The sequence below is a fragment of the Argopecten irradians genome, chromosome 1, assembly GCF_041381155.1.
Source record: "Argopecten irradians isolate NY chromosome 1, Ai_NY, whole genome shotgun sequence".
NCBI classification, from domain to species: domain Eukaryota; kingdom Metazoa; phylum Mollusca; class Bivalvia; order Pectinida; family Pectinidae; genus Argopecten; species Argopecten irradians.
This window is the reverse complement of record NC_091134.1, coordinates 46740985-46868098: the sequence shown is the minus strand read 5'-3', so window position 1 is coordinate 46868098 and position 127114 is coordinate 46740985. Positions and strand designations below refer to the sequence as shown.

The window sequence follows — 127114 nt, the reverse complement described above, 5'->3', positions numbered from 1 at the left end:
ACTCCTCATAGTCTTCATCTCCCTACACCTACTCCTCATAGTCTTCATCTCCCTACACCTACTCTCATAGTCTTCATCTCCCTACACCTACTCCCATAGTCTTCATCTCCCTACACCTACTCCTCATAGTCTTCATCTCCCTACACCTACTCCTCATAGTCTTCATCTCCCTACACCTACTCCTCATAGTCTTCATCTCCCTACACCTACTCCAGCTTATTCCTACACCTCTCCATAGTCTTCATCTCCCTACACCTACTCCTCATAGTCTTCATCTCCCTACACCTACTCCTCATAGTCTTCATCTCCCTACACCTACCCATAGTCTTCATCTCCCTACACTACTCCCATATCTTCATCTCCACACCTACTCCATAGTCTTCATCTCCCTACACCTACTCCCATGCTCTCTCCCTCATCTCCCTACACCTACTCCCATAGTCTTCATCTCCCTACACCTACTCCTCATAGTCTTCATCTCCCTACACCTACTCCTCATAGTCTTCATCTCCCTACACCTACTCCTCATAGTCTTCATCTCCCTACACCTACTCCCATAGTCTTCATCTCCCTACACCTACTCCCATAGTCTTCATCTCCCTACACCTACTCCTCATAGTCTTCATCTCCCTACACCTACTCCCATAGTCTTCATCTCCCTACACCTACTCTCATAGTCTTCATCTCCCTACACCTACTCCCATAGTCTTCATCTCCCTACACCTACTCCTCATAGTCTTCATCTCCCTACACCTACTCCTCATAGTCTTCATCTCCCTACACCTACTCCTCATAGTCTTCATCTCCCTACACCTACTCCCATAGTCTTCATCTCCCTACACCTACTCCCATAGTCTTCATCTCCCTACACCTACTCCTCATAGTCTTCATCTCCTACACCTACTCCTCTCCCTACACCTACTCCCATAGTCTTCATCTCCCTACACCTACTCCTCATAGTCTTCATCTCCCTACACCTACTCTCATAGTCTTCATCTCCCTACACCTATCCTCATAGTCTTCATCTCCCTACACCTACTCCTCATAGTCTTCATCTCCCTACACTACTCCCATAGTCTTCATCTCCCTACACTACACCATAGTCTCATCTCTATAGTCTTCATCTCCCTACACCTACTCCTCATAGTCTTCATCTCCCTGCACCTACTCTCATAGTCTTCATCTCCCTGCACCTACTCTCATTATCTCCCTTTATCTACTTCCATCCTCATTCCTCTTGTGATTAAGTTAACTTTCGCATTGTCATTCCTACTAATTCCCCCCCTTTCTTCGTTTTCCTTTACACTTTTAATTATGTATCCTCATCGTCAGCATCCTCCTACTTTGGCCATACCACTTGTCTTGGCCACCTGATACCTCTTCTTCTCGACGTGCCTTTATGTTTTATTAGTGACAAACATAATCCTCAGAAAAATACTTCAACGCGAAAATATACTATAATATCGGCTTACGATTGCAACTAGCATATTGGAAAGAAATAGACACTTATTAAAATATGTTCAAGATCTATACTAACTCTGTCATTCCATTGACATACCGAATTGATGTAGGCTGGTGGGTTACATTCTGGACAGAGATATATTTCTCTAGACATATGCTAGACAACCTTTTCGTGTCGTTCAAGGTCGCAGAGTCTAACATTTTATTCCCAATTTTCTCAATGTTCGACGTATCTGACTTATGTTTTATTTTTAACACAATTTTATCGAGAAAGAAAGGAAGAGGTATTTCTTTGATTCTAAAAAATGTTCTTATGTTGCTTGAGGTTTTACTACGGATATATATGGTGGTTTGCTTGGACTCGTGATTGAGAATAATAATGACCAAAGCCATTCTGTAAAAGACGACCAGTAACAGCATAGATATATTTTTATAATAATTAGATACCATCCTTACTTCATGTTAAATCGGCATTGCTTGTAAATTACCGTATAGCCGGTTAATTCCACGTGTCAACATTTTCGGGAATTTGATTTGAATTGACAAAATTTTCTTTAAGCGATAATTACTTTCGTGATTTTGCATAAAGAGCATTCATAATTCAACAATTCCTGAATATACGGATGAAATATACACATTGTTTCAACGATTATGTCCTTGTAATGTTAAGGTACCAATGCTGTTCATGTAGAATCCCTTGTCCTAACGGTGAAGCGATGGCTGGTTTAGTTTTGTCCGTGTTATTAATGCATTGCCCCTCCAGGTGACATTCCTGAGACTTGTAGTAGTGGTGAGTGTGTGTTTATCAGATAACTTGTTGTAGTGGCACGGCGGCGTATTAGGGCCACTATATAATTTTATTTCAAGTTAGTATCTTGTTCGTGCAAGTTTATATCTTGTACGTACAAGATAATAACTTGAACGTAAAATATGCTAATTTGTATAAGATAATAACTTGTACATACAAGAAACTAAGTTGTACGTACAAGATAATAACTTGAACGTGAAAGATGCAAATTTGTATAAGATAATAACTTGTACGCACAAGATACTAACTTGTACTTGCAAGATAATAATTGTACGTACATGTTAAGATTAATAAAATTAAATAGTGGGCCTAATACCCCGCCGTATAGTAGTGATTGTGTATTTATCAGATAATTTGTAGTAGTGGTGATAGTGCGTTTATTAGATAGCTATCTATTCACATTTGTCTTGTTACAGGACTCAATGTCGAACTCGTCAAATTAGAATATTAATGTTTAGTGTTTGTTTTGCTTTTTATGTGGTGTGTAAGTACTACCTTATTATTACTTGAAGTTTCGAAATTTGATTAAGAAGTAAAGACAAATACACAAATACACAACTTTTGACAAAACTAAATAGCTCCCTGAAATACCAGGCCTTTTAATATCTATCGTTTCGTGCATATAATTCATTTCGTTTTAGGCTCAAAATTGTTTGCACAGACGGTGCCATTTCAAGAAATTGTTTGTTCCGACTAGCCGTTGTGTAAACCGGTAATAAATGCAATATCGAATACACATCGCTATTGTTGCAACACACATCAAAAGAATAAATGAATTTAAACTGCACTATTATGTAATATATAATCACTACAGAGTGCTATCTCGTATTTACTCCAGTGTTTCGTTTAATGGCTTTCCAAAGCACGACGTTAGTTTAAGTAATAAATGGAACAGTTACTCTACTAATCATATCTTGTTCTCCTGTAGCTACACACAATATCATCATTATTTGAGGAGTTCAAGTCATTGCTGCGAATATATCATCGGAAATATAGTAACACATGCGTTAAAAAAACCTCACATCGTGCAAGCATGTATTGCATTCATAATAAGCGTCGATGGGTATATAAAGTACAGTGCATACGGCATGCTTTATGTATTCAGTGAAATAATGTGCGTTCAATTAACGATTAGTGTTTACTTTTAATAAAAATTATCACTTTGAAGTAGATTGTAATTTGTTATTTATATTTTTATAAATGTAGGTCAGGTTTACCATGTTGACCTATATTACCGATTTTGACATAAATGACACATTTCTATCTGTTGACATAGGCTTGGTTTCACATACAATATTGTTTCCTAAAGTCAGAACCTATAAAATACTACTTTTGTTAAACCTAATTGTGTTTGACAGTTGAACTTTTACGAATTTAATTTTGTTTTCGGTTTGTGATCTCAAATTACGGATTATCAGGCGTCTTGTCTTTTGCTGCATACAGAACACGGCAAAACGCGGGACATAATATCATAGAACGTTATGTTTGTTTTGAAAGGTCGTAATTACAAACAATCTTTCTTTCAGTCGCTATACAGGTGTCGAAACAAAACGTGATTTAATTCAAAACGTGAAATAAAAGTTCACCAAATGTAGTTATGCCGCTCACCGTTTTATTGCCGTGTCATTTTAGGTGTCGGCGAAATCAGACAACTCCAACTCGCTGCTGAAAATAGAAATGCCGATAATGATTGATGGCAGCGTGAAATAGAGGATAATTATAACTACATTAATCACACATCCTAAGTCCTTGGCTTGTTCTTCTTAATATTTTTATATCCCTATACACATGAATATCTTCGCACGGAACATTGTTTTTATAACACAGAATACTTTTCATAAAAAATAACATAATAGGGAAATCAGTTGTCTCCTGATCTGACGTAAAATTATTACTTTTTCTCCTCTGCAATTTTTTAAATGCTATTTTGTCAATCAATGATTGTGTATATAGAGCGCAGTAGAATACAAATACGCTTTAGACAGCATTTCCTTTCAAATGTCAAGCATGACTGCAAGACAGAATATCGAATATCATTTCTCGCCTGCACGTGCTTCTTTCGTGCTGATTTTGTCAGTTACAAACCTAATATGAAACAATTTTGAACTCTGACATAATCGTTATTTCCTGAAACGTAGCGAAGAGCTTTATATGAATATAAATGAATAGCTAGTGAGACATTTAATTTTTTTCAATTTTTTTTTTCAATTTTTTTTTATTATCAACTGATCAAACCTATTGCATCTATACAACATCACCCTACCGCGCGATTGACGTTATGCCGGAAGCTGAATTGTTGGTGACAATGTTTTTTATCCTTCCTTAGCCTGCTCTTTTTTAATAATTCTGGTCTTGTCAGTATTGTCTTCGTTGTGTAATTCAAACTAGGGTTTTTCTCTGTTTTTCCAAACCAGAATTTAATCTTGCTGTCTAAATTTAAAAATCACTATTTTACCAAAAGTTTCCCATTGTTCCTATGAAATCAAATCTACGAATATTTTAACAAACACTATCGGTTGGTTCTTAAGAGTAAATCCACGTGGATTAGTCTGTGAGAGCCTGATTTCAGAGATGAACGAACATTGTCAATATTGTTAACTGATAAATCTAAACAGCATTACCACCAGAAACACGAGATGACAGCGGGAAATCGCCTGTTTTACGAGCAACTTCTAGTCAATATATATACAAACATGATTTACCGCGACCGTATTTCACGACTTGGCAAAATTACTTGTAAGATAGATGATGATACCCAACGCATGCCAAAACTAGACTGATACTTGCCAAATTAAACAGGGGTAAACACAAAGATATATACTGGTTAATATCTCCACGTGACAGGCTGGTGTGTTTAATACGTATCGAGGGGGAAATTAATGGAAGTTTTATGAAATGTTTACGGATTTTCACTTCTACTGCAAAATCTTACCTTTGAAATGTCAAGATTAATTTCTAAAAATTGAATGTTTCATATATCTAGTCATGTTATGAACCATCTACCACAAGAAGATTAAATGCTTAAAAAACATAAAAATTGTAGCGTACATGCATTGTGTGTATTTGTATGTTATTAAAGATGAGGGAACATAATTAAAGAAAAATCTAATTCTATCCTGCTATGTACAACAATTACAGAAAACGAAATCAGACTACATACATAAAACCTTGTATATTTTCAATCAAGGTTTGCCACTACAAGTCTTCTATTTTTAATTTGTCTTATTGCTCTCCCACATTTTTGTTTTTGTAAAAAAATATGCCAAAAACATACCAGGAAAAACGGAGAACAACATCTAACAGTAGATTGATATTACATTTGTAAAACAGCGGATGTTTTTCTATCCTTTACCTTATGTGTCACTTTAGACTTGAGGACTTGGAGACACCCTTCTCAATATCATGGCGAAGTATCATTATGATGCTTATGTCGACTCTTACCGTGATCTATAGCTGTCGTTTGGGGTACTAATATACACTGATACTATCATGTAATGGATCATTAAAGACACAGGGTTTATGTATTACAAGTACTGTAAAATTGTTACAACACGATGTAGGTGTTGAAACTGAGTCGTCATAGACTGATCAGTGATGTTTTGTGAATGATTTAGCGGTGATTAGAACATTCTGACAATATATGGTATTGTGTTGTGTAGCGCGATCTAAACTCGCAGGAACAAGAAGGCGGAAATCGATGTTTAGAAAGAAAACTATTATAAACGTTACAATTATTTGAAATCGTTTAAATGTTACGGTATTGGTTGTAAATTGCATCGAACAGAAATAAAGATAGAATAATTTCTAAGTTGTTTATATTTGATATCAGCCATTGTTTTGGGATTTGTTACTTCCTGTTGACATACTTAGTAAGCCTCTTGTTGTTACCTCTTTGTTTCAATTTTATATGTATTTTAAATATTTTTTGTTGTTGTTTTATTTTAAAACAGAGCAATGAATTTTGTAGGTACAATGTAAAAACTTCCTTTATTGCTTTCTGTTTGGATACAATTCGTACAATACATCGTCAAGTCATTCCCCGTTGACTATTAAGCCATATGCAATATCGCAGGATTGTAATGAAAAACAACCTAATCAAAATAAAGAAATCTAGTATACAATGATATGTTCATTGCGACCAGTAGCCTTCGTTTCCGGGGTTATTAATCTATGGTAAACGTATGTTCTATCAATTTGTATCATACGAAAACGACAACACTAATTGACATCTTTTGGATATTGATTTGTGAGATACATATCAGAAAGACTGTGACGTTGTCCTTGGAACTCTGAAGATTATATTGTAGATGTAATGTTATCTTTATGTAATGCATAATTAAATTAAAAGGAAAAATATCTTACATACATATTGTATATATAAAACAAAACAAACATGTTATGAACCATAACATTTGTTATGAGAATAATTGTTTCATCGACCACACATCGCCTCTCAAGAACGTTCGATGGTATCCATGGAAAATCAAGATACATCATAGATGTTTATTTATTAAGTCCAAATAACTTTTACCGTTTATAGGATAAATAAATAATAAATCGAGTAGTGTAATCCCTTACAACAAATAAATTAAAAAATATTTGTTTAAAACATCCTTTAATATTGCCTTGAACATCAACATCAATATTCAAAATGTATTTCATAAGTTAAAACACGACACACACAAAAAAAAAAAAAAAAAAAAAAAACAACAAATTCTAAGTTTCTTCGTACTTTTCACATGCAGTGTACGGAAAGGTAAACTGTTTCTGTGTCGTGAATTTATAACGCTCTGCTTACAATGCATGGATTAGTATAACAACACTGTACGTTGATTGTTGCATGTTCTTCGACAGCATGCATCCGATGGATGAGCGGATACAATGCCAAATCTATCGGAAGCGTCAGATACCTTTAGAGAGCCTTGCCGAGCGTTCGGATGCGCTTGTCAGCTTCAATTTACACAATGACGGTGAAGGTTGCGACGCTCGACGCCAGCCAACTGCCGTCTGTGGAAGTCAGTTGTGAGATGGTTAGTCAAAGTATCCCGGGGGTTATCTAATATGTACAGAGCGTCCAGTCTGGTCAGGCATCTGACCGCTCGATAACGATCTATCCTAATGAAATTTATGAATACTTGTTTAATAAACAGCTCATGACTCGATTATCATAGCCTCTTTGACACGTTGAGGTCAGACAACATTCCTCCGTGCCATGCCATCGTTAGAAACAAAGCGTTATGCATTCCCATAACAAGATATGCTGAGGGAGACAGTTCACTCGTCAGAAGTGTATTGGCGTGCAACGCAACTAAAACAAAACATGTTCATGAAGAACAAGAGTCTGATGAGCAATGTCTGACCTTAACAGCAGCTCAAAGTTTTTGGATTAACCCTTGGCATTTTTGTACTTTGTCTTAAATAATTGCTTTGATATGCAATTAAATTTATCCTATGGAGTTTCACAATATCGAAATACCCGCGATGACAATATAACTCCTATGTTCATGTCATTAAAGAATTTCGTAAAGTTACGTCTTCATTTACCTTGCAAACGTTTATTTAAGCTATATTGATACTTATCTAAACATCGATATATAAATTTCTAATTGAAAAACAATTTATCTTGAAAAGCATACATCTCTAATTTACGATAACAAGCAAGAAAAGGAAATGTTAACAGTTGTGTACTTAAATAAATTGAAGAGCAACCATCAAATATAATGTATAATTGAACGACAATGATAAAAACAAAGATATAGAGTTCTGGCACGTTGGTCCTTATCTAAAACATATATGTTGACAATGTATTTCGCCCACATTTGTAAGGAGTTTTAATATTTCTCCTCTCATTTATATATTACACCGTTATGTACGTTTCTGACATGGTAGAGGCAACCACAAAGCCATCTTATTTTCAAACATTTGGTGATCAAATATCATTTGAAATGTATTTCCCCTTACGTTGTATGGATATATGCCATTTTATATTAAAACTATACATTTGTAGTAAAGGGATGGTCTCTGTGAAGGATTGTGAAAGTACATAGTACGCGAGTCCTAGAATTAATCATCAATCCGTATTTCATGCAAATCTCAAAAGAGGATTGAACTTATCTAATCTATTATATCCAGCATGTCAAATGAATGTTCCGAGAATTTGTGAGGATATAATTATTACACAAAGGTAACGATACATAAACTAGAGACGGTCACATTACATTGTATGATCTTCAAAATTTTCTCTGAATGGAATTTAGTTAATATTATTTCATTCCTGTGACAATGCTTGATTTCGTCATTCTGTTTGTCATGTGCGTGTATATATGTGTAGTTGCCTCTGTTTATCTAATGCAGCATGATGCAAGCTTAACAGAAATGGTTTAACAAGAGAGTGTATATCATTGGAGCTAACAACGTTGTTACCTAGATATTCAGATATTCATATATCCGCTTAGAAAATTTCTTGTACGATTTCGACTGATATCGACTTGATTAGAAAGAAATCATAATTGAATTATTGAAATGGAGCATTTATCTTATTTTCTTACATAATTTTCATTTTAATCGCGTACAATTGTCAAACACATTACAGAGAGGAGTATATATTCAAAACAGTTGAAACTGGTACAAGAAATTTTCTAAGCGGATATAATCAAGTCGATATCAGTCGAAATCGAAAGTCAATATCATAATGACGCCATATATCAGAAAACTGCAGTCGCTAAACGGTAAACGATACCTAATTATTAAAGTGCTTCTATATATAGCTATCCAACTTCCAGAAAAAAACAGGATTTTACATTTTTATAGACCTCTAAATAACACAGGATTTACTTAACATACTATTGTGAATAAACCGGCATCAATATGATCAAATATCAAGCAAAGGTTAAATTTAACTGTTGCTAAGGAGAAAATAGAACAGACGTTCCGGAAGACGAAGCATTGTCGCCTTTGTCCAGTACATCTTTAATATATACATACATATGTAGGAAAGGCCTGGATAAAGTCACCATTTTAAATGAAATAGCATTGGTGAAGATGAAACCGTTTAATTGTCATGTCAGAAACAAAGGCACATGTATGATTTCATATCAAATTGAGAAATATAATTTCCGTTGAGGTTACGGTTCCGACAGTAAAACTAAGCCTCTATCAATTAATCTGTAGCATATGTTATATTTCGTGTAAAGTACACGGGGACATTTAATCTGTTTTCATTTTCAATTTGTGTATGCGTTTGATAACGTTTGCAATCGAAATTTCAAAGTAGTAAGATCATTGCTGTGATTATAGACGTGAGATCCCGGAATTAAAGGGCCGATATGAATGGTTTATATCCTTAAAGTGCAGTATCAGTGATGTAGATTGTTTCTAGAATTGCTTTGATTGAAATAAAAATATACAGTCGTCTTTATTGATTTGTTGAAATGAAATAAATCAATCTAGGTCGTATGGTGTGAAATTTGAAATCTTAAGATATTTCATGGTGAGGCGAGCACTATAAATTTTACAGAGCGTATTTGTTTTGTCGGGTCGCTGCTTTTTGTATCGATGTTCCTCCCGATGTTACCAACATATCTGTTCCGGTGGTTTCATATCATCCTAATCCCATATGTAGTAATGTATCGTATATAAACAGAGAAGCCATACATTTAACATGCCGAACATTAAGTTACAAATATTCCTCACGGATTTTAGTGAAGAATTAAGTAGGTTTTTTATCTCAAGCTAAACGTGTGTACGAGGAATATTAATTTGGGATCCATTCGTCCGTCCGTTCACCAGAGTGACTTCTATATAGTTATAAATCCAGCACCATCCGACTAACCTCTACACTTTATGGATATGTTAGGCTGGTTTCCTAGTTTCGTCATTTGTTATTGGAAGTCTTCCATTTCTCTGTTATCATAGAAACATAGATTCTCAACACATTACATCATTCTTTACTTTCCTTCACAAATATTAACGCTAAAACTGTAAAAAGCAATTTCATGAAACGTCTTTTTATATGTTAGGTTTGTGTCCTAGTTGCGTCTTCTGACGATTTTTCAGATTTGATAATGTTTCTATTACAATGGAAACATTGTAAAAACACCATATTACTCTTAAATTTCTGGTTATAATTTAAAAACATCGTTCAACTATCCTTGTTAATAAGTTAGTGCCTTACTGTTCCTTTAATTTAAAAAAACCCTCTTTTTTTAATTTCAAAATATCTTATTAAACTAAAAGGTTCAATTTTGGAATGGGGCAGAAAGCCTATATTACACCCTCGCCAAATTATCTTTTTCTAAAAAGCATATTTAAAACTCATGCTCTACTACACCAACAAACTCTTTTCAGTTGTTTCTGACGTTTTGAGACTCTTGGGCATCAACAGCCGTAGAAAATAACATGGAATGCCCAGATATAAAATTCAGAAATAAGGAATTTTTTAAACGTTAATAAATTATTGTTTAGCAATATTCAATGGACCTATATACCTTGTTCCATTCCCAGAAATATAAGCGTTTTCTTGCTTCATGGGTATTCCTTTTAACTCAAAATTGCCAAAAGTGACAATCATGTTATCTCCAAAACCTTTTCAAAAGATATATGAAAACGGAATCAATCCTTATAATATTTTTGTATAGAAAGCATGTAGTAATTTCAATTAAAAATTATCTCAAAACAACTAAAAGATAGAAAGGTTTTCTCTTGTATAACATTAAACCTTATGGACCGCGTGCAACTTGATGAACAGGGTAAATGATCTTTATCCTCCTGGGTAGAAGGATAGTCTACTGACGTGACAAACTAAAACCATTTGTTTTATAGGTAAAACATTTCAGGATTTCACGTAAAAAAGATTTCTGCCATTTACTGTTCACTTAAAACCTTTGTCTAAAGAGGTCCAATAATCCTATTGGTACGATTTATGGTATATATCAGACATTTCTCCCTCACGAGCTCTCCCTTCAGGACTTAAATCATCTTAGTGTCCTATGCTGCCAGGTTTATGACCGGTTCCCCGTCACGCGAGGTATTATTTTGTTGGTGTCTGACCTTATTAAGATAATCATACTGTTTATTTCGGTGAAGAGCCATCGATGTCTGTCTCTTGCCATTTGACTTATCATCTTGACCTGTCTACAGGTATATTGTTTAATTTTTTATCTAAAAATTTGGTCTTTTCTTATGTGTTGAGGTCCCGTATGAACTTATATTATGACCTTATTGGCGGGGTTGCCAACTTCTAGTGAAGCCGAAGAGGCAGAGCAGAGATGTTTACGCAGCGCAATACCATATACACAATTAATATTTTGTTATAGAATATTATTAATTGATATATACAAATGACATATGTTCTATAGCGTTTTCTATTATTTTTTCATATTTGTTATGTTAATGTTTGGCTTACGTATGAACTAAAGTTAGGTTTATGTATCACATACTATTACATAATCCGTATACATAATTTTTCCAATCTTAGGCACAGACACATTGAATTGATGAAAGGTCTGTATCATTCACAATCTGCGCGATAAAATGTATAGTTACAGACTCGTTTTACATTTATATGACCATTTACATCAATGAACTACGAGACCTTAGCAGTACTCCATAGATAAAAAGGCTGCAGTGGTACAAATTAAACGCCTACATTCTAAAGCCTAATTGAGTTAAAACACGCACTGACCAGTAACATATTGCAAAAAAAAAAAAAAAAAAAAAAAAAACATTCTATGTGACAAAACGCTTTCAGAATAATCTTTGTGTAATTCTATTGTCGTTTGGTGAACATGAGATCCAGACTGCTCCAGATTGCTAACAGCATCAGACACATGCATTTCGGATACGTTGGCACCAAGATGGGCTGAAATCAATCAAAGTTTGACAGGTTGATTATATCAGTTTATTTGCTTTTTTAACTAGGACTTTCATACTTATTTGTATCTAAATTTTTAATGTATCTGTAGACATAATGGGAGCCGGCGTCTGTATGGTATTAAAGTGTCTCGACTTTTGTATCACTTACTAATTTTGCACCCCTGGGTTGCTTGTTCGAAATTTACAGGAGTATTTGTCATAAGTTGTGGTCGATGACTTTCCCCCTGGATACTCAAACTCCATATCGGATGCCCAATACGTCTTAGGAAGATCTTACAGAAAACCACGTAAACCAAGAAATAAGAGATAGCTCAAAATACAACATGCTGTCACGGGCTGTATATAGAAATAATAAATCCCCCTCCCAGCGTAGTGCCAAGCACAGGATATGATTAAATAAACAGTCGAATTTACTGTTAATTTAACTGTTAGATGTTTGACATCCAGATTGTTTTCTGCACAATTATTAGAAGAATTAATGTTTTCAAAAGTTTTCAATTCATTATCTGTCGTTTTGAAATATTATGGATCAATTTAGTTGTTTTTCCGAAGACAAGCAATAACGCCTCTTTGTCTTTCAATCATCAAATAAAAATTGCTCTTACCATTCACTATCCTTTGCTTACATTACAAGTATTCGATTTTACTCAATAACTTATAGACAACTTCATTCATATTGTCTAAATAAAGGACTTCAAATAGGTTTACAATATATTTGCTGTTTTATTTGCCGATGAGACTTCAAAATTCTACAATAGCTGGTAAGAACTGACATGAGTTAAAGCCGTTATAATTCTGTAATATGATGTCTAGGTGCCGTTGCGTTTATTTCCACGGAGATTGGGGTTAGCTTAAGATAACATTGAGAGGTAGACATGCCAGCCAAAATCAAAATCATTTACCGAGAAGACACTGACTTTTATTCTACCGTAAATATCTGTTACATGGGATAAGTCGAAACTTCAAGGCTGTTCGACTTACTACTCGGGTCATAGTAGACTCTGAAGACAGTTCTAAAAAACGGTGAATTGATTCATGTCGTCCCTTTGACGTACGACTGGTTACAACCAACAGACATTTAGAATCTCCTCAAATCTGGACACTTTCACAGACTGGAGTACGACTACGAATAAATAGATTTTAGCATATCCCTGCATTTCGGAGCCTGCGCATACTATCTATTTAAATATCACTGGCAAAACTGCTGCCGGCGTTTATGCAGCTTTAATAGTTTTCTAGCGTTTAATTTTATCTATTAAATCATTGTAATACCAGTTGGAGGGAAACATTTCCATAATTATTCACTGACTTCGTTTTGTCCACACATAAATCATCTGCTTTTAAGAAGACAAGACTTCCCTTTGCGCTTTGGAAAACTGTTGCCTGTGCATGTTCTGACTAAGAGAAATAGATGTTGTTACAATAAGACAAAAAATCACGCTTGACAAGCAAAATTCATTTGATAAAATTTACGAAATATACGTCTTTTCAAGAAAAAAAACCCTGGCAAAATTCGGTATTTAACAGAGGAATCGAGGTATAACTGCTGCGTGATTCATGCGGCTTTTAAAGACATTTTTTATGCCTTTCATGTCGTTGGCCTTATGCAAACGTGAAATTAACAATTTAGTTCATTTAGACATCAAATGTCTTTAATGAGAAATTTGTATCTTGTTGATGTGTTTTTCAAGGCTATGATGTATTTTTTCTTTTGCCCTCGTAACCAAGGCGCTATAATATCAGGTTATGATATTCAAATGTAAAATGAATTTCTGACACTGGGTTTCAGAGTTTTTTTCTTTGGGAAAGCGCAGAGCTGTTGCCGATATTCACGAGACAAACTCTCGAAGGCGACCTCCAAGAAACCTTGCTATTTACTCTGACGTAAACTCCATATGGTCAAAGGTTATACTAAGTAACTGGCCAAATCGTCCTCCCATTCCTCCAATACTGAACTAAAACACCGCTGTAGTCCAAAATCAAAAAGATTTGAAACGATAGTCACTTAATTCATTAAGTGTAGCCATAGTATCCCGTATGGATCGCCTACTCTGTAATGGGACGAGGATAAATAGCAAGCTCTTCCTAAAGAGGGTAAAGCTGCATGTCATTTGTCTTCAATTGGCATGGCAAGTATCAATAATGATGCTTAGATGCTATTTCGTCCGGATCACACGGGTCTGTCATTCCTGTACCTTTCTAAAGAGTCTCCATAAATGTATCTTCTGCTTGTGTGTGCATATGTAGTCTTATTTTGTATGGTGGAATAAGAGACTGGGTTATGGTTTTGCTGGTTTATCGGTATTCCTTTTCAGTGGAAGGATGAAATCACTTTTCATTTCTTCAAAATGAAATAATGTTACTATAAAGCATTGTCTGTGTAATCCTTATGTAATCTCCACACATCTACTACGTGCCGACAAGCGCCATGTGACTTACTTCGAAAGGATTTGGACATAAAATATCCTTTTGATATAAAATTTCGGCATTATGTTGCTTTTTCACCGACCTTATGGCTCTATTGAGTAGAAAAGTATTATTTTCTGAGTGTGATTACACTCTCGCTGTAATAATAGCAGACTTTACATTGTAGACTAGTGATTAGTGACGATGTTCGTATGTCAGCTTCCATACCACTAAGCGTACAAAAACCCGTCTACAGAAGAGGTAAAAGTTGTTAATTCTCCCTGTATCGCCTTATTCCAGGCTTTCATCGCCCATAACGACATGTAGTGGGTACAAGTACCTATTCCAAGGTATCCCTGGAGGATACTGACATTTTACAACAAAGAAAATTGATTCCTTGATGTTGAAAGTATTTCCTTGATGTGAAAGGTTGATGACTGAAATGACTACACCGAGAGATAAATTTGATACTTAAGCTAATAATGATAAATATATATACATTTTCATGTAGAATCTCACAGAAAAAAGGTTGCATAAATTTTGTAGTTTAGATGCAAATGACTTCAAATATTGCTCTGTAATACAATGCCAACACAATAATTAGTGTGTGAAAATAAAATCATTGTTCTTTACATCTCATGACCAGGAAACGATTAAATGAACCAACGAACCAGGATGTCAACATAAACTTCATGTATTTTTCTCTGGCAATTCGAAATGTAGCTTTAATCCAGAATGCAGTGGATATGTATCAGACTTAACGTCACAGGATCTGAATGCAACTGTATTGATGGGCGATTTATACTTAACGGAAGGTATACGAAAACAGAACACGACGCCTCCAGTCAAATCCATGAAGTACCTTTAAAAGTGTTATCGATTCTAGTACACGTTACCATGTATTTGACAACACACCGCCACTACGGGTGCTAATTTGAAGATAAACTATTGTCTAGGGACACCATTCACGTACTTCCATTACACAACGCTAAACAGAGGAAAGGAAAACTTTCAGACTTTAAACCCCGATTTTTACACAACTGTAGGATTCTGCGAGATTTGGTACAACTCCGCCTACCCCACAAGAGACTCTAACGGACGAAGAAGTTTATAACGTAGACTTTCCATCTTAATTTTGAAGTCTTCAAGAGTTCGTTTCCACTAGGACGTTTTCTTACACGGAATTTAATAAAGGGAACGTGTATCAATAATATCAATTCTTCCTGCGACTCAGGACATGCGTACATTTATATCCATCATTATTTTAACAGTAATAACCATAGGGTAATTTTTAACTATATTAACAATTCTACAATTACATAATAAGTTATTACTATTAAATACTCATGTTAAGGATTTTTTTGTCGAGTCTCGAGTTTCGAGTCAACTTTTTCGAGTTTCGAGTCAACATTTTTGAGTTTTGAGTAACGAAATAGGATTTTAAAATGTAGATTAGGATTTTTTTTTAATTATTTGAAATAACTGCTGCACAGCATTTCACTTCACCTGCACGTCGTTATATACAAACAATAATTACTGGAGAAAAGTCCTCCATTCATTTCTGAAATGTTTTCACATGAAATAGTTCTATCCTAAAACAAGGTAAAATATTTGATTTTTTTTTAATTACTTAAGGGGTTTTTAATACTCGAAATAGACCTTCTCGGAACGAAATGTGAGTAGACCATGTTGTTCTGGATAAATAGCACTACAATGAAGTCCTTACATAAGTTTTGAAATATTTTGATTTTCATGTCTGCTATTTCGGTGTTGTCCTCAACAAGGTTTTGAAGCAAGGTCAAGGATTCTAGCGGAATGCATATTAGCTCAAGTGTGATATTTGATGTAGTACATTCCATGCTATTTACTGAAGTTTGTATTCCTAGCAATGGAAGTCTTGTCATTTGATGATAATCGGATATATTAATCATTTGAATGACGAATAAAATATTTCAATCAGTTAAAAGTTCAAAACTGACATATATGGTACTAAGTGTTATTTATGAAGCCACAGTGTTGGATGTTGTTGGTGGATCGTCCTACAATTCGTCATGATTAGGCAGGTGAGCTGCCACACTTTTTGGCTGAGGGCACCGCACCAGGACGACGGCGCTGCTTGCTTTGGAGCAATGCTCTGCTTATTTACATCGCCAAGACAAAAGAACATAATCTATAGCTCTAAGACGTTTGATGTATTGTGTCATATCGACATTTAAGAGTACAATAGTTCAGTCTTACCTCCCTCAGTGTTACGTAATTAAGGATATCATTCACGTCGGGTGTACTTTATACTTAAATACCATATTTGGAATGGACGATCGCAAATGTGTATCCTTTCAGACATCACGTGACTTTGGGTAATTCTTTCTGGCCCAATGTTTGTGTATGGATTATACTAATGCTCATATACAGACAAGGTTAAATCAGAAAGTGTGTGCTTTAAACAGAACGTTTTGTACTTTAAGTCTTTAATTGTTTGCGGCACCAAGGCGCTCGTAGTAAGTGGCTCTTTCAGTCATGCGGTCGCGAAGGCATAGATATTGCATTGGACATACTCTTTTGTATGGTCGATACACGATAAAATCGAAAATAGAGCAATAGAATTAATGGATTAATTATTTTAAAATATAATGAAAATAAAAATGAATTTTTTGTTAAATACCAAAACTCTGCCTCTGATTTCCTAAAACGCGACATTTTCAAAAAATCGTCTAATTTCATGAGTCGTTGATCAGAAGAAGAAACAATGGTGTTTAAGCAATTACTATCATCCTGTTTAAATTATACGCGGGATGATTCCTTCAGATGTCGCCGTTTAGGCAGCTTTAATGTGTACGGGAGTGGAATCAAATTGTAATTTGATGTGGTTAGTTACAGCATCAAGTCATCCGTACTGAAACATCTGTTTGGTATAAACTCCGTGTGATTACATAAACAGTTGCCATGACGGACATAACAAAAACATAAAAATGTCGGAGATGATATCTGTTAGGCAAATGCGTCGAAAATGCGGATGTGTTTATAATCAACCGCTATAATTTACACTCAATGGGATATGGTTATGAACTATTTTATTAGCTAACTGGTGTCTGAATAACAAGATATATAGTGTGTAGTCTAAAATTGCCCATTTTTCATGCTGCCAGACCATACTTACGATAGTTGTATCATACTGTGTGTCTTCTGCGTCAGGTACAGATCGTACAGTCTCATGGTGTGGCTATTGGCGTTTTCGATTATGCGGTTTTACTAGTTGGACTTAGTTGTTCATTTATTAATTAAAGACGGACCTGGTGATTTTATATTGATTTCGGACGAGCTTTGGCAAACCCCTCGCAGGCCTGTATCAAAAAATGCATGTCCGTCAGGATTTATACTTGAAATAATGACTTTAACCAACGGTCGAACCGGTTGTTCCGAATAAACGAAAACGGCCTTGGTGTCACCATCTATGGTTTCAGTGATGTGTTAGAAAATTCCCCAAGAACCTTTATTACACTATGTAGGATAGGAAGGTTGGTAAAGGCCATTAAAGTTTAGTAAAATCAGGCTGACATTATACATAGACGAAATTTTAGATCACATTGCGTCCAGCCGATTTTATCAGCACATACAATCAACATACCTCGCCATCAATCATTAAAAATGACATTTCAAAATGAAAATCCATCACTGAAATAAGTTTTATGAATGACATTTTAAGTCATTTCTCGATCAAGTCATACCTCTTTTCCACCTGCATTAATTTTCTTCCTTTGTCATTGTACGAAGTGATACCATCTCCTTACATAATGAAAATAAGATTTTAAATCAGCGTCATTGTCAAAACATCAATTCCGAAAGATTATGGGCATTTGTTTTAAAATTCACATGGAGACACGCCAGTACACTTTAATGATAGGATAAATAGGTTTTTATGATTTTTGGTTGGTATCTATAAAGATGATTGGAAATCTGCTCGGATTTAATATAAATGAGTGCAGCAATTGAAACCTAATTCTGGTTTGCAGCATAACAATGCATCACGTCACTTCTCTAAGCGAACATTACTAAATCAAGTTTTATTGCACTGTTTCGTTAAATCTTAGACGACAAGCAGAAATCAATACAACTGCTTTTCGACTAGTGCATGTAAAATTTTTGTTTTGCTCAAATATGAATTTTCAGCCAAGCTTTCAGTGACTGTTTTTACTTTTGACCTTTTTAACGTTCTCCTTTCTGATAAGGTATTGGGTTCTGAGTTCTGATCAGCGAATGCCGAATAAGACAACGGGTTCATCTATGATTTGTGACGAAGAGGGGTGTGTTACTCGTTTTCTTTCTCATACTGCTTCATTGAGGTTGCACTATGAATAACACAAAAGTTTTAACAAGAAAGCAAAAGTGAACATTCTCCATCTCCTAAAAAGATACAGGCATAACCTTCTGAAACAAAGGACAAAGTTCTTAATTAACCAAAGCTATCGATATACCATGAATCAATACAAGAAATAAACAAAAAGATAATTCGTCTTGAAGTGTATATCTTATTTATATTATGCATGACCTGACATTTAACTCTTGGGTTGATTAATTTTGGCTTGGGTTGCATAAAAGAATTTTAAAAACTATAATCGTTACGATCACCTTTTTGTTGCGTTGGTTTCTAACTCAAAAAGACGGCTTTTAGTAGTTGTTGGATACGTTATTTACTCTACCACTGAGACCTTTTTCTACCCCTACTGATATTTCTGATTGATCTTCTTTATGACCATACTTCTTGTTGAGATATTAACTTAGTGTGACATTATCCGTGTCTTAACTGAAGTGTATGTGATAGTCGCGTGTCCATTAATTATTCTGAAGAATCATTACTCGTCATGTATATCAAAAGACACATTAACCTCACAGAATGTGTGTCTCTTTTTCTACAGAACCCTCCTCAAACGTACATTTTGTATCATGTCTAATCAGAAGTCGAGGACACCCCAGCATCGCTTGGACCTGCCGATAGGTGGCGTTGTATATCGATATCACCATGGTGATGCAGCAAGCCTCCTACACCAGTCGCCGTCAGCCCTCAACTGAACTCCTCACTCTCGACGTGCACTCTTAGTATTCATGAGATCATATCCTCAGAACCAAGGTTAATCCGTCCTCTCAATATTCCTGTAATAAATCTCTGTTTTTACATAATGGACTTGGCAATATTTTCTATAAACTCTAAAGGGTATAATTATTTAAAGCCTTTAGTTTAATGGGTTATTTCGGATGTCTTCTGCCTATGGACCACTACTAAAAGTACACAGTCTCAGCGAAATTTTTACAATATCTTACTTCACATATCTCTGTTTAACTATTTATGAGTTTGTCATAAAAAAATTTCAGTAAGCATTCTGTTTTACTTATTAGTTTTACTTTTTATTGTAATGACCATTATACTTATAATGTCGATATAATCATTTAAATGTAATGGGAATATATTTGATTATGCCTTTGTTTTTGAACTTGTTCTAAGGACAAATTAAATGTTTGATAATTGAAACGAAATATATAATGACATAAAAAGTATGGAATATGTTTAGAGTCATAACTTTCAATAAAAACAGCGATGAATGTCGATCTACAAAAGTGCAAAGTACGTTTTATATTGCCAATCAAATTTTGTTCGGAAAGGAAGAGAAATGTATCCATAATGTTGTTGTTAAAACGAATATTCAGTTGCAACAAGTAAAAAAACCGACTTATCACTAACAAGGTTTAAACCTGCTCCAGTAAAACATTGTTCTTTCTCATTGCAAAGGAAACTGGAAAAGACTTTAAACCCACTTCCTCAACAGATCCAACTCAACCTGCGTCTGTTGAGTATAAAAAACACCGATCTGGAAACACAGACGAACTACATTTTTACAACCGCAATTATATACCGACGTTAATGTGATTTTAAACCTTCACATTTTATTTGACGATGGTTTCCAACAAAATATTCAAGCAATGGTATTCTTTAAATGTGTTCTTCCAAGTGTTTTAGCCAGAAAAATACCTCCTTAAAACTTATTTTATGGAATGACGATAAGGTTATCTAACATTGTAAAGCTTATTAAGCTGTCTGGTACCTACCGAGGAACCAAAACGGGGTGTAACTTAGACATAAGTGTCTCAAGACGACCCTATGATCGCTGCACAGCTTTAATGTTAAGTGGCTTTAAAAACAACCTTCATCGCATGAAACTGGTCATCGTTTTTTAATAGTCGTACGAAGGCTCAGGGTGAAACGATTTGTGTAGTTATTGATTATCGTGACACTTGGCGAGCCGTCCTTTACATGTTGCATTTAGATCCCCCCCAACATGCTTTCACAATTCTACCCACTTAGCGTGTTACTGTCAATAAAAGTACAGGAGAACTTGCAGAGACGAACACCTTGGGTCGCTGGTTAGTTTTTAACATGTTGACTGTTATTATTAACGTGTTCTGTTGATAGAGTCCAGGGACGAGACACGATTATAACGCCTAATGATAGATTGGTGAATTGACGTAACACCGCATGCATGATATATAACGGCTCTGATGAAACAGCACGTGCAAATAATTCCAGTCTAATTCAGACGGGATTTCTGGTGGGTTTTCGCACCGTTCTTTACAATTTTCTTGTTTTGTTAAATTCGTTTACAGATTAAAATATCCGCTAACCTGTTCGAGTGCAATTCCAAACGTCTGGTGGAACGTAGTAGGTTATCTTAATGAAACACATACATTTCCCGTCTAGCTTAATCAAAACATTCATTTAGGTCCGGTTTTCCTGCGGAGCTTTTGACCTCAGATTGTGATTAAGTGGACATACCGTAATCGTTTATTGCTGGACTCGCATGTTTCTACTGTTAATGATATTTCATTTATTTGATTTCATGGTTGTCTTTCATTTTAGGTACATAAAAACATTGTATAAGTGGATTTAAAGCATATAATCATCATATTGCAGAGATCAGTATGTCCCTTTATTCCTGCAACGAACATTGGTGTGGGAGGAGTACACCTACCAAATATATATTGTTGCTGTATTCAGCAGTGGCGAAAACAGCTGTGTTGTAGAATCTCAGCACGTGTACTGATTCGATTTGAAAGACGAACCTGTTGACATATTTTAACTTAAAAATGTTGCTAGATAAAAACTACATATCTATTGTCAGTAAATGTAAGCTGTTGGTTTTGATCGAAACAGAAAGGAAGGCGAGCCGCTTGTGTATTTCGTAACCTTTGCCATAATATAGTTGATATTGTAAGACATGAAAATGTTTGTTTTCTCTATATATAATGTTCATTACTACTTCACAATTTAACAATTTTTCGCACAGTAAAACATATCAATACACGTGTATTGTCCCTTGTCAAGAAGATGGCAGACGTCCTTCCTAGCTTTGAATTAAACCATGTTCATTTGTGTATATGAACAAGGAAGCAATGCAATCGGACAAGTCTTCAACGATAAAGTAGAGTGATTTTTAAAGAACGTACAGTCCTAATGTAATAGTTAGGGCCATGCAAGGACGGTCTTGCATGCAAGTGCGGGTGTGTGTTGTGGGAGACTGTGGTATATCTACGCTTTGTCCTCTTGTATAATAGAAATGTTGCTCTTTGTTTAGTGCTATATCACTGAAGCATGCTGCCGAAGACACCAAGTAACACACTAGTACAATGCTAAAGCCCTACCTACCGTGCCATTGAATTGAGCGGCCATCTCGTGGTACATGTAATATATCTTCTTGTTACCAAGGTATATATTATAATATATTATATTTTCCTAAAATATCATAAGAATGATTTATGTCAACTTTACAAACTGGATGTTTTATTTTTGATTCTCAAGAACCTAATGTGCATTCTACAAAATCATGTCAAAGGATATTTATTATATACCAGATAAGTTCAGTCTGAAGAAAAGCGAAAGTGACGTCACTATTGAATATGAGCGGCAAGATATGTCAAGCTAAATGCTATATAGAATAACGAAGCACAAAACATAATACTCTATTACCAATATGCACTCCTACAATATATACGTATAGAGGAAATCATTAGCATGCTCCGTCTGCCATATTGTCTCTAGCCATACGTCATATCCTGTTTTTAGTCTACTCAGTGGGATTAATATAATAACAGTGAAATAAATAGTGGCTTGTTTGTTTCTCATTTGGGAATTCATACAGCTTTAATATTAGGTCCAAGGGGTTTCAATATCATAGGATATGTTCTTCTGCAACTTTCTGTTGCTATCTGTTGGAAAGTCGATCAGGTTTTATCGGCACGTTTGATCTATGATCCAGCTAAAGAATATCCAGCAAAACCTGCTATCTTATCGTTTAGTTGGTTTGTGTTGTATGAACGGTGTAATCGTTGACTTAAGCTGTAAAATCAGCAGTGTTCTTGGAGCTCGTGCACTGATAAACGGGATGTGGTATAACGTGATTTTCCCAAGTGACTCGTAGATTTCCTGAATGTTGATTATGTTGAATATTAAAATCTGAAAATCCGGTAGTATTGAAATCGCAGAAGCTTAAGTGTTTGGTTTGGATCAGTCATGCCCGTGTCATTTTTTGATCCATTAAAGTGCTTAGCCGGAGGTAATTTCTTCAACGTCAGGGTCGGAAAAACGTATGGTGACTATAAGGATGCTAATTAATCTCCGACTCCCTCCCTTACACTGTAGCTCTGCATACTACTGGATGTAACACCAGGAAAGAAATTGCACAAATAAGTAACGATGGTGACAATAAACTACTGTCGAGATGAAATTAATGTAGTAAAAACAATCGTATTATAAGTTAACTCGCCTATTTATCAACCTTTCTAAACCAACGGCGTAAGAAATTAAAAATCCACAGCAGATCAATACACTCACAGAAATTCCATACATTCTCAAAATTCTTTAATACTCTGTGAATCGCTTTCTTTCGCGTATACAATGTTGCTATTTTCAACATGTTCGTTAATAAATAAATTTGCGTTGTATGACTCTTACTGACAATAGTGCATTCGTGTAAAATGTTCGTGAAAAAAAAATTGAATTCGCGTTCGCGTTCAAGCTCTCTGTGTGTGATACTATGTCTTTAGGCATCTGGTAGAAAGCTACTTTAGCACGTGTGCCTTTGTCTTTAACACGTAATGTCTAAAGATGCCCCATTCTCACCCATTATTCCGTGTTTGTTATTGCAACTGTTACTTCAAGTTGACAAATCTACTTCCGGTGTTTTCTGGTGTGAAGTGTTCTATTTTCATCTTATTATGCATTTATGTAATTAACAATGCTGGAAAATATAATTTTTTCAGTTCGTTTCAATTAAAGAGTAATACCAGAACTGTTGATTTAAAGTTACAAAGAAGTCAATAGTATTTGAATGAATTGCTTATTAGAAATATAAAAAGTTAATGAAGTACAAGGTAAAGAGTACAGATATTATTACTAACTTCGTTCCATAATACCCAAAGCGTAGGCTATATCCGACTTAGATAAGACTATAGAAACCGATAAGTTTATGAAATACAAAAATCGCTAAAAATATTTACTGGACAAAAAAACAATTGATAAGGATGAAACCAAATGCTTCAAAAGAGTAACCGTTCTAGGACGCCACAATACTTGTCTACTGTTAGGTCAAACTATAGTCCAGTCAAATGTCAAAAATGGTTGTTTGATTAAGTTAGCGTCCTATTAACAGCATTTTGATTATTTATTTTGAGCGCATTGTATTCTTGCCCATTTGATGATGTTACTGCACTAAAGCATGCGGCCGCAAACACCAAACAGCGCACCCCACCAGGTCTTACCATTGCCAATTTTAGAGTAGGATTAAAATATAGTATCCCAAATATAGTCGCCTTTCACGCAATGGGAGAAAGTAACACTTCTAACGCCCCACCTATAGGACGGACAGAAGTTCAAAAACGATAATCTGGTGAGGACAATTGAAATTGCCAGGCATAAGTTATATATGGAATAAGTAAACTTCTTATACTCTTCACCCTCCACTACCTATCATAGGGTTTCGTATGAATTGTGTAAGATGTGATGTTGGAATATGAATCATTTAAACGCATATGTAAGAGAACAACCTCCAAATAGGTGGGTAACACGACTTTGTATCATGTATCACAAGGTTTACGTGCCTAATATAATATTTGCGTGTATCCAAGTAACTCCCATACAGAGATTATATCTGTACTTGTCAGTTGTAACGGTTTGTTTCGTGCCTATGCATTACATTTTGGGTTTAAATATAAATCTATTGTCGATAGTATAAGTAGATCATTATACCAGAAACAGGTTTTACCCCATTCCTTCTCCAGAAACATAAGCCGGCGCCCATACTTAATCCAATGCTATTTGCACTCTGTATGATTTGGTTTCACATTTGGCATTTTCCAGAATGTCTACTTATCATATATTAAGCATAACGTTCCCATTGGGAAAGAATGTAATTTGGTGATACATATGCGCATGCTTATGTTTTGTAAACTATAAGGATATTTAAGTCTCATTTTTGAAAAAAATGACGAGCACCGTATAAGATTGTCACGAAAATGAAACAGTTACGCGTTGCAACCAAATGTTTACATTGCTTATATATCTGTATAACCGATACAATTCTTCGGCTACTGAGTATTTTATATATGTGTGACAATTCTGCTAGGGCACACACCAAAACAAATTTGAAAAAAATGTGTTATGAAACGTGTTACCGATAATTAACATTTAAAAGTTCCAATGAATGCAGAGAACATCGTCGATGGAACTTTTGTCCACATGGCTTTCCGCTTGTTAGTGTATCAGATTCAATTTCAAAGCTACATTCCCCACTATTACTATCAAAGTCCATTTCAAAGTGAACCGTTACCTGAAATTCAGAACTTTTTTTTACTCATGAAATCAAGAATAGCTTTTAGTTATTTATCAACAAAATTATCAACATTATGAGAATTACAATAAGCTCAATGCATATGGTCCATGTTTAAAAAGTCAAATTTGAGGTCAAAATATATTATGGCAATAGTGCCAAAAATTGTTTTTACATAAATGAGTACACACAAGTTTTTGGTCTACCATATCAATTCACATTTTACAGTGGTATCAGTCGTTATTAAATAATTATTGTTATTAGTAATATATCATCTAAACATACGTAAAGCATAAAAACAATAAGTATTAAGGTAGCTCCATACTTTTGGGAAAATCCATGTCATTTTTTCTAACAGGTCTTATTTTCTTGCATTTTTTATGACGACTTCAAATCTGTAAAGATAAATGTGTGTTCTCGAACTACTTTTTGAGATATTTGAGCTTGAAATATACCGTCCATGCAAATTTGTTGGCTGAAAATAGAAAAAATTATAAAATTATGTTTTCTGTAATAGTAGGGTGAATGTAGTCTCAATCCTGTTGATTTTTTGTCCTAAATTTCTAACGATAGAACAATATACAAAACTCTTGTATTTTTCAAATGCCAACTAATTTTTGTTATTTCCCAGGACCGTTTCTATACGTAATTATCATTTTATGCCATATTTTCGCCCCTAAAAAATCAATGAATAGGCCAAAAAGGAAATGAAAACCCATGTCAATTTCACAATATTTGTATATGATATGCCCAAGGTAATACATTTTTCAAATATCATATAAAAACATGGGGTCCTCGATCAAAATTTTATAATTTTGTAAGCTTGAAGTGTGTAACTCGCATCCCTACCCCCATTTCATCCAGTGCTAAGATGGATTATATCTGACTATTTTTTGAAAATAATGCCGCACAAAACATTCCACATCAGTTCATATGTTTTTGTGATATTATATCTGGTTTATGTCTGTTTGTTTTTTATGATTTTCTCCAACTTTCGTGTTTTAACTAAAATTAAGGAAATCCGTATGCGATTTTTTATAATTCCGGAATTTCGGTCCGGACGGGTCACCTCTTATCATTTATTGCGACGAACGGCACTTCCGGTGTTTGAAAATCCATTCCCATTTACGACAGAGACCTCAAAAACCTCAGAGATAGCATAAAATTTTCACTTCATTGCTTTTATTTGATTTATCTAATAATTTTAAACATTCAATATTATATGTAGACAATTTTCACATATTGAAAAAATATCCAAGTAGGATGTCGTGACGTATCGGAAATCATTCTGGAATTCAAAACAACCTTCGCAGCTTCCGGTATAGCGTCATATAAATTGGCGCGGTTTTCAAAAGTGTGGGCCTACCTTAATACATACTGAGCCGTCACGTATCTTTATACTGTTTTAGAAATAAATTACTGAAGAAAAGGTAGCATGCCATTTTTGTCGCCCAATTATGGCACATATAACTTTAAGAAGAAGCAATGGTTTAAATACAATTGAATTATTTAAATTCAAACCTTTGGTTGGGTAAACACTTCAATGTACCAATACAACATGTTCTTGCCTTTCTAGCGTAATCTGTGACATCAACGATGCCTTTGGATTTTTTGTATGATACATGGATGTATTTGTTAAATATCAACCATATATATGTTAGGTCTTACTATGAATATGCAAGTTTAAATCTCCATTTCACTTTGTTGCTATCCAAATCGATAATAGAATATAGTAAGAAATAGAAAATGTCGACCGATTTGCTTTTTAATTGTCGCTAAATATTTCGATACACCAAAACATGTTTGGTAGAAATCTGACGTCCTTGCTCTATTAAGGAAACAAACTGAACGTACATTTAAATGTTTAGCATTCTTCATCACTTTTCCTGTAAAACTATCTACCTCAGTTGCTGTACTGTCTGCTAATCTCTATGCATATTTTATAAAGAAACGCCAGCTTAAACACAGTACACCATTTAGATAGGATTGATGAACTCCAGTGTTTCCACTAACAGATTGGACATTATGCAGTCTGCATTGCTCGCGTGATACGGTGTAGGGATCACAGCGCACTGATCACAATTCGTATGTTGTTGTGGGGGGTGTCGTAAGTGTTAAAACTATCGATTTTTTCACCAGCTTTGTAAGACGTTCCTTGTCTCTGATTCATTTACACGGTTAAGGTTTCATTGTTTAATTTTACAAACAAAATTAAAAAAAGAAAATAATCAACTGTTTAAAAAAGAGATGATTATCTATAAATTCCGACTACAATTTGTTTATACAGAATCGATTAATTCTTTTTGAGGAAATCTGAATAAAAATTCGAAAATGCATGTTAATGGATAGTTCAGTGCATAACTAGACTAAAATAACTAATATTCGATAAGAAGGATGTTTCACAGTCAAGTTCATAGTACGAAGGTATTCAGCATTCTACCTCTGAATGGTGGATTTGTGAGTAATCTTTGGGTAAACCAGATTCTCGTCTTTTCTTACACGTCATCTTCGAATGAATGTGACTGTGAAAAAGAAATAAAACAAAACATAACAAAAATTTACTCTATTACAAAAATATCTCCTGGACCACTAATTTGAAACATTATCGACATGACAAACGTACTGTTTGTGGTATTGGTCACAAAATGTCAAAAAAGGAAAGGTAGATGAATTAAGATATTATGAATGATTCATTTCGTATTAAAATAAAATTTTGAATAGCTTGACTTATGGACGTGCAATTTCCTCCCATCCATTATAGCTTTAAGACTATATCAGCTGATCTACACTTATGTCATGGTACACATGTGTTCGTCTCGTATTATTATGATGTTGTACATTTTCATTTGGTCCGTGCAAATGATAATGACAATGGCAAAAGAATCGTTTTTAAATAAAAGGCAAAAAAAAAAAAAAATAATAAATAAATAACAGTATTTATGGGAAAACAGGAAATTGCAAGGAGTTGGCAGATTTGCACGGCTATCCTGATTTCAGATTTGTACGGCTATCTAGATTTTTATCGGTAACACTTCAGGACTAATAAACACTTTTGGCGTCGAGATACAAAATGCCCAAGAAAACAGAATGAAATGCGCAAAATGCAAAAAGGTAAATTATTCCAAAGACCTATTTTTGTTATTCATTGATATATAGTTTCGAGCAGAACTTGTCATATTGATCAAGGGTATCAATGTTGTATTACATGAACTAGCAAAAAAGTCTGTAATTGTCTTTTGAAATACCAATTGTTACCTGACACTTGTAACTCTTGTCTCAACATCAACTAATCATTCATTACCAGTCAATCTTATGGTCCATCAGACAGCAAATTGGAGTCGTTGACCAAGCTATTTTTGTAGACAAGATATAAATCAAACATTACCTCATATAAAATAACAATAAGTATTTATGTAAATACTGGTTTACTGGAGATACTTGTGTAAACATATGAAAATAAGGTTCCGTAAGTGTCTATCTTCCCTAAACAATAACATCAACCTTGAGAAGTCATAGAAGAAATATCAAATATGGCTGTGCAGGCAAAAAGTTAATTTCAACAATATTGTTGAAGGTCAAATAAATTCAAATATAAATAGAAATTTTAAATGATCCTGTTTCAAGAAGATAACACAAATCCTTTCTTAAATAATGCACTTAGGGAAAACCAAAGTATCTTAACATTTAAATTTTTAGAAATATAAAAGCCATAATTCAAGTTGACATTCCATTACAAATGGAAAAAAATAAGATATAAATTTTAACTAGTACCCTTGAAAACAAACACTAGAGGTAGAATAGCATGTGGGCAAGTTTGGAATGTCCTTTATAAGAAAATATATGGAAAATACTATGAAGACGTAAAGTTAATATGAATCTGAGATTTTTTTAATTTAAATGATAAGGAAAGTTTCTACGTTATAATTTGATCTTCCTTGTTGTGAGAATTTTCATTGGCTGTAGCATTTGGTTATCATCTCATAACGTAAGGAATGGTCTCACCGTTTGTAACACGGTCTCTGATTGGCTGATACATTGGAGAAATGATTTCTTAGAAAGAAAAAAAACCCATCAAAATGTACTCATAAACCACCCCGTAGTTTTTTTAGAATGAAATTTTCACATCTAAATCCGAGAGTACTCTCATCATAAATCATTTCGTAGTTTATTTAGAATGGAATTATCACACCTAAACCTGTGAGTACTCTTCCCAAAACCACTTCTTAGTTTGTTTAGAATGGGATTATCACACCTAAATCAGAGAGTACTCTCATCATATTTTTAAAATACACGTGATACGTTCGCACTATACTCCAAGCTATGTAAAACTGCAGGAATACGTATTTTTATTTCTGTTTTGTCAGAGAATATATATACATATTACCTTAACTCACCAGAAACATTCTTTTGTCAAGTTCGTTATGCTGTATATATACTTACGAACTTTGCATATATCAGCCCATCTTATTCATATTTAATGTCTTCCCTCTGTTCTGCAGAACAGTGAACTCTGATAGAACAGCAAACATTGTATTGTTTGAATTTTACAGCACCCCGGTATTTATGCTTAACGGATTATATACAAGGCAGGGAGGAAAAGAGCTTCTGTGTAACTAGCACAATTCCTTTTTTACAAAACCTTGACAACCAATGTGTTTGCGACAGACCTACTCGTTAATCTTCAAATAACACCTTTTGTTTATTTACAAATAATTGTTTAGATACATAATATCTACCGTTCCCATTTATTCGTACATATACAATGTAGATAGCTATGTCATGAAATTCGAAATGACATGTAGCAGACATTTGTGATGATAAAGTCGTAAAATATGTTGCACTATATATCATATGCTCCCGATCAATACTTTTGTGCATGCTTTGAATCTGAAAAAGCGACCGGTGTTACATGAAACTTTGACATAGGAAATGTTTTATTAGGGGTTATATTTCCATGGTACATCGGACATGACAATAGTTTGTTATGATGGCGTCCGCTATAATAGTCAAGTCTACGTCTGTGTGTGAAAATTTAAATCGAGTGAAGCATGCGTTCAGCAATAAATCATTCCACGTTGTTATTGTTATCTAACATGTCCATACTGGTACAGTTGGCATGAACGAGCCTTTAACGGAAGTAAATGTAACATAAACCCACAGTTGTTGTCAGCACGTCGCGCAAAGATCGATACTTCCTGTTCTTTTTAAAAAAAAAAGATACATGATCATAAAAAAGTCAAATTTTATCATTTTAACTTTTGTGTGCTTCCAACTAAAGGGAATCGTCTTGTTTTAGTGAAATACAATATCTGAGATGTTACAAGTGAAGGAGCCTATCGTGAGCCTATCTGATTTTTCTTACGTTACTATTACTCTACCAGCTGAAGGAATTCTATGATATTTATGAGAGTAAGCAAACGCACAAGTAGTAAAATATCTTAATTTAAATTGATTGTGAATATGTGTTAGAAAGAGCAGTGAATATATTATTCTAATCATGCAGTGTCCTTGAGCCACATAGATATATTACAACGGAGGTCCAATTACCGTTCCATCACATTTGGGGTATTTAATTAATAGTATGGCGGTTTGTATTTCCAAGTATCGAAGTTATTTTTACATACTTTCAGAGATTTTAGCTATGAAAGCTTTCGTTATAGAAAACAAGACAGAAAACGTCACATTTATCTTTTTTTCGTTGCTTTCTTTGTTTTTTTCTGTGTCTGATATTTATTCAATGATATTTTTGCAGATTTTATGCTATCGATCCAAGTGAAGATCTAATAATTAACTAGCATCACGCGCACGATGTTAATTGTGTCGCCACTAGTATATACAGCAGGGCTCTCAAGGTTTCCGGATACCCTAGGCACTGTTTTGATTGGGATATTTCACAACACATCAATAACGCGACGTCGCCATGCTTTCTATTCAGAACCTTTCCAGAACATGTTCTGTCAGGGAATACAATTGATGTATATTTTGATCATCTATTATGACATTATTTATGCGATTTTTGGGAGATACAAAACAAGGGGTATTCATTTTAGTTGTTTTCTCTCCTCTTATCATTCAATTATCCTATTGTTTAGCACTCTCAATTACCAATCAAGTCCACAGAGAATTCCAAATGGCTTGACATCAGCAAACACGTGTTAATGACGATTGTGAGCATCTCAATGGATACGATGAGATTTACATGTTTGTATGTTCCAGTGTTGGTAAGCTTCACACGGCTGACGAGATATTTAATGGTTATTAATTAATACAGTCCTGAGTATAGGCACCTTCATGATTTATCTACTGTTTCCTTTTAATATGATTTTTTTTCTATTAAAATTGATGGAAATTGACGGTAACGATTCCTAGTGCTTTTTTTGGACAACCACCTTGGTCTAATATTTTTTGCTTAATTAAGGCATTGTCCGGGATTCTTCACTTTTGTGAAACATGTAATGTCTCTAATCATTAGTGACTGTCATTTTTAGTTTTAAGACTCGGTATTGTGTCTTTAGCTTTAAACAAAAGACAAACAAGATAATGAACCATTAGTATTCGCCCTTGTATCTGGAATCGTTAGTGTTACGCAAAATAATAACACAACTGTTTCGTCCTCTGTCAGTAGAGCCCAGGAAGAAGACACAATGACAAGCTTTAAGGTCGGTCCAGGCTTCAAAGCATTAAAATAAAAATTAGTTTCGATATACGAAGGCTAGAATAAGTTTAAAACTATCATCAGAGTAGCCAAACACGTTTCCCCTAGTTTCGGCACATTTAGATACCTACGATCCGGCCGTGTGCTATAGGTGTACCATTTTCACCGATATATAAATATCCCGTCAAGTGCGTTGAGGAGAAATGAAAGTGAAAGCATTCGACATTTATTGTTTTTAACAAAGGTCGATGTTAAGACTGAATTTGTCTTTTATCATTAAAACTGCCATTCTAGGTTTTACTCACTACCAAAGTTTGAAAGAGAAAGTGCGCTGAACATTTCGTTGCAGATATCTATCACTCCAGAACAATTAACCTTTTCCACTTTAATCCAGTAACGAATCATTCAAAATATGGCATTAAGTACCAAGTCATTGCCCTCGAAGATAGTTGTTATAAAACTATAAGAACCTATTTATTTTCCCCGTTTTTAATCCGATCAATGACCTTTAATTAACCATGTACATAAATTTGGTGTAAAGATGTTCTTCCATAATGCAATTCATGTTGTTGACACAGCAACCGTTTTGAAGAATATGAATATGCTTTGGTGGTTATCAACGTTCATATCAGATTGATTATAAATCAGTTTTCTTTTTAGATAAAATTCATTTTTATATAAAGAACTGTTCAATTCATTCGTCGTTAGTTTATGTTTATCCCGTCGTTCTGCTACCGACAAAGTGAGTTTATCTGTATAAAATTGTGAAGTTTGAATACACCGAGAAGGCGGTGCATCAAGGCTTAACATGTCATGCTGTAGACCTATACTATACAATTACCTGAAATAATTGGCGGTGTATGTTTCATACGGAAACCTTGACTTCCGACAGCATGGAAAGGTGAAGACCTTGAAAACTATCAAAATCAATAATTTTCATAAATATTTCTATGGGTCGTGCACGATCTACTCGGTATGTTTATCCATACACGACTAGTTCGAGGCAAAACAGTCTCCATCATGTATGGAGATATATCTAACTCTTATATTTATTGGTAGTAAAAACGCGACTGCAAATGAAGAGCAATAGACGGTCGAAATAAGCAATGCATGCTACAATCAATATCAATGTAAACGTCTATAAACATTTCAAGGGGCTACCATTTTTATTTAGCTTCTGTTTTTTTCTACTTTTGTAGATCAATTTATGTTGGTAAATATTTCATTTTGTAAGATTATTCTTTCTTTTCGTCTTTGAAATACGTAATTCTTTATACGACCTAAATGCCACGGAGTTCAAGAAGACCTGAATTTCTCAAAATGCCTTTCCCTCTAGCAAACGTTGTTGCAAGCAAGCACATACTGTATAAATAAATTAATTGACAACCAACGCGGCCTAGCAGATATAATAGATGAGAATATAAATAAAACACAATCATGTCTGCCAACTTGGGGCATAAGCAGTATACACAATAAGAGTCAGGCAAAAACTTTTAACGACAAGGCCTCGATGTATGATTGGGGGCTGCCTGCCGGAAGTGCCTTCATCCTGAATATATATTTTTATTCAAGTTATCCCTATCTTGTAAACAACACCTATTTTAAATGTTACGTGCACGTGCGCAGACATTTTTTCCATTTGCATTGCTTATATCGCATGCATTATTTCATGTATTTATTTCCCCAAATAAAACCAAACTCATTTGAATGAGGAAACTGTCCATTTCATCGACAAGGTTTGTTTGTTTGTTTGATTAATTAACGTCCTATTAACAGCTATGGTGATGTAAGGACGGCCTCCAATATATGCAGTGTTTTGCGTGTATGTTGTGCGAGGTGCATGTTTTTGGAGACTGCGGTATATTAATGTTGTGTCTTCTTGTATAGTGGAACTGTTGCCCTTTTTATAATGCTTTATCACTGAAGCATGCTGCCGAAGACACCAAGCACCACACCCCACCCGGTCACATTATACTGACAACGGGCGAACCAGTCGTCCAACTGTCGTTGTGTTGAGCGCTAAGCAGGAGCAGAAACTTCCACTTCTATAGACTTTGATGTGTCTCGACCAGGGAACAGAACCCAGAGCCTTCCTCACAGGGTCGAGCGCTCAACTAAAGGCCAAAAGTGAGGTGGTGTCAAGAGAGACGTTAGGAAGAATAAAGTAATTTAGGAAGAAAGAAAAGATAAGATCCTAAATTAAGTCGCCTCTTACGATCATGCAATAGGGACAGCAGGTACAATTCTAACGCCCTCCCTGTATGGCAAATCGACAAGGTAGTGTCTCAAACACATGGACAAATAGAAAGACAGATTATCAAACAAAATCATAGACCGACAGCGAATTATACAGAGACAAAGTACACGAATAACAAATCAAACAGAGGATTCCTAACACAAAAAGTTTATTCGATACACAAAGTAAGTTATTCCCCAAAGCAAGGTTCTCTGCTTCTTTTACTCGATTGCGTGTGACTCCATGGGGACGTTACAGGACTCGTACAATTACGTCACCGTTCATGTATAAGATATGTGTAGCTAGACATTTGTAATTAAGTTAACATCACTTGCTTTTCTCATAATACGGTCCCAAAATACACTCCTGGGATGGAGCGTTCCAAGCAATGACGGTGAAGCCCCACCATTACATGGATAAGGTACGAAACGTGCCTCCAGCATGGGGAGCCAGCATCACGGCAAGTATACTTCACAGTGTGTTCAGGGAATCCTAAAGTCCAAACACACTTAATGACACCAAATTAATTGTGTACAGATAGCAGAGATAATTCTATCTACACAAAACAATGTTAATGTTTTTAATAACGACGTACTATTTTAGTTGGCGACCTTGAGGAGTTTCGCTGACCTTGATCTTCGTATTTTATTTCCACATTTTGTCGCCTCTTTTTTGATTCAAATCATTTTTGCATAAGATTTTAATAACCTTTTTTTGTAATAAACATATGATTTAAAACATCGTTAACACGCCAAGACGGAAATCAATAGACATATGTTATATATCCATGTTAGTTTTTCAAATCAGTATCACTATACCAGTGATACACCAGATTATATTTCTGTCATGGAAAGTTTCTTTTGATGTTTAGGTATATAGTTTGTGATAAATTCCAACATTTTACTTCTACTGGAGACATATTTTGTATGACTGATGTAATTTAGTTAGGTTCAATCAAAATGTCCATGTTTTTTTCGGATAGGCATTTTGTTGGCTGTTATGAATTGGAAAATGAATAAAGTAGAAACTCAAAGGAGTGATTTCGGTGTTTATGAGTTAAAAATAGTAGTCACCTATAAAAGATTAAAATTATTTTAATTATTTTTTTTTTAATATATTATAATCCTTTTCTAATTTCTATTTTCTTTTGCATGCTTTTATAACAGCTTGTATCATTTCAAAAATGACTTCTAGTCACGTTTGAGTTTGAAGACACATAAGAAATGTTTTCTTCAATTAACAGGTGAAGTATTTAGGTTAGCCTACGCCATGCTAATAACCATTATGTCAGTGATTTGTGTAATTGATTGTTAACAGTATATCGATAATCTATGTAACAATACAAATGAGCTCTAGTCCAGCTCATGTTTAGGGCCACAAACTTAAGCTAATGTTGATAATTCTTTTATTTGCTTCATTACAACTAGCGCCAATTCCAACAGTTCCCAGTGGAAGTCCTTCAGATTGTTTAATCGATTTCGAGCTAATCAAGCGAGCCCAATAATTATTTGTTCATTGATGATTATAGACTAAGCTCTGCTAATAAAAACGTTACAAATAACCATTCATTATGTTCGTTCATGTCACGAAAACCTCTTGAGATATTTATTAAACAAGAATAATTTCATCAATCAATGTAAAGCGTTGCACGGTCTATTTAATCAACCTAATTCAATAGTTTTTTTTTTCAAAACATGATTTTTATTTTAATGGGACTTATTCCAAATATCTGTAAAAAGGATGTCGGCTATTGTTATCTATTGTAAGCTAATATTTAAAAAGAATCTTCTGCTTTAATGACAACTTTAACCGAAATTTGAATAGTTTATGATTCTTCAGGTATTTTGATTTCTTGATTCATTTTATGATGCTATATTTTACAATTTCAACCAACCGTTTATGATACCTTGAAGTCGTCACTGGTACATAAAACCAAACACGGAACTATCACAATTGCAACGTTATATTAACGTCAACCATGTACTTTAATCTGCACACGTAATGCTAGGTTTACACTATGCTCCCTGCGACCACGGTAGCCCCGTTTGCCCGAAATGTGGTGCGCCGTGGAATTTTGGCTAATTTTTGTCTCTGTATTCAAGTTGGGCTAGGTCTTGTGAAGTTTTGCCACGGTCTTTTGCGGATTACGTGGTGGACCGTGGATATAGGGGAAAGTGCTGTTACCGGAGGTTAAAGGTACACTACGGTTTTAGCACGGTTTATCAAGGATACCACTACGTTCTCTCTAGGCCTGTTACGATCTGATGAGGTCTGCTACGTTTTACACGTTTTGATCAAGCTCCGATACGTTTTTCACGGTCCGCTGTTTTTTGTAGCAAATGAAACAATATCTAATGCCGAAAATGTCATTTTAAACACGTTTTAATTACAAAATGTGTTAAAAGAAAATAAAATCTTAACTGTATTTGGTATAAATATATAATTGTTATAGCCAAGTGTTTGTACGCAAATATTTTTTCTGTAATGGTTCTCACTTAATCTCACTTAGCTTTGGTATAATTTGATGGTTTAAATGTGTTTGATAATGACTATTTCTATTTATTAATACAAATAATTCCATAAGGTAACAAATATGTACATGTACCAGGCCAGGCAATGATACTCCATCATATATTGCTTGCAACGTAAGACCGTAATAAGACGTAACATGCCGTATCACGTCGGGCTTTCAACCGCTACAAGCCGTGATGTGCCTTGACAGAACGCATCGAAACGTCTATCATCCACCTTGACTTGCCGTCAAAACCTTGACAAACCTGGACAAAACGGCACAAAACGTGCAGCCAATCGGCATCAACCGTGATAAAACGTGGGAAAACGCAACAGACCGTCACAAAACTTGAAATCACCATGAAATTCCGGGGAACGTGCTTGCTGCCCGTTCCACCACGGACCGCCTGGAAGTTTTGTTACGGCCTCGTACGCACTGTTACGTTTTGTTACGTCAATACCGTTTTATTACGTCCTGTTGCGTTCACCGTCTGTACCGTGACTGCTGTGGCAAATTTTTTGACAGTTTAAAAATCTGGCACGGCATCCACGGTAATCACGACAGCTCACGTTTGTCTATCACGTCCTTCTGCGTTGTCTAACGTTGTCTCGCGGTCACCACGTTTTGTCCACGGTGGCCTGAAACGGGGCTGCCGTGGCCGCCGGGAACATAGTGTAAACCTAGCATAAGCATGATAACTAACTAAATAGTAATGCACTATTATATTAAATAATACTAATTCAACAAAATTTCTACAACAATTGTCCAACTCGCAGTTTGCAAACAGATAAAATGACTTTACCTTGCACGGTTAAATGAAGAATTTTAATTTTTTCTTCAAGGAAATGATCATGCTCAATGGAAACTCAACTTTATTTTTGTGAAAATTTTGTGATACAAGTATTACATTTATAACCTATTTACATTTGACTTTTATTGTTTTATTTAAAACATATTTCATTATTGCGAAAGATTGGGCGCGAGTCATTAGATTTGTGTTAAATGCCAGTAAAAACGAGGTAAGATAATCCAGTCTTTATTGCGCAGTGAGTGCATGGTCGATTTTAGAGAGATGTCGTCAAAAGGAAAGGAAACATCGTAGCAACGATTTCCCTTTGGAACCTACAGCAATTTACTTCTGAGTGAACTAAGGAAGTGCGTTTAATTGTTTTTGTCGATATATACGCTTGAGAGGAAATGTTAGTACCTGTTTATGGTGTGTTTATACGTCAGAGTTAGGATGGGGATCCCGGCCATATCCAGACGGTTTCAGTCAGACACTAGGTACAGATGATTAACGCGCCCCTCATTCAAGAAGGTAGACGGCGATACCTCTATTAAACACACTTCTAACGTACAGATCATGCTACAGGCTAATTTGGGAGCTGTATATATTGCCTTTATATTACCATGTCTTGGCTAACATGCTTTGGAAATGCCCGATATATAACAGTAACAATTATTTATACGGTGTAACAAGATCCTGCGGATGTGTTCAAGTTTAAAAAAAAAGTTCAATTATTTTTTTTCTGTGGAGATTCTAAATACTGACTTGCCTAAAACAAAACTCCCATCGGCGCATTTCGTTACATACTTTTTATATTCAGTGCAGACTCAATTAAAATGACGAAGAAATCTGCCGTACAGTCTGAAGAATCTAAACTTAAGTGAAATTGAATGGAATAATACAATTGACACATTTGTCAAACTAATCAGGTTTGTTTTTTAACTACCCCATATTTGACTTGCAGCTGAGGAATATGGAAATGTAAGCATATTAATTATTATCACATCTTAATACATATTACATTTTATACAGACTTCATAAAACAATCTGAGGCCAAGCAATTTTAGAAGAATTATAAGCATAGTTTTCTTTCTTCGAACGCACATTGAACGTTGGTCATTTCAGGGATTTAAATAGATAAATGGGTAAATAACACAAAAGCTTAAAATAAGTATTTAAAAAAAGGAAATATACTGATAACTTTCAACATTTAATTATATCTACCAATTACCACCAGTCATTCTACTTTATCGTGATTACAATGACTGGAAAGCGAAGACGCTGCTGTCTAGAAATGTTAGTGTTACTTGCACTAGAGAAAATTTGACCGTAATAAAACGGGGTTAAATTCTGTTGAATTCGATTTCTTGTTAAACAATTTTATGTCAGCCTTCTCTTTATGTTTTGCGCATCACAATTGATATCATTGACAATTCAATGAACTTACATGTTCTGAAATATTGTTAAACATTCAAACAAGAAATCAACAACACTAGTGTGACCAGGTTCTGTGATGGCTAGTGATGGTGTTTGACCACGATCTCGGTGAGTTCCTGCTTTCATCCTTACAGTAAATGTCTTTCTAGACACAAGTCCTCACATTTCTAGACGTTAGCGTCCTTCTGAGGCCTTTTGAGATGGCCCCAGCAATCACATAAGTAAGACGCATGATCCTTTGAGATGTCCCCTTAATCACGATATAGACGGATAATTTAAACTTGTCATGTCATTGTCTGGGTTAATTGAGATATTTAAGTGAAGGAGCTTTCCTGCCGATTCCAGGGATTTGCCAACGTTTGTCCAATGGAGGGGCTTCTATGGCTGGTTGTCTTCGGCACTGTATTGATGTTCTCGCTCCGTATCAGTTATCCGTTCTAACCACATGACAAAACGAGTGTCACTCAAGCTACAGCCCTCATCGATCACGCCATTGTTGACTTCGAGACAGGATGAAATATAAACGATTTAAAAATTAAAATGGTTATTTCCTACGTCGCGGCTGATAAAATTATATCTAAGATGCAGAATACCATTTAGCTGTTATCATTACAGACAAAGCTAAAGAAGAATATTGGCACATGCTTTAGATTTCGTGAGCTAACCGGGCTTTGAGCACATGGCCGGGAATCAATAAAAAGTGCCCTAGATGGAAAGTAAATAGAAAGTAGATATTTGGTGTGTTTGTGTATATATATATATCTAAGTAACCATAATGTGACAGACACCGACAGATAAGCCACACAAATGCTCTAAAGTGCTTTCCGTGGACTCGCTGAATGTCCAAAATTTCCCAAACACATTTATTCTGGACTTTCTCCTCTCCTTGGGTCCATTGACCCCTGGCTGCATTGGAGTGCTTATTGATAAATATAAAACCTCTAAATGTTTCCCTCAGCGAACCAACTTTCCATGGGCTTCTGTCGATATACGTCATACATAGTATTAATGTTATAAAGTATCTGCCGTGCTATAACAAATACGTATATACTGTCCAGTTGTTGGGTTTCTTATCAATTGTTTAAATGCGATACGTAACCTAACGTAGGAAATATATACTTAACCTTTAACGGTTCTATCTTAAGTTCATTACTTCATAATAAATGTATTTGTTTGTCATGGTAAGTCTGTTTCGAGGCAAATGTCCTCACAAAGACAATGGCCAGGAAACGCTTGGCGTATTTCAAAGAGCCATCCAACCCAGGGTTAAGGCAATGAATGTGTGTGAGAACACAGAGATTCATAATTAAACAGTTTGTTTACATGTACTCATATATGCATCCATCGACATCGTCACTTTGGTTGAATGTTGTTTTGTCTAATTAAGTCTCTGAGTTCAACCAGTTTGGTCCTCCATCGTAAAAGGATAAAATGGCTGTATAATGACACTAACATTACTGACATTCTCTAGTAGGATAAAATACTGTAATGAAGTCCGATTTTTATAGTCATACTCACATCATTGGTGTCTTTGGTGTGTGTCACAACTTTATTGGGTTTTTTACCTAAAAAATAAATACTCGAATCAGAATGTAAATATTAAACGTAACAGACATAACTGTATCTGCTATCACATCGCTCAGGGTATGCTGTTAGATAGTGTATCATTTAAAATACTGAGAACTTGTTTTTGGAAAGTATCTATGCATGTTCATTCTCATACACCAAGTAGAAGCGAAAAATGCCAAGTAGAGCCATCACGGATAACGCTAATGTGAACACTGCAGAAATACCAGTGATTACAGTACATTGTTGGTCAAGTCCACTGAATTCATCAAAATCCAGTCTTATGTTGATAAGAATTTTTTAATCGCAAAAGGGAACACAATGGAAAATTCCCTGAATAGATTGATTGGAATAACTGAGGATACAAAAGAACACGGATTGGAGATTATTTTTCTTCTGGCAAAACCATCATCAGGTAATCGATGATTTTTTGGTGGAGGAGAAATTCTGCAGACATACACAATTAATTGGTATGATGGTATGATATGACTTGGAAATAGTAGACTTTTAGCCAAAATGAAAACTCGGACATTTTGATAAATAAAAATTGATAGACAAAATACATGATAGCGATCAAAAATTGTAGTAGGGGACGAGGGTTTAAACGAATAATTTTTTCCAAATCACTCATTTGAAAAATGGCAACAATCCTTGTGTGTTAAGGGAATTGACACTGTCTGGCCAAAACATGCTACCGTCCATACATTGCCAGGCTCTAGAGACCCGTATGGAACTACCTCATGCGGATTAGATAGGGACCTTGCTTTATTTTGTTCTCGAGTATAATACTGGTCCAATATCCATTCTGATTTGCTACAAGTGTTATCGCATGCAGCCAAACCATTTTTTGTTGAATCCGTCTGCGCGATCTCTCGCCACCTTGTGCTCTGTAGGATATACGCGATAGCTAGCGATATATTTCAACATTAGGCTGATCATAAGTACAGCGCTGTGTTCAATTATTATGGGTTTTTTTCCATTGGCGTTTGAACATATTAACAATTCTGTGAACATGCATTTCTATGATATCGATTTTCAGCCTGCTATTATAAAATCGTCTTTGAGAATCATTTCCATAAAAATTAACAGCTAGAAACAATTAATATTTTTATTGCTATATCCTGGCTAAGGAAAATTGGTGTTATGACATATGACATAGAATTGTATTAATGCATTAATAATTTCATTTTAAAGTTTTGTTCAAATATACAAGTATGGTATGCTGTTATACATATAAAAATGTAGTCAACTATGAATATACCAATATTGATAAACTACTCTGACAAATTTAAGACATTGTATTATTAATTATAAATTTATTTACATATTCATTTTAACAAATATCCATTTGACGTTTTAAACATCCTTGCAAAAAATTCTTCTTCATACATTAGATACTACAGTATCCAACAATTGCATTAATGTACATTGTATATAATGATATGAAATGATTGATATTAGTTTGCATGAGTTTAATTATAGAACTAATGTTTTAAGAACATGCCAGATTAAGGTGGAAGAGGAAAGAAACCAGAGTTTCTAGAGAAAGTCAGTACCAATAAGAAATCTCATCATGTTTGCGACCTTGTGATTCATAAACGGAGAGCTGGTTGCAGACTGTTGGTTGTTACTACACCTTGGCTAAGAATTGATGAAATCCATGAAACATTTGTTATACTTTATATCTGTCTATTATCTTCTCTGATATTACATTATGCCATCCCCACCTTTTTATATTATATCTTCTGTCAGTAAATTTTCTATAAAGTCGTTGCATTTGGGATATTACAGCACCTACCAGTAGACAAATTTGGCGTGTTATCTTCCCTGTTGAGCATCAGTTGTCTACAAGGAGTTCAAACTTCCTCCTATCATGGACCTCTCTGATAAATGACTAGACTTGTTTCGCGTTTTATCAAGCGAAGTCAGATATGTTGTTTTGGCTTGTTTGTTCTCCTGTCATTTCACAAGACCTCTTTTATCAGGAGGTGACATGGTCGATGGTTGATATTTTTGTATATGTTTTAAGTAATCTATAACTACTATGAAGTTTTGGATTTATGACGTGTTTATTCTCTTCTTCCTATTTTCTCACTGGCATCGCCCAGTTTCCATTTAACTACAATCTACCTGAAAATAGAAGAAGAATAGGAATTGTCTGTACAAACTGGTCTTTCATTTTTATTTATTATATTATAAGAGCGCAGCTCTCTGCGCGGCCGAAGGCCGCGTATAGCAAAGCTCTACTAACCATAACGCGTGTGTAAGCATATAGAATCCAATACATTCCAATACCCCCTTGGACTTCGAAATCGTGTCCCGCGGGAAAAGTCTCGCGCCTCCATGCAGGCAGCCATGTTTTAATTCTCGTTATCAGCACGACGAGATTTAAATTTTTCTCTGTAGGCAAAACGTATCACCAGGATACACTTTGAAATTACTGTAGGTATGTTTAGATAACTATACAAGGACAAGAACGACACGATAAATGTACTGGTCAAAATGATATACTGTCTATGTGTTGTCAAGCGCACGGCACCGTCAGCCGTGACGTCAGGTAGCTTGGTGCTAAAGATGACGCCACATAATCCCGCGCATTTTTGATACATGGCATGTTGCAAAGTTTTCCGCATTGGAGAGAAACAAGATCGAAAAAAATGAAATAATCCAGTTGAATATTTCTTTCTGACCGGTATATGACGACTGCTAGACACAAATATTGAAGAATAGCATTTACTAAAAGTCAATGATTGGACTACAAGTTTAAACAGTTTTAATCTCATTCTGAGGTTATAATCCTAACTATATTTATACGTTTTATACGTAGCTGCGCTCTTCTGTGGCTTTGCCTTAAATTCATATTAAAATATGTATGTCTGTAAAACCATTTTTCATTGAAGTTGAAAATCAAACAGAAATTCTGTATCTGTTTTAAATCCAAGCTATGTTGTAAAACTTGTCGCGTATACATTTCTCCTGGACCATCTATGCCTAGACAGGTTTCTCTCTGGAGACGGTGACTGACTGGTGGTCATCTGGGTCGCCAGGACGTTGATTCAATGTTCACTGTCATTACTACGGAGGAAACATCAATAACATTTGGATTATATATGACAAAGAATGTCAAGTAGATCGAAAGTCCCATAATACACAGGACTTCCGCCCTCTGAGAATCCCGTCATGCATTGGGATGAGTAAATGATGAACGCTACTTCCTGTCTGTGGTTGCTGATGTCTAATAGTGTCTTCTTGATGATGATCGTAATGGTAGCTAGGCTGCAGTTGCGGCCTTACTGTTTGCAACCCCAATATTAACAGTACATACAAATCAATGCTATCATACATTTGTCTAAAAGTCCCCCTATTTCTAGCAATATAATAAAACCACCGCCGCCTTGAATATATGATATCCATGTTGTAACTTTGGTAAATATTATTTGATAAATGCGTTCAAATTTTCGAAAGTATACATTGTAGATAAAATCAGAAATAGCAGTCAGACTGCAGACACTAACGATGTTTTCCTACATCGACTGCAGGTTCTACCCCGTTCAGCAGTCTAGAGATAACTGTATTCTTAAACGAAGAATATTGTGCTATAAAATTCTCAACGATGCATTTGTAGAACATTTTATTTGTTGTATTAAATGTATGCGTATTATTTCCCTCTTTATTCTTAAAACAAATCAATGATACACCCATCCAACACTTTCAAAATTTACATAACACAACCTTTTATTATTGAGACCGAGACTGAGGTTTCAACTACCACTCAGTTCTTACCAATTGACACATCTACATACATACCTAAATTGTGAAAAACTCAGTAGATGCAAATACAGAACGCTGTATCCGCACTTACAACACAGCTTGGAAAGGATAAAACGTCGTGTTAAACAGTACTTAATATCAGTATTGATAAAATCGTGAAAGTAATTATATTGGAAGCAATCAAAAAGGACGGAGGAGGAAAAGAATTTGCAATAGGATGAAGTCATTCATTCAAAGAAAATATAAATTAAAAATAAATAATATATATGTATATATATGAGAAGAAAGGAATCATAGTCGTCCTCACTATCAAAAATGACGATTTGAAGACTTTTTCTAACATTTTAAATACACAGTATTGACCACAAACTTTGTTATGTCATATTACACGTTACACTTACATTTTGTATATTTATTATCTTTCTAAGCAATACTTCGTGTAGTGACATATTGTTCTGTATACGTGTTCCAACAATAGATATTTTCATTTCAGTGATATGTTAATATAAGTTTAGTATGTTTTGTCGGTATTCGGTGCTGTTGCTTCGTTCCCGACATATCCCCCACCACAGCAATGAAACCGGCAAAAACATACGAAAGTGATGGTTAGTAATTATTACACAATCAAAATTAGTTTTAAATGAAAATAAGCATACCTATAACTGAGAGTACTCTTCAGTGCTTATACACAACTACTGTTTTTAATGTTTTCTAATCCTGCCACCTCTTTATTTTATCACGTTTAATTCCATTCACGTTATCAAGTTAATGTCAATTAAGTTCGTATTAGACACTTTGTCTATGACAGATTAAATGCAATAAGCGAAACCTATCACCAATCGGTACCAATTAAGGGCAATTATAACATCATAACTAGAAAACTATTGCAATGCTTTATTTATCTTTTGCCTGCAACAATCGATCGTTTAAATGTAAGGCAAATCATTCATGCTTTGTTTTTATACTAAAAAATACTCCTATAGTCATTGAAAACTTACTCTTTTTAGATATTTGAATTGATACCACTTTTCCATGCAGGATATGTGCACCTACTTGGAATTGAATTGGCTCTAATCCTAAACATTACGGAGTATTATGTTATTGTTAGGTTAAATCGGTTGACAGCATATCATTTGGTTGTCTTCGTTTACGGAAATGCATATAATCGATAACCTACAATGGCCATCGACACTGTACACGGAACTATCTAGCAAACATAATTGATAGAATTAAAGTTAGATGAGGATATATGCATGTTATATAATATAAATAATTTTAAAAATTATTTGCAAGAAAAAAACGTAGTTTTCGATTGCTTGAAAACTGTCAGATATACACACGCAATCAAATGTTATAATCTATGTTATGAACTAAAATTACGGTGTAATTAAAATGTCAGATATACAATGTAAATATTACTTTGTGTTGAGGTTATGGTAAAAATTACCAAAACAATCATGCACTAGAAAAATGTCATTAAATATATCTTGTTCAAAATCGTGCAAAATATGAATCTCCGTCGTAGAAAATTTATTTTGGTTTGGTATTATAGAAAAATGGACATATAAAGTTAGATGACAACAAAAGCTATTAACAATGTTAAATATTCAAAGGCGACTAAAATCAAACCTGAATATAATAGTTTGTCCAAAATCGAAAGTTTTAATGAGCAATTAATAAAAGCCAAATGCAAAGGGTTTAATGAAAACACAAAAAGGCTATGAATAACGAAATTTGAGGGTAAATATAGAGAAACTTTTCATTCAAAGTGAATTTTTAGTCTACGTGTCGTATCTGAACATTATAACTTTACTTATGAACTATACCGTGACAGGCAAATTACGGCAAAGTCACTTTCCCTTAATGAGACAAGTGGCAATTACGACATATCTATACAACGTATCAAGAAATAACGAACACCATCTTGTCATTAAGAACCGTTCAGGTTGGTGTTTTCAACGAAGTAATCTGAAAACGGAAATCAAGAGTGGTTGTTAGGATCACTTTATTGATAAACCGAAGTGACGAAGACACTAGATAAATAATTAACAGGGATTTTAAATGTAAAAGAAGGTCGAGTGTCCTCTTATGTTTGGGATTGCAGTTACACTCTGTAAGGTATACACAACACAATATATTCATTTGATAGTTGTGGTAAAAACAATTTTTAAAACGTGTTTTTTAATATGATGTTTATTGCTACGACCTTTGAAGTACATATATATGGAGGCGGACTGTTTGCTTCAGCGAGTATGCTGATGCTTTTATAAAAAACGATATCAAACATCAACTAAAATCCTTTGAGGAAAATCCATTTAAGAGATTGCTCAGAAATAACAATTCAGAACACGGGATTTTTTTTAAAGAGTTAAAGTAAAATGTTATTCGCTGCGCTCGAGGGAAATTTCCATGTTCAAACGACTAGAAGTAAAACAAATGCTTGCTTTTTTACATGCGGACGGCGTTCTCTGACAGCTTAGAGCAACTGTAATTGAGAAAGTTAATCGCTTGATGCCGATTCCCTATTAACATGCCATTAAATGCGATAATACTCGACCCAGGCGACCCAGTGTTCACTTGTACGCGGTAGTCAGGTTCTAGTGGAGAAGATACACTCATATAAGGTGCATAGCTGTCGGCTGTGTCATTTAAGAGCGGAAATTCACATTAATGTTATAAGCTTGTGTCAAACATTTAGCCGTCAATAAATGTTTTTCTTCGTAAACAATACTTATAAACAAATATTATAATGTAACACAAACACTTTTTAAGGACGTTTGAAGTATATATAACCAAACTTTAAAATGTTTGTAGCATATCAATACCAATCATTGACAGAACTAGGGTAAAGGTAAGATGTTATGGAAGAGTACTTTTTCACGGTGATACTATTTTTACCTGTAAACTTAAACTGCTGTGTACACGCCAAAACGTGAGGGATGAGAAGTTATCCTGTATTAATCATATCATATATATTTAAAGAAATCAGCTTTATTTTATACGAATAGCTAACAATTGTCCTTTAATCAACCCCTCTTGTCGGCCCGAAAGGATCTAGGGATCTTATTATGGGAGGAAACCGGAGTACCCAGGGAAAATCCACATAGAAAAAAGAGGTTATCCTGTACCTTGTTATATCAGAACAGGAAAGGGACATAAGGGATTCGAACCTCGGTCGTCTTCTTGAAAATATATATCGAACTTATTTTTAACATTATAGAATCCAAAGCTACATGTATTTATTCATATAATATATATACATTCCTAGGTTTTTTCCTTTAACGTCTACAGTAAGAATATATACCCGAATTTGCCGGCTAACGTGTGTCAAAGCAGTACTGGGTTATATCAACAAACGACTTTTCTATCGTGTTCTCGAACGTCGGTGAAGTCCCGCGAGACTTTATATTTCTCTTTTATTCACCACTGATTTCGGTGCAACACAAATTTTGTCTTGTTATGGAGTTAACGTTGGGTACTCTGTAAAGTTCACCTCCAATCAAACACCGCGTGACGATTTATAACGTTGGGTACTCTGTAAAGTTCACCTCCAATCAAAAACCGCGTGACGATTTATCATGTATAGTGATTTTGTGTGGGAGATGAAACGCTAAAGTATGACCAGACTTGGTCATTGTTGTTGACGTCTCCGGTCCAACCCAGTATTATTCAGTCTATTATATAATCTAAAGAATCATACCTTTGATAATTTATTCACCGATATGATCGCTATATCTGAGTGGTATTTTTTCGTTATTAATTCACTAGGTCAGAAAATCACGATTCCAATCCCTTTCAATTAATTCGGCAAATGATAACCTATTATATAGTTTATAAAGTAGACTCATTAATATCATCAGTAGAAAATGTGTACATAAGTACTTAATGGGCGTTTCACGATATAACCGATTCACAAACTATAATATTAAGTCGGATCCATGTTATGTCACCTTTATACATTCACATATTTACACCTGTTGACATTTACAGTCTTTTCGTCTGCCTTTGACAGACTTAATAACTGTAACAAATGTTTAGGCAACTGTTATAGAAATACATTTCGTATGTTGCAACCATCACATGTGGTATCAACATGAGTAGCAGCTTTTGAGTATGTCTTTGTTCAGAAATGGTATTTCATTCTGATCGTTTATCTGTTTCTTTGCTTATTTTAACGAAACATTCAATTATTTCCTTTAGTAATCTTATCAATATTGTGTAGTCTTTCTGAATTAGGTACATGATGTATAACGAATTTTAGTTTGTCCTTTATAATGATGCTCTGTGATATTCCTCAGATGTAAAAAATCGGGTCATTTTCTCCTATATTAAAAAAGTCATTGCCTCTTTAGATAACACTGTCTATCCATTCAGTGACACCTTTCATATATCACGTATGTAGTATGGATTAATATTCTAGTTAACATTGTGTGTTTCTATTAAATTTTGACATTTACAGTAATAACAAAACAAAAAAATACACGATCATGGTTACAGAACGTAATGATATACCCTTCATTTCATTGACAAAAACAGTCAGAAAAGCTTTTAGAAACCTTAAGTTGAAATATAAGTCTCAAAAATAAATTAACGCAATTTCAATCGATTTTCTGGTAAAACGCAATATTTCGAACAAGAAGTGCATATTTGAGACCATCTGAATAAACTTTTGAGAGGAGTAGAATATCGCTATTGAACTAATGTAAAATATATGACTTTTAATTCCCAGCTGTATGCTAGTCGACTATTACAATGATTTGCAGTAGCATGGTTATTCTCTGTCATACTCTCTAGGCGGTGGGCGATACCGGATACTGTGTATTCCTAACAACATCACTCGGTAGTAAAATGTCTAATTACGGTATCAGAGTAATTAATATCAATTCTCTTCCTTTGTCATTCATTTGTATCCTCGTGTGATTCGGTATCAAAATACACCTTTAAAATGTTTGTTTTTTTTTCATTTTGATTTGTCTTCCTCTACGGAATTGTAAATAATTCTACGTTTCGTTTATCCCGTGCATTTATTGAATTGCGATATAGCTTCCTTCAAACATGATAATATGATTTATAAATAACTACTATTTTACGGATGACGTAATCGCTTTGATAAGCACTATCCTTACACCAGATTGATGGATATTTTTAACGTTGAGTAGAGATAATTAATCATTCGATAACCTTGAAGTAACATTTATCGCCAGATGATTGCCTGTATAAATGCACGGCTTATAACAATGCTCAATAAAAACATCTCCACTAAGATGGTTTTTCCCTGTATCTGTTCCCCTTTTTGCAACATTGACCATACGAGGCCAGAATATGTTTATTAAAACAAATTATGTAATCTAGCTATGCTTTTGAGGTGTCTTAACTTAATAAAATCTAAACATTATTTAAAGTATTGATCAATTAGCATTACTTTAAAAAACCAAATACGATCAAAATTATTCAGGAATACTGTTTGCCATAAAAATTTATCAACATTTTGCAATATTCTTCTATAAAAGTCAGATAAAACCTCCAAATGAATTTTGACAAACCATACTATTTACCACTACAGTGTAGTAAAATGATTACACACGGTCAAACCAGAAACCAAGTAGTAGTCAACAATTCCATTTTCAATTTCAACAAAATTTGATTTCATTTGAATTGAAATAAGACATTAATACAATTTCATATAACAGTTTTATGATGATATTATTAATCATAAAGTGATTTCTTCAAATATGGTTTCATCATACAAAAGGATAAAAAAATATTACACTGCTTACATGTAACTTCTGCGTTGTTGTAAATGTGTATAAAACATCATACACTGTAGGCACATGTTCTTTAAAAAGATTTTCACAGCATAATAATCATTTGACTGTATTGTTCTTGTATAGTAAGAGGAACAAATCTCAAATAATGCTTAAGTTCTGTAGTTATGGAATTACATTGAGTGAGCTAATCAGAACAGTAATAATATTTGTGTCAAGCTTTGAAAATGTGCCTGCTGAACTGTATTGATCAATTGATCCATTTTTATACTTCTCATCCACATAATTTGTTTCCCGACGCCTAACGTGATGATGTATTGTATTTGGCCTCAGAGATTAACGTCCGCTTATAGCTAATAAAATTATGGAAATAGTAATCTGACAGCGAAAATCAGCCAATATAATTACCACCTGGGATCGTTTCTTTATTGTTTCCTTTTTAGATTAATTTTGTTTGGCTTTTTAATTTGATGTGAGTTGGCAGAGAAAGTTCAAGTCGATTGTGATTAAATTCTCGTATATAAGGGTTAATCGCTTTCGTTATGATAACGCTTTAAAACGTTTTACTCTGAATTGGACTAGTCTTCCATTAGAATATCTATCCTTAAGGTGGCATTGTTTGAATCACTTAAATGTCGCGTAGTATATCCTTTAATACACAAAACAGTTGGTCAGGAGCTTACATCAATAAGTTTAGTCTTCTTTTCTACTCCAGACGGCTTTCATATAAGTTCCATCGTCCATCATAAAAGTAGGGCCGCGAATGAAGCATTTCCCTTATCATCAACACAAATATAGGTAATCAAATAAACAATGCCTTTCACAATTCTCATTCTCGGTATTCTGAATTTAACTTAAATCTCTTAAATATGAAGTTATTGATAACAGTGCAATCCATTTTCTATATAAATTTTACGTTTTTATTTTTAACTCTTCGAAGAGAATTCAATCAAATATCGAATTTACTCCGACATAATGCTTCACAATGCCGCTAGGATTTTGATAATTTTTCTCGATTGTGTGATGAATCATATTTATCCCAACAGCTAAGAGAAACAAATTGCATATATTGATATCAAACGTCCTTTGAAGTTTATTTTCCTGAATTGTTTCCAACAACAGATAACGACACTATCAATGGCAAACCATGTTTACATTTTATCTACAAAATGTATGAACTGACTTTGTATCATATTTTAGTATAGCAGTAAGTTCTATTATCATCTATAGTTTGCAAGACGTACAAAACCTCAATGCAAAGTTGTTGGTTTCCCAAGCCACATTTCCTACTTCTGGTGTAGTTAAAACATAGGCTACATAGTTACAAGGGATTTCTCATATTCTGACTAGTTTGTGCCTGTAAGTTTTGATAGTTGATGGGGTTTTTGTTTATTATCACTCTAAAAGTACGTATTTATAGTATAGAACTGTACAGATCACTGTACAGAACTGTATTAGTCAAATATCAAAATACGCTTATTGTCCGATAGCGATATTGAATTTCACGAAAGTTTATTGTACATGCTTAAGATGAAAACTGCTATCGTTTATCTGCACATATTCATGTTGTATAGTCATACTGTTTTAAATGGTCAAATGATATGTGTCGTATCAAACAACAGAGTGCGCCATACGTTTTCACCCATTCCAATATTTAAAACGTTGCTACTTTAATTGAACTTCTTGAATAGCGCTTTTAGTGTTTCCGTGATTCCTCGACGAGGGTTTCATTACTTAATCAATGTCAAATGCATTAACATCCCGACGACAGTATCAGATGCGATGTAGTCTACTCTCCAGGAGTGAATAAAAGATAGCAGCAATTAAAATGAGAACACGCGCGGATAACATTTAATTAAATCCTACCTTAATTATCTCATGAAGACAAAAAGACGCGAGAGAACTCGTCAGTATTGTTTTGGTCACGGTTGGCAGGTTATTGTGAAGTTCGTGTGCTTGCTTTTCTCTTAACATTACTTGGGTTGATGTTTTAGACTTTGGCGTGCATGCGAGTGCATCCTGTCAATTCCTACTTGTAAACTTGACGAGTTAGGATCGCCTGTTCTCACTCGCCCTCCAAGCCTCCCGAGTTCCTCTGCATCGACTTCATTTAATGTCATCACCACTATCAACTTCGTAGAAAACTTCCGCGTAGAAAAGTAGTACAGTTGTGTCGCTGGTGATATTCCCCGTGGATCTGAGAGAACTGTAATGATCGCATTTTAAAGCGGCAGCACAACACTCTCGCGTGTATTGAATAGCCTGATTCTTTACCCAACGTCTATCGGTGTCGACAGGCCGAGCCAAAACGTTTGGAGTCAACACGCGCCATATACTTTAACGCCGACTGACAGGCGAACTTCTAGTGTTGATCGTAGCGCGATTGAATACATTAAACAGTGAACGTTTTTATATGCTGTGTTATAAATCTAATGTAATCATTCGAAATGAAATAGTCGTTTTGTTTCGCGATTTGAAATTACTAAGAGTTATATTTACATTTTAATCTTGTGGGATCGAATGATGCAGCGAATTTTGTACATATCATCAAACAGCCCGTAGGCGCTTTATCTTGTTGATTTATGCGTACAGTGTTTTGTTCTGGGGAAAATTTAATATGAGTGTTTTGTTCGCGATAAATAAAGCCTACATCCTTATCTAGAGTGCATCCAGCCATTTGCCATCTTGCCATTTTTGCAGAATTATTTCTGAAACCGAGCGGAGATCGTTCCCTACAAATTTCAGGATAGCAATACACTTGATGGTATCTACTGCAACCGAGGACGACATGCATTTAAGTTTCAAATTTTCATCATAGTCTTTTTTTTTTATTTGTTTCAACTTTTATTTTGAAACCTATCAACATGGTGGACTTTTTTACGGTCACTATATCGTGTCTTCCCCGATTACAGCCCGAGTTATCACTGCTCCCATAGCATCACTTCAAAAGGAGAAAAACGTTATACATCACCATCATGTGTCTAAAAGATACATGGAAATAGAGATTAACGCTAAATAAATATAGAGAAATAGAAATATATTTGTTGCTGCGGTAATAGCGATAAGCATGTTATCTGTGTAACAGTCTTCCCTCCCTCGACATCTATGGTGACAAAGTTACTGCCAGTTTAATGGTGTTCTCTACACTCCAAATGATGATAGAACAACAATACAAAGGTATCTCATTCGTTTGTAGTTAATCAATGTATGTCGAAAATCATGTTAATGGGCTTTTTTTTTTATTTCAAAATGTACTACAAGCATTTCACTTGCACAAACCCCTTAGGTAAAGGGATAGTGGTATTTTAGCATTTTTATGCAGACATAATTCTTCAGGTAAATTCAAGTCATATTCCACTTCATTCAACAAGAAAAGGGTCAATTTAGAGTTATGGATTTCACCTGAAAATGACCTGACCTGATATTGGCCTGAATTTCATATTTATTTGTTTTTATGTCAGTTTCAAATAAAATTTCACCCGAAAGTGACCAGTACAGTACTGAAGATAAACAAATTGACCTTAATGCGCATGAAAATGTTTAATGGACCAATTTGATAAGAGATTCGCATGAAACTGACAAAAACAAATTTTTCATGTGAAACTGACCTCATTTTGAGGTGATTTCAAATAAATTTTAAGTTAATCTCTTTTCAGGTAAAACGGCCTTTAGTCTGTTATAATATCCACCATCGCTGGACCATGTTGCCGAGTGATGAATGTGTCAAACATTCCAAGAGTGGCCGATTAGTAGATGTGTCTACTTTTCTACATTACCATTACCCATGCTGGGGACAGTTATCATTTAGGGGTCGTTGGTTGACGATTGTTTTATTCCCTTTCTGTAGTATGATTTCCTTAGATAATTACTATTGCTCTTATAGGACCATACGTGAAGTTGTTATTTGAAGGCAGAATACATGAAAAAAAAAAAAAATAAAATAAAACACCAAAAAAAAAGAAAAACTTTTTTTTTTTTTTTTTTTTTTTTTTAAATAATAATAAGATTCGTGTCGTTGGTTTGGGCTACGTTAAAACAAATGTCTAGTTGTTCACCATATTGTCCAACATTGTAGTCATTTTTCTGGGTAATATACTTTGGAGACGAGACTCTAGCCAGGCTTGATAAACTAGATATGTGGGTAAATGGATCAGTACAATTTGTCTAGACAGTACTAGTCTCTCTGTAGTATTAAATAAATCGTCCTCGACAATAACTGAATTTAACAGATTCCTCCAGTCTCATTATCGCCAATGATAACTATAAATATGTTTTATTGGAGTAAAATGTTGAAGTCGAATACATAAAACTGGACGAACTACCCATACTCTTGATCTCATAATGCTTCATAATTTAATTTCTGAATATTCAGTGATAAATTTTCAATTTCTAATATTTTTTCTTTGTGAAAAATGGTATCTCTTATCTTCAACAAACGGTGAATAGTTTACACTTTCCTGTTGTGTTGAAACATTCCAGTATACTTTATGTCCGAGGGCTTTTAAAGTTGTCATCGTAACGGAACAGCAAACAAAAGCGAGCATATTGCCTTCTTTGTAGATATTGTATCAGTTTGGCCATTTGTTTGTTATCTTTCCTTATAGTTCCATTCAATATTACAGTTACATTTCACTTTAAAGCTGTATGGTCTATTACTTTCGCTCTTTTTGTCATAGTGAAAACTGTTTAAGTGTTATACATATTTTTCTCCGTTTGTCTGAGTTTTAAACTTTCTAATTTTACCACTTTTTATAAAGTTGCATCACTGGCAGTATTTTTAATTATTTTTAATTATAAAAGTAAAACAATCTTTTTAACGTGTTCACGTGAAAAATAGGCTCGAAAGAGGCCGAATCATTCCGAACTATTCCGAACATCGTCGCGACAATCTCGAAGAAACACGAGAGTTGTGAAACCAAGAAAAATGTCAACAATTTTTCGTAAACAGAACATGTGGTTGACCTCAGCAGACTGGATCTACAAAGAAAATAATGATCGCACATTACAATATTTGATACACACAGTATTGAATTACGGCAATGTGTGGATTAGATGTTTCCAATACTCGCTCTGTGAACATATACTAGCACGATTTGCTCATATTAGCCAGAAGGTAACCGTAAACAAACACATGTGCGCTTACGCTAGTTACATGGATCACCATGTGCAGGACGTGTAGACGTCAGTCACGTGATACGATTCGGATTTCCGACAAAATCCGAAGGTACTGAACATGGTGGTAATTGAAAGCGTTTTATTCAAAACCAGGAATATATATGATCTCTTGATTTCGGCTCTCTTATAGCTGACATATGGTTTTGGGGAGCTAAATCATCAAGATACATGTCCATGTTCAAATATCAAATGTTAAAACGACATATCGTTTCAATGAAAACTACAAGAAATACACTTAATATCACCTGCTCTGGAATGCCAGGTGTCGTCCATGGCACAGAAAACGCTAACAGTTGTGGAACACCTGGTTCTATTCCAGCAATACATTTGTAATTGAAATCAAGTCATAAAACAATTCTGTTTTTATAACAACTCGGTAATTTTGGCGCTTTATAATAATTATGCTGAATCAACCAGTGAGGATTGGTCTAGATTTGTCTGCTCATGCGATTGTTACCGATAATTTTGTTTACCATATACGACCGACCAGTTCACGCGTACAGGCCATAAATCTAGTTGTCATTTCCGATATCCTTTTCTTTCATCTTTAACCCTTTACTATTCCACATCTTCACACTTTCACTTCACCATCTCGTCCCGCGAGATTTCACGACTTCCTTTAAATACACGACATGGACCAATATAATGCTACATCACATGCCTAACCTTGTGCTATGGGAGTATACATGACATTAATATAACGAGACTCGTCAGGATTTCTTAATTCTAAATACACCATTTTACTCAAGTATATATAGAAAACGATGAATTCAATCAAATGTATCTCTCTAAACCTATTTGAGCAAATAATCCAAACAATAAAATTAATTTAAGAAGCTAAATTATAGGTCTACACATATTCAAGTTTGTTTGTTTGTTTGATTAATTAACGTCCTATTAACAGCTATGGTCATGCAAAGACGACCTCCCATGTATGCGGCGACCGTGTTCTGCGTGTATGTTGTGCGAGGTGCGTGTTTTGGGAGACTGCGGTATGTTCATGTTGTGTCTTCTTGTATAGTGGAACTGTTGCCCTTTTTATATTGCTTTATCACTGAAGCATGCCGCCGAAGACACCAAGCAACACATCCCACCCGGTCACATTATACTGACAACGGGCGAACCACTCCCTGTATGCTGAGCGCTAAGCAGAAGCAAAAACTACCACTTTTAGAGACTCCGGTGTGTCTCGGCCAGGGGACAGAACCCAGAGCCTTCCTCACAGGGGCGAACGCTCAACTCAAGGCCAAAAGTGAGGCGGTGCCAAGGGAGGCATTAGGAAAGACAAAGTCAGTAAGGAAGAAGAGAAAAGATAAGATCCTAAATTTAGTCGCCTTTTACGATCATGCAATAGGGGCAGCAGGTACAATTCTAACGCCCTACCTGCAGGGCTAACATATTCAAGTACGTTAAAGAACCATTCATGCTACGCCTGTTTACTAACTTGTTGCGTGACATCTTGGGTGCTGGGCTGTGTTTATTGTATGTAAATGAAGACACAAAGCACATCTCGTTGGTGTGAGCCCGCGGGATTTGAGTGTGACATGGCGGCCCTGGGGGAGTTTGGAAGGCTATCTCACAAACTGCAACGATTGTTATAGAAAGATCATTTAATGCTTACTTAATATTCACAGAACATGATATCGAGTCTGTACATCACGTGATACAGAGAGCACATTGCATGTAAATGAGTATCGTTAACAATAGTATACGTTTGTTTGTTTGTTTGATTGATTAACGTCCTATTAACAGCTATGGTCATGTAAGGACGGCCTCCCATGTATGCGGTGTGTTGCGTGTATGTTGTGCGAGGTGCGTGTTTCTGGAGACTGTGGTATATTGTATAGTGGAACTTTTGCCCTTTTTATGGTGCTATATCATTGGAGCATGCTGCTGAAGACACCAAGCAACACACCCCACCCGGTCACATTATACTGACAACGGGCGAACCAGTCGTCCCACTCCCTGTATGCTGAACGCTAAGCAGGAGCAGAAACTACCACTTTTATAGACTTTGGTGTGTCTCGGCCAGGGGACAGAACCCAGAGCCTTCCTCACAGGGGCGAACGCTCAAATAGTATACGTAATACAATAGTAACGGCTTCATATGCAAGGAACAGTAAATAACAAATAACAAGTTTTCATGGTCATCTATTCTTGAAGTATATTTAATTGCATTAACTCAGCCTAATATTGAAAATGATATGTTGTAAAATTTCGTTTTATTTATTTTATTTGTTTAAAGCATTATCTTATTTCTATGTTCTATTTCGAAATAGCCATATAAATGATATAATACTAGTAATACTAATACTAGTATTATAGAGTGGGGAGTCCAACGTCTTGTCTTCGGCGGTATGTTTCATTGAGTAGCCATATGTAGTAGGATAAACGTTTATTATCCTATGGAGACACAACGAGCGGATATAGAATAATATCTCTAACGACACAGACACAGCACACAGATAAACTGTACTAGCACTAGGTAAAACGTTAAGAGTTAAGCAAATTTACCGAACCGAAAATAAAGATAAAAAAAAGAATACAAAAACATGATATATAAACAGATTTGTACTTAGTATCTGTTCTAGGGATGATATATATTTTACAGATGAGTAAGTGTTTTGGCCTACATCATAGTATGTCAAATATCTATAATAAATCGCGTGATGTATTGGCTGACTTAAAATTTCAACCATTGAGAATCTGCTGATAAGCTGATTACTGTAAACTATTTTTCTTTCGCGAATTGAACGATCCAAATAAATTCGCGAAAGTTATCTCTGCGAATTGCTATCTCCATCATAGTTACTGATATAGTGGAGGGGTATCACTTTAGGCTGTTTTACGGCCACTCAGTGATAAGTAAAACATTTTGCATGAAGATACCAAGGGTCAGCTGATATTGTATGTTAATCAGATTATCCGAATTTTCTGGGTTCATTGTAATATCCGAGGTTCAATGTCAAAGGGTGAAAATCACATTTTCATTGTTGAAGTCGTAATTTATTAAGTATAAGAATAGAAATGATATTTTTAGCAGGTTTTTTCAGCAGTGTTTTGGTTTGTGAAGTTCAGTTCAGAAAACTGAAAAAAATTGAATAAGTAGGTCACAGTGACCTAGTTTAGCATTTGTTCTATCTAAGCATTAAAAACTTTAACAATTTTGCTAAAAACTTAGATTTTTCAACGGTTTGAAAGCTTAAGATTGATGTTTAGTACTGCATGTGAATTTTGACATGACATAATTAAGATGCTTACATCATAGGATCACATTGGCTGGGTCATTTCAAGCAACACCATCACTGAAGGTGGTATGTAAGAATTCTGCCTGCTGCCCCACTGGATTATAGTAGAAGGCGACTAAATTTTAAATCTTAATTTCATGGCTACCTAGATTTTTTTTAAATTTTAATGTAACCATTTCAAATCTTTAAAGTGATATTAAGCATTTTATTTGGATTTTGTCACGATCTACTTAAGATGAGTTCATTCTAGTGTCACATTTGCTGAGTCTGTTACAGACATAAGGTCATGTTCATTGAATGATACCGTCTGACAATTACGTATCTTCTAGATTTTCCTTGTTTTAAGCAAGTGTTCAAGCTATCAAAGCTTGTTTTTTATGGGAAAATCTTACTAACAGCCTTAATTAAAAGTATACTGTCAGAATTATGCCTACTGTTCAATTGCATGATCAAAAAAGGCGACAACAACTGGGATTCCATTTCTAGTGGCTACCAAGAACAAAATATATTGGATTTCTGTCTCAAACATCATGGAACAGTTTTTGTTTCTCAGTAGGACCTTACTGTGATTACAATTCAAGCAATGGACAATGATATTTTAAGTGCTTAACAAATTGCAGGAAATCAACATTGATCTTGATGAAAATATCTCGACAAGCAGTTCGTCTGCCCTTATACATGTTCATTGTTTCTAAAACGATCTAGACACGAACGGGAGAGGAGTCCTTGGAGTTCATTTGTACTCTTTATATCAATCAACTTCATAGGCTGAAAAGTCCAGATATACTTCCCCTGTCACCCGGAGAACGCCGAATAATTTAGCGTCCGATAGCAGTTAATTTCAGGACATTAGTAAGGATATACTGTCCTCCTAAAGACGGTTCAATAGTCTGCGCCCTTTAGCTTCCGGCTAGACTATCGGCATGTCCCGTGTGTTGTTACATACAAAATCGTCTGTCATACAGTATTATCACTACAGTATGTTTACTTCTACCACAGTCTTAAGGTACATGGGAGTGTCTCGTAGTTTGACAAAAACATCATGAGCACACACCTTAGACTTTTGGATCGTATTTAATTTTGTTTTAGAGAAATATAAAACAATATTGGATTGTACAGTAATGTTTGATTATAAATATATACTGTAAGTTAATGTTTAGATATCCTCGATACTCCAGGGGTTCCAATCACTTACGATCTCTACACCCCTGGACTATCTCATAGTAAACTAAAGGCAGCTCAGAGGAAAAAATCGGAACCAATCACAGGTCTGCATTTGAAGACTACAGAGAGAGCGACGCCTGACATCAAAGTCACACAGTCAACAACAGTGTACTGTTATACGGCTCTTGCTGTGCATCAAAGGACTAAATTACCTTTATATTTTGTTGCCTCCAGTTTAACTATGAGATATTCCAGGGGTGTAGAGATCGTAAGTGATTGGAACCCCTGGAGTTTCGAGGATGATATTCAGACCACTCATAGTAAATGTATGAAAATATGGATACTAGCTTAACCTAACTTTGATCTTGGCCCAAAAGACGTCTGAAAATTATCAACAGACAAAGGCTATGCCAAATACTCAAACATCACATGGGCAATATTTTATCAAAAGCGGAACCTTAAAACACAACGTGCATACTGAGCAGGAAAGGTGATGGTGATATATAAGGTTGTTGCAACTATAATTACGGTGCTGCGTGTTTTGTTGCACGTCTGAGCGCTCAACAAAGAAGTTTTATAAGCTCATGAGTCGGACGTGAAAACCTTTTAAAATGATGAAATGCACACGCTGCACTTTCCAAAGAGGACTGTTTAAAACTCTGAAAGCGTCATGGGAGGCTGGGAATAGGAAGCGCGTGAGTTTGGTGACGGGATGTGTTCAGGTGGGTGAAACACACATGTCACAGTGATGATATTTGTCACAGATAATAAATGCCTTCCCCGAAATCACAAGCCCTCGGGTATAATTTGTTGTACTTAAGCTTTTCAGTAACGTCCTTATCGGGGAAATAGATCGCCGGGTGAATAGACCTGGGGATCCATCCGAAAAACACGTGATTCAATCACATTAAAGTGTATAACGGTACAAAATTTATTGAAGACATTTCAGATTCAATATTTCAAGACTTTCAGAGATTTTAAGTGGAATGACAATGAATAGCAATACCCACGGATCAGGGATTTAATTTCTTTTACTACACTCTAGGTTTCATTTGTTTCCGTCTTATATGTCTATTCTGTAAAGCAGTTTATACGTAACAGTTTTGTGGTGGATCATTCTTACACTACATGAGCCAATAAATAAAAAATGGCTGATGATTAATGGCCATCACTTTTTTTCTGAATTTCAATCTGGCTTTTTGCAAACCTTGGGGACGATGGGAAGCCAAACCTTTGAAAGGCAATCATTTAAGATGCGGGATTGTGAGTGTCTTTACTTGACATACACTCTTTTGCAATGCTAAATATTCCCGTGTATGATTTTTCCCATGAAATTACTAAAATAAGAAATGATAACAACGCTTTAATCGTTTTTGTTCTTTCTCTTTTGTAATATTTCATGGGCGAAAAGTTTCAGTTTTCATTCATTCTTGCATGTTGCCAATTCTAACTCGAAAGAACAAATTGCTATATGTATATGTGAAAATAGAATTTAAAGTGAAGTAAGGCATACGACGCAGTTGTATTATCTATGTCACCATTACATAATTTTATGAGAAAACTAAATTTTGGGTTTTGCCTTTCCTCCTTCTCCTAACAACATTTTGCCAGAACAAAAATCTATGGATATCTCATATTTGCTAGGTTCTTTGCATCTATATGGATTTAAGACGTCTGCTCTCATACTATGTTATATGCCATGCACGTATGACATTAAAATTGTACGTCTTGCCGTCCTCATGGTATGGTCGTAAAAGGCGACTAAATTTGAGATCTTATATTTTCACTTGTTCTTAAATGGCTTTCATTTCACTAACGTATCCTTTGACACCACCTTACATATTGACTTGAAGTTAGCATTTGCCCTTGCGAGTAAGGCTCTGGATTCTTTCCTCTAGCCTATAAAGGCCATCTGCTGCTCTTGATTAACGCTCAGAATAAAGGTAGTGTGATAACTGGTTTGCCGTTTTCAGTATAATGTGACCAGGTGAAATGTACTGTCCAATGAATTTTGCAGTATATTTTAGTGAGATACCACTAAAGGCACGAGTATCACTATGACAAGGAAACAAAACACGAATATGCCGCAGCCTCCCTCAAATGATGACATTTAAACGCACAACATACCACATACAGGGCAGACCGTCATCTGTTAATAGTACGCTAAGTCCTTTTAACCAACCAACCTAAAATAACATTGTCAGATGGTTTATTGTAGTAAAACAAAGTTTATTTTAATAAAACAACGCTTTCTCCCACATGCCCTTCTACAACAACACAAATACATTGCAGACTTACTATCAAAACCTTATGTCAAAATGTATAACAATATAATAATATGTGTATTCTACTTTAGTAAAGTAGTATTCCTAAAAAGGCATCATTTCACTGTATTTATCAGACAGTCATTGGTTTTGGTTTGTTGGTTGGCTAGACTCTCTTTGTATATGCGACCATGTGTGTTTGGAAGCTGTGGTAATTATGTTAGTGTTGTGGCTCCTTATTATGGAATTCTTGTCTATTGTATGACACTTCTCTTACTAAAGCATGCCGCAAGAGACATCGAACAGCACACCCCACCAGTCATATTATGTTGCTAACGAGCGAACCTTCTAATTATATCGAGACGTTAGTAGGCGTAAGAATACTATACCGATCGTCAAATTCACTAGAGCATTATTCGTTTTTTTATATATTTTTTCATCTATTTCTTAAATTGATATTTGATATCAGAGACGTAGCTTTTTCGTATCTTAATAATGGGGACAGGACTGATTTCAGGCTGGTATAGTATTGTATTACTAGACTGGACAATGTTATTAACACCTTTCATGTGGACACTGAGCTCGTCTACTGAGTGTAAAACAATCCTATAGCGAAATGACGTCAGATACAGCTAAAGATATCAAAATATATCACATTGTATGCTTTGCTTAGTGCCACCATTTCCAGAATAAAATACGAACATATAAATAAGATCATTATCATTCTGCAAAATTATATACACGTTTTTAGGACAATATCAGGTCTGCATTTAAATAATCCGCCGTTTATTGTAGCCAATGCGGCACCAGAATTTAACATTAAACATTCGGTTTTGAAATCATTGTCAATAGAAACGGCACTACCGGGAAAACAACTCGGTGTTTGTAAAGTGGAGTACGTATCAGTCTATTATGGAAGATGGAAGCGGAACGCGGAACGAACACATCTGAGATGACGGACACGATAGGGTGTTATCATAGACATATTTGTTTTCGCGGAACCGCCACACACGTCCGGTTTTTGGGTTCCTATACTTAGTACCCCTATGGGAACAAGCTTGAAGGCGTTCTGTAGTATATCGTGACTGAAAGCATCCGCGTTTAAACTCCGGCAGTTTTTGTGTTTTAATGATCCGCAGTAATGTTTTATTGATAAATTGTCTTGCGTTTGAACATTATTTATTTTATAAATTAACATTGGTATATTGATAAAAAGTGAGCGAACAAAGGATTTTCCTGGAAAGCAATATTGCTATGTTTTCTCTCCATTTACAGTCACAATTGATGGACGACTTCGGCGCAATTCATAAACTTTAGGCATATGTTTGGATTCTAGGCTAAGATCACCAGAGAAGCTTTAATATCGTGCTAATTATTTCCGATGCCATATATTTATGAACAACATATGTAAATCTGTTTCGATCCATACCGTTAGATGTTGGGGACTAAAAATAAATCAAAGATATTTAACGGACTCTTAGCTGGTATTTGCAATTTAAATGGCCCTAGTTTAAACCTGCGTGACCGAAAAAGAAACATAATTCACAGTTTTAGGAATATCTTTGAAACCTTAATGTGTTTTACACAACATTTTACACACATCAAAAGTACATGGTATTTGGCCACATATTAGAAAACAGCTGAATAGGGACAAACCGTAAGTCACTTGGGAGCAGTTGTGGTAAGACCGCGATGTAGATCGGTAAAGGTCACTCGTACTTCCTCTCGTACCACGTGTTATGTACAGTTGCCAACTTTGCTGCATCTGCATAATAATCACACGACTGTCGTGAATGATACATGTTAACTTCTTGAACAGGTTAGCATTAAGGTGCGATAGTCAAGGGTTCATGTATTTAATATTCTCATTTATGGCTGCCAATTTGGAACTAACTTGAACCAGTTACTAATCACTGTACATCGGTGTTTTTCTCTGCAACCTCCGGCGGCTTTCCTCCAACCAAAACATAGCATGTCCTGCAATACCCTTAAGACGAATATCAAAGACATTCAAGAGAATAAATGAATAATGTTATAAGTTTGTTGTTATGTGACAGAGTAAAACAAGATATTTTATAAGGTATTGAAATGTAACAAATTCAGTTTACCTAACCACATGATAAAATACATATTCATTTACTGAATACATCTGGATGTCTTGCGGCTTTCCTTCACCCAAAACATCGCATGACCTTACTTTCAAACAATGTATTTGTATGAACAAAGATACTTGAAACTATAGTTGTATATAAATTAATATTTTGCGCTATATATTTTTGCGGCCACTTATAAACAAAGGCACTTGAAACCTTTTTGGAATTCGTTTAAAGTTGCTTAAACAATACAGCTGTATATAAGGTAATGTTTATGCGTTGTTACATCTACAGATGATATGTCTTTTCGTCATCTTCCTCCAGAAAACATAACTGTTAGTTTTTTTGCGCTGACAGATATAAATAATGTCGTGTTGGTTTAAACGAGCCTTGATGTTGTTACGGAATGAGGTTTTCGCTTTAAATGGTGGGCGGTTTACACGATAAGGGGAACCAAGGTTACAGACATACTATAACGCCTGGTTATCGATCATGAATTAGCGTATGATTTGTTAGCTGAGAAATAAACTTTCATCTCAAAATAATTAATATCGAGATAGCGTCTGCCCCAGGATAGCAATACAGTCTTGTACGCATGGGACCTGTTTCGGACGCGCACAGCGTAAATCATTCTCAAATGGCCACACCACTTCGACAAATTACACGTGCATTACGTGCGTGTGTGAGAAACACGCATTAGTGTTAATATACGGAACTAAATGTGATGAAATTCAATTTGGCGGCTCTCTCCATTAGACGAAAATAGTTAGTCATACTAATTTCATATAATAATAGATGTACTCTTATTTCAGGGAAAATGAAAAGCTTTTTTATTCGCTAATATCGTTTCATGTCTTTGAATATGTGTATTATAGATATAGGTATGTATTGCGTTACTTTATATTGTGTGAACAATATCATTATATGCAATTAAAACCCTTTCATATAAACAATATTCGATGAAAAACTATTGCTTCCATGAATGAAACCTGACAAATTGACTTCAATTTCACGACCAGATATAATTTCATAATATATAATTTTTCAAAAGTCCATTTTGAAAATGTTTTGGACTGGCAATGTCATTCAAAGCAGACAAGGTTTCAAGATATCTGTGTGCAAAAGTAAACTGCATCCAAATGGTCGAAACGACAAGAATTGGTGCATTGATTTGACATCCCTACCTGGTCAAAGTCTCCAATGAGAAACAATCGGTTTCTACATATTGCTCATCGATAATGTGAATCGTTTGCTTAATTAGTTATAGAAATTAGAACAAAACCGCGACATTATTCGTGGATCTGGTTCTGAATCAAACCCTGTGGAACTCAGTTTTATAGATGGTGGTCAACATCAAATGGAATTATTGCCAAAGTACTTTTAAGATTAAAGGAAGACTAGACAATTGAAATGACAACTTATATTAGAACAACAAAGTCAAATAATAACTAAAACAATAATAACAATTCCTCAAACACCTATAACTATTACGTCGTGTGCTGTTTTCCAAACCAATGATTTAAGTATGTATGATAGATCGAAAAATCAAGCAAAACAATAATTCCATTTGAATATTTCAACGCATTAATTTGACAAGAGATCCCAGAGGGATCTTGGCGCACATAGAAGATTGATATATGTCTGACAATAAAATGAGTGATCTCCGCTTTTCAAACTTCAACTATCAGAATCCAAGATGACGGTCTGGAACTTCAAGCATACTTTTTACACCGACCCGTTGAAAAGTGACCCCATAAGAACTCGTTTTTACACAACAACACAACACGACACCAAAACACCACGAAAGCACACAGCATGACACAGCACAGCAATACAACAACACAACAACACTACACAGCACAACACCACACAAACACAACAGCACATCGCACAACATAACACAAATACACAACACACAAACACGCAACAACAACACAACACCACCCAACAACAACACACAAAAACACAACACACCTCACAACACAACACAACATAACAACAAAACATTACACAACACAACCACAGCACACAACCACGCAACAACAATACAACACCACCCAAAAATAATAACACTCAACAACACAACACATGACAACATAACACATCATAAAATCACACAACAAAACATCACACAACAACACAACACAACAACACACAACAAAACCACACCACAACACAACAATAATACAACACCACCTAACAACACAACACCCGGAAACAACACAACATAACGCAACAACACATCACAAAAACTTCACGTAACAACACAAATACACAAACACGGAACAACAACACAACACAACACAAAACAACACAACACAAAACACAGCCACACAGCACACAAGAACACGCAACACAACAACACATCAATGACACACAACACAATAACATGACACAGCCACACATAAATACACAATACAACACACAACAACACAACACCACACAACATAACAACACAACAACAAAACAACACACAACAACAACAAACAACACACAACACAAACACAACACAAAACACACTACCTCAAAACAACACAACAACACAACACAACCATACGCATGCATTTTTGTATTGCAGGTAATAAATAAATATTAACAATTTCTGAATATCTGACAAACGTTTAATCGTCAAAAATGTTATTATAAAAAATCATTAAGAAACAAATTAATAATATCCCATAATTATAGTTTTGTAACACTATCCACTGGTACTCGGAAGTGAACACCACACAGTACAAACTTTGCATGCAGTTGATAACAACAATTCCTTTTTATTTACTACGTTACCTCAGTGTTATATAGCAATTCCTCAGTCTGAGAACAATTAAATTAACATTATCTACACGGACGGACAAAATGACTACAGAAAAAATGAAAGTTTTGTAGTGCCGTATTCTCCATAATAAACATACAAGCACCTAAAATAATTAAATGAGGTATTTGTTACGATGATAACGACACCAAATTTCAATTCAAATCGAGGAGATTACGTAATTTTAATACAATGGCGATAACAGAACTCGAGAATTATGTTTGTGCAACAGTTATATATGTGAATGTACTAGGGTCATATTTCAACAGACCATCCGTTGATAGTTTGCCAAGTTCATTTTTCAACGGTCATTTTTCAAAAGACCTGCCGTTGTGAATTGACCCTAGACACTGTCAATTTTCAACGGCATGTTCAATTTTCAACGGCATTCGGGGTCCGTTTTCAACGTTGAAAACTGACCCGAGGTCAATTTTTAACGGAGGTCCATTTTCAACGTTACACCGGTCAATATGTACAACTAGGGTCCTAGGGGGTAATCCCTTCAGTACTTTTTGAGAAATAGCGGTAATAAGAATTGTTTTAGACGGATGGGCCACGGACGAAAGGCGATTTGAAAAAAAAAAAAAAAAAAAAAAAAAACATTCTGCCGTATATTTGTGGGTTTTTTTGGAAAATTATTTGTTCAAATAATTCTGTCTAAAATCATTTCAAAATAAAATAAAGAAATAATTCTTACTATAAATTTGACCTGAAAACATAATCTTCTACTAAGAAGCCCAAGCTAAGTCGACATCCAACATAGTCTAGTGAAGGACAGTTTTATTTCATTTTAACTGTGGTAATCTCGCATCTTGTGAGGCCGACATAGGCCAGATTATCAGATAAGGTCAGATGTTCACTGTTTTACGATTGGGTGCTGTCCTAATGCGCTCTGTCTTCTATCATTTAAAGTCGACGACTCATATACTTTTATTGTCCCGACGAGTGCAATTGTTACGAGGTAGATTTTCAGAAACGGCAAACCAGTCGCGACATTTATTACATGTTAGTATTAAAGAATTGTACAAAAGCAACACAAGTCATAACTGGATAATAAAATTCTTTGCAATTAGGTCGATTATTTGTCGGGGATGTTTAATATATAACTCGACATTTATAAACAAGTATACAATAAATTCAAAATCTTCCTTGCTGTGGTATTTCTACAAACACTTACACGATAACAAATCCAAATTGAACAGCTCATTTCTTTTGCTTTAACTCGTTAGTAGAGATGTGAAAGTCCCCAAATTTAAAGTTATTCTGTTCTTCTCGAAGTCTTTAATGATGTTAGGAACAACAAACCTCTGCTTTATCCTTCAAGAATTTGTCACTGATCAAAGGAATTTTAAAAAAGAAGTGTTTGCTTAATTCGCTACTGTCTATTTAACAGGTTGTAAACACTGATTTTTTAATGTCTATTTCAGCTGTCCTGATATTAATAAATGACAATAGAATATTACCAAGACGTACAATGTACGTATAATACAATATTTTTAAATATTTACTTTCTCTTGTTTGGTCGTTCACCTTTGACGTACTACCTATTCCAGTGGACACTGACCACGGGCACTTGCAGTATTAAGAGATAATCTATAAGTTGTCCTAATAATAATAAATGACCGGAAAATATTACCATGACGTATAATATAATATCTTTCAGGCGTATGCCTATTGTGACCCAGACCTGTATAACTAGATGTTGACAGCGTGTACGTATGTGACCAGGAAGCACCTTATGTTTTCTTGTAACGTTAGAAGCCGTCGGTGCTAGACAAACCGAACTCCAATTCTTTTTTTTTTAATTGAGTTTTATTTCCAGTCGAGAACTCATATAATAATGAAATATAGAAAACTCAAAGTAACTCTATATCCTTTTTTCCAGTACAGCAGTTATATCGCTAAGCCTTCGGGGCTCTTGATTCTAATATGGCTTCTACGTCTGGCAACCGGAAGCCAAATTGATAAGAACTGCACCTTTAAATTTGAAAGGTGATAAGATCAAAACTGTAAATAAATGCTACACGCTTTTTCTACCAATTGTTATTCAGATATCTTAAACTCGTGTGACTAAATTGAAAGATCGAACCTTAGTGATTTTGTTGCTGGATTGCAGCTTTCCTCCATTGATAACCACCAGAACATCGCCTCGATAACAAAGCTATATAGATATCGCCTAAATCAAATGAAAGAGAACATCGTAATACCGTCTTCCCATGCCTATTAATTTGTATACAGTATGTGAAGCTTTAATAGGTTTGAACCGCTCGTAAAGTACTTGATCTTAAGGGCGCTTAATCCATTTGATAAATATGAATCAAATATGTGTAACAGCAGTTTGAGACATTAAATAGCATTTTAGTTACTATTATGTTGTAAAAACGGAAAATAAAAATATATTCTTCTATCATGTTAAGTAATTATTGGATAAATCACACATTTTGTTTAGAAGTGTAAATTCTAAAATTCCAAGTCAATAATGAAGGTGTCATGCGCAGAGGTCAAACTTACTGAACTACAAATACATAACTTCCGCAGGAAAGGCTATCAAGCTCTGTGATTGGTGAGGCTGCTATCGTAAATTGGTCGCGACATGTCGTAAAAAACAACATTTAAGTCCGCGAACTGTTATTTAGTGGTTACCTAATGTGGCGATTTTGACCGGATTAGCCGGCCACTTGAGAATTTTTACGGCAATGTGAGCATCATAAAGACAGGGAACCGAAAGCTTGTTTAGCACTTGAGTTATGGCCACTTACTAAAATGTATTGTAATCAGGGGAATAGTTTAAAGAACGGAACGTTTTTTGTCGGGATTTAACGCTTTCTTCAAAGTTAATGTCACAGGGCGACGAGTGCGAACGATTTTCCATGTACGTCGTCCACATCAAAATGAAAGGGCGATATAGCACAATCTCAGAAGGTGAACTAATGCCTCAATCGGTTGAATTGATATTGCTTTATTAAAAACCTTTGTCCTTTGTTAACTTCAAGGTGTTCGTTTTGGAAAAAATCGAACTCTGTAAAAATAACCGAGCTACGGGTAATAACTACCCGTATAAATACCCCTTCCAGTTGTTGGATGAAATTGTTAGCTATAAATGTCAGATCCTAACCACCATTTATATCGGGAACCTCCCCACCCATCACAAATGATATCAAATTTAATGAACATGTTGAACAAAACATACTTGTATGATCATCGGTATTAAACACTTAGTTATGGTTTTTATTACTTGATAAAGCAAATACATTAGTAATAAAATACCATACAACGATAAGATCCGTTGTTTCCCTTTGAGAATAAAGGCATTTCAAGGGGAGGGCTTATTACCGAATGTGGGTCTAAAATAGCGGAACGAGTTTGAGAAATGTCGCCCGACATGTATTATAATGTTTATTGATTGTTATCTACTTTTGAAATGTCTTTCCTATTACTGCTAGTTTTGCTTTTAATTCACAGTTTCACTTTGGAAGGTTTTTGTAAAATAAGTGTGGTAGAGTGGTAACACGATGTCACGATGCAGTTTGCAGTAAGTTATGGTATTACTTGTCGAGTATATGAATACATGTACGGGGTGTCCCAAAAAACATGTCCCGAGTTTGACGCTTTATAAAAACTGTTTTGATAGAAGGAGGAATTTGATCTATTTACCATTAGAAAGGTAGTGATCTACTCTGTACAACGATATATAACAACCCGGACAAATATCTTTTTGTTAAAACTTACATTGAAAGTTGTGAGAAAGTCATATCTCTCTAATTTTGCGATTTGTTCAGAAAATCAATAACTTTCAGTTAAAGAATGGGCGCGAGGTGTTCGCCCTTCTTTTTGATGACATGATGAATTCTGTCCCTGAAATTCCTCACCACCTTACAATTCTGTAAATCTACTTCCTGGAGATAGACAGCATACCTGGGTGACATTTTCATAACATTTTATTTACTAAAGTAGGGGATTTTCTGACCGCATTGTAGATTCCAATAGCTTGAGCCTGATTCTTCATGGTACTAGAAAGTCATCAAAATGTGACATCATCGATGATGTCATCATTTCTATTATGACCATATCACATATAATGACGAAATAATCTGTACATTTGTACCCAATTAAGTTTACTTTGGATACTCCTGCTTTCCAAATCATTTTGAATTTAAAAAAAAAAAATTATAATTGCAAAATTTATTACCCGTCAAAGTGAGGACATGTTTTTTGGGACACCCTGTATGTTCTTCGCTGTTTAAAATCTAGAAAAATAATCTTATGTAATGATAAGCTTTTTATATATAGGTGTATTCTGAATTAGAGATGCCTATTTTTGCTAAAAGTAACACGACGCATCTCCAATTTCATTGACATCCGTAAATCAAGTGAATGTGGCGCTTAAGTACCTTTTAGAACATTACAGTGAATATTCACGTGCAACTAAATGTTTTAAATAGAGACCTGGGTATTGTAAACACTACATCGGGATGGGAACTTACGCGAGTATAGATTTTACGACAATCATTCTTGAAAGAAACCAATTGTTGATTTCCGCTACATTTCCTAGTATGGTATTCTGCACGCAGCGATGTAGACATGCTATCATCCTTTCACGTGAATTTAGAGAGCAAGATCTGATTCAACAGCTGGTAAATTTACCATTATAACATCATCAATTCTATCGGATCAAGGTTACGACGCACGGAAAACAATTACAGAGCTTTATATCGCGTGTTGTGTACCTTGTTGAAGGAAATTGTCTCCGGGGGTGGTCGCTGCTACCGAACTTCCGGTAGTATCGACAATTGAAATTTGCCATCACCCTTTCTCACCAGTGATTAAAGTGTCAACTGAAAACTTACGGAATCATCTAACATAATGTTTCTACTCTCCGCTAGGCGTCGCTTCATCACTATGATTGTTTCATCTTATATAAACGTTACTACTCAGTCGGAAATCTAATTTTTATTTTTTATTTTTTATTTTTTAGATTACCAGTTCATCACAAGCTCAAGATATGCCCAATAAATTAAGTAAACTACATCTTCAGTCAAACTTATGGGGTTCTAATGACACAAAATAGAGAATGGTGTAGCTTATGTCAAACGTTCATTATATTATTGCTTTGTGTATCTAATACATTTTTGTTGCATGGCTCTAAATTTCTAATTAAAATAACAGGTTATATTTTCCCTTTTTGCCCGCAGATATCTTACAATCTGGAAAATTAATTCGGTAAGCGTTCACGAATAAAAAAGGATCTGCATAAACCAATTGATTTACATGATCTTGTCAATCGGAAGGCTTCATTACGAATTTATCTAGTGACATATATGTACATGTATCTAAAGCATTGTTAGACTGGCTAAGTAAGTGTTCGGTGAACTGGAGATCTGGATAACGACCAGACGAGTAGGTTTCGCGGTAGATAATTATATGGTAAGGCTTCAGTACGCCTATCGCTTACATTATAGGGAATCGGTTTGGTGGTCGTTACCAGTAGTGTCATGGCGCGGCTTCTCATAGAAATTCCAATTTTATATTTCTGGTTTTAGTTAAGTTTTGCTTTACGTCATATGTGGAAGACTAATATGGTACGGACTATAGACAGTTCTCTAAGTTAAGTATTGCTTTACGTCATGTGTGGAAGACTAATATGGTACGGACTATAGACAATTTTGTAGTGTTGTCCAACTGAAACATGCTTCCGAAGATAACACCTTTTAATGGAATCATACTTCACAGTAAAGCATTACTGACTGACTGTTTTGAATCGGAAAATATGCAGAATTGGGTAAATTATGATTTTGGAGAAATCGTTTTGTCGTTCTGGAAAACATCGATTCCCGTACCTTTTCCGAGATTTATGATTACCGATTGGAATTAGTAGTTGATGCAGACTTACACATTGTGAAGGAGATTACAAAACGTCTACCCCACTTGACTAATAAAAGTAAATGTTGCCCATGATCTTTTGGGTGTAAATATATAAAACAAAAATAGACCAAACACAATCTGACCTACGCCGGCGAATTAGTTTACGTCGGCAGGGCTTCGAGGTTACAGATAACTTGTTGATGACATAATTGGAGGCCTAAATAGATAATATAAGGTAAATTTGAGAAATTAGATTTGAGCGCACCAGGAAAAAGAACAAGATCTTTTAGAAAAAAAGTGTTTCGACTACCTACAACCACGATTTGAAACCTTTGTCACATCAAGGGTCACACAACAACATGAACGAGTTCCATTGAAACAAGCACGAACAAGCCTGCTATTAAACTAGATACAAATATATATAGTAGCAGACCGTTGTAACAGCAAGCACAAACTGCAGAGCCAGTCGAACTGCAAGCATTGCATTTAGAATCAATCGACTCCAGCAGGACAGGGCTTTCTGTATATCAAGCGCCCTCGTCCTATTTTATGAAGCTCGACCGAGGTAAATCGGGCATGTCTAAAGCTAGTCCACAGTTAACCAGTTCTCGGACTCATCATTATTCACGCTTCAGTGTGCTGTGAATAAGCTTGGTAAATTCGTTACTTGGTTCAGATGGTCAATTAATAACAGGTTGTGTTTAGTAATTAATACGTCTCCCCCTTGTCTAATACACACCGTAAACGTCTGAGCCGCATCCATTACCATCGCTCCCGTCTGGTGGAGGCAGTAGCGGCCATTACTTAGTGCCGTCTGGTAGCAAGGCTCTCTGTGTGTTACTAAGCGAACATGCCTTACATAATGTAACAGCGACTTCTGGCCATGACAAATTGGGGGCGGTAAAAAAGCTACATATAGAACATACCATTGTGGATGTAATACGTTAAATAGCTTCGTGATGTATTCACGTTTTGACCTTGGATTAAATTTTAACAGAGTTCTCATTAGGTTCTGGAATTAGCAGGTACCATACTCAGTCAGTTGGTAGGTGGACCGTTTCCTTCTCGTCTGGCGTATTATCGCTATATCGCTAGGATGAAACTAAGTTAGGCCTAGTATAACATCGGACAGGTTACGCAAATACATTCAAATTTTGATAATGTCAGTGCTATTTGCAAGATTAGGCGCATTTCGTAAGATTAAAAAGGGCTCGTTATTAAAACATCGTCCATGTTATAGGCCAATAGAGAGGCAGTAATACGTTAAAAGCTTAGCAAAAGACGTGTACTATGATGTCCATTTAATGTTCGATATAACTGAGATTGTTTTACGTTGATGTGTCGGATTTTTCGTATTGTTTCGCAATGCATAGGATGGATGAATATGTAGTGCAATTGATGCAAGCGGGATGCGTTTCCGCTTGCCAGAATCAGAAAATATGCTTGCATTGCGATATCTAAACTTACCATGATCTGCACTGTGGAAAGTGTGTTGGTTGGTTATTAACGGCCTCCTCTGTATGCGCTGTGTTGCTGTAGATGTCTGTGTTGTGTGTCCTTGTGATAGCGAAACACCTTTCCATTTTATAGTGCTCTCGTTAAAGAATGTTGCCAAAGACACCGAGCAGCAGCCCCCGCCTGAACTTAGCCTGATATATAAGAAATCTTTAAGACATACTGCTGTTTATTATAACTCCGTTTGTGGAGTGCCAACGACATGGACATGTAGTACAGATCAGTACTTTACACGAAAAAGAAATTGTTATCAAGTTACACTCCCCCAAATCTCGTGATCTGAACCCGTATTATCCTGTATTTCCGGTGTAGCGTCCCATTTACTAACTTTATCTTCGTTCAATTTAGACAGCGAAGACCGTTCGGTTAAAAGTCACAAATACATCTATAACTTAACCAATGCAAGTACTCTTCGGCTTATCAAATTAAAAAATGGAACTGCTAGACAAAACGCAATAAGGAGACCATGCTTTGAGAGAACGACATTTAGTAAAGCCCCTGAAGCTTCTAAGTGACATATGACGTCTCGGCAAACTAGTTAATCTGGGTCGAAGGCTAGCCAAAATATGTCCGGGTGTTTGATAAAATGTTTTCACGTGAATTTAATAGACAGTTAGTGTCAACGAAAATGTGGTTTGGGCACCTTTATAATAGTATTTCCCTTCTAGGATTAATAAAACGACAGTGGCAAATCCAGTTAATGTAATGATAAAAACTCCAATCGATCACAGACAGAATTCGGCTTAAAACAATACTTTGGATACTGTTGACACCCTGATGTGGTCGACTTATGTGTTAAATGCAAGATTTCCTTTGTATATAGATGTAATCAATTTAGGTCTATTTTGCTGTTTTGCCGCGTAGTACAGTGATAGTCAACTAATTTGTGGTGAGACGCCGACTTCAGGAAACATATGAACGAGCCGCGTCACCCAATGTGCAGCTTTGAGTCCAAGATGTAACCTCTTCTAATTCAAAGACTAGTTCTGATGCTACAAAGTTAGCTTTTAAAAAAGTATACTTATGAATCAGTGTGTTATATGTGGACCGGTGACCTACTTACGTGTGCAAGTGACTGTGGAAAGACGAAACCCTCGGTGGCAGGAGACTGCGTGTGTGTCACCCTTAATACTCAACTGATACTGTAGGATCACAGGGACTTGTAACGTAGGTTGTGAGAAAGTCTACTGTGTATACATGTGTACTATATACTATATAAAAGGACAAGGGAACCAACGGCTCGCTTGGAAGAGGTACACCTGCCTCTACAAAAGTCGCCCGTATTCCGTCAAACATTGATAAATATGTACATATTTAATACCAATATATTCTTAAATAAATTTTCGACATGGAAAACACAACTTCAAACACGAAATAATATATTAACATACCTTTATTTCACTATGAACGTGGAAAATGCAGTCAGATATCACCGATGTCGTTTTGCCTGTCCACTGAAATCTAGGTCAAAAGCACTCATATTCCCTGGTAACAAATTTTGTATGCATTCATTTCACTTTCTGGTGATATTTTCCCATTGCAAATACAAATAGGCTATCTCTGATAACTCTTTCATTAATCCAATCCAACAGCTAAGCGAGGAATCACACTTTTTTTATCCAGCACTCGACTCTTGTTCGTATAATCCGCCATATTGTAATTGATGATGGGTACCTTTTTGGTGTACTCGCCCTTACCCGATACTACACTGAAATTCTGTACTCAGACTCTGTATAAATTAAGTTTCACGGTTTAGGTTCTTAGAAGAACCTTTATTTGAGATGTATATATCATTAATTGAAGAATCTAACTTATATGGAGACTCTAATGTTGTACTTGACCGTTACCACATTGATATTGTAGCGTTTAGTGTACAGACACCGGGTATATGGTGTTTCCAGTCCAGGTCCGGGTATGGGGTACACAATATCCACACAAACGTGTTTAACCTAGATTTCAGTGGACAGGCAAAACGACATCGGTGATATCTGACTGCATTTTCCACGTTCATAGTGAAATTAAGGTATGTTAATATATTATTTCGTGTTTGAAGTTGTGTTTTCCATGTCGAAAATTTATTTAAGAATATATTGGTATTAAATATGTACATATTTATCAATGTTTGGCGGAATACGGGCGACTTTTGTAGAGGCAGGTGTACCTCTTCCAAGCGAGCCGTTGGTTCCCTTGTCCTTTTATATAGTATATAGTACACATGTATACACAACAGACTTTCTCACAACCTACGTTACAAGTCCCTGTGTGTAGGATGAGTCTGACGACAATCCAAAAGGAGCGGAAACTGTCACTTTTATAGAATTTATCGCACCTCGGACAGAAATGTCCACAAATGATTGGCGGAAAGCCGTCACGTGGTGACCCCCTATCACTTTATAGGGGGTCAGTAAAGTCATTATGGTGCAATATGGCGGCTCTCGCCCTCGCTTCAAAATTTAAACACATTATTTTCAAGTTAATATACCATTTCCTTACCGTAAAACTATATATTACTTGTTAATTTTTGTGTAAAAATAACTTAAATAGTTTTAATACTTCAAATTAAATGAAATGCATATTTTTAAATATGAGTTGCTTCCCCTACGCCAGTTTGAAAGTTGATGACGCGGCGAAAGTCAAACGTAACAATTCAAGCGTTTTCTAGACTGTGATTAGAAACAAATGGAGGGGTTCGTACCTCCGACAATCCTCACTCTACAATCAATTTATCGGCATAACTTTCAAGTGATTATTTCAGCAAGAATGCAAAGAGGATCAAGGAGATTGTGCTTTAAATGTTGGATGGATGTTTTTGTCACTTTTGTTTGTGATGCTTTCAATGTGGACCGGTGACCTACTTACGTGAGCAAGTGACTGTGGAAAGACGAAACGCTCGGTGGCAGGAGACTGCGTGTGTGTCACCCTTAATACTCAGCTGATACTGTAGGATGAGTCTGACGACAATCCAAAAGGAGCGGAAACTGTCACTTTTATAGAATATTTAGTGTCTCCTTACAGGGACGCATGGCCAAAAGTGAGGCCATGTGAAGGGAGAAGTTAAGAAGCGGAGAGTCAGTTAGGAAGTTTAGTCACCTCTTATGATACCATGAATGGAGTAGGCCTATTTAAGCGACTAGTCTCACATTCCCCAAAATTTTCCTGTAGTTCAATATTTTTCATATTTGATTTATGAAGTAAATATGTTGTTATGCATCTTCTGTCAAAGTTTCGAAGAAATTGAACCATCTATTTTTTCTGAATAAATATTCAAATTTGCCATTTTTGAGTAGATTTGCACATGAAAAATCAGCATTAGTCTGTACTAAATCCGCCCCGTAAATGAAAATAATTAACAAAATGTTCTACGATATATATATATTGTTTAATTGACGTGATATATATCAATCCTTTTTTTTTTAAAAATGCTTTACTTCTCGTCATAATTAATTTCTAGTGATCATTTTTGGAGGAAATTAGGTAAAAAAGACGCAAGTAAATTACCTAAAACATTCTCACCAAAATGAAAATAAATCAAAATTGTGAAGTTCAATTTTTATAGAAAAATAACAGACTAAAAAGTGACAAAGTTGCTTTTAATCAGTCAATTTTCAAGAAAATTGAACCACAATTTGTCAAGATAGAGCATTTTTAGCACCAAAAAATCTTCATTTTTCATTGAAAAAGACGGGATTCACAATAGAGTTATCTCCCCTATTATATATACTTTTTATACATTCACTGCAGAATTTTCTGTTACAATATAGCCTAGATGTCAATAGTTTTAGTTTTAAAATGATTAACAATGTTTAATCAATATATATTTACCATAAAATAGCAATTTAAGATTGATAGGATTATTTGTGTTGTTATTTTTAAAACTAATAAAATAATTTATTCATAAATTCAAACTTCAGAAAAGGGGGTATTAATCAAATCGCGGTCATTCAAATGCTTGAAGAGCTTGGGGCACTGTCATAACTCAAGCGTCTGTATGAAAAAATCATGATCTGTCTCCCTTACCATGAGACTACATTCTTAAAGCGATATATATCTGGGATCTTATGGTTTATGTCGCCTTCTGCATCATGAAATATATATTGTAGTTAGCGGGAGAAAGGGCGACTAAATTTGGGATCTTATCTTTTAATAAAGATTTTTTGAATTAGGAGTTCGTTCCAAAGTTACAAATGGAATAACATGATATAATGTAATATAATAATATGTTTTTTTTCTTGATTTTGACATATTAGAAATCAAAGGCACCAATTTGACGCAAAATGTAATTTTATCGGAATTTCAGCAAAATTGGTTGTCTTATTCGTATGAATATTCGCATAATTAACAAAACCAATGTTTTCTTTAAGAAATAATAAGATCACACACGCATTCCATTTTTGCTCAGAATATAGCAGTATATCTTACACTACGTAGCGACCACAACATCTTCAGGAAAAAACGTAAAGCTGAAAACACGATGGGTTGTGCCTCAATGCTTTACTGCATCGCCGTTTGGACGTTATATGCCGACAAATGCCGTACGTGCTGGTCCACCTTCCTGGTTACCTGTGCTGAAGCTACAACGTTACTTTTACTGGGCGCTCCCTCTTGTACAAGAACCAGGCTCGCACTCTCTTACCTGGTGAATAAAGATAAACAATATCAGCATTGTATGTTGATGCTTTTTTCGCTTTACAAACTATTATTGCAAAAACTTTGTCTAAAAGAAAACGTCTTTATTATTGTTTTGTAGATTTTCGTAAAGCTTTTGACTATGTAGATAGAGCAAGTCTCTGGTACAAGCTGTCCAAATTAGGTATTCGTGGAAAGTTTTTGGCAACGGTCAAATCTCTTTATACATCTGTTAAATCTTGTGTTTTAGTAAATGGAAACTGTTCAAATTTTTCTCTAATAACGTAGGTATAATGCAAGGGGAAATTTTGTCCCCCCCCCCCCCCGCTTTTTTCTTTGTTTATAAACGATTTTGAGAATAGCTTTATTGAAAATGGTGCTCCTAGCTATGAGTTTGGAGAATTGCAAACATATGCAGATAAATGGAAAGTAACAGTTAATACAGAAAAAACTAAGATTGTCGTTTTTCGTAATGGCGGTATAGTTAAAGGAAACGAAATTTGGACTTTCAATGGGGAACAGCTTTCTGTAGTTGATCAATTTTGTTATTTAGGCGCCCTCTTCCGATTCAACAATAAACTTAGTTTTATGTCTAAACACGTGGCTGAACAGGGACGTAAAGCTCTATTTGCTCTTCGCTCCAAATGTAATAATATGAGTTTGAATATCAATACTATGTTTCACCTTTTCGATTCATATGTTTGTAGTGTTCTTTTCTATTGGTGTGAAATATGGGGAATTAATAAATCGGTTGAGGTAGAAAAAATTCATTTGGAATTTTGCAAAAATTTACTTGGTGTAAAGAAATCCACATGTAACGATATGGTATACATTGAACTTGGACGTTAGTCACAGGCTAATGCACAACTGTGTAGAATGTTAAAATATTGGTTTAAATTATTAAAATCAGAAAATTGTATCTTATCTGAGGTCTATAACTTTCTTTACATGGAAACGGCGAAGGAACATTCTAAGCAAAATTGGTTAGTATTTCTAAAGCGTAAATTATTTGAGCTAGGTTTTGGTTATGTTTGGACGAGCTAGGTTTTGGTTGATATCTATCTTTTACCTCTATTAAACAGATAATTGAAGATCTGGCTAATCAAATTTTTTCTAATTTTATACAAGTCTCAAGTAAATGTGATCTTTATAGGCATATGGTTGATAAAGTGACTTTGCAATTCTATTTGACTAAACCATTACCAAATCAACGAAGAATTATGATTACGAAATTTTGTCTTTCTGCGCACAATTTAGCTGTAGAATCCGGGAGATACAGTAATGTAGAAAGGTGTTACAGATATTGTCAATATTGTATTTATTATTAGATGTTGCAGATGAATATCATATTTTCTTCTTGTCTGCCACTTTTATTCTGATATTAGGGTGAAATATATAAAGAAATATTATTGGCACAAGCCATCAGTTCATAAAGTTATCGAATTATTAAACTCAAAGAGTCAGAAAGAATTTAATTTGCTTTGAAGATTTATAGTAGAAGCCCATAAACGTAGAATTGTGTAATTACATTATTACTGAAATGTTTTTGTCTTCTAAGTGCTTCTCTCTATCCGATATTTTCGTGTCCTTCAATCAGTCCGTTCGTCCGCATGTTCCTTTTTTGTCATTTGTACAGGTGTAATTTTAGTACATATAACTCCATATTGTAACTTAAGGTGCAATATCTAATTCAAAGTATTATATATTGGTTATTCTGTTTACATTGTATGTATTTAATTCATATGGTTACTTTTTTTGGAAAATACGCACCGCTTTAGTATTTTGTCAAATGTATTCTTTAGAATATGTGTTATTGTGTAAATGTATATGCTTGTTTGTAGCCGATAGGCCAAATGGCCTAAGGTAATAAAAGAATTGAATTGAAAGGATATTATCTAATCTTCATTATGCCATGTTAATATGAATAATATTATTCTTATTTGCAAAAGGTGTGCATAAAGTTGCTTTGTGTAGGGTTCGAAGTGTGGTGAACAAATAATATGCAAAAAAGTCCAAATTCAAAATGCCACTATATACATGTATGATGTCAAGGCAAGCATTCACTACGGCTAGCCATTTTATTGCAATGTAGACTATTACTGCCATGTACCAATTTGTTAAAGCTGTTTTTGTTACAAATTGGGACTCACTTAACTGAATTTGTTACTAAAATGATTGTAACGAATACACCAGTAAATAGGAATAATCGGAACGTTTTCAGACAGTAGCTTCACTATGGCTAGTGTTTGCTTTAAACGTCCCCCGAATCATATACATGTAGTCCTGTTAACTCGCTACACTGTACATACGGTCAATTTAATCAGGCTTGTTTCCAATCGAATGGACTTCATGACGTCCGCGTTTTATGAGACAACTCTATTTGTATGTTTGCGTATACTGGACGATGTAGATTTGCTCAGGAGACTCAGCCATGTTCGGCAATCTCAATTCTGTGTACCACACGCTTCTATGTTTATGTGATTAAACTACATCCTTAACCGTTATTTAAAAGCTAGCAAATACAAGTTTAGTGTTCCCGGGGTGGCCATATTCACTTATCTGCAAGTGCATGTATTTTACAATGATACATGGCAAACACGGGGCTTTAATCTCATCTAAAAGTCATGCATAAAATAACATGCAAACGCTACCTCGTCGCGTTCGATATGATGTACGACATCTTCAGTTTGGTATCATTTTCAGTTTTTGATAAATAGTAATCACATTTCCTAGGAACGTGGTTTCATATTGAATCGTAAATAACTGTTTGTCGGTATAATTAACGGGGAATTTCTATGACTATTGCATATCGAACTTGCGGAGTCCACGGTTTGCAAATCGAACGTCATATGCATGTATAAAGATAAAATTAGGATGAACTATTGCCATGAAGTTTAGTGTAATTATTACAACTAATTTTTAAATGAAAGTTAGGTATGATTTATGAAAGTAAAAGAAACCTTGCATTTATCAATAAAATGCATTCTCGCAATTCTTGAGTGGGAAAATGTTGGTAGAAGAGCGCGTGCATTAGGGAACATTGACTTAATTTGTAGAGTACGTTGTTGTAGAACAGCTCCAGAAACACTTGTAACAAATCGAATCGAGAATTAAGACATGATGCACTTGATAAGCTTATTATATTGTGGGCCAAATGAGACAATAATTCCTGTACGATGAACTATTTATTCACGCACAATAAGCTCTGAATAGGAAGTAATTCGTCTGCTCGTCGAGACGGAAATTGACAGTATCACAGAAGAAAGATAAATCGGCCGTGTGTTAATACACTTCCAATAACAATTGCACTAATTTTGGGTAAGTCAAATTGACAAATGTCTAGCCATCTTAAGCACATCGTTTAAATACGATTTCAATAGAATGGATTATTCTTCTCTGTCCGTATATCTTGTTATACAGGCTAGATTGATTTTCCGGCGTTTTGAAGTGGTCTTTTTCTGCTAACTAGAATATACCTGCATGGAAAATAAGGAGAAGTCTGTTGAAAGAGCTGAGCGGAGACAATGACAACAATCAGATTGTATTTAGGTGTGTGTTCGTGCTAAAGTGTGTGTGTGAAGAGGGATACGGGCTGCGTCGGAGTAGGTACGAAATCATTAGAATCCATGGTAAACAACACATTATACTGGTATCATTTGGGCAGATGAACGTATACATAGAGGGACGCCAACTTGTCTGTCTTGTGTGTAAAGTATGCCATGGTAAAACTGTAGTTTAAGGTTACGCTTTCGGTATCAATGTACTTGTCTTTTATCCATGGAACCATATATAGGGGCCTTCTCCAATGTTGAAATTCAAACAGAACTACGTGTTCATAATATAAACCAAAGACTAAGGCTATTGGGAACCTGGTATATTACGGAATTTATTTGTTCTGAAACGGGCCAGGTGGCGTCGCTGATTACATTTCTACTTTTGAATCATCTCCAGAAAATAACTAGCGGAGACTAATGATACAACACATTTAGCAATGCACGTCATTTCCAATGCCTTAATGTCTTAATTACCCTGTGATGTCAATTAATTCATCTATGAAAATACTGGAAACGCAACATGTCTCAAAATGGAATAAGCTCATGCAACAGAGTGTTAGGAGAATAGACATACGGAGCTTGAGAAAGATTTCTCCTATCTTTTAAGATTTTTCTGGAATGGAGATAGCAAACATTGATCGTCGAAATACGAGATGGACACAATCCCCAAATGCAGTGTACATAACTAAGGAACAAAGCAACCAAGAGTGAAAAGATACATTGTATGGCGCATTATCGGCCCGTTTCGACCAATCGGTGACCATTTTCAAAATCCAAAAATTAAATATCAAAATATGATGTTTCTGAATACATATTGTTTTACGTGTAACATATAAATGATCTTCTATGTCAAAAAATAAAATCCCCTTTTTACCTCGAGCGCATCAGAGGACTAACTTCCTTTATGTCTTATTTTATTCAGTGTAATTAAATACAACTTTAATCCTATTTCTAAAAAAGTGATTATCCGATTCACCCGTACCGCAAAAATGTTTGCTTAGCGATAAACATTTAGGAAGTGGGACGATTGGTTCGTCTGTTGTCAGTATAACATGACCGGGTGGCAATAGAGTGTGTTGCTTGGTGTCTTTGGTAGCATGCTTCAGTAGTTCCACAATATAAGAAGACAACACGAATAAAATACTACAACCTCCTAAAACACGCACCTCGCACTTCACACACGAATTACACCACATACACATGAGTCTGCTCAATGAGCCTGGCTATCAATATAACAATCAATCAATCAATCAATCAATCAATCAATTATAACAGTATGTAAATATAATAGAGCAAACCATAGTCTTATATTATCCTCATCCTAATCTATTCTCGTTGGCCCTATCTTCACTCTACTGCTTCCCCTTTTAAGGTTCCGAAGATACTGAGCTTGATACTTGTCACCTTGAACTTTAACCTTTTAATCAATAACAAATGAATACTTCTGTAGCTGAATACACGAAAAGAGCAATTAAAACATCTGCCGTAACTATCTCACATGTTTCGTCTGACAAGTGACCTTGATTATCTAATGCAGTCAAAAAATGAGGATCTAGTTTTGTTGGTTTGATGTATCGGATTGTTGTGGAATCTTTTATAACCAAACGTTAACAACTTCTCTTGGAAATGAAACTGAGATAATTAAGACAGATTGTGTAATAATATCACACGGACGAGATAACGAGGCCACGTGTCGTGATTACACCTCTTTATATAACAAAGGAAAGTTATAATTATGTTTCATATTGTAACATCATTGTTTATAAACAAAACATGTATATTTCAAAATAGCATACACATATCAAACTGTGGAAAACCAGCAAATAATTACTTTTAACCAGAACGACATAGGTATTACATGTAGTACCACTTACTCGATCATAGACTGTGTAACATACAAATGTATATAAATCGTACATCTTAAACATTTAACAAAGGATGAACATGTGAAAAAAATACTGTACTGTATAGGTACATAGTTTGGCGCAAACGTTTAGCGCAACTTATGTTTTATTTTGGAAAAAAAAAACCCTAGTAAATGCACAATGATGAATGCGCATGTTTGTTAAAATGACATAAAATGCTATAAGCGCAACAATTTTAGAACAAGTTTTGGCTTAAATTGTAAACTAGTAGTATGAGATATGCTTACATGCTTACAATTAATATCAAGATTAAACTACATAAAAAATTACAGTTTATATGAATATTTTAATTTTCTTAAAGGGACAATTCAGTTTAAGAGTACATAAAAATTTGCACATATTTAGGAAACAAACCAGTTCTAATAGAAATTAGATTAGTTGGTTTTACTCCGTATCAAAATACTTTTTTAATTTCTTGTTAAATATGTTTCATAATATAAGGAATGTAGAACAATATATTTTTGTCATATTTTGCTTCATGGTTATGTAACATAATTAGCCTCATTGAATTGTCCCTTTAATTTTTCTTATAGACAATATTAACATTAATTAAAACAGCAAAGTTAAAGTGGGGTTTTGTCGGCGCAAAAACTATAAAATGAAATGGCCATTTTTAGGACTTCATTATATTCTATTGTCGTCGCAGGGATCTGAGAATTAGTTACAGATTATATAATCATGGACCCACCGGAGTGCCGTAAGACCATTTTTAGACGTTTTAAAGGTCTTGATAAAAAACGATACTACATGGTCTTAGGCATATCCCAGTGATTGTATAGTTGCTTGATTTATCCCACTAAGAATAACATTTTGAGATACTTTTGCTCAACATGCGTCAAATAATGACAGATATACACTGATTTAGATAGTCGACGTTTGATGTCTGTCCGGTAGGCGGCAATAAATAGGGTCGTAAACATGCATATGATCATGTGACCTTGAAATAGACTATATGATGTCCCGGATGTATCGGGATGCAGAGAGACGACGCGTGCAGACATTAATGTTCCCACCTTCGCCAGAATGATGTATTTGAAAGTGACGCATTTTACAGGTACAATACAATGCATACCAAGAGAAATCGGATAAACCCATGGACTTTGATTGATAGTAGAGTTTAAATTTGCTAAAGTGTTGTTGAATTTTTGGCTGTTGCTGTTAATTCATTATATAATTCCCCCAAAATAGCAAGGATTAACTTGTTTTTGCCGGCGCACGCGTTTTATATATGTACGTGTATATATTATTTTAAGAGGTCTATGAGCTCTGAAATTTGAGCCATATGAGGTGCATGGGCACGCAAAAATATGCATTAAATTATATTGTAGAAATATACCTATTGAAAGTACATGTATATAGAGACATGCATTTACGTAGACCAGATAATTACGTTTCTTGGGTGGCTTGATGTCAAAACACAAAATACGAGAGATTAGACAGCTTTTTATAAGTAATGGCATTTTAATATTTCAATAGACACTGCTCATTTTAAAGGTTAACTGCACACCAGGAACATATTTTAAGACCCTGTCGAGAAACAAATGCCACCCCGGATCCTCTCTGGTAAATTCATTCTACCAGATACAGTTATAAATGTATAATGGGATGTGGTTTACCACTATGTTCCCATCAAAATCCACACAGGACGCTAATAAATAAAATGTTATAGAATTTCTAATTTTCAGAAAAATACATAAATTTGAAAATATTGGAACCATTATGCCAAATTTATTGATTTATGTAAATATTTGACATTCTGTTTTAACCAGGAAGTAATTATTTATTTTAATGATTCCAGACAAGGCTCTGTTTACATAATTATTTAAAGGACATCTTACATTGTAATTTAAGTCTATAAGTAAATTAATATGAAATAAACTACAAAAAAACCCATGCTGACTGAAGTTTATTGCTGCCAGATAGTTGCAGAGTAAATTGTTTACCCAGCGTGGTGACGTTTTCAAACTTAATAGATCGTTAAATATTTAAAGCCACAAAGAGAGGCTGTTGCCAATTATTTAGGATTTATTGATACAAAACAAAAGATTTATGAGAGCGTATGTTCATATTGGTAAATACTATGAATTTATAATGTAATTTAACCACAGGGATTATGATTAAATGGAAAAGTAAGTATATTTTGATAGCTTTTAGTGTCATTAAAACTTTAAATAACATCTGATATGAGGTGATGGCTTATCTAACATTTTAACTGCACCCAATTTTTTCTTTAGAAAATAGATAAAAAATTAAATTCCAAATTAAGAAAATACTAAAGTGAAATTTTCTAAGACATGTTTCATATAATATGTTAGTGTATATGAAATGTCCAGGCTTTTTAAAGAGCACTCAATTTTATGTCCATTGTTCCACATTTAAATGTTAATGCAGCTCGAAGATAAGAGTCATTGCACTGAACACTGCCAATCAGTACAGATAATCTAGTAATGACTTACCGTTTGTCTGGTACTCAGGAACATGGATAAAGGGAGGTAACTGGTACTGTTATAAATGATGACGAGGTTTGAGGTATTGGTGAGGGAGAGGAGGGGTGGGTTATTCTGAAATTTTGGCCCTGAATAAAAGGATATAAGAAAAATTACGTAGGGATAGGAGATTAAGGAATCATAACCTGGTATTTCTATGGAGTTTTGCAGTGTGTTGTAACATGTGTTTCATATAGTTATCTTGAATGTAAAACATCACGCTGCTTAAAATGCTTGAACAATGATCATGAGTCCATGACAAAAATGGCTAATTTATTATTGTTACATGTATCCAACAAAATATTTTAGTTTTATTTATGTTTTATGGTTTTTTATCTGTCTTTTAAATTAATACATTTCTGTACGCTATTTAGTTATTGTTGTTTTAGATAAACAAATAAAAATTAGAACAAGAAAATGAAAAGATGCAAGTGTAACTTTGATAAAACAAGATAATTTTATGATTTTCATTGCTTCAGATATCTAATTTTTTGTCTTTGTTATATTTTGCAGCTTGACACTGATGATACACGTGCACAGGTATCTACACACCATACTTTCCCTAGAAGCGGATTGGATAGCTTTCAATGAAAGTGCATTGCTGATTGGAGAATCATATTTATAACAATAACCTATCTGCCAATTTTTATTGGCTAGAATGTGAAGAAGGCAGAAATTCGTCTATTGGATGAATGGTGTGTGAAAGCTTAAAAAGTTTTAAAGGGACGAATATTGAAGTGATGTAACAGAACAGATGATTGGACTCTGGTGGACTGAATCTGATTGGTGATTAGACAGTTCTTCATGAAACTAAAGAGGCTGCTGATAGACCCGTCGTATTTCAGTGAATGGAACGAAGACGGTTTCTGATTGACCTTTACCTTTTTTTGGATATCAGCTGATTTGATGTTGACTTTAAATTGTTGGTCCAAAATCAACTAGAGTTGGCAGATGATAGATTCAACATTTGATGATTGGACAAGGTGACGGTGTGAAGATATTCAGCTTTACTGCATGATTGGACAAGTCCAGATCAAGAGGGTACCGGAACGGTGAGACAGAGAAAAGAGGGATCTGTGAGCAAATGCATGTTTTACATAAGAATGGATTTTGATCTCCTGTCTGTCTGTGGAACGTTTTCTATTGTGCATGGTATGATTATTGTGTAAGAAGTTTTTTTTCTCTTTAATGAAAATGTTTCAGAAATCCACATCAGCATATTTGAACAATTATTTTGATTCATATTCGAGTAAAAATGATGTGATTCAAAAATGTTTTAGATTGTAGGAAATGTTTGACTTCATTATATTCAGATTAATAATTTGGAAATATGTTACCGTCAAAACTTGTGTAATGTTCACACTTTTTGGACATTCCTGGACATTGTTTTTTACCCAAATTTTTATGCATAAATTACACTAATAAAAGTATATTTCAGCATTTTCAGCCTCAAAAAGTACCTGCGAAAATTACACTGGTGCTTCACGGCCGTAACATATTATTAGTGCGTAATTATGTGTTTTCCCCATTTTATGCACCCCTCTAGATCTAGAGCCCCACTAAGACCCTAGAATACTAAATATTATGTTGTTGAAAGGAAAATGTTCATCACTATATATTATATGTCAATATTGATACAGTCTATGCATTAGTGACTTCACAAATCACCTTTGAACACTACACGATGCCCATTTGATAAGTCAAAATTTGCATGAGATCTGAAATCCAGGATTTAGTGTGTGCCAAAAACCTGTCATTATGATCGAGCTTCATTGTCAAGATACAGATATGCAGATGGTTTCAATGGATAGAGGAGATATCAAAGAAAGGGAAAAGGAAGGTGATGATAGCCCCGATTGAAAAAAAGAAAAGAAAATTATTAAGTCCCGCGTGCAGGTTTTTTCCTCCTATAACCTGTATGTCAGGTGAACTTCAAGGGACTTCTGGTGAAAGTTTTTGCTTGTTTTTCCTGAGACCTGTTTATTATTATCGTGAAAATAGCATCTATAGCTATAAATCGTAATCTAGATACAAACTGCTTTCATTAATGGCACTATCAAAATTAGGCAGGTTTGATAAGTGCCGTCTGTTAAAAGAATATACTGTACAACTACTTGGTTAAGTTTTGGAATGCCCTAGCTGTCTCTTGAGTAAATGTTTTCATATGCTTGAAGTGTAGATGATGTGGTGTATCCATACCTACACATCTGTTTCTTATGACAGTTAAACCTAGCATTTAATTTACTCTAGAAGGGTTTTATTAGACAGAAGTATGTTTCCTTTATATTTAATATTTACGGAGGTATCCACTTCACTCCCTCTCTGATACAACTCCGCCCAGACGAGGAATGTACACACGTAAACATGTCTTTAATCTGGTAATGGGCTTTGTAACTCATTGTGCATCATTTAAGTGTATCTTAAGGAAATTAATTTCACATGAAGTCATCTCAAAATGTACTCAGCGCTGATGACAAGTAATACAATGTTATATAGCATTAGATCTAATACATTCACTCTCCGTTACCGATTTCCTGTATACATTACCTACCAGGGGTACGTATATAACATGTTGGTATATATCTCATTTAATTAAAGGGAGGTAATTAATAAATGGCTTCTGATAAAAGATGAAGCTTTGAAGCCATGATGCATTGTTATATATATTCATCTTTATCTATTCCAAAATCTTGTCATAAAATGTTTTTTTTTTTTTTAAATATCAAAGCTGCTGTCAAAATTTGATATTTGGCTGCTCTTTTTCCATTAAATTCTGTCTTTATTTTGGATTAAGGTATTGATTTTAATGGTTATTAGACACTGATCAAAAGATCAAAATTAGGTAAGAATTTAAGAGAATATATGTGTTTATTAAAATTTGCACTCTGCCATCAGTAGAACAATGATACATCATCAAATTGGTTACTAGATTTCATAATCCATTGGACAGTATACATATGTGTAACAGGAGAGGAGAAAATGTAGCGACTAGACCGAACATTAGAAGAGAGCTCTACCGAATGAGCTATCTGGTCGACGATGATCAGCCCAGTCCAATTCCACTACACTCCTCCCTCCTTTCTTCGCCCTCGAAGACATATGAGACCCTAATTTGGATGCCAATTCTGTAACAGGAGAGGACAAAATTTAGCAGCCAGACCGGGATTCAAACCCAGGACCCTTCGAACACTAGCTCAGTGCTCCACCGACTGAGCTTCCTGATCAGTCAGTTCCTCGCCAATCCAATCCCGCTACGTATATACATATGCCTGCATGTACAAAACTAACACAAGGTCATTTTGTAGGCTTGTTCAGCTCCTATATAGCAGCTGGGGACTATTATAAATGTTTTAAAACAAGAAGATCACCATTGATTAACCTTGCATACCTCCAATATCAAAGTTAACTCATGGCAGGAAGTCATTTTCAAATACAATGTTCATGTATCATTTTCAGCTGACCTTAAGATGGTCATTCCTGCTACTGTTATCACATGGAAACAAAACAAGTAGCCATGATGAAATGAGGAAAGGGGCATTATAGAACACAAATATTAATTACCAAAGTTAAATCCATTATATCTGAATATTTCAAATTTTGCTGCATATTTCTTATGGATCCCGGAAGATTCAAGGGCATTTTGTCTTAGACATTAACTTCTATAGTCCAACTAATATGGCGTGTTCCACAGTCCTTATGGTCATTTGAAGGATATGTTTGAGGTTTTAGTGGTAGTAGAAAGCCAGAGTTCCCAAAGAAAAAAATAGCACCACAGCTGAAATCAGACACCATTCCACTTTATGATTACATAATTGGCCTGTTTAATTTACTATCAATGAAATGATGAATTTATTGAACATGAATGTCAATTAATTCAAGGGATCTATATATTATCTGTTAGACATGGTTTGGAAAACCTTCAGCTGTGTACATGTATTTATTTAAAGATAATAAGATTCTGACATGCCAGAATAGTATATCTAAACACATTCATTGCATTTCACATAAGCTAAATTTACTAGAACACAAGTTTTGTCTATCTTGTTTAAGGAAACCATTATGGATGGTGTAAAGTGGATATTATATAAACATTTTCATTACGTTTTCACATTGTTGTAATTTGCCGTGTAACAGTTATGTTGCCTTGTGTTTCCCTGTCTCAGATCTGTCTATCATAGCGTAAATTCCTGTCTGGAAGCTTTTATAATGCTTCCAAAAGTAAAAGCTATTTCTCAAGAATTTGATAGTAGTAAATTACCTCTCAGAAAATAAAATCTATAAAAATAAAATAAGTCTGGTTTCAGAGTTAATCGCTATATATAGATTAACTATTTGTGTAAATGATGCTGATGCATACCATTCAGTTTTGGATTTGATAGCTTTAATTAATCAAGGTTTAAAATTTAACCTTGATGTGCTTATATCAATCAAAAGTATAACTGCAATATAGATCTTTTAAAGCAGTAATTAAAGGCTATATTCAGACAGAAAAAAATGGTTTCTAAGGTATTGTTTGTTTTCAAAATGCATGGCTCACAGAAATCTAAACATTTTACCAGCTCTCTGCTGTGCATCAAGTTTTTGTGTTATAATGTACATGTATACTATAGTCCACAGTATGTGTTTCAATGTCAAGGTGTTCATATTCACTATATAGTTAAATTTCTAAAGAGTTTGGCATGGCATTTCTTCCAGGTGGCTAACGAAGGTAGGTGACTAAAGGTAAGTTTTCTTATCCTTTTCTTGTTTAATTTTTTGCATCGTCACTTAACTTTTGAATTAATTTGCATGAATTATATTTCATTGATATAAGTTTTGTAATCATATATGCCAAATGAAACAGTTCTTCGTTATACATGTATGTTTTGGTTTTCTTTCTCATTTTCTGAAACAAAAGAAGTATTACTTGCATGGTAATAAATAAAGTTTTGACCAGCATGTCATGTACCTCTTCAATGTTGTACATGTATGTGTTATTAATATCTAAGCAGGTATATTTTTTTCAAAAGATAATACAATTGTTTTGCCAAAGGGAGAATTTAGTTTAGAAGCTGGGAAAGAAAACGAACTTCATCTTAAAATGATCTGACAAATGATATAGGGCTAATTTTGAGATGAGTTTGAATTAACACAAAGAACTCCACACTTAAAGTGTTTGAGGGTTTTGATTATGTTTGCTATACATTGTAAACTGTATATATGTTGATTACACATCACAATTTTAATTTGATGATTATAATAAAATATTTCAAACACTCAGAAACTTGCATGGATTAATATTGGTTGTCATGAAATCCATAGAAACTTGCATGGATTTATATGGGCTTGTCATGAAATCCATTGCATTTATAAGAAGAAATGAGTTCATCATGTGATTTTTGCAGTGAAGGAATTAGCCCTGTTTTATTTGTAGATATATTATTTATACTTTGTATTGATAATTAATATCAGAATCATTAGTAGAGCACATGTAAGTAATTATCCATCTCGTACAAGTATATACCAATTTAAGTAACTTGGATAGATATAATGCCAAATTTCAAAATGAATGATCAGACACACAGAAACAATGAGTTTTATATAAAAATGCTACTTGTTGTTACATATGGTTCAAATGGTAATTAATTTTACAATACTAAAGACTTCTGATAATGTTAAAATCCATGATTGCTGTGAATGACAAGGAATATTTTAAGGGTTACTTCCCTTCTAACAGAAGTCTTGGTATATAAGCCTCCTCGTCATTTCATGAAACACATTCTATAGCAGACTCTCAAATAAAAACAATTCTTAATGATAAAATATTTGTGTTAATGATATATTTTTTCTGATAAAGAATTTATTAGAAGAATTCTTCATGCATTTAAATCTTTTATTAGGAAAAAGGTAGCTCTTAATGAATTCTGTGTTGAAATTTACATATATTTTCCTTGCTTAGGGAATCCTAATCTAACTAATTAGGAAGAGTTTTCAGAGTGCGGCTGCACAAGATCTGTGTTACTGGGTGCATTGCTGAGATATTTAGGCAAAATGATCACTGAGAGGTACATTTGTGTATGGACAGATCTACAAGTGTGTCAAATAGTGAGCTGTGTGCAGCATTAATAGACCTTAATAAGCCAGCGCCTTGCAGAATATCATCACCATTACAATCCAAAATCTTACTAATGATGAAGAAAAAAACCCAAATAATTTGATATTTCTGCTGCTGAAATGAATAGATACCAGGAGAGGGATGAGAATTGGTAATGAGAATATCCCTTTTGAAATATTGATTTACTGTCATCGAGTTTTTTTGTTTTTTTTTGAAGAGTTATGATGACTTAGAAGGAAATAGTTGTTCTAATCATTAAACGATTGCAGGAGACATTACCGGAAGTATTAGAAATCTGTGAGACACAAACAGTTCTCTGATGGCGATACCGACGTCTTTTGTTCTTACAACTAATGAACTTCCTGTTTGTTCCATGAAGACTAAGAACTAGTTTTGCTTGTTCCATACAAAGTGATGAATCATTAAGGAGATTGTATATGACACCCTTGAGATTTTCAGTAGTGACAGAATATAGTTTCAAGATTAATTAGCTCCATTTTGTTCAATTTCTTTTAAAAGGATTAAGATTTGATGTTCAGCATATTCCAAATTAAATTAATGACTTTGAATTAATAAAGAAGATTAACAGCCATTGAGACCTTTTAGTGGTTGAGACCAGTTTTTGGTAGTAACTGAAAAGCTTATTTATGGATTAGTGTTTAGTTTTCTTAAATTTTCAAACATAAAGAAGTCATAATTGAAGATTAGACTAAAATTAATTTTGAAGATTATCAGGCCATGAAATAATTTGAGTGATGTGACTAAATAGGCAATTTATGAATTAATTTTTATTTCCTAAACAATTCCAAACATAAAAAATGTCATGCAAATATGTAGCTTATACACATACAACATTGTACATCATCATTTTGATATCAAAACAAAATTGAAAATGAAACTTTTTCTTTAGTTTTGATACAGCATACATGTTTTGCTTTTGATATGCATTCATTTTCAACAAAAAACTGTATTTGATGAGAGATTCAGAAGCAAACATATGAACTGGAAATGATTTATACCTATATCTGAAGAATGATTGAAAAGAGATGTGCTCTACTATTGATTTTTGTGACAGTGCTGCTGAAATCAACTGTTTGCCTACCAAACTACAGTGGCTATATATATTTGTCTTTGAAATTCAAATTTTTGCCATCCAATTATTTATATCTTTTTTTATAAAATAACTGAAAGAAAATAGTTGTTGATATTGATTTTCACCAGCACTTTATAAAGTCACAATACCTTTCTGGTTATCTTTGGATTTTGATGAGACACAAATTGTGTCAGTAAAACAATATGTCACCTTTTTGCTTTTTTGGAACCTTCAATGAACTTTCCTGTTGATTAAGGTCGAAAATTTGTATATTTTTTGTAAATGAATTTTTGTTTGGTGTCCTTGCAGCTTTCATTCAACCAATCACAATTTGCTGTAAAATTGCACGTTGAAAAGCAATCATACGGATTGATACATGTTTGATTGCTTCATTCAGAAATTTTCCACAACTTTTGTATAGCAAGTAAACAATTAAAATTGAAATGGGAATGGATCATTTAAAACTTATCACTGAAATTACTTCATGTTAATCCCTTGTCAGCATCAAAATCCAATGAAATCAAGGCAGACAATGTAAATGTGTGTTGCTGTTTTTGACATGCTTTCCAATTCAAAATCAGATAGTGCTTGATCGTATGATTCTGAGCAACGATTGGAAGAACAGAAGGAAGACAGAAGAGTAGAAGAAAGAAAAGAAGGTGATTTAAAAGGTAAGTTGAATATTTTTTTCCTGAGACAGCTTTATGATAGTATGGCTATAAGAGTATTAGTTTCATCACTTTTGTAGTGTGGAAAGTCACACATAATAATCAGGTTAGAAGGATTGCGATCCATCGTTATCCCTGGGCGGTATATTGCACGGCGCTGAGGTCAACTTTATAATACTGTAGTGGAGAATTTATTCACTGATATACTTGACTTTGTACGTATCAGGATATTATTTCAATAGTTGCTGATTATAAACAATAATGGAAAAAACATTGAGATGTAATCTCATAAATCTAAGCATCATATAATGAGATAAGAGAAATATTGAATAATACATATATAAAAATATGAGACTCAGAGTGAGATAATGGAAACAACTTTTCATTTGTAAAACTAAGTTTAAAGGTACACATGTCAAGTTAAGCAATAAAAAAAAAAGTTTTGCAATCAAGGTTTGTTGAACTAGACGAATTGTTGTTAATCATGAATATTGCTTTTCCAAATATGGAGACATGGATTTTGAAAATTCGACTATATTGCATATTGCAATGTAACATCAAATTTTGATTGTGCATAATATAAAGGAAAATTTAGACTACATTTCATTTTGGTTTCATGTACATGTGGAAGTAAGGTTTACACATCAATCAAAACAAATATCCTAAGAGCAGAAAAGTGTTTACTTGTCGATACTTGAAGTGCTTTCGATTGCTTTTCTTACACCATGTTGGTACAGATACCAGTTTTCTGCCGTTGCTGTGAGACTTCTGAGAAACAAATGTACTTCATGTATAGACGCAAGGTTGTGCCAATGCCACACAAAGTGTTAGTAAAACATTTCTGATTAAATGAATCGGCGTTTCCTGAGACAACTTTTACTCAGAAACCTTGATGAAGGGATAAGTTGGAACGAAACATGCCAAGTAGAATCGTAGCATCAAATTTAAAGAGTAGATGCTGTATAAACACTGAATCGGTAAGCATTATATATTCTCCACATTGACATGGAACACATCTATTTTGTGAGATAAAACATGAAGTTCCGTTACAGTATGAATATACAATACATTAGGCACCCCGTAAATCACATGTTGAATTTTACACCGAGTATCGAGAGACCCAAGATCAATATTGTTTGTTCTGAGATAGTATATCTTAAAGCCCCAAATGGATTTTTCAATCCCCAAAAATTTTATCACAATTTAAAACAAAGTAATTTTTTTGTGATGGGTCTCTTGTGAAATTTTATCACAAATATTTATGAGTGAATACTTTAATGTGATATAGACATATGCAGTCGAGATCAATGGTAGTGTTTGTGTGTTCCAAGGCATATTAATGTTTGATGTGGAAATCTCGTTTTACATTCTCAACCATTCAGAAATGACGAGATAGCAAAAATAAAGCTGTGTTTGATAACAGGAATAAATACTTTTAAACATTTCATTTTATTACATATCATTGCTTGACAGTTTTACAGTAGATAACATTTTTAAAAACTTGAGTTGTTGCCTGATGAAAAGTTTAAAAATCATCACAATATAGTGATGGGAATACATATACTATCTGTACATCCTCTCCTGTATGTCAAGTTATCTGATTGTTACAGTCACAAGTGTTGCCTAAAGTTGTTTAATTCCTTGCATGTTTAACAAATATATACTGGTAAAATACATGAATAGAAATGTTAAGCAAGTGATAAATTAGCGAAAACTCGATGGTGTATTCAGAATTGTCTGGAAAAAAGCTGATTTAGTGGTTTCTTCAGAATTTAGTTGAAAAGGTACATGGTTTCTAATTATTATTAGAATGTTTGTAAAGAGGAAAGCTCAATGGTGTCTACAGATTATAGTGTAGAAGAAACCTCATTGTTTTCTATAGATGTTTGAGTGAGTAGAGGATTCAAGCTGAAAGGTTTCTGAAGAATAATGTGTAGAAATTATTCCTTTTAGATATTTTATGTAGATTATAAGTTTATATTCTTCTTTTCTTAAATGCTAAAACACCATCTGACATTATGGGTTTTCTCTAACAGAACCTGTATGTTTGTATATACATTATATATAATTACATTGTAGAGAAGTACTGGTTTGTAACTTTATTACATGTGACAAGTGGTTGACAAAAGAGTTTTATACACCATTCATTCTTTTGTCATTTTGTATTCCTAATTTCAATGCATCGTAGTATATTATGTCTCAGTAACCATGACAACAGGATCCCATGATGCCTTAGCTGCTATTACTTACACTTTTATATGCATTTGTAACTTGGTAAACTTGTATGGAAAAAAATGACTTTAGTAAAGATAAGTCCAATAGTTTCACTATACAACCAGAAAGCTTGCTGTGTTCAAATTATATATTGATCAAAACTTACAGATAAATTTGTTCAATGGTTCCTAAAGATTATTTGCGTACAGATGGAAGTGTTTTTATACAGAGGTTAAATGTAATTGGTTGATAGTTCCTCCACTTTAGTGGTGTTCTACTATAGTGGTGTATGTGGTCATTATACAGAGGTGAAATGTAATTGGGTGATAGGGCCTCCACTTTAGTGGTGTATGTGGTCATTATACAGAGGTGAAATGTAATTGGGTGATAGGACTTCCACTTTAGTGGTGTATGTGGTCATTATACAGAGGTGAAATGTAATTGGGTGATAGGACTTCCACTTTAGTGGTGTATGTGGTCATTATACAGAGGTGAAATGTAATTGGGTGATAGGACTTCCACTTTAGTGGTGTATGTGGTCATTATACAGAGGTGAAATGTAATTGGGTGATAGGACTTCCACTTTAGTGGTGTATGTGGTCATTATACAGAGGTGAAATGTAATTGGGTGATAGGGCCTCCACTTTAGTGGTGTATGTGGTCATTATACAGAGGTGAAATGTAATTGGGTGATAGGGCCTCCACTTTAGTGGTCTATGTGGTCATTATACAGAGGTGAAATGTAATTGGGTGATAGGGCCTCCACTTTAGAGGTGTATGTGGTCATTATACAGTGGTGAAATGTAATTGGATGATAGGATTTCTACTATAGTGGAGTATGTGGTCTTTATACAGAGGTGAAATGTAATTGGGTGATAGGGCCTCCACTTAGTGGTCTATGTGGTCATTATACAGAGATGAAATGTAATTGGGTGATAGGGCCTCCACTTTAGAGGTGTATGTGGTCATTATACAGAGATGAAATGTAATTGGGTGATAGGGCCTCCACTTTAGTGGTGTATGTGGTCATTATACAGTGGTGAAATGTAATTGGATGATAGGATTTCTACTATAGTGGAGTATGTGGTCTTTATACAGAGGTGAAATGTAATTGGGTGATAGGGCCTCCACTTTAGTGGTCTATGTGGTCATTATACAGAGATGAAATGTAATTGGGTGATAGGGCCTCCACTTTAGTGGTGTATGTGGTCATTATACAGAGATGAAATGTAATTGGGTGATAGGGCCTCCACTTTAGTGGTGTATGTGGTCATTATACAGAGATGAAATGTAATTGGGTGATAGTGACTTCCACTTTAGTGGTGTATGTGGTCATTATACAGAGGTGAAATGTAATTGGGTGATAGGACTTCCACTTTAGTGGTGTATGTGGTCATTATACAGAGGTGAAATGTAATTGGGTGATAGGGCCTCCACTTTAGTGGTGTATGTGGTCATTATACAGAGTGTGAAATGTAATTGGTGATAGGATTTCTACTATAGTGGAGTATGTGGTCTTTATACAGAGGTGAAATGTAATTGCATGATAGGATTTCCACTATAGTGGAGTATGTGGTCTTTATACAGAGGTGAAATGTAATTTGGTGATAGGGCCTCCACTTTAGAGGTGTATGTGGTCTTTATACAGAGTTGAAATGTAATTGGGTGATAGTACTTAAACTATAGTGGTCTATGTGGTCTTTATACAGAGATGAAATGTAATTGGGCGATAGGGCCTCCACTTTAGTGGTGTATGTGGTCATTATACAGAGATGAAATGTAATTGGGTGAAAGGGCCTCCACTTTAGTGGTCTATGTGGACTTTATACAGAGATGAAATGTAATTGGGTGATAGGGCCTCCACTTTAGTGGTGTATGTGGTCATTATACAGAGTTGAAATGTAATTGGGTGTTAGGGCCTCCACTTTAGTGGAGTATGTGGTCTTTATACAGAGTTGAAATGTAATTGGGTGATAGGTCTTCCACAATTGGGGTGTATGTGGTCATTATACAGAGGTGAAATGTAATTGGGCGATATGGCCTCCACTTTAGTGGTGTATGTGGTCTTAATACAGAGATGAAATGTAATTGGGTGATAGGTCTTCCACTTTAGTGGTCTATGTGGTCTTTATACAGAGATGAAATGTAATTGGGTGATAGGGCCTCCACTTTAGTGGTGTATGTGGTCATTATACAGAGATGAAATGTAATTGGGTGATAGGGCCTCCACTTTAGTGGTCTATGTGGTCATTATACAGAGATGAAATGTAATTGGGTGATAGGGCCTCCACTTTAGTGGTCTATGTGGTCATTATACAGAGATGAAATGTAATTGGGTGATAGGGCCTCCACTTTAGTGGTGTATGTGGTCATTATACAGAGATGAAATGTAATTGGGTGATAGGGCCTCCACTTTAGTGGTCTATGTGGTCATTATACAGAGATGAAATGTAATTGGGTGATAGGGCCTCCACTTTAGTGGTGTATGTGGTCATTATACAGAGATGAAATGTAATTGGGTGATAGGGCCTCCACTTTAGTGGTGTATGTGGTCATTATACAGAGGTGAAATGTAATTGGGTGATAGAACTTCCACTATAGTGGTCTATGTGGTCATTATACAGAGTTGAAATGTAATTGGGTGATAGGAATTCCACTATATTGATCTAATGGTCTTTATACAGAGATGAAATGAAATTGGGTGATAGGGCCTCCACTTTAGAGGTGTATGAGGTCTTTATACAGAGTTGAAATGTAATAGGGTGAAAGGGCCTCCACTTTAGTGGTGTATGTGGTCTTTATACAGAGTTGAAATGTAATTGGGTGATAGGGCCTCCACTTTAGTGGTGTATGTGGTCATTATACAGAGTTGAAATGTAATTGGGTGATAGGGCCTCCACTTTAGTGGTGTATGTGGTCATTATACAGAGTTGAAATGTAATTGGGTGATAGTACTTCCACTTTAGTGGTCTATGTGGTCTTTATACAGAGATGAAATGTAATTGGGTGATAGGGCCTCCACTTTAGAGGTGTATGAGGTCTTTATACAGAGTTGAAATGTAATAGGGTGATAGAACTTCCCCTATATTGGTCTATGTGGTCATTAGACAGAGTTGAAATGTAATTGAGTGATATGGCCTCCACTTTAGTGGTGTATGTGGACTTTATACAGAGATGAAATGTAATTGAGTGATAGAGTCTCCACTTTAGAGGCGTATGTGGTCATTATACAGAGGTAAAATGTAATAGGGTGATAGAACTTCCCCTATAGTGGTCTATGTGGTCATTAGACAGAGTTGAAATGTAATTGAGTGATAGGCCTCCACTTTAGTGGTGTATGTGGTCTTTATACAGAGATGTAATGTAATTTCGTAATAAGTCTTCCACAATAGGGTGTATGTGGTCTTTGTACAAAGATGAAATGTAATTAGGTGATATGGTCCTTCATTTTAGTGGTTCTATGTGGTCATTATACAGAGGTGAAATGTAATTGTGTGATAGGTCTTCCACAATAGTGGTCTATTTGGTCTTTATACAGAGGTGAAATGTAATTGGGTGATAGTACTTCCACTTAGTAGTGGTCTATACAGAGATGAAATGTATGGGTGGTCTATTGGTCATTACAGAGATGAAATGTAATTGGGTGATAGTCTTCCACTATAGTGGTGTATGTGGTCATTATACAGAGATGAAATGTAATTGGGTGATAGGTCCTCCATTCTTTTGGTCTATGTGGTCATTATACAGAGATGAAATGTAATTGGTGATAGGTCTTCCACAATAGTGGTGTATAGTGGTCATTATACAGAGTTGAAATGTAATTGAGTGATAGGGCCTCCACTTTAGAGGTGTATGTGGTCTTTATACAGAGTTGAAATGTAATTGGGTGATAGTACTTCCACTAAAGTGGTCTATGTGGTCATTATACAGAGATGAAATGTAATTGGGTGATATGGCCTCCACTTTAGTGGTGTATGTGGTCATTATACAGAGATGAAATGTAATTGGGTGATAGGGCCTCCACTTTAGTGGTGTATGTGGTCATTATACAGAGGTGAAATGTAATTGGGTGATAGGTCTTCCACTTTAGTGGTGTATGTGGTCATTATACAGAGGTGAAATGTAATTGGTGATATGGCCTCCACTTTAGTGGTGTATGTGGGTCTTTATACAGAGATGAAATGTAATTGGGTGATAGGTCTTCCATTTATTAGTAGTCTATGTGGTCATTATACAGAGATGAAATGTAATTTGGTGATAGGTCTTCCACAATAGTGGTCTATGTGGTCATTATACAGAGGTGAAATGTAATTGGGTGATAGGGCCTCCACTTTAGTGGTCTATGTGGTCATTATACAGAGATGAAATGTAATTGGGTGATAGGGCCTCCACTTTAGTGGTGTATGTGGTCATTATACAGAGATGAAATGTAATTGGGTGATAGGGCCTCCACTTTAGTGGTCTATGTGGTCATTATACAGAGATGAAATGTAATTGGGTGATAGGGCCTCCACTTTAGTGGTCTATGTGGTCATTATACAGAGATGAAATGTAATTGGGTGATAGGGCCTCCACTTTAGTGGTCTATGTGGTCTTTATACAGAGATGAAATGTAATTGGGTGATAGGGCCTTCACAATAGTGGGTGTATGTGGTCATTATACAGAGGTGAAATGTAATTGGGTGATAGGTCTTCCACTAATTAGTGGTCTATGTGGTCATTATACAGAGATGAAATGTAATTGGGTGATAGGGCCTCCACTTTAGTGGTCTATGTGGTCATTATACAGAGATGAAATGTAATTGGGTGATAGGGCCTCCACTTTAGTGGTCTATGTGGTCATTATACAGAGATGAAATGTAAAATGGGTGACAGGGCCTCCACTTTAGTGGTGTATGTGGTCATTATACAGAGATGAAATGTAATTGGGTGATAGGGCCTCTACTTTAGTGGTGTATGTGGTCATTATACAGAGGTGAAATGTAATTGGGTGATAGAACTTCCACTATAGTGGTCTATGTGGTCATTATACAGAGTTGAAATGTAATTGGGTGATAGGGCCTCCACTTTAGTGGTGTATGTGGTCATTATACAGAGATGAAATGTAATTGGGTGATAGGGCCTCCACTTTAGTGGTGTATGTGGTCATTATACAGAGGAGAAATGTAATTGGGTGATAGGGCCTCCATTATATTGGTCTATGTGGTCATTATACAGAGGTGAAATGTAATTGGGTGATAGGGCCTCCACTATAGTTGGTGGTATGTGGTCATTATACAGAGGAGTGAAATGTAATTGGGTGATAGGGCTCCACTATATTGGTCTATGTGGTCATTATACAGAGGTGAAATGTAATTGGGTGATAGGGCTTCCACTATAGTGGTCTATGTGGTCATTATACAGAGATGAAATGTAATTGGGTGATAGGGCCTCCACTTTAGTGGTGTATGTGGTCTTTATACAGAGGTGAAATGTAATTTGTGATAGGCTTCCACTATAGGGTCTATGTGGTCATTATACAGAGGATGAAATGTAATTAGGTGATAGGCCTCCACTTTAGTGGTTTATGTGGTCTTTATACAGAGGTGAAATGTAATTGGGTGATAGGTCTTCCACATTAGTGTCTATTTGGTCATTATACAGAGGTGAAATGTAATTGGGTGATAGGGTCTTCCACAATAGTGGTCTATGTGGTCTTTATACAGAGGTGAAATGTAATTGGGTGATAGTACTTCCACTATAGTGGTCTATGTCAGGTCATTATACAGAGATGAAATGTAATTGGGTGATAGGGCCTCCACTTCTATTGTTCTATGTGGTCATTATACAGAGATGAAATGTAATTGGGTGATAGGCTTCCACAATAGTTGATGTATGTGGTCTTTATACAGAGATGAAATGTAATTGGGTGATAGGGCCTCCATTCTTTGGTCTATGTGGTCATTATACAGAGATGAAATGTAATTGTGTGATAGGTCCTCCACTATAGTGGTCTATGTGGTCTTATACAGAGGTGAAATGTAATTGGGTGATAGGGCTTCCACAATAGTGGTGTATGTGGTCATTATACAGAGATGAAATGTAATTGGGTGATAGGTCTTCCACAATAGTGGTGTATGTGGTCATTATACAGAGGTGAAATGTAATTGGGTGATAGGGCTTCCACAATTCTATGTGGTCATTATACAGAGGTGAAATGTAATTTGGGATAGGTCAGAGTGATATGTCATTATACAGAGGTGAAATGTAATTGGTGATAGGTCCTCTATAGTGGTCTATTTGGTCTTTATACAGAGATGAAATGTAATTGGGTGATAGATAGGGCCTCCACTTTAGTGGTGTATGTGGTCATTATACAGAGATGAAATGTAATTGGGTGATAGGGCCTCCACTTTAGTGGTGTATGTGGTCATTATACAGAGATGAAATGTAATTGGGTGACAGGGCCTCCACTTTAGTGGTGTATGTGGTCATTATACAGAGATGAAATGTAATTGGGTGATAGGGCCTCCACTTTAGTGGTGTATGTGGTCATTATACAGAGATGAAATGTAATTGTAATGGCTCCAGGTGATAGGGTCCTCCACTATTAGTGGTGTATGTGGTCATTATACAGAGATGAAATGTAATTTGGTGATAGGGCCTCCATTTTAGTGGTCTATGTGGTCTTTATACAGAGATGAAATGTAATTGGTGATATAGGTCCTCCACAATAGTGGTCTATGTTGGTCTTTATACAGAGATGAAATGTAATTGGGTGATAGTACCTTCCACTTAGTGGTCTATGTGGTCTTTATACAGAGATGAAATGTAATTGGGTGATAGGGCCTCCACTTAGTAGTGGTCTATGTGGTCATTATACAGAGATGAAATGTAATTGGGTGATAGGTCCTCCACTTTAGTGGTCTATGTGGTCATTATATACAGAGATGAAATGTAATTGGGTGATAGGGCCTCCACTTTAGTGGTCTATGTGGTCATTATACAGAGATGAAATGTAATTGGGTGATAGGGCCTCCACTTTAGTGGTGTATGTGGTCTTTATACAGAGATGAAATGTAATTGGGTGATAGGTCTTCCACACTAGTGGTGTATGTGGTCATTATACAGAGATGAAAAATGTAATTGGGTGATAGGGACTCCACAATAGTGGTGTATGTGGTCATTATACAGAGATGAAATGTAATTGGGTGATAGGGCCTCCATTCTATTGGTCTATGTGGTCATTATACAGAGATGGAAATGTAATTGGGTGATAGGGCCTCCACTAGTGGTGTATGTGGTCATTATACAGAGATGAAATGTAATTGGGTGATAGGTCTTCCACAATAGTGGTGTATGTGGTCTTTATACAGAGATGAAATGTAATTGGGTGATAGGGCCTCCACTTAGTGGTGTATGTGGTCATTATACAGAGATGAAATGTAATTGGGTGATAGGACTTCCACAATTGTGGTGTATGTGGTCATTATACAGAGATGAAATGTAATTGATTGGTGATAGGCCTCCACTTTAGTGGTGTATGTGGTCATTATACAGAGATGAAATGTAATTGGGTGATAGGCTTCCACAATAGTGGTGTATGTGGTCATTATACAGAGATGAAATGTAATTGGGTTGATATGGCCTTCCAATAGTGGTCTGTGTGGTCTTTATACAGAGATGAAATGTAATTGGGTGATAGGTCTTCCACAATAGTGGTGTATGTGGTCATTATACAGAGATGAAATGTAATTGGGTGATATGGCCTCAACTAGTGGTGTATGTGGTCATTTATACAGAGATGAAATGTAATTGGGTGATAGGGCCTCCACTTTAGTGGTCTGTATGTGGTCATTATACAGAGATGAAATGTAATTGGGTGATAGACCCCACTTAGTGGTGTATGTGGACTTTATACAGAGATGAAATGTAATTGTGATAGGTCTTCCACAATAGTGGTCTATGTGGTCATTATACAGAGATGAAATGTAATTGGGTGATAGGGCCTCCACTTTAGTGGTCTGTGTGGACTTTATACAGAGATGAAATGTAATTGGGTGATATGTCTTCCACATAGTGGTGTATGTGGTCTTTATACAGAGATGAAATGTAATTGGTTGATAGGGCCTCCACTTTAGTGGTCTATGTGGTCATTATACAGAGATGACATGTAATTGTGTGATAGGTCTTTCACAATAGTGGTATATGTGGACTTTATACAGAGATGACATGTAATTGGGTGATATGGCCTCCACTTTAGTGGTGTATGTGGTCTTTATACAGAGATGAAATGTAATTGGTTGATAGGGCCCCACTTAAGTGGTGTATGTGGTCATTATACAGAGATGAAATGTAATTGGGTGATAGGTCTTCCACAATAGTGGTGTATGTGGTCTTTATACAGAGATGAAATGTAATTGGGTGATAGGGCCTCCACTTTAGTGGTGTATGTGGTCATTATACAGAGGTGAAATGTAATTGGGTGATATATGACCCCCACTTAAGTGGTGTATGTGGACTTTATACAGAGATGAAATGTAATTTGGGGTGATATGTCTTCCACAATAGTGGTGTATGTGGTCTTTATACAGAGATGAAATGTAATTGGGTGATAGGGCCTCCACTTTAGTGGTGTATGTGGTCATTATACAGAGATGAAATGTAATTGGGCGATATATGACCCCCACTTTAGTGGTCTATGTGGTCATTATACAGAGATGAAATGTAATTGGGCGATATATGACCCCCACTTTAGTGGTCTATGTGGTCATTATACAGAGATGAAATGTAATTGGGTGATATATGACCCCCACTTTAGTGGTCTATGTGGTCATTATACAGAGATGAAATGTAATTGGGTGATATATGACCCCCACTTTAGTGGTCTATGTGGTCATTATACAGAGATGAAATGTAATTGGGCGATATATGACCCCCACTTTAGTGGTCTATGTGGTCATTATACAGAGATGAAATGTAATTGGGTGATAGGACTTCCTCCACTTTAGTGGTCTATGTGGTCATTATACAGAGATGAAATGTAATTGGGCGATATATGACCCCCACTTTAGTGGTCTATGTGGTCATTATACAGAGATGAAATGTAATTGGGCAATATATGACCCCCACTTTAGTGGTCTATGTGGTCATTATACAGAGGTGAAATGTAATTGGGTGATATATGACCCCCACTTTAGTGGTCTATGTGGTCTTTATACAGAGATGAAATGTAATTGAGTGATATATGACCCCCACTTTAGTGGTCTATGTGGTCATTATACAGAGGTGAAATGTAATTGAGTGATATATGGCCTCCACTTTAGTGGTCTATGTGGTCCTTATACAGAGTTGAAATGTAATTGAGTGATATATGACCCCCACTTTAGTGGTCTATGTGGTCTTTACATGGTTGTTAAAGAGACAATTCACTCAGGCAAATTCTTTTTCATAACCAATAAGCAAACTATAGCATAAATGTATTGTTCTACATTTCTTATGAAACATATAACGTAAAACATTGACAAATTCCACAACATTGTTAAGTATTTTAATTAATATCGTTGAAATATCAAATCGTTGATCAATACGATTAAGCAGGTACAATATTAATGGCCTATCTGTACCCATTTTAGTGGACCCAAATCACGCGACGTTAAACAAAAGAACTACATTACCACTGAGAAGGTGATAAAATGGGTTTTTTAGGCAAGACCAATTTCACCTAATAAGTTAACACAAACGCTACTTGTCAGAGCGAATTTGAGCAGTTCATGCTAGCCAAAAGTTTGCATTACTTTACGAGAGACAAGGGTTCGAACAAGAATGTACGACCACAGTGTGTAATACATCGAGCAAGTTTGAATAATTCACACACGTGACCACCACCAAAGCTGGCCTTTGTGGCATATCACAGTAAAACTGACAGATTGTAATGTCCATTATGAAGTTTTTTTATGATATATACTATACACAATATTATGTTCCTCTTACAATGTGAATTGTCCCTTTAATGATCACCAAAGCTAAGAAGACAACTTGTTTCACTAGAAATATTTTAAAGCGAGGTGCTGTTAATAAACAATTAGAGACTGATATTGAGGGGGATTTTTTTATTATTATATAGATAACTTTGCATGATATTCTTGTTTGACTGATCATGGAATTTAATTTTGAACCATGCTAAAATTATCACAAATGTTTTACCGCATAGTCATCATCTTAATTATGAAAGATGTCAGTGCAACCATCCCTGGTCAATTATTGAGGTCATTGTTCCACAGCACTCTTGTTTCTTTTGACCTTGTTATTAAATCAGCGGTGCATGGATAGCAGCAAGGTTGAACATTTAAACATATAATTTTACTCTGCAACTTTTAATAGCTAGGTCATGTAATGTTTTAAATGTGCAAAAAAAAAGTTTGAATTGATTTGGGGAGTCCAAGGCCATTTCCAAATAAAAATCTTATTCTCATGTGTGCAATGGATATGTTTAGGACCTAAATGTCAAAGAAGTAAGAAAAGTCAATATTATAGGTGAATACATGTGCAGTTGTAGATGTTAATCTTTGGAGAATTCTTTTCAAAGATTTATGTCTGTAGAATTGGATTTAGACACCAACTTTATGTTTTACTGATCAAAACCTTCTTTTCTTCTCTCTCAACATTCATCTCCATGTTGCTCAGAGGAATTGATCAGATTGCGTCAGCTGCCAACTATCAACATTTATTTATCACTTGCATCTCGACATATGTTCATTAAACAGAACTGAATTAAAATACATTGGCCAGGAGTTATATATACAAAACTTGAAAGTTTTTTGAATATATAAGTTTATGATTTTCGATCAGATATGAATCCATATAAAATTGTATCCAGTCATTCAGTTAAGTTTTTAGATCATCTGACCCAAAGGGTAAGAATGACATATAGTCATCATGCTTCGTCCGCCGTTGTATGCCGTGCGCGGTGAGCTGTGGGCTGTGAGCCGTGGGCTGTGAGCAGTGCGTAAACTCTTCATTCAAAAGACTTCTTCTCCAAAACCTAAAGGCCTAGGGTACTGATATTTTGCCTGTAGCATGCTGGCATGAAGGGTTACCAAGTTTGTTCAAGTCTAAATACCTGATATTAGGTCTGTAGCATGCTGGGATGGGCTATGAGTAAGTTTTTCAAATTATTAGACCTTATAATGACTACAATTCACAAGATCACAAGGGTCAAATAGGCTAAAATATTTAAAAACTTTAGTAAGCTAGAGCCCTTGAAAGCCTGTAACATGTTATGATTAAACGCTACAAACTTTTTTCCAAATTGATATTTTTACATGTCAAATTGGCTATTAATCTCATAAATGGATTCTTGTCACTAAGTAAGAGCTAGGCCTAAAGAAGAGACCTGATATTATACTATATTATAAGTTTGTTCATATTTATGACCTTGACCTTCATTCAAGATCACAGGGATCAAATAGGCTATAATCTTTAATGACTAAATGCGTACATCATTTCTGCTATATGTTGTATTCATAGTCAGATGACCATTAAGGCCCATTTGGCCTCTTGTTTAACCCTTTTGATGACTTTTTTGTGAGCCTCAAAATTAAATTATCAAGAGCTTGACAGCTAGTAAGAATAATGTCACAATTTTAGAAACCTCATGGCCATGGCGAATTGAGTGTGTAGGATGAGAGGTAGGATTTCGGACACATTAACCACTAGGACATCTTAGCACACAGGTAAAGGGCAATTGGTAGAATGTGAAACACCTTAACCATTTTACTACCTTGGTCAAGAGGTGGAAGACTATAGTGGTAAAATGTACACTCTAACTACGTTGCTATTGTAGCCTAGGGAAAAAGGGCTTCCCAGTTAAATGTCTATCCATTTGGCCAATGTATGACCCTTTGGTGGACAGTGGGCTTGAACATTGGAAACTTTAACAACTTGATGACCATTTCAGTTCCATGTTTAAGGCTAGTGGTGTCAATCACTTTTCAATTGACTGCAGCCCCAGATAGAGAGCTATTGGAATAATGTCAGAAACTGAAATCACCTGATGGGTTTCTGTCCCAGCTGAAGGGCTTAGATGTGGTGGTGTCTCAAACAATGTCAAAGGCCTTAATCATTAAGTGACCTCTACATCCCAAGTTAAAGGCTATAGTGGTAAAATTTACCACATGATTAACAGAACATCACTGTTTAGAAATCCAATGACATTCAGACATGTTACAAGAATTACAACACATTTCCGTTTTATTGTTCCTGTGGCAAAAGCGTATACTGTTGAAATGTCTGATGGCAGTACTACAGTTCTTAACAGTCTTTGTGAAAGTGATAAACAGCTGATCTTGAGAGTTTATACCAGACATAAGAATTTTAGGAAAGCTGACAGACATTTTATGGTCATATTTAGACAGTTTATGGATCCTCAAGCCAGTGATTTCAGATGAAATGTAGCTTTAACAGTGGAATCAGAAAATGGCTGATGATCACCATGACCATCATACTTCTCCTGTTACTACAACTTGATTGTGTTTTACCTTGCATTATATCTAAAAAATTGCGCTGCATTCAGTTGATGATTATGGGAGGATGGATAAATGCCAACTGGACAACGGCAAATTCAATAGAGTATATTAAAGGCACATGTTAAAGATGTTGTCCAAATGGCATTCATTCTCCCATAATTGTCAATTCTTTAGAAAAGGGGAGGGGCGCTAATAATGGTGAATACTGTATGTCAAACATTACCACTACTTTCTCAATCTCTGGAGGCAGAAACGTGTTTTTGGGCTTCATCACTAAATTCTGACAATATTTGAATGACTATGGCTAATTAGATCGATATTGTAAACAAATATTGAAGAAGAAAAAACTACATAAAAATTGCATGAACAGCAGCAGTGCATCTATACTTTTTTATTAGAAGATACTTTTCATCAAATTAAATTTCTGTCTTCACTGCAAACATTCCACTGGTTTCTCCACTTAAATACATAAATATACCTGCATATCCTGTCAAGTTTTGGAGAAATATTGTAAACTTTTTTCACCTTTCTTTGCCAATCGATAATTTGACAGGATTGAATGCCAGCATTTTCAGTTCCCAACTCACATATATCTCGACTGTCGTCTTCCTCACTAAAACCTATACACACTGCATATTACATAGCATTACACAATGACAAATTGTCCAATTTCACTGCAAGACATATCAATTCTACAGCTGTAAGCTTGTGGTTAGCAATGCATTGAACACATAGGATTAGGCAATATTTGGTGATTGTGTTGAACGGTTTTCCTTGTGCATTATAGACATTAACTGGGGATTTTCAGACTGTAAAGGTATGTTTGGCATATACATCTTCATTATTACAGGTACAGATTGTATTTGTTGATTATAGAGCAGAGAAGCTCTCATCTGATTAAGTTTCGCTTCAAGTTGGCAGAAGTTTTTTGTTGTCACTGAATGTTCCTAATCAAGCAAACAACCATAGGATTTCCCCCATAGCCTTCCAGGTCAACTGATTTCAGGAAATTTGTTGAAAGACAATGCAGACTGAAATGTTAGAAGTTTAGAAACCCAGTTTATGGAAGAGGAAATGATCGCCTCGCGGGAGCTGTCAAATTACATGCGGATGGAACTGCAAAACTAAATGAAATACTTTGCCCGAAGAATACGACGTAGATCTCTAGATTTACACTTGGTATACAGAAATAGGTTTACCAGTGTTTATGTTTATCTGATGCAATTTTCTTTACTAAAATTTAGCTATAGAGTATATTTACAAAATTAATAGAAAAAAATGTATCTAAGACAAACCAATACAGTTTCCACGGAAACACACATTAATAATATTAGCTTAAGGATGTAGAACTTTGAATTTAGATGCATTGGTAAAATAAATGTTAAACCTTTTTAATGTAATTTGAAAAGATGTAATCATTAAATAAATGTACTAAGTACTTTCAAGCTTTCTTTAAAATGTCTCTACAAACATTTTGGATGAGGGATAGAAATCTTAATTAAGTTTGTAATATAAATACAGGTGGGCTCTTAATACAGGTGGACTATCATTTCAGGTGGTCTCTTAATACAGGTGGACTTTCATTTTAGGTGGTCTCTTAATACAGGTGGACTTTCATTTTAGGTGGTCTCTTAATACAGGTGGACTTTCATTTCAGGTGTTGGTGTAATGCAGGTGGACTCTCATTTCAGGTGGTCTCTTAATACAGGTGGACTTTCATTTCAGGTGGTGTCTTAATGCAGGTGGACTCTCATTTCAGGTGGTCTCTTAATACAGGTGGACTCTCATTTCAGGTGGTCTCTTAATACAGGTGGACTCTCATTTCAAGTGGTCTTTTAATACAGGTAGTTCATTGGTAAAAGTAGTTGTTCCTTTTTATGATAAAATGGTGTGTTATGAGCTTTCAATCTGATAGCTTTTTATTATGCAGTTTTTAGAGTCAAAGAGATAGAATGTTTTGTTAAAAGTTCAAAATGTTTCTAGAATTAAAGAATAAAAAGCGTTTCCAATTGAACAAAAAAAAATACAATCCGAAAGAAACAGGTTTAACTTTAAACTGACTAAGCACATATAATGCAGTAAGATCGAAGTATAAAATAGTTGTGAGGACATGGTTGTAGGTTCTCATGTAATGCAGCAATTAATGATGTGGTATTGTGATGGAAGATCGTAGGATCATCTGGGATACAGTCGGCCAATCATAGCTCGTCTGGCCATTGATTAACCAGACCCAAACGTACTAAGACATTTGTAAACAGAGTCATTTACAAGACCGTACACTTACAAGTGGGCGTCAGAGCGATTCCACGTCCTAGAAACAAAAGCAAATGTAACCAATTAAAACTAATTGTGATTTATTTTTAGCTTCCTGAGGAATCCCAGGATAAAGAGGTTGATCCTGATATTCCTTAAGATTTCTGTTCTATGTAGATGACACTGCTGGAGAGTGATGGCAGTAATTTGACTAGCAGGCTAATGGAAGGCTGACATATATAAATGAACATTAGGCAAAGTGTCTGGTCCCTATTCCTACAGATTTGTGCTAATTTTGTGTAATTTAGGCAATATTTGGTTATGTTTGGTCAGGTTGGACCATTACTAATGATAGGACATCATTGTAAGCTATCAGCAAATATTTTCCAAAAATATATTTCTTAAAATTTTGAATTTCACTTTTTTAATATCGTTCAATTTTCATAGACTTCTTGTATGTGAGAATTTATAATCAAAGATGTAGGTTTTAAAACATTTGAATGTTAACAAAGTTTTGGAAGAATACATCTGTAAAGCTGACCAATCTTTAAGCTATCAGCTTCCTCCGATACATTATATCCAGTGTGTGGATATCAGACTAATCCCAGTCTCTATTACCTACTTGACTTATTTTTCTCAAGGTTGACCTCCTGAACAAAGCCCATATATCTAGACACCAGACTGTATTATACAGGCCCTTTGGGACCGATAGATTCATGCTGGAGAGCACATTATATGGTAATTGTGTAATCGCAGTATAAATTAATGTTAACAGTGATGTGTGTTCTTTGTACAGTACAACCTTCAGTGACAGCGACTTTCAATTTACCAGTAAAGCTTATGTATGTTATACAACACCTGTCTATTCCTACAACTGGTTATTCTGCGAATACATTTGTCATATAACATGGATGAAAATTAAATAAAAATTGGTTTTATGTATTTGATATGTAAATTATATAATTATTTATAAGTTTCTACAATTTAGTTTAGATAGATTGCTTGTCCTTAGATACGGCGTTGTCGTTATGACCAAGCCTAAGTAATTTCCGGGGCGGTCTGGTGTTTCAGGGCCGTTGTAGCAAGGCCAAGCCTAAGGTGTTTCTGGGGCTGTGGTAGCTAAGCCTAAAGCCTTTCTGGGGCTGTGGTGGCTAAGCCTAAAGCCTTTCTGGGGCTATGGTGGCAAAGCCTAAAGCCTTTCTGGAGCTGCGGTGGCTGGAAGCCTATGGAATTTCTGGGGCAGTGGTGGCCATGCCCAAGGCCTTTGTTGGGCTGCAGTGGCTGAGTGGTTATGATGCCCGACATATTACCATCTCTTGGTTAATTCTAATACCATATGTGAACTTTGATCACATTGAAGCCCTTTGATTACAATCAAAAATCCTTTTGACCATGCACATTCAGAAGTCTTTTTGACAACATTCAGAAGTCCTTTTGACCACATTTAGAAGTCCTTTTGACCACATTCAGAAGTCTTTTTGACCACATTCAGAAGACCTTTTGACCACATTTAGAAGTCTTTTTTTGTAGAAGTACTGATTCTGCTGCCATTGGGAGTATGAGCACTGCAAAAACTACTGTTGGTGATGCCAAATAATATTCTCATTTTATAATCATCACTTATATTTAACTATAATAATGGCACTTGACAATCTTGAAAATAGTGTATTACCTCAATTACTGACAATATAATTGCTGGTTCTGAAAAAATGCAAGTGAGTGCTCTTATCGGTGCCATGGAACTGTGTTGGCTGAGTGCTTAAGTCATGTCCTTACATATATTACCACAAGCCCTCCATCTATGGGTATCTCTAGTACTAACCACTGGTAAGTGATTTTTCTCCTGGTACTCTGGCTTTCCTCCACCAAAAACCTAGCACATCCTTACCTGACCCTGGCTGTCAATGGGATGTTTAACTGATCGTAAAACCAAAGTCATGGTGCTATTTGTACACTGTAGGTATTGTAGAGTATTAACATATAAAGTTAACAAATGATGTTTTGTCTGTTTGTTTTTTACTGTCCCATTGCATTATAACATTAAATATTTAGGTTTAGGTTAAGTCATCATGCAGTCTTAAAACCACCATACCTTGTAATATGATTATGCGAAAATTTGTTGGATGCTGGACAGTACATTTAAATGTCAAATGCATAACCACAATATCTGGATTTGTCTGCTTGTATAGAATTCACAAGATAAAGGACACATGTTAAAACTAAAGGCAGGAGTTCTGTGATTATTGTGTTCATTGGGAAGTATTGCATCCTGGTGGGAATTATAAATAGTGTCGCAGCCAGTAAAGTTTTATAGCAAAGGCTGCCATTCTGAGAAAATCTTTAACATTTTCATCATAGCGTTACCATGATACTAAATCTAACGGTAATGGAGTCGCGTGGTGCTGGTGGATTGTGGGTAATGACTTGAAACAGATTGCACTCATCAAAGATGCAGATTATGTGAGTTGTGATGTGAAAGTTTTGCGTCTGCTCCAACGGCCTGGTACCCTGACAACGATCCCCATTAATCTGATCCCTTGTGTCTGGTCACAACGGATATACATACATTCACTTTGAACTAACTCTGCATTGAAATGATTGTTATGAGGCTTTGCCATGCGAGCTTTATGTGACCAGAGCTTTAGATAAGGTCAACTAATATCTTTTAGGAGGATGGCGATTTAACAGGGAAATATTTCGGTTAACTGAGTTTTATTTCTCCAGATAATATGTTACACCAGGTGAACAAGTGCCCTAATACTGATTGGCCTGGTAGATAGTATACTCAATAAATCTGGAGTGCTTTTACTCAACTTTACTGTACAAAAAGTTACTGTAAAATATAGAATTCTATTAAAAAATAATTCTGTATCTGGTTAATTAATGATCTTACCTTGTTTTTGGAATTTTTTTAGAGATGTCAATAAGTGACCAGTAAAATTAAAACTGAAGAATCTGAGATAGCAAACCAAAGGATGATTGAAAATATGTCTAGCTGAGATGTGGATGTTTCAATGACAATCACCCTTTAATCAGCACATTAGGGTGCAGTGTCTTTTGTATAGTCTATATAATCAAAATCAATGACTAGCCCTTTATTAGGTCACCTGAGACAAAGTCTCAAGTGACCTATTCTAATCACCTTTTGTACGTCGTGGTGCGTCGTGTGTTCGTAAACAATTTACATTTTCGACTTCTTCTCAAAAACCGCTGAAGCAATTTCAATGAAACTTTGCACAAACCTTTTAAGGAATAAGGCCAATCAAAATTGTGAATTATATGACCCCCACCCCCCAGGAGGCTGTTGATGGGGCCAAAAGGGGTAAAATTGACTAAAATTTCAAAAATCCTATTCTCCACTCACAGATGTGGTAGAATAAAATACTCTTCATATATAGAAAGGTATTAAGGCCCTCTACAAAATTGTGAATTATATGACCCTGGGGTCTCCGGTTTCCCCCTGGAGAGGGGGTTAAGTTTACTATGGTTTATATAGTGAAAACACATTTTGGAGCATTATTTGGTTATTTTTCATAGGAAATTAGTCAAACTGGGTTAGAATTATTTGCCTGAGATGGCATTCAATCGTCATATCTATATTGGTTCTGACCGACCCCCAGGAACCAGAGGGGTGGGGCCAAAAGGGGTCAAATAGGCTTAAACTTCAAAAATCTTCTTCTGAATTCACAGATTTGAAGGAACCAGATACTCTTCATAGATTGGAGGGTCTTAAGGTCTTTTACAAAAATTGTGAATTTAATGGCCCTGGGGTCTAAAATTTTCCCTTAGGGAGGAGGTCAAATTTACTATAGTTTATATCACAAATACACATTTATGAACATTATTTGCTTTGTTTTCATAGGATATTAGTCAAACTGGGTTAGAATTATTAGCCTGAGATAGCATTTTAACATTATATCTATATTGGTCCTGGCTGACCCCTAGGGACCAGAGGGGCGGGCCAAAAGGGGTCAAATTGGCTAACTTTTCAAAATTCTTTCTTCAGCATTCACAGATTCAATGAAACCAAATACACTTTATAGCTTAAAAGGTCTTAATTAAAGGCCCTTTACAAAATGTGTGAATTTCATGGCCCTGGGATCTCAGATTTTCCCTTGGGGAGGGAGTCAAATTTACAATAGTTTATGTAACAAATACACATTTATGAACATTATTTGCTTAGTTTTGATAGGAAATGAGTGAAACTGGGTTAGAATTATTAGCCTGAAATAGCATTTCAACACCATATCCGTATTGGTCCTGGCTGACCCCCAGGGACCAGAGGGGCGGGACCAAAATAACTAAAATTTCAAAAATCTTCTTTTGAATTCACAGGTTTGATGGAACCAAATAATCTTCATAGATTAAAAAGTGAAATTTATAAAATCACTGACACTGACTGACTTCTAGTTTGGTTTTGTTGTTTAATGTTGGCTAAGCAAATTGGAATTTTAAGCATAAGGTTCGGTAACATAATACACTAACTATCAAAATTAAAAACAAAAAATGAAAATTCTAATATGATAAGGTTCAACTTTAAAGTTTATCAGATTTGAACCAACTTTGCAATGCTCTTTCTGTATCAGCACTCAGGTGACCGTCAAGGCCTCTTGGGCCTCTTGTTAGCAATGAGGGCGTACAGTAAGTTGGTGAGAAATACAGGCCTAATTGGCATTTTCTTTGAAAAAAGACGATTATACTGGAGCTGGTTCTTAATCTGTGCTCAGTCATGTTTGATTTGTAAAGTCTAAATATCTAGCTGCAGATGACATGCAAGATGTATATATATATGCAGGAGAGAATGTCCTTGAAGACCTCAGATTTTGATAGGATGGGTAAAGCTGAATCAAACCATATTTAGCTGGAGGCTTCTACAAGGTTTGGGAGCCATAAAAGACAAACATTTTGATGTACTCTGATGACACTTGATTTGATGTCTGTTGGAATGTCAGAGACTGTCTGTGAGAGGTATGTGATGGAGAAGCTATGGTACAGATGAGCAGACAATGCTATCCTGGAATTTCTGTGTCTCAGCATACCACCCTACAGTAAACAACATCCGCAAGGTTTTAATTTAATCAGTGCTTTGGCTTCAGATACTTCAAGTAGGCTTGCATGCGGACTTATGATAACCACTAGCAGATAAAACCAGGAAAGTGGACATTTTATGGTCACGATATCACGACAAAATGTGAGCCATATTGCTACCATTAAAGCAAGTGGTTTCACATCCCGCTCAAAAATGGACGGTAAATCGAGTAAAGCACATGCGTTACTTTGATCAGTTTACAAAAACCATTGGTTTGTGTGGAATAGAGGGACAGTATTTTGAGTTATAGAAGAGATGAATCATTAAATGTCCATGCTGATGTCGTTTTACGACTCACAAGATATGTCCCTGAGGACATTCAGTTTAGGAGACATTAACTGGTGTTTAATAGTTTTATTTACAACTCAACAAAATATTATAAGGATGGTACTATAAGGTTTTCAGAAGGGTCTTAAACAATTCCCAATTCAAATTAGCATCTTATTTAAAATAGATGTATTGGGGAACTATTTCACCAAAATAGGGGACAACCAATTTTTATAAATAGGGGCACAATAGGGGGCAACAAATTTATAGGAGGCCAACTAATTTATATTAATAGGGGGTAAAATGGGGGACAGTCAATTTATATTAATGGGGTAAAATAGTGAGCCAACCCATTTTTAGTAATGGGAGTAAAATAGTGGGCCGACCAATCTAAATTGATACGGGTTAAAATAGGGGGCCATGCAGTCAATTTATATTAGTGGGGGTAAAAAAGGGGGCCAACCAATTAATATGAATCAAGCATAGTATAAGTACAGTGAAACTAGTGTTAGTGATCACCTGTATAAAGACCACTTGCTTAATCAGACAACTTTTTCGGGTACCAAACGGTCATTTATGATCTGTGTTAAAAGACCAGTTTTTCCTAGTAACTTATGTGGCCTTTATAGACAGGTTTGTCTGTATAGTAGTTATGTACTCTATCAGGACTGTAACAATACATGGGACTATCAATACATTGTGAATGTATACCTTTCAATTCAATCAATCGATGGCAAATTCAAGAAGTCAATAACAATCGCTGATTTTATATTAAATCCATAGTTTCAATAGGTTGATAAAGTAAAAAAAAATTACAAACATGATAAAATATTACCTTTTCCATGCTATTCAAATGAAAAACAAGCACTTGCAATTTGTTCTTGATAACGACTGTGAGTGTATTTAAGTTGCTACTGAAAAGGTAAAGGGAAGTAACTTTAAACCAACATTGGACTATGTAGATATACAACATAGGGACATGGCGACCAATTCATCGACTGGAATTTTATGGAATTCAGAATACAATTGTATCAATGCAGTAGTCTGCAATAGCAGTAGTGTTTCCGCAGATTATAAAAAAATAGTGTTTCCCTTATAGCAATAGCATTGCTATGGTTAAAAATGTAGACGATAGTCAACTTTTATACTCTATATTAATAAATTAGAATAATTAAATTATATTTTGAATTAATAAGAACAATTTTTTTAAGATTAATTGTTTTCAAAACTTCTTATAGAAACATAATCTGTGAGAATTTAGTTGAGTTTTGAAATGATGTACACTTTTTCATACAGATGTTTACATATAAACTTGAATTAGATTGAGGTGCTGTACAATACATGTATAAATAAGTCATAAAAAAAGTAGGATGCATATCATAATCAGACTGTTTGAAGAAATTAGTCTTTAATTCTACATGACTTTTCAGGACTGGAATTAAGCAAAACAGATGAAAGCTTCATCACATTGACCAGGTGCTAACCTGGCATTGAGCTAAAATGAAAACCAGACTTTTGAATGCTTGACCTTGGGAAGACGAAATTACAAGTTCAAATTGAGTTAACGGAATCTGTGTTTCTTTTGTGGTAGTAATAAGCTGTCAAGCTCACCAGCCACATGTTACCCCATAACCCCTTCACATTCTGATGTGATTGAGCAAAGCGGATTCCTAGTTTCCATGGATAACTGACAGTTTAACTGGTCAGAGACCTGGCGAAATGATGGAACAGATAAAATGGTGAAATTGTCCATGTTTGGACAACACATCTTTTTTTTCTGATTTACATTTAATCAGGTTTAAGACTTTGTTTGAGAAAATGATTGCACTGTCAGTGTTCAGACGTCTAATATACGTTAACCATTATAGATGGGGCTACTTAATTCAAGCCAAATGCCTCACTCATGTCTGATGCTAAAAGAAACGTTGTGTATGTACGGGACTTGACATGGCTGGTATTGATTGGTGGATTGGCAAAGGTCAGAGTTCAAGGTCTTTGTCTAAATGTGATTGATAATGATTGCTACTAGACGCATGTCTCGTCCTGAAAGAGGAAGTGATGCATGTTAGAATTCTGTACTGTACAGAGTAGTCCTATCAAAAATGTCTGAGAAGAACGTTTCTGTGCAAATAAAGGATGGAAGAGGTAATCTGGAGATTTTAATCACCTTCTTCTTCAAATTGTGAGGAAGCATGCATAGAAGATTTTAGAAAGAAATATATAACCTCAATTTAGTTTTCGGGGCAGACATATATTTTTCTGTTCTGAATTGTTGTATAACTGCATCTGCATACGAGAGCAATGGCCATGCAAAAACTGGTTGAACTAGTTAAATAAAGTTCAGGTTTTGTAAATACATAATTGGAATAAAATCATCTGAAGAAGTTTGATTCTGCACATTTAATTTTCACGTGCACAAAATGCAAACTGAAGGTTAACAAGTGATTCAAGGGAGCCAAGATTTTAGATTATATATAATTCTCAAAGGTGTTTCAATAAGGAATTGGTTCTGGCAAGAGGTATGATACTAATCAACATGGGGGTAAGCTAAGAATTCAGTGGTAGAGTGGCCCTAGATGGTGTCCTGTCAGTTAATGACCATTATTAGATGTTTGCAAAACATAAAACACTATATTTACTGCTTCCTAATTTTTGTTTGTTTTATAAAACCCCTCTATTTCTGCAATGCACTCTGAACTTCTGGTACCGTACTAATTAAAGCCTTGAAAGAAAGTAGAAGTCTGTGATTTCTCAGAAATGCTTTGTAGCAGACGAGAAATATGGAGGTCTAGTTAAGCTAAAGACAGTGGTGATCTATCTCCTAAGATAGGGTGTGGAACAATTGTACGGCCGTTGGGAAGCTCTCTTGACTGGATCAAGAAGCACAACCATTGGTCGAAAGGCTGCTAGACTGTAATGGTCAATACCGTTTAGGACAAAGTGAGCGCATCAGTGGGCTACCATTTTATGCCTTAATCAAAGGTTATTTGGGTGAAAGGAGTGTGTGACGATTGGTCATTTTAGGGCGAATTATACATTTGAGCAGACGCACCTCTCGCGTATGGACGTGCGAGTTTGATGCAGTTTCTAGGCTTGGGATACCGTAATCTGTTTATGGTAATAGCACTTGGTCGTTCGGTCATTGATTTTTGATTATAGGAGGTGGATATCAAATTTGCCAAAGTGTTGGCTTCTAATTGTGTAGAGGATAAAATCCGGGAAAAAAAGCGATTTTGAAGGAAGGCCACTCATCGTTTGGGACTTGCGGCAGTCTGATATGTCCATCAGAGAGTTTCCGCGTCATAAAACAATTTTATAAGATTGGCCTAAATGTTGAGGACATGAAGACTGAAGCCATTAAATAAACATATCTGGACATGGTCTGCAGCAATCAGATGTCGTGGTTATAATAAACGGTCGCTGATCAAATTGTCGTCTGCTTCAATCTAATATTTTATGGGATACACCAGTTTTGGTGTTTGTCATTAAACTTCAGAGGTTTGATTTGGATCTTCTAAGAATCTGTTAAGTCCGTCAACTTTGGGTTGTGACGTTGCTGTTTGTTGACAATTGGTAATGCACTATGATGGTGGTTAATTACAGGGTCAATTAGCGATATGTGATTGGGAGATAACCCACATTTCACACTCCAGCAATTTAATGGGATGGGATAGTGGTGTTTTCCCTGCAGGTCAATGACATAGCCAGTCATTGTTTCAAGGTCATTGACTCGTGTGCTTCCTGCTGATACTACAATGGCACAGCCTCTGTTTCAGCACAGACATGTCAGAATGGATTTGAATTAGGAAATGGTTCAAAAGCAAATCTTTTTAGAATGGTCAAGTTATTTCGAAAACAATTTTTTAAAAACAAAATATTGAGAAATATCTCACTCATTTGTACCCTGAAAACCAAATCGTGAAAATTTAAAACTGCTAATAATTTGTTGTTTGTATATACTGAAAATTGTAAAAAATTTGATCCACAAAAATAAGTATTTGTTTTCTTTATTATAAGAAAGAGCTTACCTATATAGTTATCTTGATCTATTTTATAGTACACAACTATCATACTAATAATCTTCAGTGCTGTACACCATTGAAATTTCTTACACAAAATAGTAGCTTAAAGACAAAATCTAAATCAGAACTTTTTGAATTTGAAACTGAATTATATTTGTTGTGTTATGAGAACCTTGAAGCTAGCATGTTTAAACATGAAGGCTTAATTTGATAAGCTTTAGATTCCTTGTCTTATGACAGATTTTATAAGATATATCTCCCTGCTGCTTAAGATGCTTCCTGACCTAATTTGGGATGACCTAATTCATCCCTGACAAAAGATGTTCGATTCATCCTTGAGAATGTTATCGCCAAATTTCTTCTATCATTATCTATGACAATTCCCTAAGGACACCCCTATTTTCTAGAGATTTCTTCTGATATATCAATGTATCAGTGGGTCCATTTTGATGTTACAGGGAGGTAAAGGTTGAGTGTAACTGTGTTCTAATGGATTGATGGTGCTGCGTGTCAACAACCACCTGCTGCCAGCAAGGACACGATATTACACATGATTGCTCTCCAAATTAATGGACACTTCCTGTTTGCGAGGATGTTGTTAATGCTTAAGCAATTTGAAAAACCTTTCTTCTGCTAAAATCACTCAATTTCCCATGGCAATTTTTCAATTCCTTGGTGGAATTTGGTGCAAAAGATGGTGTTTATTAAGTTTTTAAAGATGAAAATAAGGAATTTAAAAAAAAAGTTTATTCTATTTATATATTTTATTTTCGTACTTTTGCATACATATGTGTGAGTCAGGACTTTTAGATAAACACATTAAATGAAAAAGATGACTCCTGAACTGTCAAGTGCCCCATAATGGAAAGGAATTAATATGATGCTTGAGATTGGGCTCTGATGTTTGAATATGGAAAACTTTCAGGATAAATCATCATCAGTTCACCTGTTAGTGTTCTCTTAAACTCCATGTTGGTTTTCAAATGGTAGCCAAGTGGTTAAGGTGTCCCGACATTTTAGGGTAAGCCCTCCACCTCAGGGTTGCGAGTTCAAATTCAGTGTGGGACAGTTTTGTAGATTGTTTTATAAGCATTAAATTAGTCTAGTTGATTACATAGAGGTTTTAGAGATCTAAGATATCTTCAATAATATTGTAAAAACATTGATATCTGAAGGATTTCCATATAATGATAATAAAAAAAAATCCAACATAAAATCATATAGGGAGTATGTATTGGATGGTATTGGAAAGTATTGGAGTTTTGGAGCATTGGCATTCTCAGAAACCATTATGATTGAGGAAATTAAGCCATTGGAAGGAGATCAGGCATTATTTGATGAATAAATGATGAATTAATCTGAGCCATCAACACTTCCATATTCATAGCCATTGTGAGTTGCTCTGCTGCTGGAAATTTACTTTATAATCTAGTAAATTTTCTTATTTCTATTATCCCCAAATAAGCCCTCCCCTACACACACACTCCCTCACCTTCTTTCACAAGTACTAAATGTGTAAAGACAGGTCATAAATTACCTTTGTATTTCTTAGTGCAGTACATATGGGAATCAAGAATTATCATGATACATGTAATTTACATGCCAATGCCAATATCTGAAGTAATACTTCTCTGTATATGAAGTGTAAAAGTTTATGTGAAAACTGTTTAGTGGCGATGACAATATGCTGAAAGTAATTTAAGTTTATAATACAAAGGACCTGTTTGGCAGCTGCTACCGATATTATGGCAACTGATAATTAAACTTGAATGAGTCCCAAATGAATGATAAATACCATGTATTCATGTGTAACTTATCTGTCAATTGTGTATAAAATGTATATTTTGGAACTAAATATTTGTTTATACACAACACTGGTTTACTCTTATGATATCACGCACTGTTAACAATATACATCCTATATTTGGGAAGTCTATTAATAACTCGCTCCTTATTTAGCATCACGTGACTTCACTGACCAATGGTCATTTATGCCTAGAGGGGTCAGCCCCTATGCTATCAGTCTCAGCAGCCAGAGTGATAGAGCAGTCAGCCGACTGAGGCAGAAGTTCAGCTATTTATTCTTTTCATACTTGGACAATCGTTTACAACTTTCGAGTTCGATAACCACTTCGTGAGAGACTGTTCTTACCTTTACGTCAAATCCAGGTCTCCACGTGTACTCATTCGTACACGTGTGTGTGTGTTTACTTTCATCAACAAGTGACGCCATTGTGTGACATTTCCTTTGTTTACATTACGAGCTTCGAAGTTTATCATGGATATGTTGGTGTTGTGTGATAAGAACTGTAACACTCTTCTCATAATCGGCATGTGACATTTTTTTTGTTTACCGCAATTACGGTTGGATATTATTTGTGTACGGAAACTTTATTTCGTATTTTTGTCAAGAAAATGGCACCGAAGAGAAAGGGAACAAACAGACCAAGGCCTACTCCGTATAACCCAGAACTTTTGGAAAATTGGACCATAGCTCGTCTCAAGGCCGCTTGTAGAGACAGGGGAATTACCTTTGCAAATAACATTCGTCGTCTTGCTTTGGTACGATTGTTAAACAATCAAGGTGACAATCATAATGATCGTTCTATTTCAAACGAGGACGGGGCCATTGATACAGATGAAAGTAGGTCACGACCGCGTCATCAAACGGAAGAGGGAAGTGCGCGATCCCATGATGCTACGCAAAACCAAGATGGCGGCCCCCATGGGTCTGACAATATGACAGAAGTGTTGACTTCACTTACACATTCTGTGGCAGTTCTCGCGTCAAAAGTGGACAATTTGGAGAAAAAATTCCAAGAGTCGAACGCTTCATGTTCCGTCGAACGTACTAGTAACAATTTCAATGTTTCTACACGACCGGACAGCAATCAGAATTCAGGAAACATTCAGGAATTTTCGCTGGAGTCCGCGTATTCGCACTTCAACGGAGGAAATATAGGGATCCATGCCATCTCTTCGTCTGCAGCGGGTAGTCCTAGCCAACTTCCACTCCAAACGACGACAGCTACGAGGACTACGTTTGGCTACGCAGCCCACACACTCCCGCTAGTTGAGACTGTTTCGCAGCAGCTCAGGACGAACATTATACAAGGTAGGGATGTTAATTTAGCTGCCCTTCTTATTCCCTACTTTCGTGGCTCGGGAGATAATAACGCCCAAGATATGAAGCCTGACCATCGGTTGAACAAATCACTCACAATTGGTGAATTTATCCAAGCGTTTGGGACTTACAAACAAGTAATGTGCACAGCTTTTCCCCACCGTAGGGTTGAATTAGACCTCTATGAGAGAGACATTGTGGATATGGCTACGCGTTTCCCTGGTAATGGTTTTTATGAATATCATTGCCAGTTTTCCATGCGTTCTGCGGCCTATTTACGTTATAATAACGTGTGTGTAGACTGGTCTGTCAGGGACAACAATTTGTTCAGCAACATTTTTACAAACAGACCGGCTAACTTTTGCGGCCACTGTGGTAGTACGCTACACTCTACAAATTTTTGCCCTTCCTCACCGCCTCAAAAGAGTATGACTGTATCTACATATTCTTCAAATAACGCTCTTTCAAAGAATTCTACAAAGGACTCTACCGTAGACTCCCATGGCCGCACCAGAGTTTTCTTTGCAAACAGAGAAATTTGTAACAATTTCAACGGCGACAGAGGGTGCTCAGTTCCTGTGTGTAACAAACTTCATGCATGTATCGCTTGCAAAAACTCCGACCATCCTAAGCCAAACTGCCCTTTAGGAAAGAGTGGGCCTCAAACCAAAAAGAAGTGACAGCGCTTGTCGCGACCACACCTATTCATATAGATTCTTTAGAGTATGAACTACGCTTACATCCTGACAAGCAGTTTGTTGATATCCTAATAAACGGTTTAAGGCAAGGTTTTGATACCGGTTTCTCCTATTTACCTGAAGAAACTTTTTTGTGTCGCAATTTGAGATCAGCGCTAAATGATTCAGATACTGTGTCAAGGTTAATTACACAGGAACTTGATAAAGGTTTTCTAATAGGGCCTTTCTCATCAATTCCTTTCAACCATAGTAGGATTAATCCGATTGGGATCGCGGAGCACAAATATTCAAAAAAGAAACGCTTAATAGTGGATATGTCAGCACCACACAATGATCCAGAAAATCCAAGTTTGAATAGCCTTATCGACAAGGAAAGCCATTCGCTTAAGTACGTTAAAATTGACGATGCCATCAGTTTGATTAAAAACTTAGGAAAAGGATCTTTGCTAATCAAAACTGATATCTCAGATGCCTTCAAACTATTGCCAATCAAGCCATCGTTGTGGCCCCTGCATGGAATTTCTTGGGAAGGAAAGTTTTATTTCTTTGTAAGACTTGTTTTCGGAAGTAGATCTAGTCCTAAGATTTTCGACTATCTGTCTCAAGCAATTTGCTGGATAGCTCAACACATGTATGGCATAGGTAACGTTCTACATTTACTGGATGATTTTCTAGTCGTGGAACCAAGGAACTCTGATGCTTCATCTACAAAGGAAAAGTTTCTCAACATTTTCAACACTCTCGGTGTACCAATAGCTCTCCACAAAACAGCAGGTCCAAGCACCTGTCTAGAATACCTCGGAGTATGTTTAGATTCCGAAAAAATGGAAGCTCGTCTACCTGCAGAGAAAATTGAAAGAATTAGTGAAATTTTGAATTCTTTTGCTCAACGAAAAACTTGTACCAAACGTGAGCTTTTGTGTCTCTTAGGGCATATGAACTTCGCTAGTAGAGTTATCCGTCCCGGACGATCATTTGTGTCTCATTTAATCAAGCTGTCTACTACAGTATCCGAATTACATCATCATGTGACCTTAACATCGGCGGTGCGCGCAGACTTAGTTATGTGGTCTTCGTTTCTATCTTCATGGAATGGTGTGTCTTTTTTCATTGATGATAATATCACCATCGCGGCAGACTTAGAAATCTTTACAGATGCCACACCTACATCGTTTGGAGGAATTTACGGTGTACATTGGTTTCAAGACTATTTCCCTGCAACCCTTATGTTAGAACAGAGCTCCATGGCACTGTATGAATTATACCCAATTGTAATGGCGTGTGTGCTGTGGGGTCACTTGTGGTCGCGCAAAAGAATTCTTTTCTATTGTGACAATATGGCTACAGTTGAAATCATCACCAAAGGGAGATCAAAAATAAACAGTATCATGAAATTAATGAGACGATTGACCTTTCACTCTGCCAAACATAACTTTGTTATTCATGCTAAACATATTATGGGTACAAAAAACTCCATAGCTGATGCTCTTTCTCGTTGGCAGATGAAAAGATTCCGAGAGCTGGCACCTTGCGCGGACCAACATGCCACACCATGCCTTCCTGTACAAGAGATTCTGATGGAATGAACTTTGACCTTGACAAGTGGTGGAACCTCTCCCTCAGCAAAAGTACTTTGAGTACTTACAAGTCAGCTTTGTCGTGTTTTCTGTCCTTTTTGACTTTACAAAGTTTGGTAGCCCCGTGGCTTCCTGGTACTCTACCACATATATCTGAAGACAATTTACTTACTTATGTAATATTCTGCCAGGAATCTTTACATTTACGATATGACACTATTAAACTTTACCTGGCAGGTATTCGTTTTCATTACATTAAACATGGCCTCGGTGACCCAGTTACCTCATCATTACGTCTACCTTATATTATGCGTGCTGTTAAAAAATCTCAGTGTAATTTGCCTGTTCGCAATAGGCTGCCAATTACTTTTCCAATTTTGCAGCATTTATGTGTTTTTCTAGAAAAGGGTATGTTTACCCCTTTCATAGATCTTATGTTGTTGTGTGCCTTTAAAACTGCCTTTTACGGTTTTTTAAGATGTGGAGAATTTACCTGTAAATCTGTAAATGAAAGTTGTGTTAAAGTCAAAGATGTTGTTGTTGAAAATGACAATTCTAGGTTTCAATTGTTATTACGGTCATCGAAGACTGACCCTTATGGTTGTGGAGTCACTGTATTTATTTTTGAGAACAATCT

General features: G+C 35.4%; 1 protein-coding gene and 1 pseudogene across 1 annotated transcript in view; both read left to right on the top strand.

The window, feature by feature from the left end:
* The first annotated feature begins 7124 nt into the window (after positions 1-7124).
* On the top strand, positions 7125-80746 carry LOC138328759 (uncharacterized; annotated as a pseudogene).
* A 42162-nt stretch (positions 80747-122908) lies between these two features.
* The window catches only part of LOC138330183 (uncharacterized), a 5202-nt gene continuing 996 nt past the window's right edge, over positions 122909-127114 (top strand). The window contains exons 1-2 of the mRNA XM_069277628.1: positions 122909-124193; positions 126403-127114. The exon at positions 126403-127114 is cut by the window's right edge and continues 996 nt beyond it. Of these exons, the coding sequence (XP_069133729.1) occupies positions 123494-124193; positions 126403-127114 (1412 nt within the window). The 5' untranslated portion in view covers positions 122909-123493. The remainder of the gene's footprint in view (positions 124194-126402) is intronic.